The sequence below is a fragment of the Trichoplusia ni genome, chromosome 17 (assembly GCF_003590095.1).
Source record: "Trichoplusia ni isolate ovarian cell line Hi5 chromosome 17, tn1, whole genome shotgun sequence".
NCBI classification, from domain to species: domain Eukaryota; kingdom Metazoa; phylum Arthropoda; class Insecta; order Lepidoptera; family Noctuidae; genus Trichoplusia; species Trichoplusia ni.
Window position 1 is genome coordinate 2,398,481 of NC_039494.1, and position 113,001 is coordinate 2,511,481.

Here is a 113,001-nt window from a genome sequence, read left to right on the forward strand (position 1 = left end):
AATAAATGATACATCTGTTTATTATCATAGTCTGTATATGAAGTCAGGTGGACCGGTGGCAAAGCACGAAGTGACCATTTGTTAAGCGCCACGTGATAGTACTATATTATTTATTGACCTTCACGACTTCCGATGGAGACCGGGCAGGCTTCTCATTTCAACGATTAAGGATACATGAATAAAACTGTCTAGAAATGTTGGTTAGATTATGTTTAGGATTCAATCTTTGTGACCGACTTCATAATAAGAGGACATTATAATTAAATTTATTGTATATTAATGTTTGATACGTGTTATTTTAGTTAGACCAGCTACTTTTAACTTTTGAGCGAGACGTTAATTTAATAGTTAATTATAAATTGATTCACAATAGATTTTAATGTTGTGTTTTTAAAAATAACCTTCATTATGATATATCAAGCTGAAATTTAAAATCAGTGAAACAGATTAAAAAAGGTATATTTTGGGTTAGGCCCACATACAAAAATGTTATACTTAGATCATGGTATCATAAATAACACAAATAGTGCGGGATGACAAACAGCTGGGTTTTCTTATCTGCTCTTCTATTTAATGTCCGAAATTAAAAAAAAAGTAGCAAAAGATAAGGGACAGGTGATGATTTGGAACATGGATTTTGAGGTACTTCGGCAGATATGTTTTCCAAATGATGAATGATTATACATGAAGGTACTTAAGTTTTAGGTCCGGAAGCAAAAAAATTGACCAAATTATTTATGATTAAATAGGAAAGTTAAATTTAAATTAATTATTTTTTTGGTGAATTTAATTGGACTCCTTCTTAGTTGGTAAGAGGCGGATAGCAAGTAACCAGTAACAAAAGTATTGGAAAAGTATAGACATAATAAGTACACGGAATTAAGACTTAAATTGAGTTCTAAATATTGTTTTTACTTGATAGAGTTCAATAAAAAATATTATAAATCATACCTGATAATAATTCGACTGAAAAATGATACTAAAGCATTAAAGCACATTTGCATACCAAACTCTTTGTATCAAGCTTTTTTGAGTTCTCACAGGTGTAAACCGAACACAATACCACAATGCACATAAAAACTCATTTTATCTTATTACAAGGAGCAAAAAACTTAATTGTGGGCACATACGTACCTGTTCGTGGTTCATGCAACAAGATCTCGACTATACAACAAGATAAACAAAATCAATACAATAAAATATCTGTTTAAACGCACCGAAGGCGTCAAAGAAGGAGGTAAGAGAATCATATTTCAAAACAACGAATTCGATATGACAATTTTTCGCAAGTTTTATGTTTATTGACAGCGCGGGAAACGTTCCTTTTTATTTCTTTTTCCCGCTTAAAACGTGGCTATTGCATTATCGGCGCGTTCGCAATAAAAATAAAAGTGTTCGACCTTTTTCGATTGTAAGTGTTTGTAAGCCAAATGTAATTCGCAGATATTATGTCATTTACTTTAATTATTTTTGTGCAATTCGTGAAGTCTAGAAACTATCTAGTGACATTTATTCCCACACGAGTCACTCTTGAGATTGAAGGATATCAACCCAACATCAAGCACACGCGTCGAAAAAATAAATCAAACATTCTCTTTACGACGCCCACCATTAATAAAACTCTTTAAAATATATTTAATAATGTCCACAAAGGTAGGGAGCACAATGCTGGACCCATAAAGGGGCAGCATTTATTATGGCGACAATATATCGAACACAAAAAGATATTGTGACAAAGACGCGTACTTTTTAATAATATTGTCATTTCTCAGCAGCAGTGGACTCTTTCAAAAAGCCATAACGCAATAATTTATCTCTTTATAAGAGTTTTTTATCTGTGGGAGAGCGCGCGGGTGACGCCAGGTGAGCACGGGTTAACTTCATACAGCCTCTATACATCCTATTATAACGTCTGTGTTATAGTGTTACGCATTGGTGGACTCCATTATTTATCACGATAATCCTACGAAACACAAACCCAAAACCTTACGAAAATACTGAACTGTTCCATAATCGTAAACTTTGAAAGGTTTTCTGCCCCAGAATGCTATGTAAGCATTATTTTAAATTCCTGCGGTTCGGCCTGAGAAATATTCTGCACAGAACATTGAGTTTTGTGAACGTCAGAAAAAATTTAGAATATTTCTTATCTACTCTACGAATAAATTGTACACTAAAGTTTTGATTAACATAAAGTTTCGGTGTGAAACACGATTTGCGTTATTGCGCAAAAAATTAACGACAGTCTTTATAGCTATCGTCGAGACGGGGTTGACATTGGAGCCACAATAAAATCGATGAAATATTTAAGGGGCAGTTGCAATAACTCATAGCGGGCGAGTTAAGGGCGAGCACCTATTGTGACAATGTTTGCACAGGTAGCCGCGCAGTGGGCAGCCAATAACGCAAATCGTGAGACACGTGAGATGGTACTCGTGAAATTCTAATTGTTTTATTAGCATACAAATTACCGCCGTATATGTATGTACTGTTTCAGTTCAACACTTAAACTGTCTCCTTGTATGGTGGCCATTGGTTTTATTTGTAGCGCGTGTTATGCTTGTTGCTACTACTGTACAATTAATCTCAAAGGCTTCGTAATATATTTTGATTATTCGCACTTTGAATATTAAGGTAAACTATCCTTAGTTATGAATGGTACTAAATTACCAATAGAAAAAAGCAACTTTAAGTTTACTTACAGGTAATTAATTACCTTAAAAGATATAACTTCCACACAACAGTATTCAAGATCAAACAATCCGAGCCTCCGTGCAGAAATTAGATAACATACTCATTACATTTTAAAATAAGTAATCAAACATTGTACTGTCAACATTTAAAAAAAAATCAAAAGAACTAACAGACGCTTCGAAATTCAAACACAAGCGACATGCAAAATCAAAACGCGCGGTCATTTCACGCTTACTAGAACCGACTAGATTTGTGAGTCCGGTGACCTGTGACGTCACAGCTAGTATTCATGTCACGTAGGTACCGTATAGCCAGGTAGGTACGGTACTAGTTTCACTAAATCCTGGCCCGTCGAGTCCCGGTATGTCCCGGTTCGGGGAAGCCGCATGAAGTCGTCACGGCGCCCCGCCGGGACGGTAGCCGCGCGGGCGGTCCGGCTCCCCCTTAATTAATTTAAATGCATTTACCTGCATCGGGTATGTGGTCCATGTAAGTTCGAACTAGGTGTAAGTGTTCTGTTGTGTTCATTTGGTTTGTAATACTTGTTTATTAAATGCCCACTGTCCGTTTAATGTAACGCCAAAAGTGAAGAGTTCTTTATTTGAATGGATAGCTCTTTTCTTTTTTCTTAATCCACATTTAACTTTGGAACGTCATAATTCTGATTACGATAATCATTTCTTAAAATTATAAATTCTTATTTCATGTATTGAGTGAACATTGTTTGTTCAAATAGGCGCCAATATCATTTTAAAAGTAGAATGTAGAGTTCTTTATTCGTAAATTGTATTTGTTTTTTTCTTAATCCATATTAAACTTTGGAATTTAATAATTCGGATAACGATTTTTACTTCATAAAATCGATAAATACCCAATGAAAGGGTTTAAATAGACCGAAATATGAAATAGGCCACTTTGGCTTATAGGCATAAAATGGGATTGCAATACACAATTCTTTACTTAATATCCACATCGTTTTCTTGTTAATAATACATAGTTATAATAAAACGTCATCGCTATTAATTTAAATACAACGGCGGTATCTACAAAGTAATAATTTGTGTGACAGAGCCTAGTTTGTATTTTGCAAAAAAAGTCAATACTATAAACGTTTATGAACCGGATCAATTACTTTTATCTGTATAAAGTGGGTCAATAACAATATTATCTAAAATTGTAAAGTTTATTGCCTATTAACGGTATAAAACGTTTATTTATGTTTTGGTCACAAATTCACTACAAAAATTCAAATATCGTAGTTATTACTATATCTTATACATAAATATGACGGTACTTACATTATTTAGACGTAATTTAATTTTGTTATGTAAGTCATAGAGTTCAAGTACATATGTTTTGACATTACATAAGAAAGCTAAGTAATTAAAAATCTGTTTCTCATTACTACGTAATTAACACGAAACAAGTCGATTTAAGCTGGTTATTACGATTAGTATGACTTTTAGAAAAAAAAGTTATTTTTAAAACGCGTAAGGTTAATATAGTCATAAAAGTGCCGTAAACACTGACCATGGTAACATTAGATTTTATTTCACTGATGACAAATGACAATTAAAATCTTTGTCACCTATGACTATGTCACCATATAGATCTTTTGACCTGCGTGGGCCAATACCTACTAGTAAAGTCTATGCAATCTTCTATTATTAAATTAGTTCTTACCCGTGCAGAATGTACAATTAGTGATAAATATAAGGGGGAAATAAGGGATCGTCAATAAAACAATAAGTTAAGCTTATGTACCATGGACAGCTGTTATTTGTCTACGGTTTTTAATGGCGCTCTGCCTGCCTTTACGCCTTAAAGTGATTACTTAACACCTTAAAGTGTAATATGAGTTGTGGTAATGATTCACAGACTCTAAAATTAGAACCGGAACCGATATTACGTGACCTACCAAAATAAAAACAGGATGAGTGTAATAAAAAACACGCCATTAACAACAAAATTATTAATTCTAACACTAATTACGTCTAAAATGTCAACATTTATCATTATTTAAGCCATATTCGGTAAGTCGGAGTTTGCGGCGCCATTTTCTCATCCGGAATGTGCAAGACCCAAATACGAAATAACCTTGTCATAACCGCTTCCAAATTTGAATTTTATTTGACATTACTTAATCGTTTTAATTTACCGGCCAGCTACCGCACATCAAAGGCCTAATATCATGTTTTAAAATAATATTGGTACAAGTGTGTAACAGAGATGCGGCTATACACCGTATTATGCTGTCACTTTTCCACAACTACTATAAGACGTGGTAGGTCTCCAGTAGAGAACAGTCTAATTAAACATCATGAAAGAAACCGACATATTTTCGGAAGTTAGATTCTAATCTCAACCGCAGACAAGGATTACACATCAATAAAATCCAAAATTTAATAATCCATGTGGTGCTTATCGATTGACTAATTGGATGATTTCCTCATTAAATAATAGACACGTAATTGACGTTTAGAACCTGCTTGGAACGAACGGAATTGGTAAATAAAATTGTGGTAAACGTTCCGAATGTCATAATGTTATGTTGTTGGTAATAAGATAGGTAAGTTATTGGTAAGCTTCTGTCGAAGCGTGTTTGATTAAGTAATTATTTCGTGAATACAGGATATTATATTCACATGGGTAAATCTGTGGAGGAGTTATAATATATATTTATTAGATGAGTAGATATTTGGGAAAGGTATCAGTAAATACCAAGTCATATTAAATGAGTTTAATGTATAATATTATTTATTTTTAGTTGGACTAGAGCACTAAGTAATTTGTGGTTCCTTGAAATTTTGTTCAAAATCTTATGTCAATAAAGACAATCACGTGATAAAATACATTTCCTCTTGATAAAACAGAGTAATTTAAAGGTGTATTCGGAAAATAATCTTCAAAACCTTATTCTGCTATATAAATCATCGCATAAACATATCGACCTGCATGCTTACGGGAATACGAATAGTTTCATATTTAATCCAATTGCAAATATTTCATTGGCCATTGTAAATAGCAGAATCGGGGCCCTGACATGACTACATCGATAACTTCATACATAATATGCTACTCTTTCCAAAACAATTAATAACAATTAATTAAATCATTAACAAAGCCGTAGTTAAAACTACACACTGTACACACCGATATACCACAATATATTCCTAACGACATATTACAATTAATCTCCTATCCAATTTGACTATTCGTACAAACCGCACACAAAATAATTTGCTTACACACGCCCCTACGTTTATCACCAACTGTGGCTAATCATTGATGGACCACAACTAATCACCAACCCTAAACACAGTCGTAATTCGCGTTTTATTACCATTAAATATTTTATAACCAGAAATATGGGGTATTATGTAAAATTATTTGAGTAAACTAATTTTAAAGTGGGCCTTGTAAGCGTAATGTTCGGTTTTCAGTTGTTTAATGGTAGGTATGTCATAAGTCAACAATGATAATGTAGTTGCTGGTTGCCGTGTCAATAAATAATTTTATAGTTATACTTATATTTTGACACTTATTGATGATATTTTACCTTATCTATACAGTGTTAGTAGTTCTGCTAAAGGGATCACCAATTTTGCTTTTTTCCGGGGCAATACGTTAATGCCTTCAACACACGCCGAGGGCATGGCGTGAGGGTATGTCGGACTCTCAGCGACTAAAACATTTGGTCTCTTTCAACTGCTTGAGGCAGAGCCAAGGGATTGCTGTTACTTTAGCTGGCCTATATCCTATTACACTTCTCCTAGGATAAAAGCTCATCCATCAACTTTGTGTTGCAAAAATAATCAATCTCTCTTCAAGATGCTCGTATTTTCGGCCACATGATTAAAAAATCCCGTAACACAAGATTAAGCGGCGTTACTATGCCTTATCTAAAGAGGTACTGCAATAAAAAAAATAGAAATTAGTTTTATGCAAAATCCAAACGATAACAGGCTGATATATCTATATATATATATATATATATATATATATATATATATATATATACCCTTGTATATGTAGACAGATATTTTTTGTAGGTACAAGATAATGTTCGTCACAGCACTGATTCTGAATATAGATTGTTAAATAGGTTATCTCTAGGCTGTTGTAGTGAATAAGGTGAGATAAAGTAGCCGAATAATATATTACAAATAAATAATATAACCTGACCTGAAGGCTACATACGACCCGCTGCTGGGCATAGGCCACTTTGCCTCTTTGGCTTCTCTTTCACATTCCAGGTCCAGGTTTCCAGGAACAGGTATCGGTTCGGTATCCACGTTTCTTAACTTACCCTAACTAAATAAGAAAAGTCACATTAGGATCGAACCTTAATCTCGTGTGTACAAATCCATCCATAAACCGTTTTTAAAAGTCAACAATTCCTTATTTGAATTAGATCCATAAATATTAAATCATCATTTACTGTAAACAAAATCTTTTTTTTGAAAAAAATAATAGTTATAGCATCGTTTTCATCATTTGAGGCCTACTGAAAAATAAAACGAAGTCATACTGTGTAATTACACAGGAATGAATAAATTGTAAATTATTTTTAATATCACTACTTTTATCTATAGTCATAAAGCAATTAAATTAGCACGAATATTACTCGCAACTTTCTCACAATTAAAACGAGATATAAAATTGAAATCGGAATAGAGCAACACGCCCAAGCGATTACGAAATTTCCGAACGACCGATGAACTCCTCAAATCTTTGTCAACGCATTAAAGTTTGACCGAGTTATCTTATATTTAGGGGTTATGTTTCCATGTTCACATCGTTAATTCTAATATTGCAATAAATATGTCTGTTCGTCTGTTTGGTAACAAGGCGGGCCATGGCGAATGCTATTAGAAGTAATAGAGCGTGCAATTGTGGGGTTCCGAACTTTGGAACGTTCATCCCGATGCACGGTGGTCGGATTTTTTTTAATTTTTTATCTGTGTAAATTGTTTCAGTTTTTTTTCTTCTTTGGATTTATTGTTCGGGTAAAGTTTTAGGTTATGTTTCGTGCAAATATTTGGGATGGCTAAAATAGTTGTCACTTCTGTTCGAAGTTTCGTTTTTGCTTGAATGCGCTTTTAAAAGTTAATTTGCAAATTATTTGTGTGCTTTTGTTTGCTTTTGAGGCATGTAATTTGCGTTTTTGTGCTATTATTGACAAGTATGAGTCACTTTTTTTTAAGTATTCTTTTTAGAACTTTAACAATTTATAAAAGTTAACCTAGTTTCCGATGAATCACCGATTTTGCTATTATTAATTTTGTCAAAACAAAAGTTGCTAGCTCCTAAAAATGGGTACTGGATATAATTACTTGGGTACTATGTTTTGAATCCTTGTTTTTTTTATTTGAAGATCATATCATACACCCTTAACATCTAATCTACCAATGTCTGGTAGGTGTCATTATCCCTACATACATACATATGTACCCGTCGTGCTATAATATTAAAAACATACTTCTCAAAACATTCCATAATGAAAATTTTCATTTCGCATACACTTCACATAGGTATAATCTGTAAATCCTTTGTTATGTGATCCTTAACAAAGCTCTAATGGAGCATGTCTGAGGTAGCGAGACAAAGGCATCAAACCAAGCGACAGATTAAGGCTGGCTGTATGGTTTTGCACCGTTGCTTAAGAAAAAAGTTGGAGAGACAATACAGTTTTTTTTTTCGTTAGAAAGTGAAATGGACTCACCATTTCACTTTACAATGGGTAGTAAATTACGAAAGCACAAAAAAGAAGAAGCAAAAATTTATATTTTATAAACAGTTTTTTTTGCTTTGTAGTATTTAAGTAAAACCAAAGTTTTTAATTATTAATATTAAAGTCGATACTAAAGATATTACATTCCAATAGGAAGAGTTATAGTTGCTACTAACATCTTCATTTATCTAACGTATTCACTATTGACAGTCCATATTACTCTACACGCCAGTCTTTTATTTGTAAACAGCTACTGGTTATAAAATTTTGATTTTCGAACGAGCGTCAGCATAAAAAATGTTAAGTGTACAGCTCTCAACTTTTTTTAATAACGCAATACACTCAAGTGTTTGCTCACTGTAGGAGCATTGGAAATCATTTGTACAGCCATTGAACCGACAACAAAACATCAACAATGTATCGTCCGAACAAAATAAATAAATAATCTCTTCTCTACACAAATAAATATCGCCACTATCGGTCTGTGTTGCCAACCGCGACCCACTGGGCTCGGTGTTGCCAACAATAGAAAATAATAAATTCTAATACAATGCTGTGTCACCGCATTTGTTATGCAATTAATGGGAATTGGATGGTGTGTATGGATAGGCGTGATGAGTGTGTGATAGAGTATCGATCTGTTGTTACATTATACTTTGAGTTAACAATACCCGATGTATAATTTCTTGCTTGGAGCTTGCCAAAATAGGGTCTGTTGAAAAATATCTAAACAATTTTCGGATCGACAAAACCGAGGCTATGCGTGAATACCTAAAATTTAATGAACCGAGATCGTATTTTCATCTATCGATCAATTAATTTAATGCTTTAAATAATTGCAAAATATAAAAAAGGGAAATCTTGATTTATCGCTGCGTAGAAGTAATAAACTTAACGATGCGTTTTTTAGTAATTGGAATAATATCCGTATTCAGTCCGCCACATCTTGAAATAATATTCTTGTAGGTGTGGTGGTTTAGGCCTATTTTGAATAAAACACACACCTAAAATAAGATTTAAAAAGACCCCCACAGTGAAAACTTAAACTCCCACAAATTCGAAATGGCTCGACCGATTTTTATCAAACATGTCTAAGATCACTTGCACATAATTCACCTTTAATACGAAACAAACGAAATTGAAATCGCTCAATCCGTTCGGGAGCTATGATGACTCAGACAGACGGACAGCTCAGACTTGTCAAATTGATATCATCTGTCTTTTTGCATCAGGAATGAATGAAACAGACCTATGAAATAATCAGAAAGTTAACCACCTCTTAAAGTAGACTTTTGCTGATGTGGAAGCAGGACAGTATAGTATGCTATCTCACTCTCACAACTAAATAATATCACTCTAAGACACGGCGGCCCCAGTCTTCCTCACACACATTTATATTAATTAATGTAAACTTAGGTATTAATAAACAAGTTAAGTAATGCAATATGAGAGTGTGTTAAGATTAAAATGCTTGATTCCAAGATCGAATAGACGATAACAAAGGAATTTACTAACGAATAGCTACTGTTATAACACATATGTAATAAGTGAGTGAAATATGTAATTAGGTTGTCGTATGTAACTTCAAATGGATTTTTGTGTTTTTCACTTCAACTATGCTGTGAACGTTGTAATATGCTCTTTATTTAAATTTTTATTATGTGATGCAATCTTGAAAAAATAATGAGGTTTTATTTCTGAATATTTTTGTTTTGTTTTTTTTTTATGCAAAGAATGATTTATTAAAACGATAACGGTAGTGAAGAACTATCGTGATCGTTAAGTTAAAAATATTTTATTGACTTGAAATCTTGCTGTTTAAAGAAAAGAGTTATTTAAAATCTCGCTATTTAATATACTATTACTGCATTTAAAAGTAAATCTCGGTTACAGTGAAAGTATTAAGGAATGATATGCAAAAATCCATTTACGAAAAAACCTTTCGAATGTCAGGAATTCGCCCACATTTATGTAACTATTAAACGATCATTAGCCTCCCACTCATCTCGTACCTGCCCATACATTATCTTGTCAAAATATTTCGTTGAAATCCTCCATTTTTTTCTCTCTATATTTCGTGAATTTGAACGTTTGTTGTCATACAATGGTACCATGACATCTCAATTCGTTACAAAGGGAATCATTTGTCATTGTCCATTAGACGATATTGTTGGCTAGCATTATTTAATATTAGCTTAAGTATGTTGTGTAGTCTTGTAAGTTTAATATTTGTTTTGGTACCTACTGTAAAAATATATAGTCGAATTTTTATACAGTTTTTGTACATCAAATTTCAGCACATTTTTTATATTAAACGGCATTCTTAATATTGGTGTAAAGTTTGGTAATCTTCGATTCATCTGTATGTATTTTTAAGTTAAAAAATAAGTATGTAAAAATGCAGTAGTTTTTACCATAGTTTCATCATAATTTCTAATCATATGCCCTCTGCAAGAAAACAAAACGATTTTCTCGAACAATACAAACACAGATGAAGAAGTAGCAACTCACAGAATCACAAGACACATACATTTCCCCAGGTAAAGTAAATAAATTACACATAGGTAACATAAATAACTTTACATAAAGGACGCAAAGTAGGTTGGGAGTACCTACAAATATAGCATGAAATAAAAATCACATTGTAATCCGGTATTGGCTATAGATAAGGAGGGCTTGTGACAAGGCAAGAATTATGTGCTCCAGAGGGCAATTTTTCTTCCCCGGGATTTATTCTCGTAATTTATAGAGGATCGGTCTGTATCTGGGCTAACCCGCCCTCTCGGCTAGCGGCCCGCAATTAAGACTAACCTCCTCCCCTAATTAAGATGCTATAATCTATAATATAATAATTTATCAACAAATGCTTTTAAAGGTTCTTTTGTTCGAGTTTAAAAGTAATAACTCGTTTCTACAACTTAAGTATGCTAGATGCTAGAACATGTATAGAGTTCATACGGTTTAGATTTTTATAGCCGAAAGTAACTCACCTAGGTGTATAAATGTCTAATAAAGTCTCGTGTCATTGTTCCAGACTCAATATCAAAATTACTTAAGTAAACGTCTATTTGTTTGCGACAAAAGAATATTTTACGGCGTCATTTACATAAGTAATAATCGTAAACAGAAGTACGTTTCATAACGACACTCGTATTGCCTAATCTCGTCATCAATCGACTGTTCGCTGCGTTGTAATTTGACACGCAAAATTTTTGCCGAACGTGCTTCAGTCATGAATTGCTGGTGACAAAAGTGTCTGTCGCAGCGAAGCGACAAGAGTCGGCTTAATACTGCCCCCACCCCTCGCCGCAGTCGTAAATTTAGGGTTTCATAAAACCAGATCCGAGATAAGACACAGTGTGGAGTGAGTCCCGGATCAAATGCGATCCTGCGAACCCGCAGCTACTCGCTCGCGCAGACAATAAAAATAACACGCCACACGGCGCATCTGCGGATACTATTTTACATCACAAAATTTGTCGTGTTTACATAAAATACGCCCCGCAGATACTCATCGATTTGCTAGAAATCGCGTACGTCACTTTCGCGACGAACTGGCCGGCAACACGAAACCACCGATGAAAAAACCGAGCTGTCAAGAGGACAACAAAAGCGCATTATGATTTTAACAGTTTCTGAATTGCTACACTATTATGAGGCGTGTATTATGCCTTTCACCCAGTGTAAGGGTATTTGGACGCCTTTGTGGCTCCGTATTGACAAATAAGGAAGATTTACTCTAAGAGTAGAATGAAGGATTAGGACGGCGCACTAGTTTTTTTAAAGCATTCTCTGGAAGTGCGTGGCGCCATTGGTCTAATATTGCATTATTCGACAGTCTAGTCGGCTGGGTACTGTAGTGTTGGCTTCAATATTCTAAACAAATCAACTGGAAACTTTCGTACTATTGAGAGCCGAGGAAAGCGAAGTTTGCGCAACTATCCACTAGAATAAACACTCGCTGTAACAAAGTAAAGAATAGGCTTAATTCAAACGGATTTTGTTCTGACCAATGGTATTGTATCCTTTGTTCGATTGAATGCTTTCTTTTATTTTCACTTTTATTGGAATGTTTAGGCACATAATCGTGCAAAAGCAATTCTTTACGACGAACATCTTATAAAATTTACATCAAAGAGTCGTATTCAGCGAAGGAACGGGTTGTAGGCATAACTACGTGTCGGGGACATATATTTAAAGCTTCAGTAGATAGGGGTGCAATAATTTTGACAATGACTAGCAGCCTTACCCGGGCGAGGCGTAGGCGCGGGGGGCGCGGGGCGCGGGGGGCAATCTGCGCACTAAATCACGCTACGAATAAAATTTATGGCGCCGAGATAAAAACTCGCAGCTTTTCTCTTTTACGTTCCTTCCCCCTGCCGCCCGCGCGCCGCCGGTCGCCCTCGTCACCCCGCGCGGAAAATCCATAGGGATTTTTCCAAGTGTTCGGGCGACGGCGTGTGTGGGGTCGAAACGATTTTGTTTTATGCTTATTGCCGGTTGCGATGTTTTGTTTGCTAAGTTGCACAGATAAGGGATAGGTACGGAGATTGTCTGCTCGACCGGACGACGTGTGCTGCCGCCGTATTTTCGTCTACAACCTACTTGTGTTTTATGTTTTGATTCGTCACAGTTCTGTTCGTGCCACATCGGGGCTTTGTTGGAAATAAAATTAATTATTCATTTATAAACAATCCATCACGTTGTGAGTTCGCGGCACGTGAGGAAAGTCATGAAACTATTTAAATGACCAACCGTGGAACAGAACCTAGCATTACCTCCTACTCAGACGGTTATCGGACTTTCACTTAGTACCACTTCATGCAATGTTCTTTTTATGTTCATTTAAATACCGGCGACTTTGTATACGACCTAGTATTATTTCTAATCCAAATGTCTTACGTTCAAACGAATTAAATGCAAGTCGAGAAACAAAGAGAAACGAGTTGTTAATGTGAAATATTTGAGATTGAGTCGCAGTAAATTGTGTTCGTACAATAAAAAATGTTGTAGAAAAATGTAAAATAAAATTAACTTGGAATATTTCGTCGAGCTAACGAACTTTGACGTTAAAATTAAAACGTTATCAGATTACGGCGAAGCGGATTTACCAGCACGGTGTATTGAAGAATGTCGGCTGCCTATTAGGGGAGCAGGGGGACGGAGATGACAGAATCCTTGTTATACTGACAGACTTCTTGTTTATCTCGTATCCATTCATTAACTATTTATATATGTGACATAAGACACCAAATCAGAACAAACACTAACATGAAAGGCACTTGATGTTTATACATATTATGAAGGTTTTTCCTTTCTTATGGAGTCAGTACCTTCGATATGAATAGATGACAAGGAGGGATTAGCTCTGTACTTAAACACACTTATATACCTATATATTTAATAATTTATAACACTAACAAGTAAATAACTAAATAAATCCAACGCAAAGCCAATAACTTGTGAACTAACTGTCTGTAATTTATAATTGTGTCTCAAAATTAATAAGCACAATGTATTACCCGGTGTATGAGTTAATGATTCCAATTTGTATGATGCAGTACCTCATTAACGGACTTCCGGCATTAAATTATATTATAATAGCAACTGTTTTGTTTATCTGTGATACAGGCAAGTCATATTTTTATGATAAAATCTTCCACGTCATTCCTTTGCCTAATGTTCTGAACTTTGAAACTAATTTCGAATGTTTTTTTTTTCTTAGTGATTTTGTGTGCTGAAATGTATGGTCTCGTTCGCTTTAACGCGTATTTTACTTTGATGATTCAAATCTTTTAGTATATAATCGTTATCTGTATGTTCTATGTATGTACGACTCTCACAATAAGGTATTTAATCCTTGTGTCGCAGTTTCACAAATATTCAAGTCACATGCACAAAAACACTATAGCGTTTGGTAAAATCGATAAAATGTGATAAAGTTTGTGTTAATGTCTAATTTATTGGGTTTTAGATATCCATTTCATTTGCTTCGAGGTGCAGAACAACTATTGAAATTGGATGATGTACCTGCAATGCTAAGCTTTAGTTTATAGTTTGCAAGTTTATAACATCATACCAAATAACAAATAATCACTTACCTATTAATAATTTGCGGCAAACATTTCACTGTAGCATACTTTACATGGCATTTTCAACCTTCAATACCGTCAAATACTGTCTCTTATAAGTAAATAAAGTGTTCTACGTCACTTTATGATAGCGATGTAGATAACGCATGTAACGCACTCACTACAGCCCAGGCAGCTGCACAACTCAACCTTCTTGGTAACATCAAGCAACCTCAATCTAAGGCTTAAATTCGCGTGCCCACAAAAAACTTCACAAGCAAGGACAAAACTCCGATTGTCTTACTTATCTATACTCAATCAGTGTTTACAATATTACAGCGGCGTGCTCCACGTCAAAATAATGTCCCTATTAGAGCACAAAGCGAGATTTTTCAAAGAATCACAAGCAAAAAATGTCAAAAATATCCACGTCGAGAACAGAGATTACTCGAGAGCAAGGCCATCTGTGGATATTGAGACCGTCTCACACGAGATAGCTTATCGCCCGATCTCGACTCCGATTCTGTGAAGAAAAAGCGAGAGAAAAGGCTGCTATTTATAGATGAGGAGCAATAGACTCACTCACGCCACAATCGCATTAGGCCGCCGCAGCTCGCTGCAACGATGATTTGAATTTCCATTGTTTATGGTGGCAGACATGTGTCAAAGTTCGATTGGAATTTAAATTCGGCTCCTTTGTTATGTTTTTTTTTTGTCGAGTTGTAAACACGGCGCAGTGATGTTCCAATTTGGTTACCAGCCTCCACCGGTGCCTGCTTGGATCTATGACTTCTCGTGTACGTCGCTTGATATTTTTGACGTCGGTATGCGGTTTGAATAATTACGAATCATGTTTCGTATGATTCCGAACGATATCGAGCCGAATGTCGACTTATCGAGGGGATTTCTTAGTAATCACTACATGTATACTAAATACGCAGTCGACACAAACAAGAGTAGAAAGTCAATTTTCTTTAGTTGGTCTCTGGCTGCAGCCGACTTCAAAGGTAGTCGGGGCTCTCTGAACATCTGCTAAATTACCAAACTCGAGTCAGGAGCGGGGGAATACACAAAGCGACTACCATTTTGTTCCGACACTTTTCAAAATTGGAACGTGACGGTTGCAAGCGCTCTCCAGACCAGAGACAATGACATGAAAAGGAAAAATGTAAACGGACCTATTTAAAATAGGCGTATTGCGACGACTAATATTTTAAATCATGTTTTGCGTGCATACGATTATGATGTTCAATATTTGGTCGATGTGTTCATTAGGGGTGAGAATGGCTTGTAGTTTGTGTACGACGTAAGTCATTTTTGAATTCGTAGCGGTTAATTTAAAAGTGCGTTCTTGAACCCTTTCAGAGGCATTGTATCTTTGTGCTCTTTGTACTGGAGATGGTTTATCTGAGTCGCGGGGTACATAAGTGCTGTTTTTTCATTCCGTAATGCTTTTACATTTCAAAGGGGTTAAATGTTATTCAGACTGGCTGCCCGCTTAGAAAATGTGTGGGTGTCGCGGGGCCTTGGTAACCGCTCCGCTCCTACTGTTCACTGTATACCTAAGTAGGTATTTTATACTCATTGCTGTTATTATTCTACATTAACATTTGTAGTTTTATCTTGTGTTATAAATATTATGAAAATTGGATTTGGTTTTTGTGTGTTCTTTTGCGACTTTTGGTAGATAAATGTGAATAGAAATAGAACTTAATGAATAATTATGTTAATTGCGTAATTTAAGAAGGTAATATGCTGATTTTTGAGAGATATATTTGAGTATCGACGTTGGTGGCCATAATTTGATCAAAGTGAAGTATCCTGCGGAAGAATTCATATCATCATTATATATTCTTATCATCATCACAGATGTTTATCATGATTTAGGCAACAGTATCTTGATTATAATATATCACGATCAGGTAAACTAATAATACTTATTAAATAACCATATTTCATACATTTTATTAGATGTGTTGCGGTATTTATTCGCCTTATAATTTAAGACTTAATCGGAGATAATGGTCAAAATTTGATGACACTTTTCTTCGTTTTTAAGTGTGGTGTCTTGACAAATAATTTAAGAAAAGTAAATGACAACAAGGAGAATAAACATACTAAAAACTTGCTTTTTCATGAATAACCACAGTTAAAAAAAAATAACGATTTTAAAAGACGAATTCCTAATTCAAATCTCCATCTAATTTTATACTTTTTTTAACATACTCTTATGATTCTAATATGATGTAAGAGTGCGAGACTTTATAAAAAAAGTTTTCATTCTATTTTTAGAACGAAACGTCATCAACCATCACAAGTTTATTCCACTAATACCATAGTTTCTACATAGTAACAGACCCTTAGCTTAATAACTTGACATATACGACAATGTTATACACCTCTACGTGTATGTCAATTTGAGGTCGAGTTCTCCTTCGGATATTGATTAGTTACCTCAGGCTCCCCGTCTATCCTAACTAGACGTGTCTAAATAATAACTGATGTATACTCTGCTGTTATATAGCGTGTAGTACAGGAGCTCGGACGATTTCTATTGGAGATAGGAATGTCTTTATGTACGTTTTTTGTACGTTGTTTTTAATGAATAAATAATATTTAATATAAGTATTGGTTGTTAGAATTAGGTACTAAAATAATCTTTGAGAAATAAAATAAGATAAGAAATGAAGAACCTCATGCTCTTTGACTATATAATAAATGCTGCTGTATAGAGCTAGTACACAGTGGGTAGTACAGGAGCTCAGGTCGATTTCTAATTTACAGATTGGTTATGTGTGATATGATTGGTAGGTACACTTAGTATGTTTGTGTTGCAGTTTTGCTCTGAAAGCTGTGAATTAATTTACATTTTAAATTTCGAGAAAAGTTCAGGATAAAGTTAATAAAGTAGATAAAAAAAAATCTATAAAATGTAGAGTCGATATTTTTGATACAGAATCGCAGTGGCATTGGTAGAAGCAATATCAATTAATTTTGACTAGTGTTATATAAATAATTTGATTTTATTATTTTTTCCCAAAAATATTTTAGAAAAATTCTTGCGCATTCAAGCGCTTTTTTTGTGATAGCCGAGATTGGTGGCAAATAAGAAAACGTCATACTTACATTTATTTATACCCACCTAACTTAACATGTATTTTGTCTAGCCTCCCCTTTGTGTCCTACTATGTTAAGTTGTATATACATCCTGTCAAACAACACCAATTTCACTCAGATAAATTGGCACATGACATAGTCCCGTTTAATTAGTACGATGACTCTACATACATAATTACCTCTAGTACCTCTAGGTTTGACAACCTTTGTGTACCTATATACCTGCCTACAGTAAATGTGTTGTTGGGTACTGTGTATTGATGTAGATACTAACTATTTAGATTGTACGCTGACACAAATTGCTCCCATAGGGAAATGTCTGTATAATAAAACACCCGTGCATGACTGAAGTCTTGGTGTAAAAGTATTTATTTGTCTTATCTTATACAAATTTGAAAATGGTATTAGACTTCAGAAAAATATTATTAATTGAAAGTAATTGTTTTAGTAGACGATAATATACATTAAAACAATTTATTGTCTCCGCATTCCACTTGAAAAAGACAAGGATATTGTTTTAGAGCGGCCTTTGATTGAATGCTATGAATCTGGAATTGAAGTATTAAGAGAAAACATTTTTTTTATTGATCTTACCAAATATGATGTAAAACAGAAAAAAAATGCACCCTAAAAGCGATATAGAGTGAATAGAGAAAGAAGACGAATAAACTAGAGACGCTTTTCCTATTGGATAGTTAGACGATTTACGAGTTATATCACACTCACCGACGGGTTAGGTTAATAATATGCTTTTCTTCAGATCATTTTAGGATATATATTAGAATACCTCAGGTCATAGTAAGTGGTTATGGTTAAAAAGTTACCGTTAAAAGTAGAGTACATTATAAGGAGTGAAGATTAAATTAAAACTCGACTAATGAACATTTATTTTAGTGTATACTACTACTGTCTGTCTAAAGTCTCTTTTTTTTCTAAGAGTATTTTTTTAGTAGTTATTTCAGACGTTTTATATTTTTGAAAGTGTAACAGAAAATATCAATCGCAGTAATGGACTACTGCTGCCTAAGAAAATCTTAATTATAATCCCTTATGTAACTTCATTGTAACTAATTAGACATAATTAAATAAAAATATAGTATGTTTGACACACACACACAATATGTTTTACAAGGAATGGAATGCAGTTGGGTATAGTATAGATATTATAACCTCAAAGCAAACGTACCTAACAAAATCGGTTTCATTATTAAGAACTATTGATGGAAATAAGACATTGTATGTAGACCAATACCAAAAATAAATACTCTCCTATCAATCAATTAGCTGTTGCCCGCGACTTCGTCCCCGTGGGTAGTAGATATAAGTTATGATTTATACCTGCCCTGTTTTTTTTTACATTTTCCATTGTATCTCCGCTCCTATTAGTCGCAGCGTGATGGTATATAGCCTAAAGCCTTCCTCGATGAATGGTCTATTCAACACAAAAAGATTTTTTCAATTTGGACCAGTAGTTCCTGAGATTAGCGCGTTCAAACAAACAAACTCTTCAGCTTTATACATTAGTATAGATTACGATTTCAGTCATAATTTAGATTACCGATTAATTTCTTTCTCGAGGAGATCTTTCTATTGTTTACGATTTGAGACTGGCATTAAGGTTCATTTTAATACAAAACTACCTTACACAAACAGTCAGGAACACTTTTGTACCAAACTTCTACAACTATACTAATGCTTACCTCAGTAACTTAGCTATAACTTATAATACTCTACTTACCATAAACACAAGCATACATAAACTCATAACCCGATTAAGTAGCCATTTTTAGCTTGAACTCTGGCAGCTTGCTGGTGTTATGTCATTAGCCATTACCGCACAACACTAGCGATAGTGTTGTGCCCGACAGATTTATAGCCTGGGTATATAGAATAAATCACGTCGGGTCGGTGGGGGGAGGGGGGCGTCTTAGACACTCCAGTTCAGGAGCTCTTGTTTTTTTTAAACGGTTTTTGATTTTCCTTTAGTATTTGTGAGTAGTTTTATGTTGTTGATGTCTTAAGTAATGTATTTTGTAGAGTTATTAATTATATGTGTTAAGGTTATTTGTAGCATGTTATTTAATCTACTTAAAATTAAAGCCAGGGTTGTAAACTCTGTTTTTTTCTCTAAGTAATTTCTTTTCTATTCTATCTTTCTTTGTATTGAGATTGAGTATTATTTATTTGAGTATTATTATACATACATCTATAACAAAAGCCTGCAAATGCCTGCAATAAATCACACTCATATAAAAAGTGCGAAAGAATGCAAAAGTACTTGTGTGTGTATGTTTGTCACTTCTTCACTCCGTAAATCTCTAGAAATCTGTCTATTTCAGTACATTCTGAAATCAGTAATCTGTGATTCAAAAGATTTTAACTTGTATTCCATTCCGTTAAGGAGGGTTATGTTACAGGTGTAACAAACATTTAGGCAGGCGAAGCGGCAAGCAACAGCTAGTTTAATCCATAAATCTCTTCGGTGAGGCCTATGTCCAGTAGAACTCTGCAGCAGGCTAATGGTGATATAATTCAAACAAACGTTATTTCAATATTATAGAGAAATACATGTGGTATTAAAAGACTCTACTTTTTGTGTAATTGTACGTTCATTACAAAGAAGGTAATGTAGAGTCTAAGGACCCTACGACTAAGCGATATAGTTCACTGACCATGATCATCCATTAATCTCTACTCTCCTTCCTTTTACTGAACTGTCTTAATATAACTCTAGTATAGAGCCTCTATATGTGTACCTAATAATAGAACAATCTTACAGAAATATTTTAATAAATGATAGGATAATGTAAATATTCTTCCAACTATTTGCGACTGCCTATAACATACATAGGTATAAATTAAGTCCTATAACACTTCTTACTATCAATTTATATGTAAGTATTCGTAGGGAGAGTTTTACTAAACAAGTTTCATAAACAATATTATCATAAGTAGCTACTTCTTAAGGCCCAATGTACATATTTACTGATCACAGGAAGCAGTAACTTAACACCTAAGCAACAATCTCTATCATTTTAATAAAATGTAATGGCGTTAGAAACAAACGACCATCTTTCGTTCGTTAAATTAAATAAACGGCTTCGCTAACGATGTTTAACTGTGTATTGTGTGCAGTTAAATATATCTACAGAATCTGTTTAATCAACAAACTTGCAAATAAGATTCAAAATAGACTAATCTTAATAAAGTAACCGCTATTGTTTGATAGGGTGTCGTTCTGATTGCGATAGTACCACTAATTTTAGGTAATTAATCTTGTTAGGACCCGTCGGGCAGCCATCATCCGGCATAACAGAATATATTGTGCGTCGGCCGCAGCCGAGCCATCCATCACCAACAGCGCGCGCGCCTCGACTAACGCACACCACCGCACTACCCGCCCAAAAAGAGAAAAAGAATATTTGAAAAGAGAACACTCCCATCGCGGTGTGGGCCCCGCCCTCACCCACCGCCCGAGTCTTGCGGCGGCCAATCAGAGCGCCGCTCCTTCCGAACGCCGGTCGGCGGTAGCGAGCGCAGCCGAGGGCGGCCGATTGCGCGCGTTCACAACAAAAAGTCACACGACTGGTTTAGTGTCGGGTTGCGTCCCATCGACGCCGCATCACGTGCCGCACGCCTTCACGTCGCCGCACTTGCGCTTGCGCTCTTAACATGGACTGTTTTTGTAATTCAAACATAACCGCGGTTTAATATTCTGTAGATACAAAACTCTATCGTCGTAGATAATAGAACGAGTGACCTGTGATATAGAGAATTTTCCGATTTCCCAATGAAAATGAACATGCAAACGGAATGGAGCTCATGATTTCAGTGTGTTTTTGCATCTGCACAGTATTTACAGTGATACATAGTGATAGTGAACTACATTGTGATAAGCACCAGATAAGGACATTCGAGGTATTTCATTTTAATTATAATTTTTTCTTCATTACAAATGTAGAGGTTATTTTTGCTCAGTGTAAAAATAAACAGCAACTGTTTTGTTTTCTAAATTCGTAACTATCGACATTCCTCTGAATTTGATGACTCATGCTCTACAAAGTTCAAGCAATAGAAGACCACTGTGTTAACAATTACAAAGGTAATCCACTTTACAAATTTATAACAACAACACTCGGCTCTACATTTTGATCAAGCAACAGCAACAAAAAATACATAAAGTCAACTTATAAAATACTACAAGGTGCCTCAAAAAGTTCAAAGAATAAGGCAAATGACAAATAAACTTACATTATAAAATAAATAAGGTATTTTGCAAAAAACTTTCTTCAAGAAATATAGAGTCGATTGCACTCCCGTCGGACAAAAGTGCGTTTTCATAAAAATAATATTAACATCAAAATATTAATACAAAAATATAAATCAAATTTATTAAAATCAAATAAATAATTTATTACACGTTAACACGCATCAGTTTATTAAAAATACATTTTAAATAAATTTTATTTTTATAGTTTATGCTAATGATTCTTATCAGTGTGATATAAATATGACAGTTTTATCTGAAATGATTCTAATTTTATGTGTTCTATTGAATTCGGTTTTTATTTGATTCTTAATATGTGTTAAATGATTTTAATGTATTTAACTATACAATTATTAAGTGGTGTGTATACTTGCTCTACAAAAGATTTAAACGGGTTTTCACGAGTCTATGTGTTTATTTGCAAATATTTAATTTCTATAATAATGTATGCTATATCAAATAAGATTTTTTGTTGTGTAGATTAGATAGATAATATATCGCCTATTTTTTCTTTATCTTTGCCTTGTATTTCGCGGTCAATTATTTTATTGTAAGTTAGATGTTTTATTTTCGACATTTGTTGAGTATGACATAATTTGATACCGTATTTCACAATATATAATAACTGAGGCTGGAATTTCAATTAAAGCGCTGTCTCTCTTTTTTACTATAAAGCATAAAAAATATTAAACATCTCAGTATTAATATTTTTATCATAATTTAACTAACATTATCACCAATTAAAAGTAAAAAGTACACTCGTATTAAAAAGCGAAAGATATAAAGATAATAAAGCCATAAAATTATTATTAACTTAATTCCATGATTATCTTATCGTAAAATTGTAACCGACTGTACTTAGATAACAAAACGTACATTTATGTTCCTATTAAATGTATGTATTAATAGATATAATGTATTTAAAATTATCACGTTTACCTGGTTAAAGGATAAACAAGTTTTCTACATTATTATGTGAAGCGAGGTTATGTTCATATTTTTTAAAGATACCTTTTATGGCTTTCTATTAGGACCTTTATATAGACAATTTTGTTACTTTGATTAGATCAAAACTGAGTGGAAAAGCTGCACAAACCTGCATCAAATAAACTAAATAGATAAGGCCTAAAAAATAACCCTTGATTAATAAAGAAATTTAATTTGTATGGTATTGACATTACTTTTCTAAAAGTGACTCACCGTCACTTTAATATACTTGTGCTACGTCACTTTAACTTACTATTAGCGGTTTGCCAGGAATAGTAGCAGATATAACTTTTGTGCAGACTCTTCTAAACCTAAAATAAACGTAAAGTAAGCAATATTCCTCTAACTCTATTCGTTAGACTAATAAGACGGTTACCTACATAGCAAACAATGACAAAAGCTAGAATTTATTTTTCTACTACACTAAAAATAAACCTAATGATTTTGCGTAACCTACTACGTATGCCTCTACATTCACAATTATGTATAAATCTTGCAAAAAAAAAACAAAATAGGACGCGCTCTTATAAATACATCTACAATAATCTACATACATTGTACGAATACATGTTAACATTCGTTTCAATGTGTTTGTGAGTTCTGCATGTGTGTTTATCTATAAAGTACCCTTTGTTTAAAGTGTCTCATCCACCAATCATTGTCAATGTCACATCACTACGTTTTTCATATCGGCCGTTCGGCCGTTTTCGGCCAATCGCACTGGCCGCCATGACAGTCGTTCGAAATTTGAATGCGCCCCGAGATGCGCAAACGCAAATCGATTAGCTGCCGATAAGCCTTCACATTGTGTATGTGTTTGTACGAAGTAGACGTTTCCGTTGGATCTATGTGTGTAGTGCTATATCCTGTAAATAATACCGTAATTTATAAATAATTATTATCTAATATTGTACTTGTTAAAATATTAATGTACGTATTTCTTAACGTTCTCACAGTAGTTTGCGTAAGGCTAAATCCTGTCACACTCTTTGGCGGCCACGTATATTTATTGGTTTCTATAAAAATGTATTTATTCCATCTATTCCGCCCAGTTCGGTATTAGGTAACATATTCAAATATATGCTAGAAGATGCGTAAAATCGATATTCGTTTATTTTGACATGTTAACAAGGATTTCGGTTCGGAATTACTATTAATTGACTCCTTGATTCTCTTTGAATTAAGTCGTCATATTCGCACCATAAAATGTCTAAGTAGCTGAATCAGTAGCACATTGTAAAAGCATAGTCACATGTTGATACTAAGTTATTAACATTATTTATAAGAACTTTATTTTGCAGTTCAAGTACTTAAAATCAATTCGTATACTTTGTACGCGGAAAGAGGATTTTACCCAAAGTTTACAGACTGGTATTAAATTTTTACTAAAGTTTTACTGGTATTAAATCTAAATTACACCTTTAATTCCTTTAGTAAGAGAGTTCTTAATAAATTGGTTTGTAGAATAGAAATAATTGTAACCTGATTTGAATTTAGACTCTACATTTTACATTTAATTGTATATTCATTTGTTGCTCCCATTAAAAGCTGTTAAGACATTATATTATGTTTTTAACCTAAAAAAGTTTCTATGCCAATATTTTTATCATGTCGGCCATGTCTAAAAATCAGATAAACATCGTTTTCTAATCATTAGCTTTGCATAAAATATGGCAAAAACATTTCCAAACATATTTTTTTCGTTGTGTTAATTTTATACATAATTTATTTACATAGATGTTTAAGTTAAGCATAAATGTATTATACAGTGTCGACAAGGTGTAGGTAAATATGCTAACATAGCATTCAACGATCAATAATCGATACAGCTATTAGTTAATCGATCAATTAACACTCGTCTACAAATTGTTTAATCAATTCTAACGGATGAATAAACACTATGAACTATCAACAGTGGATTATAGGGTTTTCAATAAAAATCGAGAACTGACAATCGAGAATCGATAAATTATTCGAGGCTATAGTTAAAGGCATCGATCAATCTGTTTGGGTGCGAGCCCGGCCGATTGTTGTTTGACCCGTCGTGGCACAGGTAAAATAAATTGTCGTCTTAAACACTAATCAGAGGTAAACTGTGTTATTTCCAACAAATCATTTAATTTGTAAGCAAAGTGACTTGATTTGTATCATCTTGTATTCATAACTTTTTATTAGAAACTGAAATTCTGAATTTGGGACGAAAAATAATTATTATTCATAGGCAAATATGAAAACATTCCGACCTCCTTTCTAGCACTAGAATCTTTGTTGCATCTAGCCATTTTACTCTATATATGGATGCAAGCATAACCTTTTTAGTTCTTCCACCGTTTGTATTAACATATAAATTGCTTGTGAGATGTTATATTACGCCATTTGTTTAAGTAAAGCCATTTAAGAACAGTATTTGTTCGGTAAGAAACAAAATTTCATAAAGTGTATGTCAATGTGATGTCTACCCTAGTAAAAGCATGATTAATCGTATATAATTAATAGTAAAAAGTGGTAAAAATAGGACGTTAAAAGGCCAGTTACGAACGAACAACTATTATTCAAGTATAAATAAGTATATTTGTTATCTTTCATCTAAAGCCTACAGCAAAGTAAACTGACGTGGGAAGAATCGATACATCGTTTTAAAACTTCATAATAACAATAATAAAACTATTAATAAAAAGGTTAACACCAAATATTTTTATAGTGAAATTCTGAATCGATTAAGTATCGAGCAGAATCGATAAAGGTTGGAGATTACTCGATTTTTTTTGTTTGAGATTTAGGCCTCGCTTGGAGGTCCGTGGGGAATCAATTATCTTAATTGGGCCTTGGCCTAATCTTAATAAGGTAGATAGGAAAGTGTAAACGCGTGTGTAAGCTACGATGATGATTATTAGATTAATTTGTTTATCTTAAACTTAATTGGGATCGTTTGATTTTTTTATTTTGGAAACTGTTTATTGCGGTTTGGGGATTGTTTTGCATTTATAATATCATTTTCACGAGATTCCTTTTAAGTTAATTTGAATACCGAACAAAAAATTAAATGCTTTTTTAATGATAACAGAATTAGAGAAAGTATGACTTACTAAGATGCGTAGAATCTTTTCCATTTACAGTTGTAAAAAAAAAAACATAATTAAAAGAATTCACTCTTTCTCCTCTTTCTTAGCACTTCAATGTTTGTTTTTAAATTAGCGTTGATTTATTAGGAGCCAGTATTGTCAGTGTAGCCATGTAACACTCATAGAGACTAGAGCAACAACATTGTTCGATGCAAATAAGTAAACTCATTTCTGTACGGTTAGGGGACAATTGTATTTTGGGTTCCGTCGCACAATTTAAGCTGAAGATATGTTGTAGCAGTTGTAAGTCTTTTTTTTAATTTAAGCTGGCCTACTGTTACATGAAAATTGAAAATAAAGATGTATAATTTTTGTAATTGAAAAAAAAATGTACATTTTAATTCATTTTTTTCCTATGCCAGTTTTTCCTATGTCATATTTAAATAACGCATTTGACATAACTGTACTTTTTAAGTCTACAATTTATTATTGCTACCTAAATTGACAACACTCACATAATCCTACCCTGATACAGCTATTACAGCTTCTGATTGTGATTTCAACCGCGAGAATATATCCGTAACTCTCATTGAACCCTAATAATATTCATGAAGTTATAATTTAAGCCGTTGGACGGGTGTAAAATCACAATGTTTATCATTGGTACCGAGTTATAGGCAATCAGCAATGATTTATAACTCGAATGTGCTACCGCTCGCGATCTCGATCCCAGCTGCGATAGGCCTACGTAGTATAGATAAGTGAGCTGCGCTTGCGCATCGATCACTTGCGTTTGCCGGATCAATTGTGAGACCAGTTTGTGTTCAAGCAAATACTCGAGTGCATTCGATAAGTTTAATTGAAACGAGTAGGATATATTTTTTTTTCGATAGTATTATGTTTATAAAGATAAAATTGTAAAAAAATTAATAATTGTGCTTTGTCTTTTTTTTTAAGAATACTAGTTGCGTCTTTTACGGAAGATACCAAAGTTAAAAGTAAAATAAATAAATATATTTATTATCATTAAAACTCTTGAACTTTGTTTAAAAAATACATTTTTATTACAACCTAAGAATCGATTTCGATATTACTGCTTTAACTACGCTATAAGATACAAGTATAAAGTATTTTGATGTTCAATTATACAAATATTTGAAAAAAAGGTATCACTTACCGTGTCAGAAGTCTAAGTTAGTATTAGATTAAGACCCTAATATTAAAATGTGTATATATACATCATATCCCATGTCATAAATCTTATATTATACACTATTTAATAAAGAACATTTAGCATGTATTAAAAGCTATCACAGCTGGAGTCCATTCCTAAAAAAAAAGTTCCGTGAAAATTATGTCCAATCACAAAATTATGATAATATCACAACTATGATACCAATATGAATACATATTAGACAATATTGAGTGTGAATTATGCTTAGATTTATATCAGCTGATTTTAAGATATGATCTCAATTTATTAAATAATTCAGTTTTAAATGTGTGAAAAGGGTTTTGATAAATGCAACCAGGGTTTAGCGCATAGTCTCATTTGCACTTATACCTAAGTTTTTAACGCTCCTTACTAAAAAAGGTGACCCTATTAAGGTTAATACTTACATTCTGCTGTTTATCCATTTGTCACCTGACTGTATGCAATACAGAGAGATACAGGTAGAGAGTTAAAATTTTTCAGACAATGCACTTTTTTTGACCATTTTGATAAAAATCAAAATCCAAGTTAAGCAACTTTTGGAAGTTTGGATTTTTTATAATTTGATAAGTTACAAACATACCTCTTATGTAAATATCCAATGTTTTACAAATAAATTATAATACTAAAATATCTTTTATATCTAATAATCTATATCTGCGGGACCTTGAGGGACGCTAGTCCGGCTGTCGTTTTATCGTTTTTTATTTATTTATAACTTAGTTATTTTTTTACTTAGAGTTCTTAGTTTGAATAATGTTAGACTTGTTATTATTGTGACTCATTAGTATCTAATTGGGCATTACCATTTATGGGTATGATAGACACATAGATATTTGCCAAGTTTGTTTTACAAGAGTCAACCAAAGCCAGATAGCAGGTCACTATATTACTAGAAACAATCTCTTCATCAATGTTTTGTTATAAAACTTAATCATTTTGTTAAAAATCTTAATAGAGTAATTTTGATGAAATTTTCTACATGTGGAAATTGATCTAGCACTGCTTTTAATACGGGTAGATTTGAATATTGTCCAGAGCAATAAATTAAATTCCTATTGTTCTTGAAATCCTTATCGTAATTATTAACGAACAGAGCGATCGCATCGCCCGTAAATATTGCTGGTACGTTAAGTCAATTGGTATAATACGATAAGTTTTAAAATCATTGAATTAGTGAAAAATAGTGATTATAGAGCAATGGTGCCGCCCGATAAGCCTTCTTATCGCAAGATATTACGAGGAAATCACATAAAATCGACGTAATTTGCGATAAAAACGTGTGATTTCTTTTTTTTATCGGCAAATCCGGTTTTCAGTCGATGGCCAGATAGCGGTGTCAACGGTTGTTAAAGATCATTAGCTGTACTGTATCTTATATTTATTGGAAATTATCGACCAGAAGATTTCATCTAATCAGCGGTAAGGGATTTGATTTTAGAACTGCTTACTTTTTTCGTGCGTCTTTCGTTTATAGATACTGGAATCTTTTAACGGCCTGTTGTAAAAAGTTGGCATTTTTAACTAACCTCTTTTTATTACAGAGACCGTTGTTTTTTACGTTTTTATGTTCTACACGTTATATATGGCCGTTTTCGTCTATTTAGGATATGTTAAACACATAAAAATGCTCATTATAATTATAAAAGATAGAAATTATTGTATTTTAATTTTTATAAGTTGTATAACAATATCTATATAGAAATGAATTATTTATATTTATGTAAGTAACTGGTATTCTTAAACATTAATGGCTATTGTGGTAATTTAAATTACTATAATACGCTAATAATAAATATTATAATGGCATTAGTTGTTTTTTCAGTGTATTCTTCAAGGCCTAGGATTTTTTTCTTATGTTTTAATTTAATTATGAAAATATGATTAAAAATCTAAGTCTACCACGGCATTATATAAATATTTGTATAAATACTAGCAACATTTAAAAAGAAATCTCTAATAATTAAAAAAAAACTGTAAATTGAGGACCTGTATAAACAAACATATAGTAATTTAAAAAATTAGGATATGATATTAAAATTAGTCTAGACTTTATTAAATTACCCTACAACATTCTCATCGCTTTTCAACTAATACAATTAAAATATTTACTTAGTGCAATAAGAAATAATATTTTTCGATAAAAATAGCAAACATGCGTTATTAAACGTAGAGATTTATTTAATGCTTGCAGTTAAAATTCAAAAGTAATATTTTATTTTATTATGAATACCAAAAATGTTTGTGAAAATGCATTGACAAAAAATTTAATTTGTGTATAAAAATGTATTGAAAAGTATCGTTAGCCCTGTTTTGACGTAATATTAATAGATACTTTTTTGTGAACGATTTTTTGTAACTTCTAATTGATAACTGTGCATTGTTATTAGACTTCAGAGGCAATTTTTAGGGTTCAAAGGAAAATACCTACAGGTTATTTTTCTATAGATAAATATATATATATATATATATATATATATGTATATAATAGATAAATATATTCTATTTTCTAAGGAAATGTAAAGAATAATACCTAATATCAATCGAATTATTAAATTGATAAGGAAGTGAGTTGGAATTTGCTTTTAATTAAACACTATAGTATCGATAATAATATAAATCGATATTATCGCGATTGGAATATCTGACGTATCTAATCTTGACTATAATTAATTGCTTAAAAATAATTTGCTTATGTTGTACACGGATCCTTGAACAATTCGAAGTTTCTATAAATAATTTTAGGTTGTTATTACACCATGTATGAGTCATTAATAATAATGCACTTTCATATCCTTCATCAACTTTTTTTTTTAATAAGTGCTATTATAGTGACTATGAAAAAAAATAACTGTTTGGAAAGGATCCAAGGGCATCTAAATAATATTATTTTCATTTACACAAGAAATAAGCGTTTCTGTCAAATAGTAATTATGGTTTTTTTTTTCTATTTTTTATCTACCACATCTAAGTTTCCTACTACTTATAGATTGATATAACAACAAAGATAGTTCCCAGGCACTAGTTTAACACTAAATAAAGTTTTAGATATCTAATATTTAAAATTAGATTAAGAAATAACTTACTGACCTTCTAACATTTATTCTGAATCCCACGGCAAAAATGGGATTGAATGCAAATCTTTTACATTGTTATTTGAATGTCATAGTTTGACATTAACAACCTACATGAAAAACATAATTAGAATATAATTAACTGATATGGCGTTTGTTAAATCATCATTATTTTTAGTGACAAAGGGTCTCTTTGCACTGATTTCTATGAGCGCAGTTTACAGGCTGGTAATAAATTAATGTAATAAAAAAGCTTTTTTGTCGCGTTTTCTAAGTACCTACGTAATTTAAATACATAAGTTTAAATAAATTCGATTGCAAAGGGCAAAACCCTTTTTGTTAAGTGCAATTTTCTGATTTAGAATGTATAAATAAAGTCTATGACTAATTAATTCTAAAATATTAGTGAAGTTGATAAATGTCTGAATCGAAAATGTAGCTCATTATAATTCTTAGATGGACCGCTAATACTTTCAAAATGTCACCCAATACGGACATATGGGAGACATTTTGGAAAGTATTTAAGCGAAAGTTAGATTTTACCTAACCTGAGGCAATTTTTCGGACTAGACTTAAAAAACAAAAATGTATGTAGATTTTTTACTATTAAATTCAAACGTTTTCGAAACGTTTTGTTTATTGACTGTGAATTAAAAAATCCAAAAATTGATATTCAAAATTAATATCTTCGATTTTTAAATGAGCAGGCTAAAATGGCCGCTATTTATGTATATAGTTTTAACAATTAAATTTTAATCTATGATGTAAAAAAAAATACGTTTAGTTTAAATACTTATTGCATCGATACAAAAATCAAGCGATTTGTTTATTTATATTAAATTTAATCTCAGATAGATGACATTGGTTGATACATCTGATTCAATTTACTTATCTAGCCATATGGAACGCGGTGTCACCCAAATAATACGTAATTTAAATAAATTGTATTGTGTGCGTACAATGCAAGTATGTTCGTTAAATTGTTGTTGTGTGTATTTTGTCAGGATCATAAAGTGTTTAATGTACAACATGGGACAAAATTGGTCTAAAGGGACATACATGATTGTTACCTAACACAATGATATTAAAAAAGGTCGAAGATAAAGTAAAGCAAGGTATCATCACACTAGTAGCGTGATATTCCAGTAGGTATCACACAAAAGGCCAACCATAAGCTACAAGTGCGTCATCAAAAGATATGTTTGGCGAGTGTAGTGGTAATAAAAATCACGGCTCGGTTGGCCAACAACATTAATACGTGGTTATCGCTTATCGCGGCGGTCCGAGTGTTGTTCCTACCTTATCACTTAATCAAATTGGGAGCGTGTCGATATCGCAGACGTATTTGATAGCACACCACTATTATCTTAATTGATTGTCTATTTTTTTTTGACAATACACCTGCTCGGATTTGTCTTTGATGTTGAACAAACTACTTAGTAATGTCATTTTCATTTGTTTAGTACGTGACTACCTGAAATGTACTTTCATTCTGATAAATTCAGATTGCAGTAGCAGTAGCCATCTATCACCTTGTTGTATAAATTGATTTGGTGACTAATAAAGGTTTATCTTCCACAGATACGTGCAATATGATCTGGTCGACCAACACGTCGAACTAAGACCGGCCGCACCAGACGATGCTAAGACTGAACCTGACTTACCTATAGGTTGGGCTTATAAAACTGACTGACTTTAGGAAATGTTGATAGGGGAGTGGACTTATAGTGCGTGTGTATAAAAGCGATGCATGGTGTGTGAGGTCGGATCGGCCATGGACATGAGTGGCGAGGGAGCGGGCTCGGGGGCCAGCGCGCTGCAGCAGCGCTGGTACGAGGGCCGCGTCAACGGCAGCCCGGCCGCCGGCGACGTCACCGCCGACGCCAATGGCGACGGCTTCTTCCACTCGCCGCTAGAGGGCGGCCACCACAGCCGCGCGCGGTACTACCACCAGCAGATGCACGGGCCCTACTCCGCCGCTGTCTCCTCACACGGTAAGTACTTATCTAAAACTTTATCAGCCCGCAAGAAACTTCGCGTAATTCAAATAAGATGATGGAATGTCAGAGATGTACGTTTGGCACATCACACGTTTAATTGATCGTTCGAAGTAATCTCTACATCATCACATTACACACAATTTACTAATATCGGGTCCCAGAACTGGACGTCGTAACAATTAAGCATGTTAAGATCCCTCTAATTCCGCGCCCGAAACTGTCAGAATTAAGCAAATTGCTCTCACAGACGGTAGGCAGCTCGTCCATACAGCGTTATCGCACATCAGACGATATCTCTCCAAAACTCCACAATTAATTCAACGGCTCCGACCAGTCAAAATCGCCATTCTGTAAGGTGACAGCTTAGGTAAACACGATCTAAAATGGACCCGCTCCGAAAAGAAAAAAAATGATTCCATACATTTTGTTTTTTTCGTTTGAGGTTTAAATTTTATGGCGGCTATAAAGATTTTCGTGGGGACAGGTGGCTCTTCTTTATATTTGTAACTACTCGGAGCGTCGCGTACAAAACTTCACCTATAGCGTGGTGTTAGGGGCTAGATTGGCATGCGGGCCGTATGGGGACGATTAGAATTTATTTAGAGGTCCGTCGGTAGTGATGTGACACTTAAGAAACTGTGTCACTTCTCGGAATCGGAACTGGGAATTGATTTCGTCGCGTTCTCAGCAGTTATGTGCGTTAGTTTATGTGCGGGTCGCGATGGCCGGACGGCCGCCCGACCGCCCGCCATCGCGCCCCGGCCTGTTTGTAAGCCCACTCTGTTATCGTGTTAGTGTCGGGCTCCGATGCGGCTTCTTGTCGCTCTGATTATATCTGAATCTGGTAAATTCGTCTGTTGACACACGGCGGCGTTTCGATTAGGTTACTTACATATAAAATTATGTGAAACATTGATTCCCGCCGACAGATAAGTAAATTAAAAAATATTAAAAGAAAATCGCTCCTTAGTTTTGTTATCTACCATATTAAAATGACACGGGTTACCGTCCGTTTATATGTTTAACTTGCGCATAAATAGGCGGTTTTTGAAATGTTTCTCTTTGTCGAATCGGCGCTTGATCGCTGAACATGGCCCATGGAGTTATAAAAACAGTATTTAAACGCGTTGAGACGGACATAAACTTGCAACGATGACAACTCGGATCGTTTTCACTTTGGTCACTAACTTTATTACCGAGGTTATGCTGCCCGGGCGCGTCACCAGCGGCTCTTGTGTTGTTATAGCTATTTTATTAACGAAACAATCCACGCGTATGTGGCTCTCTCATAAGAACGCTGTGATCATTTTGTATTGGTACAAGGATTTATCTGAAGTAAACGAAAACATTTTATGTTAATTCTGTTGGAATTCGTCGGGACGTGGTGGTGAGCTAATGAAACGTTTTTTTAATGACAGCTCGGTTGCCATGGTGACGGGTGAATCCCTGTAACACGACACCGCGCGGGTTTGACGCGCGCTCCCAATTTATGGTTTAGTGAAGCGATTGATGACATAGTGGAAATTATTTATACCAGTGAGAGTTCGGACTTTACTGTCGGTTTTATACGGTAACTTCTGAAATGTTACACCTATTGCGCGATGCCAACTTAATGGGTGGTTTTGATTTCATTTGCTCTGAACTTCAAACAAATAAAGATACCACGTAGATTCTTTCCCACGTCAAATTAAACTTGCCATAGTACCGTATGACTTTTATAATTAAACCTAAAATCAGTTCAACTGTATAGTTTGCACCAAAAAACCAAATAAATAACATAACATATAACCTTCAATATATCGAAGGCAGCTTAAGATTCAAACAATAAAGCATCGGAGCACCTGAAAATATGGCAACATCGCATGAAAGGCGAAACAAACAGACGATCATAACGTACGCATTCAAATCGAACTCGTATCCAAGTGTAATCGACATTTTCACACCTATTGGGCAACGACAAACATCAGACCAGCCGTTATCTCTACAAAGACAACTGAATCACAACCTTAGTACCAACAAGTAGAGCTCATATTGCGTTAAATGTTATCAGAAAAAAAATGAATTGTAATGTTGTACGTTGTTTTAAATTATAGGCTTGTCTACTTACGCAATTCCACATACTGATAAGTGGATAGAAATTACTACTGAACTGACCTGTTCTGCGCATCAAACTCTACATTACACGTCCCTATAAAAGTAGGCTGTCTTCAAGGTATTTTTTTAATAAAATGTTCAAGCCGATAACTGGAATGTCTATGTAAATGAATCCCATAAAATTCTATGTAGGTCCTAACACTTACAATTTCGCTCGGCTGAGTAATGTTGCTCAGTAAAGTGTAGGTATAGTAAAACATGAGCAAACAAGTAGCCGGGGCAGGACCGACCGCCAGACGTTCATTTGTTTTTTATTATTCCTTTAACACAAGTTTACATCACTAGACGGGAGAAAATGAGATTTTTTCAATTACCGCGTTCTGTTCGTAAAATAAATGAATGTAGTCACGAGTGAGTCTGCACCGTCCGCCCGTCTGACCGGCTACCTACTGATACATCCACCATTCCCTTGATTAAACATTCTTTTTGCTAATTCGTGCACGACTCACTCAGCAGATGTTCTGTATTCCACTGGCTTTTATAAATATACTATTAAGCACCTATTATTGTAAGTAATTGTGCGAAACATGACATAATTAAAAATAATTGAATGTCTCCGACGTAAAAAAATAAAAGACGAGCGATTCCCACATATGTGATGGGATACCTTTGTGTGGAGGTGTGTTGAGGCTCCCCTGTAATGACTGCTGTTGTTTCCTCGAGCTTCTGCGTACATTTTCATTTACATACACTAGTAAGGTACATACGTCGGCGAATGCAGCGTTTGTCACCGCGTGACGTGTGTGTGCGTGCGATGCGCGCGTGTGCGTGCGCCGCGCCCCGCAGATTGGCGCAATTAGCTGCGCGGGGGTGGGGCCTGCGCCCGCGCACGCCGCGACATCTCCTCCCAGACGCACACGCACGCGTTACCCGTAATCATGGCACAAAATAATGTTGCCATCAACGGTTAATTATTTTCCCCCTGTAGTTTGCAACCGGGTCCATGCGACATGCATAGTTAAACCGCATGAATTAAATATCTGCTAGAAAAACAATGGTATGGAGCCGAGACTCACATAGGCGTCTAAATTAGCACTTTTTTGCATTCTTTTTAACATAAAAGGTTTGTTTACTTATTAGGTATGTCATTAGTAGTTGTTTCTATTCGGCCTACGGCGTAGAATCTTGATTGTAAGTAGGCCTGTAACAATATTATGCAGTTTAAGCGGTATGCGTACTTCGTCTGAGTAATTTCTTGATTTACTAGACGCTGTGCCTAATTTGGAACAAATTATAAAATACCAAGTTTGCTCCTTTACTGGTTGAATATATTACGAAAGGTTTTTGTTTCTAAATTCTGTAGTCACGATTTGAGTCGAGACTATAACTTTTAATTTTATAAAAGTGACACGGAGAAGCACATTTTTCTAAAAAGCTATTCGCCTAAGACAAGTAGGTACTGACACTACCTACACCAACTTATTTTTTTAATTAGAAACATTGTTTGAAACGCTTCGCTTAATCCTCATAATATTAAAATCTCTTATGATAATAATTAAAAGTAAATAAAATCGAAAGTATACGTCTAAGGCAGAAGCTCTTCACGATTAATTAAGTTAAACTGACCGTTATTAGAACGGCTTATTAGCCGTCACAATACATTTAACGGCGGCCATTTTTTTACTTTTGAACATGGAGCAGTGACGCAAGCGCAGTTTATAACCGAATCTCTATCGTATAAGAGAAGGGTTCTTAAGCGCTTCAAAAAAACAAATCCGCTGAATTGAAAACCTCCTTTTTGCCGCTTAAAAAATACACACATTGTAATTGCTTACACCCCTCCAAGCAGTTAAAAGTCACACCCCTGTTAAAACCAATACTTACGAACAAAACGTATTCTCAATACAATAACTACACACCTATTAAATGCCACACTTTAAACTCACAAAGAGAATTATACAAGTCATAAAGTAGAGCAATTCGAACAACACCGCTTAGGAATATCGATTGCCGGCGAACAAGTAGAAAACACAGTTTTATTGACGTTCAGTGTAGTTAAAAGTTTGGCGTGCTTCCATCCTATCGATCGCGAGACCGAGGGACCAGTCGACCCAATTACTTAAGTTTTTAAATTACAACACATTTGTTCATTGTCAGAAACTTGTTCTTAATGTTCGCCTTTATTTTAAGCTTTCTATTTTGAACAAATAATGCACTTGGAAAAGTTCTGTTTGTAAGCGTGAATGGTTGAGCAAAATTATTAAAGTTTCGTTACAAGTTACGGCGTTTTGTTGCCGTTAAATGTTATTTGTGGACGCCAAGTTAACACATTCATATTTTAATGAAACGAACATTTACTTGGTCATGTCTTATTACAAGTCGTTTTGTTGAAAAAGTATTTATTTTATTCATATGCCACTGTTTTTACAAATACTCAAATTCGCATGCTCTGATCTTGCAGAGTGAAATACTTGTGTAATTGTTACATTTGTTGTTTTACATTTTAAGCAAATAAAAATATTTAATTGGATTGAAAATATCTACTTCAAAAACAAAACCACACCTAACTAACAAAACACCACTCAATTCCACTTACTACTTTACGTCTCCTAGCTAAGACGTATGTTGTCCGTAAAGCAATAACTACATTCAAATTAAAGTATAAACGAATAACTCAGTTTTAATTTGTGCTCAGAACCTAAACTTATTTACATATAAAGGAGATTGGTGCTGTGAACCATCGGATCAGTCTGATTGCCTCTAGCTTACCATTATAATCTAAGCTAATTAATATTTAAATGTGCTTACGTCATGACAATGTATTTAATACAATGGGCACACGAGTTCCCAGCGTATTTTTTTCCTAATCGGTCATTATTAGGCCCCATACAAAAAATACTGGCGGTAGAGCGCGCTCGAATGCATCCGACGCCAGCTAAAGAACTTAATGTATTCATTTTGCTTTTATATCTTTCGCGTGATTAACTTTGATTGATTGCATCCAAATATTGATATTTGATATTAAATTCTGGCGACTGAATGACAGAGACAGATATATGCGTAACTGTCTAAGATTAAAAGGGACAGATGTAGTGTTTTCCGTGTCGTTTGCATGATAATGAATAATAATCGCTATGGGACATGTTAGGAAGTGTTTTTTCTGAAGCGACAAAAAACGTTAGCAGTGATGAAAATGATATTTGCTTTTTCAAATAATAAATTCAAAGTAATTAGTGTTTTTGTAGATGCGTTGCTGGAACAGAATGTTTTATTTCGCGCGGTCTGTCTTGTAGGTAATAAAGTTATAATTGTTGATGGTTTACGTGCATGTGCAGACAATTATCATAGCGCCATGGTATAAAAAGGCATCTAAATGTCATATTCTCGTAATCTCGTTATCGCCTTCATGACGGGTAACACTGGCATCGCGGATAGTTTAACGAGTGTAACTTATTTTTTTAGGGTTCCCTACGATAACTTGATAACGGAACCCTATTACTGAGCTCCTTTGTTGGTCCGTCTATCTGTCACAAGGCTGTATATCGTAAACTGTGATAGCTAGGCAGTTAAAATTGTCACTGATCATGTAAGTCGTATCAAAAAACGAACATTAACGGTCATAAATTTGATGGGTACCGTCTATTTGTACGTAGTCCTCGGTTTCGCGAGTAGTACTCTCAATTGACCGGTAATTTATTTTCTGCTGTAAGGGAAAACTATTTTAAAGTGTGTAGGGTTCGTTCACACATTCGTTCTCTTGGGTTTGTTTAATTACGTAGTCTCGAAGTGGAGCTGGCCTGCGCAGGAGTATGTTTCCGGTCGATTGCCGCGCTGAAGGTGATGCGCGCCGAGCTTGATGGATGAAGGTTGCGCAGACGCAGGCATGCGGCCCAGCCACATGAATTCGTGTACACAAATACCAACTTTACTTTACTGTTTGTTTAGAGCTCTATTTAATAAACCAGCCTTCTTATTACATGGAAATAAAGTCCAAAATTGTTTGTCATAGGTTTTGAGTAAGTTTAAATTACTAACTAGTGTAGATGAGTCGGTGGTTTTGTCACGATTTGTCATACATCGATATGCGGTTACGGACGACCCCAAGAATGGTTACAGTTTAAAATTTAAGCAGAAGTTATGACAAAAATGTCGTGGGAACGGCCATTGAACTATGGCTTGTGTTCTTTTTAATTGATTGGGCTCGAATGTCGGACTAATGGCGATCGTGCCACAGCAAAATAACTTGTTAACAGAGCAACTACAATAAGCGAGAACTTAATTATTAATTCACGATTTATTATATACCTATTTATATATTGTATTTAGAATGTTTTTAAACAATAACAGATAGGTTATTATGAGATAACGAATTAAAATTAAATACAGTTTTATCTTCACAAAGAGTCGTTGTTCAAATGTTTTTCGAGTGTCTCTTCTGACACCTGTGTGGTAGGACTTTTTTTTTTTTTTTTTGTATTATGCCAGTAATAAGAATTGTGTTCTAATAAGCTTTATTCATATCAACATTTCTCTTAAACTCAGATATGAATGAGTTATTGTTTATAATGTTTATGGGAACTTCGCTATTTTTGGAAAAGCATAGTTAAGATTTCTACTTTCATTGCTTGAAGCAGTAAATAAGGGTATTAAAATCGTGTGACACAAAGACTTAAGTTTTAAATGGCCAAGAGTTTAACATTAATATTTTCATTAAAACGTTTTTGCTTGAAAACATTTAGGGCGCGGGGCGTTAGCGTCGTACCAGTAGAAGCCTATTTTCGCAGCACATTACTGAGGATGAATGATTTCCTGGCCGGCCATGATTTATGCCCCACTGTTCTGCTACCACGGTACGACATAGACTCATTACTGCACCCGGTAAAGAATGGACACTCCTTTGTGCGAGAAAGTGCGGCATTTGTCTCTCTTTGTTACTTTTGAATGATAACAATCGTTGATACTTTGTTCACTGATTTTGTATCTGATATTAACATTGATTGTTTAAATTATCTTTTAAATTCAAAATATAAAAAAAAAACAATAAAAAAGACATTTGACATTCAAACTCCGGAGCATAACTTTTTTTAAGCTATATTTGCTTTGGCTTCCAGTCTTTTCAGTTACATGGAACCTATGTGACTACCAATAAATACTCATTTTTAAAACACCACCGCAGTATTCCTTCAAATCATGGTAACCAACTAATAGTGTATTAATTTTGTTTTATAAAAACATTCGTAGTGACGTGCCTGAATTATTCGCTCGTTAATCTTTGTCCGAGGTAGTTCCATGGCCGCCATTTCTTTACAAGGAGGGTACCACGTTATACTCAAAGGGAATAAAACTAAGTTTAAAATGTATTTAAGTCCTAGAATAAATTAACTTCTTCATTGATCGACCCGACGACGTATAAAAAGTGGCTAAGTGCGTGTTTTGTAAGCTTAAAGTTCCGTAGGTTATGTTGCTACAGCACTTATATTAGAAGTATAAAAGCAATCAATTGGCTATAAAGTGCTTCAGTTTTCTAAGCGTAATAAATAATAAAAGCTTTTTAGTGAATATCAAAAATAAATTGATATAAACTAAAGTGCACCCAACAACTTTTTATCAAAAAACAGAAATAGAATTTATAAAAACCAATAATAATAAAATAAACAATGCCATTCGTCCTTAAACAGATGTTTAATTTTATGTAAAAATAAAGAAGCACTTCATTGTAAGTATGTAATTAGTTTATTTTGGTACAATAGACACAAGAAAAAACGCCATTAAATATAAACTATGGCTTTTTTTTTAATTCGGCCTTCTAATCTATTTTTAAACTAAATTAAATATTATTTTATTTTTCATTTCCATAATACACAAATATTAATATTTAAAAGAACTAGTGATGTACTCACTGACAGTTAAGTATAGACCAAGTAGGTAATGTCAAGAGTTTTTAAGTGTATTACTGCGGTACCCTAAAAATATCTGTTTCATTAAGCTTTTAAATGCAATTTTCTTAACGAATGCACTCAACTATAAATCTATTAATCTTCTATTGATTCTCGAAGATAATTAAATAAACCATATTTTAGCATGTTTTTATTAAAAAGGTTTCTACCTAACAGCTTGCATACGTTTTAATTCTTTTTCTTAATTAATTTATGTGTCTGCACTTAATTAATTAAATTAATTAGAGCGTTCTATTATTAGTTAACTTAAGGTTATTTTTCTTTGTGTGCATATGGAAATAAGTCAGGTTGAAACATAACATTGGTTTATACATTTGAAAAAGTAGTCAAGTATAATGAATGACTATTTACAGTATTATTAAAATAAAATGAACATTTATATTTGAATATCGATGTTCTCTTAAGGATTAAAAATCTTTAACAAGTTAATACTGTAGAATGTTTATTAAAGTAGTACATTTTTATTTCTCATAACCTTTAATTTCACTTACCAGTGTTAAATATACCGCATTCAAATCGAAATCAAATATAAAATAACTCTGCCTACATAATTCTCACAGCTAAAACTATTGTGACCAAATTTGTCAAGGTGACGTTCACTCTAGAATACGCCTCAAGTAAACTTTTGTAACTATTAACGACATCAACGCGGGACAAACCACAGGCAAAAGCTAGTTACATAATACTACTTCATATTTCATTTCATTTCATTTCATTTCATAAGCAATATTTATATCTTCAAACCCTAGTATTGATATAACCCTAGCTACATATTTACTTACCTATCTAAGTACTTAGTACCAATCGTTGACCCCAGTCATAAGGCACCTGACAAACAACAACAGCCTGTATAGTGCACAGCCTGTATACTTTAATAAGAGCACAGCTTGCTCGCAATAACCGTCATCAGTGCGCAAGCGCAGGTGTGCTGTTATACTAACTTGATGTAGTTGTTGTAAACAAGAGATTTTTGATGTTTTGTTTAGGGATTGTGTTGAATATAAACGAGTTCTGTTTTTAAAAATAGTGTCATTCTGAGTTTGAACTCGACCAGTTAATTTTTAATAAATGTGACATTTGTGTTTTTTTTTGTTTGATTTAAAAAATATCAATGTTATTGGATATTACTTTATTTCATGCGTACTTTTGGCTGCCAGTAGAATCGTTTTCAAAAAAAGAACTTTGCTTCGGAATTCATTATCTCAAATTTATTTTAATAATAACCACGCTTGGTAAAATATGTAAAAGTGCTTTTAATCACTCTTGACCATAAATTACTTATTCTTCTTTATCAATTATTTACTCTGAACAATATTTTCGTCCTACTCAAGGATTCGAACTCAACTTACGTCACCTGCACTAAAAGTAACAACTCAACAACCTTCATGACGTCATCACTACACAAGCAAACACGAACAAACAACTAATAGGTATTGTTTATTACAGCCCAAGTATTCGTGACTGTACCGGCTATATATTGATCAGAGTACATTCGATCGCGGCGATCTGTCATCGGAATAACATTGATTAAAATGTCCACTAAGTAAGTAATAATGTATCTGTTGATTTATTATATTTGATTGCAATGTAACGCCGTTTCTGTCTATCGCGGCACGTCGGTAATAAATTAGTGTACGGAATGTAGAGATCTCGAAAGTTTGCAGAATTGTTTTAATGGTATACTAATGAGGTTGGATTAGAAGCTTTCACTGTGGACCTCCTTTTCTAGGAATACTTTTTCGTTCGAGATGTAATGATACGTGTGCTCAACATCAATCATATGATAATCTCCAATACGCTTACTGGTAGCAAAAATTAATGTCCAAGGTAGACAGTGGATGCAAATTTCAATTAAATAAAACGAATGAAATAGAACGAACAAGATGCTTATAGTCAAACTTGGAATCAAAGGATATTACAACAAACAATGTGGCAGAGTAGAAAACAGGCTTTTGCCTCATAGAACGGAAAAAAGTAATGGCACCCATGTAAAACCTAGTAACATTATCAACAATTAATTTGACCATCACTCAAAACATGAAACCTTTTTGGTTGTCTAAGTGTTGTTAATAAAGTCGTTTTTACTTTGCAAGGATAATAAGGTGCATGTTTGATAGACTGCTTAATCGTTATGCGTATGAACTGTAATTGATCATAGTAAACTTGAAGAGTTAATAATAGATTTAACGGTAGTAAAGTGGGGTGCTAAAACGATGATAGGATCGGTGAAGATGAAATCTTTAGCCCTAGGTCTCTTGGCCTAGTCTTTAAGATGAAGGACTTAAGTTAATCAACCATTTTAAAAATAAATATGTATTATGTATAAATAGTACTATTTAAAGAATCGATCGCTGCAATAGAAATGTAGAGCTAAGCCTATGGAGCAGATTGCACTAAACTTTTTCGTCACTTAATATGAACTCATTGTTCAATTTAAATTGGGTTTGGTAATATTTAGTCACGAAGTTAAACATCTATTGAGTGAAATATAAGGTTGATAGTGAGGTGCTCGGTGAATCATACAAAAGGTCGCTACAGGCTTATCTATTAGGATTAAGTTATAGCTAGTTGACGACCTGCGAACGAGTTTTCGCTTCCACAGGGGCGTATTCTGAACACAATAAATTTCAATTTAATAAAGAATTTATTTTCCAGTGACTTTAAAATAATAATTTTTCCATGCTTATAATTAAAGAATGAAACCGATCGCGTGTTAGAAATAGCCAGAGTTGTCTTCAGTTTCTTTAACATACAGCCGTTTCTAATAAAATGCTATTTAAATTTATAGACCTATAACAATTTAGAAATTTATTATTTATTGCACACTTTCAGCAATAAAAGTCCAGGCTTAATTAAATGTAAACGAAATGACATTATCAATTGAGATCTAATATCGTTAATGAACTGTGGATGTACGGAAGTACGCCTTTGCTTCTGTCAAGTATAAAATCGTGGTACTTTTTCTATGACACTATTAATTAACAGTACTTGTTGCCTGTGGTTCCCATACTTTACGGGCATTTGACCTCGGATAGAACCAATTCGATTGGCGAGTCGTTGTAAACTTGCGTACCTACGTATGTACTTATAGTTTTATTCACGACCGTTTTGCTCTGATCTATTTTGAGCGCGTAAGACGTTAACGGGTTGATATGATGAGTTGTCCGCGTGTTTCTTTTGTTTGTGCTGTACAGTGACGTCAGATGCGTGCCTGTGTGGTGTGGACTCGTATTTTTCTCCCGATACCGTAATGCGCAAGTCACGAGCGGTTATGTAAGCATGCTGCCGGCCGGCGCCGTCATTATAGGCATTATTACAGGAACACTCGGTCTCGCGCCCGGCCATTGTCAAGATTGTGGGGTCAGAGAGACCCGGGCCGATGTTAGCCAACTTGTAATTTCGCAACAATTCCTATAACCCAATAAATCGTAGCTTGTAAAACAATTTGCTCGTGTTCGCGGATGAAAATTCAGAGAAGCTGTTCTTAGATCACGCTCCGTGATAGACATCGTGACTGGCGTACGGTTATTAATTATGAAAATGATTATGACGACTCATATTGTCTTGTCGTGCCTCACATGTCTGCGGAACCTTGTTGTCATTATTAGCTTCATCTTATGCGAGTTACTAGGCTCTAGATGTAGTTATATTGACTGTATGGATAGCTGAGTGGTTTAAGTCATCACGCTAAACCCATAGTGCGGGACATGTCGCGGGTTCGAATCCTTGAACTCCTGAGTCTGGGTGTCTTTGTGCATGTGACTTGAATGTTTGTGAAACCCTCCCGCGACACAAGGATTGCATTCCTTACCCTAGCAGTCGTTATTAAAAAGAAAATTGTTTTTCCAGACAAATTTCCTTATGATCATTAACTTTCGCGAAAGTATTTACCTCTTTTCTGTCAACAACAGTCGTCCTTCCCATCGTCCTCAACTGTCACTCAGATCACATGTTTGTTTTTTTCCTTGATGTTTCACATTTCATGTAATTTATTGTCGTCTGCACTAATCTTATCGTTTCGTACGCAGTTTTCACGGCATTTGCGTACTATATGTTTTTATACTGTATCGAGCAAGCGCAGTATGTCGTGCCGTCAATGCCTCAAGGTGTTATCGCATTGGCGTCAAAGAGATTGTTGCTAACGTAGTGTTAGTTTCATCATGACTACTGATAGCGGTTGAATAGATAACTTGTAGCTACTACACACGGATTTTATTTACTACTTGATATGTTATCAGTATTTTCAAGACGTTGGATTAAAGGGATTATATAAATGATTTTTATGGTATTGTTATGCTGTGATTTTTTTGTATAGGTATTAAATTTACATGATAAATATTATTTTGATCTTGTTAGTTAACCCTCCTTTTATATTGTTCATTATTGCGGCTAAAACTTCTAGTAAAGGAGAAAGTTAGACAGTGTAAGCACCACGTAATCGTTACCAAATTACTTCCAAAACGAAACCAAACACTAAAATGAAGAAGCAAGCAAACACGTAACTAGTGTAACTACATATTCACAGTTCAAACTGACATAAAAAACCGTGCTCATAACCTGGTGTAATGTAGCGGAAAGTGCGCGAGTGTACCGCGTTTGATGCTGCGACTGTACCGTGACATACTGACTGCGACTGTACCCCACGGTGGCCTGCGGTCAGCCTGCTTACGGTCTATGAGCGCTTTTAAAAGTACCGACACTGAAGATGGTTCAGAAGGTTCACTTGAAACAAATGCAAGATTCTTAAAAAAAGTAAACAAAATTCAAATTGAGTATGTTCGGTTTCTGTATCTGTGTGTGTGTGTGTGTGTGTGTGTAAATGGTATAATAGCCCTATATTCAAGCTCTATTACCCTCCTATCCTAAAGTAAAACAATTGCAGTTGTAAAACAGAGATAGCGCTCTAGGTCACTTAGCTTGCCATCCCGGTCTTTAATGGTGTAAAATACCTATTAATACTAATATCTTATTTATGCAAACACAAAAGTATTTGAACACCAACCAGGCAAGTTACGAAGTGTTAATAGTAGTAAAAAGCACTTTATCAGCTGTCATGTACATATATAATTAAATGTCGACACATAGGACAACAGTAAAAAATGTTTTAATTAGTTAAAGAAGTTACTAAGTAGGTGTTCAGTTAATTTGCACAAATTAAACGTTTGCTAACTGGCTTGTATGGTAAATAATGGCAGACTATAGTTGAAACAGATTAAAACTATTTGCAAGACGTTACAATTTTCTTTTATTTTTTTTTGGAATATATCACTCTTTCATTCAATTTAATTCTTAAGAGTGCAAATATTCTAAAAGTAAAAACCTAATTCTTAATTTATTTTGTAGTAAACGACTTAGCCTAAATCATATATTTACTAGCTGTCTGTTTAGCCATACGAAAAGTTCTAGGATACAAAAAACCTACGCAATATGCACACAAAATTTCATTACAATCTGTCGAGCCATTTCGGAGGAGTTGACAATTACATATACCGTGACGCGAGAATTCCTCATAGGTATTAGATTTTGTACTGGTCTTTCTGAGTTTTGTTTTACATTGGCCTGCAGTCAGTCGATTTCTTACGGATCTATGAACGCTTTCAAGAGTACCGATGTCTCACTACTGGCATATCGATATCTGTCGGGATCGACTTGGATTCGATTCGGGTTTCAACTCGTGATAGATTGGACTTACTTATTGCGGTATTTCAGCGTAACTCGGTTGAATATAACATCCGTTTTGCCCACTTATCGATGAAGAATTGTGTTCCAAAGAGTTTTACCACATAGATCTTATTACAAATTTTAGTATTAAGTTTTAATACTGGCAGGGACTAGATATTCTATATTTCATAATGGTATTTGAGAGAAAAAAAAAGAACAATATTCCATTTTGTAAAACGATGTGACTTTGAATCGTCAGTTCGTTTAGCGTTAGTATTTAGAGAAATACTTCGACTACCAGACCCGTGTGTGTTCCATTAATTGTATTCCATAAACGGCTCTAAATCTCACCAATAAACAATAACAAAAAGGTGGGTTTCCTTCCTAAATACTCAGAATTGTATCGAGAGGGCCATTGACAAGTTGAAACAATGAAATTTATTAAAATGCAATAACAATAAAATTCGTGTCCGGACATTAGTGATGTTAAGTTATTCTCCAAACGCCACTTAATGAGAAGTGATGGGTTCGTAAGAAAATAAAATAAAAATACAATGTACTCACCCCGGGTTCCAACGAGGCGGTCGCATTGCGTATGCAGGGCGCATACACTTGAAATTACATGCCCCGTATGCAAGACATACCTTCCACCGTGTCACTGCAATCGAGAAGAAATTGTCCTATCATCTCGTATATTATAAACCGCATTAACTAACCTACTTGTAAGTATGCATGATTAAGTACCAGATCCTCCTTAGCATCCCAACAATTGAAAAGTAGCCTTATGCCTGCAGAATAGAGTTTCAAATCAGTAATATTTTTTGTAACTAATCGATTAACAAGATCAAGAATCGATTGATGCAATACCTTAGCATGACGTTAAAGTAGCTTTGACCAACAATGATTTGTAAATGTAGATGTTATCTTCAATAGATAACGTCTAAACGCCCAGATGTTTGCTGAGAATCATATTTTAGAATTCTATAGTGATGTTCTCAAATTGTATGAAGGTTTTATCGATTAATTCAACTGAAAATCGACTATGCGAGTTACGACACATTCTGCACGTATGCTCATACAAATTTATTACGTATGCAAGTAGTTTTATTTCGAATAATAAAACTTAGTAACTTACCGTTCGTTAATTAGATATGTTTACCACGAGACAACACCGTTTTAGTGGTATTATAGAAAGTCCATAACCGTCTCGATGTGAGGTTATAAATCAGTGAGACACCCACGAAGCGACGACATTCGACTAGTCGAACCCTAATCCGAGTGGGCTTAACCGATCGTGTCGTGTCGAAAATTTCATTCGCTTCTGTAGCGATCTGTGATACCGATATTTCAGTACTTCGAAAAGTTTAATTTGACAAGGATCCTTAACTTTATATAAATCTGACAGGAGTGAAGAGAAATGGCAGAAATATAAAGAATTTTTTTTTATAGATTCGTCTTTAAAAGATCTATGCATTTGTCAGATAGAAATTCTCTATAAAACAAACAAGTAATTTCAATTTACAGATCAGAAAAAGTTTACAGTGATATATTTAACTGTATAAACATTTTAATTAGCAAATTTTAAGCCGGATATTAAAGCCGGTTGTGTTTCGAATCCATCGAAGTTTAGCGGCGCGCTACCGCGTTCGACAAGACAGCTTTTCCGTTCGACTCGAACACTAGTTGGTATTCCCTGCGTCACTTGTCACACGCCACTCGGTAGCACCCATCCGTAATAATAAGAATTGTAATATAAAAGCATTATAATCCAATCAGGAGGTAACGTGAGGTGTGACCGCCCGCGAGCCAAGTGAACACGTTTACCATTCGGGACGCGGTGTGGCGATCGTTAAATTTTGGACTCGGTTAACTAAGAAATTAGAAGTACATAATACAACAAGACACACACAGCGTCCTGCCAATGGAATGTAGAGTTGTAGAATAGGGGGAAGTGCCATTACATTGGAATCAGAATGTTGCCAAACTTTGGCTATATCTGTTTTCGTTGTTCGATGTCGTTTCTCAAATACGTTATGTATTAAAAAGTTTGCCCAGCTCTCTTTTCAAATTCAAAAATTAAAGGTTAGTTTTTCAGAATTGAAAAACGAACCTTTAATTTAAATCCATGTTAAAGTTGATCGCCGTTTGCATGTGCAGTTTTATCGTCGCTAGTGGTACACGCGTAGTTTGGTTGTCATTTTCCTTTATTTCTCTGTATTTCATAAACAGGCTTTACGAATAATTATGAAGTCAGAAGCATTCGGTCACTTTCGACTTCTGCATCGGATCGCGTTCCCCGAATTCCCTATCGAAGTTCATTGAGGTTTTGGAACGCAAAATCGATCACTATTGCAAACACGGGGACAGTCGTAGTCGGCCCCTTTAATCGATAACATCACAACTTAGGTATGTAACCTGCTTAACAAACTTCTTGCGGTTGTAGTCCACTATAAAATGCAGGGACAAATGTGGACGCAAGCTTACCCTTTGCTTTCGTTTGGGATCCTTCAGGTACCTCCGTATAACGTTACCCACCATTAAAGTCGACGTTTTTAAATTATACCCTTTACCTCAAATTTTGGTGGATGGTTTATTACTTCTAATTTAATTTACATACTTTCATAACAAGGGAAATCCGGCTAATTAGCGTGCGAATATTTTCCATCTGACCGTCATGCCTGGATTGCAAACGTTCTTTGCTTATTCACAATAAATTATTTTATATTTTTACTGACAATTATAAAGTTTATTGCTTCGCCAACAGCCCTTTGTATCGTAAGCCTGGAAGTCGTAAAAGTCTACAGGAACTTCAATTGCATAACTCTGTTTATGTGCCTAATGAATAAATAAGTGCGAGTAAAATAATGCAAAAAGTCGATTAAATGGTAGATACTGATTGCTAACACGGTGGGACTACACGAAGTCAAGTGAAGTGGCAAATGTACTGGCAATATATTAGCTGCTAAAAAGACAATGTTGTAAATAAATACTTTAAAAGCAAAGCAGCGTTGCGATGTTAGTAGGCACCTAAAATACTCGTCGTCGATACGACGATCAATAAATTAAAATTAATTCGGCGTGCGAACGGTGAGATCCGATACGCGATACCGACGCCTACATTTATCATTCGCTAACACGTCGGACATTTCACAGGGCGCGCTCGACGAGGGAATGTGTCCTTTATGACAACGTACATAGGGATTACCGATGTACCGATGATCGGGCACGTAATGATCCGCCACGGGAACAAAGGATAACACGTCTAAATACAATAAGTGGAAGGGATAAGATGGCGTGCGTATTGGAGGTTGTAAAGGCGTCAACACACGCGCGGCACGCTGCTCGCATGCGGATGCGGCTGATGTCACGGCGTGCAAATAAACCGCGGCAGACTGGACGACGGCGCGGCCCGTGTGACCTTGACGGCTCGGGAAAGTTCTCACGATGCCTCGCACTTCTCGGTTATGAATCAGTTCCAATCAAACTCCACATCTTCAAATCAACATACTACCTCTGTGGACTCAATAACTCAATTTACGGGATGAATGCGGAATCTTCTCGATAACATCTATATTATTACCTTTCGAAATTGTTCGCCTTTCGTTATCGGAAACCATTATTTTTTCCCGTCCGCAGAAAACATTATTTTCATTAAACAGCATGTACTCGTCGCAATAAAATCACCCAACTCTAGGGCAGTATAATTATTACAAGTTGTAACTGTCACCGGAAGACGTCACGCTGGGTACAACACATATTATAGTTTATTACGTACATGTGCGCCAGTTACGTGGCACTTTGAGCCGTAAGGGGCAATTTTCGCCGCAAGCGAGGACCATGAAGGAGGGAGCTCCGTTTCAGTGTAACCACGCCTTAACGCTTGTGTGGATGCAAGACCAAGGGGCGGGTTAATGGACTCAATGAATTTTTACTGATACCCCATACATACGGTATAAATTTAGCGGTACTTCTTATATTTTGACGTAAAAACCAAAAAAGTGGAGATGAGAAAACGAGCGCTTCATTCCGCCCATAAGATGTATTACATTGATAATAAATTAACAAGGAGGCTTCTTCAAAATATGTAATGCTCAATTTTATATAGAAATTACTTTTTTTGGGTATTTTATGGGTGATTGTCGATTATGAGGATGATGGAGTCGCCTCTGTCTGCATCACGTTATCATGTTTTTAAGGTTACCCATAAAGTTCTGAAATACTTTAATTAATTATAGGTGTTTTTATTCTCATACATACAAAGAATATAAACCAAAATGCAAAAAAAAAATGCAAACTCTATTTTTGAATGTCTTGAAGAACTTGTTTTGTGCATTCTTTAAGTTGACGATCCCTGTAGATAAGCCAGAGATAGACAACACAAACATAAAGGTTCAAAGAAAAGTCACTATTAATTATTATTACCAAGCATGAGTATGTGAAATTCGCAACTCCGAAAAAATCCGAAGGGTTAGAAAACCGTTACAGTGAATGTAAAGGCGGGTGCACATCGTCAATTTGAACAGCAGTGTTAGTGCCCTGTGGCGTAGTGATAAGAATCTCTTGCTGCATCTGCCGGGGGTAGTCGCATGGGGCAAGGGCCGGGGTTCAATTCCGGTGTTTTGTTTCGGCGCCGTCTGTGGGAACCGGCTTAGCTATGATTGGTTTATGATTTGATTTTCTATTTACTTGGCTTTAATTACCGCGAGAAATAGGGGTTTTACCTAATTCCGGTTTGACCCGTATAGTACATGTGGTTTGTGGTGTTAGCAAGTATTGTTATCAAACATCATGTCAAAACTGACGCTCCAGAATTTATTTTTTGGTATTTGTCAAAAACATATGATATTGTGATTTATCCCACATATACTTGGGTATGGTAATCAACTTTATTCAATTTTATTAAGCAAGAGCAACAATTCTTCATTTAAGTAATACCATGTCAAAAGCCCATTTAAGTAGATCTAGTTAACTACAAGAGGATCCTGAACCAATTTCCTCTGTATTTACTATTATGCTCAGAGTTTTTGTTTTCTATTAGCCCCGCGTGCTTGTAAAACACGAAATCCCATAACAATCAAGGCTTAGTGGTATACAAACTGCGTATCTAGTACAATGGCCGAAACTTGCAGCCCTCTAATGAATAAAAAGCGCCGGTGGCCGGCCGCTACCAAGCGATCGTCGGAAAATCCACATTTCTGTAACACGGTAGGGGAATGGGTCAAATTGTCGCTACGGAACGGCTGTTTCGGAGGAACGTGGTAGAGGTGCAGGTAGGGCATGTGGCGAGATGGTGCGATAACAGGAATTATTCATACGCGCGTTATCGGTCCGCCATCGCAGGGGCTATTGTGAACGCGGCCTAACGCGCGAGGGGTGGCTCCCGGTTGTCGTGGACGCTGTCAAAACGTTGTTGTGTGCATTCGGCCTAATGTGACGCCCGTACGGATTGATTATTGTTTTATTCCGTGTTGTTTACCGTAATGATTCCAGCTCGGCGCGACGTTCGATTGTTTCACTAAAGTCCGAACCGATCTTATCGACGATTTAATTCGTTCAACGATTTTCGGTAGAAGCAAAATGGCCTTCTCAAAAATTTAACGATAACTGCAAGTAGTCTGATTGAAATCTATACGACACAAATGATTGTCACTGCTTTGTGACTTTATTTTTTAACTTTATCAGATTTACAGTCATTAGCCGTTTCATTAATATCAAAATCAGCCTGAAGGTTTCAGGTACTATCGACTGTTTGGATCTTGCTAATTAAATGTACTTTCAACATTCACTACCCGCAAAGTTCATTCCCCCAGTTGGTCTAGCCGTGACTAGGCCGTAATGTACGGGTGCCCTTGTGATAACAATCGTTGATAATCTCAAACTGCTATCGACACCTGGATCGACGCGATGCGGGCTTGTAGATATATCTATACATTGTTTGTGACGATTTCATTGACGAAGCCATTCAATTTTAAAATAATAAGCGTTGTTTTGGAAAGTCAAGGGTATATTAATTTTGTATTGTTTAATATTTTAGACATCGTCATAGGTTACTGCATACCTGGTTTATACCTTGATCGTATCTCGACGAAATCATATAGTATTAAACATTAAGCATATATTTGATATTGTAACTAGTTGTTAAGTACCAGCAGAGCCCAGCGGGATGCTCGCTGGTGCGGCCGCATTACCGTAGGGACCATCGCAAAGGGATGCGCCCCTCACTGAACACAACCAATCGTCGCCCAGGCCGCGACACAGATATCATTACTGCCGCCACCCTCCGAACAAATGCACTCGTACATATGTTTGCTTTCACTTTTATAAATAATAATTGACGAATGTTGCCTCGAAAATTAAAATGGGGAGCCACCGTACATGAGCTTCAGTCCCCACCTATTTAAAATTCCTTGAACTGCTCAACTCCACCTAAATCTCGACGGCGAACTAAACGTAATGATCAAAACATTTATACGAAGCGAGTATGCAAACTAATCAACACAGGGTATGATTAAAACTAACACCACTACGTACATAATTAATGAAATTTCCAGCTGGCCTACAATTTTAATTGTTCGCTGTTGTGATACGCCGCTTTTGAAACGTTTCGGAAAAGTAAGGCCTTTTGTTCACGGACGCAGCCATCGAGACCCGCGTAATGCCTCCATTATTTGTTTATCAAATAGCCATTAGAACCCGGAATATTCATGATTACAATTACAATATTTGGAATGAAGATGTCGTGTGAAAGACCAGTTGTTAGATACAAATGATATTAATTTAGGTGAGCGCGTTAGGGTAACAAAACGCCTCCAAATTGTCCGCTTAATGACAACAAGTTTTGATGTTTCGGACTCGTGTTACAATAGCGCTGCTATCGTGAAATCTCCGCGACGATAATGGTTACTTAAACGCTCGTAAACATGAGAGGTTTAGGAATCAAATTGCGGAGGCTTCATCACAATTATGAGTTCGAGTAGAGTCTGAAGTGTGTGTTGTTGTATGCGCAGGTCGGACGCTAAGCGGCGGCAGCGGGCAGGTGTGCCGGCCGCACTTCCACACGCCGCTGCACCCGTGGCTGGAGTCGAAGGCGCTGAGCGGCGGCGCGTGGGGCAGCGGCTTCCAGCAGGACGCGGCGCCGGCGGACAAGCCGCTGTCGCCCGCGCAGCACCACCACCCGCACCCGCTGTTTTCGTTCCCGCCGACTCCGCCCAAGGACTCGACGCCGGACTCGGTGGCGGCGGCGGCGCTGGGCCAGCAGGACTACCAGGCGGCCGTGGCGCACGCCACCGCCATGAGCGTGGCCTTCATGCAGCAGCAGCAGGAGCTGCCCCTGTGCGGCGACGTCAAGCCCATGATGGGCGCGCCGCCCTCCAAGCAGCGCGAAGGTGCGCAGCCGGACTCGTGCCCGCAGGAGTCGAGCCAGCCCTCCGGGGAATACAACGCACAGTACAACGCCGCCGGCGGCGACTACTACAACTACCAGGGCAAGGGGTATAGTGGGCAGCAGCAGAGCAAGCCGCGACCGAACAAGACGCGAACTAGCGCCGGTGAGTCCGCGGTCCGCACCGCCCCGCACCGCTCCCGCTGCGTGCACTCACGACACACACACGACGCTACGCGCTTATCCGATCACTCACTATTGAGAGCCACCTTCTAAACTATCACTGTAAGCGATCCAGATGACCCGAATCGCTCGCTAGCCTGCAATAACTATTCGGAAAGCTTTCATTTAAATTGTGTCTAATCAGTTAATAAATCAAATTCGTTACTATCGAAGGCTCTGTAATAGAAGCCTATACAGAATGGCAGCTGAGATATCTCGCGTAATTAGAATCTTACCGCAGATTCTCTCATCGACAATTGCGATATATTAATTCGATAAACGTAGCGAGATGAATATTTCATTTGGTATTTAGATGTGGCATTGTCGAGTGATAGCGCGATGTGTTCGGATAAGCGCGGTATCTTGCACCGGGGGTTGTGGCGCCACACGTTTTCTGTAACACGGTATAGGGCTTGGGATCATGTCGGTACTAACGCTTCTTCTTTACTAACTGCTGAACGGTGGAGGTGCTGTACTAATGTAATTTATAATATTGGCTTTTTGCAGTTACCTAAGGTGATAAGATCAGACAGCGAGTATTTATAGGGAATCGTGGTTAGTTTTCTGTCGAAAACGGCAAAACGTTCCGGAGCGGAGTTAATCAATCTTAAGTTGTATAAGAAAGTAGGAATTCCCCAATTAAGCTGTCTAATATATTTACGGTGTAGGTAGCGCGAGGCGCACTTCATTGTTGCGCCGCTACATGTGAACTGACGCGGCCTCGTCTGATGTTGACCAAACAAACTAGACGTTTCTCATTATTTAATTGCAACCTGCCATTGTTTTCTAACTAGATAATTAAATAAATTCTCTTAAGTAGATTTCTATTAAGTGTCGTGACTTTAAATTAGGACAAGCCGTTTTGGTATATCAAATAATTAGTTGGTATTATATACTATTAGTAGTGATCGACGTACAGAGGGAATGCTTTCCAGGACTTAGGTTATACAGGTCTCGCAAATGGTTCAAAAGTAGTATTCGTTATAAACATTATGAGATGGATCAGTTTTCGCAACTCGCTCGCGTAGCCTCGTCATCACCAGTATAACGTTACAAAGAGTTACACAACACTAATTGTATTAACACCGCATAATGCAGCTTTATTTTATATTTGAAAATGTAATTATATCTTTCGTACTTGTTAAACTTTGACAATGGACGGGAACTAAAATGGCGGCTTATTGTCTCATATTAGAATAATGAATGTGCAGAATTATGTACAATGACTGTTAATATAGACAGACAATTATATAGTTCCCGTTACAATTATGTTTGTTCAATATTTTGTGAAATTTTAAATGGATTAGCATGACGGAGCCCACGAGAGCGGCATCGAGATTGTTATAATGGATTTCTCATGATATAATTAGAATCGTATTGAAAAAAAGTAGGCGCAACGTTAATTACGGTAGATAAAGCCATTAACTAAGTAGACATTTATTTATTCATTCACACTTCCGTGTATTATGAAAATTTCTCTAAAGAATTGCATTCGTAAATTTAAAACATGAACAATTTCGAAATAATTTGTTGACGCCTTGAGATGTCGGCGATAGTTACTGCTATTGTCTACAGTAATGATTCATTTTAATTAAATATTCATAAAATGGCATGAATGGCATTGTGTCAGGAGCTCAGGAGCTGATTAAAAATGTAGCTCGACTCGACACAGGCCGTAGCTTCTGAGTAATTTAAAAAAAATATTCCTCGCACATAATTTACATTTTCAAAGTGGAGATTCATCAATACGGCAATTTGTCGGTAACAAGACAAGTGCTGTTGAGATTCTTGAAACAACAGGGTGATCCAATTTACACAATGTTCCGCGTCGTTAAGTTTTTGTTAAACCAGACGTGTTCCTGATAATTGTCGTAAAAAACTCAATACACGCCCGCTTTATAATGCGTGTTTGTAATTGGAAATAGTTTATTAGCTCACTTATTTAATTGATAGCCCGTAGTTATACGGTGCCCGAATAATTAGTTTTTATATTTTTTTGGGATAATGTTATTGTAATTGTTAATTGCTATTATATTTCAATTGCGTGCCTGTACTGTCATGCAAAGAAATGAGTTAGTTATGAATGGATGTTTGGTGTAGCCAAGAGAGAACTAAGTTCAGTGTGCATCCTGTTGGCTTAAACAGCGAACAATAGTGTTTAACTACTGGTAAGGAGTGTGTAGTAAAAAGGTACCTATTAGGTGTCATGTAGGGACATCAGATGTGTGTGAGCCGCGCCATGCCTCTGTACCAATGTATGTGGTGTACTTAGTATGTTGGTACCGGGCAGTAGTTGGCAGTTCCTTGGTGGAAGCGGTATTATGATAATGCGGCGGCCGGATGCGGACCATTCCATTGTTGCTGGCGATCGTCTGACCTCGAGCCTCCTGACTATTACTGTACGGACTTTAGGACAAATTCATGCAGCATTTTATTCGTTTTTTACCTATACAAGCTTTACTCAATTGTTTTTGGTAGCTAATATTGCCATCGTCTCCTCAATTAGAGTCCAAAATTCTAGGATATCATAACCCATTGTTAAGTAAACGTAATCTAAGACTCGAACATCGGATAATGTTATACTATCAATTCTTTGTACATTACGAATTAATGATACAAGATTAAGTACAACGTAGCATTTAGATCGAACAATCGAAAAATCGTGACCTAAAACGTAGTTTGTATTTGAAGAATGTCATGGAAAGGGCAATTCGAATAATAAACGGTCAGTTCCAATGGTAACCTGTTATTATACAGGCTATTTCTAAAACAGTACCATTCAACACTTTCTAAAACAATGTTACGTTCACTTAGACCGTATTCAAATTATTCAATGATTTTGTGCTACAATACAATTCAAATGCAACCGCTTTGTTCGATTGATACCGAGCCTACGATTCCTCATTATTACCATTAGGTGTAACTTTGAATTGAATGACCAATAAACGGTAGATTTATTGCAAGTCTGTAATGTATTACTGTCGTTTAAATACTCGGTAGAAAATCGAGAACTGAAACAAGTATATATGATAGAAAATCAGCGGTAAAATTCATTAAAACAATTTTGATATCGTAGTGAATAAATGTAAGATGTGCAACGTCACACGCGTCGTGTTGCTGCAACGTGTTGCGCAAACAATTAGTGGCTGGCAGCGTCCACGCTACGGACCGCCACACACTAGGAATGGAGCTCAAACATACTATCCGTGTTGTTATTGTTGCTAGATCTTAAATATACCATATCTTATATAAACAGAGCCAGAATCAAAGATAAAATGTTACCCAAGTTCCAAGTATTTAGCTCCTAATACGCGATTTCAGAAGTATTTCAACCGAATGAATGTTTTCAAGTTGAATACACGTTAGTGTCGGTAGGTATAGTAAATTCGTCACGGTCTGCCGACACGTATTGTTGGCCACAATTGCATCAACAAAATTTGCATTTTACGTTGGACATTCGCGGACCAGCGATTAAATCAATTATAAAATTAGAGGACAGAAATTCTACGTTATCTTAGTTGGCTTGTAGTACACGATGCATCCGAACGGTTGATAGCTTCATGCAAATCGAAAGGCAGTTACCAAGTCTGGTTTAGCAAAAAATCATAGCGAGGACCGGTCGTTAGACGTGTGCGCGGAACTGGCTGAGGCTCGGACATCACATGACCGGTATATAATAATTACATCGGGTTCAGTGCAAGTTGCTACTGAGCGGCATCGCATCGCTCGTCACACGTAATTATCTCGCAGTATGCTAATAACGAATGCAAATACAAGCGTCCGCCGCGCGCCGACACAACAGCGAGCACTCCGCTCAGTGCATGCCGCCAGCCCGCAACCGCGCTGAAAAATGGCTTCATTCCCGATCACTGCGTTATCATACCCCACTCTAATTATCAACCGACACTAAATGACTAAACAAAAGTGAAATAGAATTAGCGAGTCAATGACTTGTAACATTTTTTGCTTTTAACATATTTCCTGGCAACACAAAGCTCAATAAAAATAAACTTCGAGCGAGACCATCAGCTTCCATTAAATATTTCTATTTGCATACAGGTACATAATTAAAGTGTAATAACAGCCTCTGTGGCGCAACAAAGAATAAGTTTTGAGCAATAATTTAATGGTTTGTATGCAAAATAGGCTCACCGTTACGTGTTGATGGGCCGATGCGCCGCGAGAGCGCGTCACGGTACACGGGAGCGAATTAGTCCTTCATTTAAATTACATTACCCTGGCGCACATTAACGTTATACGTGACTATGTAGGAGTTTTTACTTAGTGGTTTCATCGAATGGTAACGGGCCGGCTTCGTTTGTTTCGAACGCATCGATAGTTCTGAGGTCAGCAGCGCTCGAGTGGGCGCACTCTCAGCTAAACCGCGGCGTGTGCAATGTTTTCCCTACGCGCCCCGAGCGTGTGAAAACTTCGCGAGTCCTCGACGACCCGAGTGCCTGGAGACTCTCGAAATATAAAAACCGCCCACTCTCCTACGTAAATATGGCAGATGAAAATCTTTTATCGCGGTCACGTAGCGCCGCCGCGTCACGACCGCGCGTCACTCTGCCCAATAAAGAGCGAGCCGCATTCTAATTTTAAATAAACACTGGAAATTTTCGCTCGGCCTCATAACTTTAGCAGTTCAGGATAGGCATTCTCTCTGGACGCGTACCGTTACATATGAAATAAAGTGATATCTTTATGTGGAGTCTAAATCACGCGCCAGGCGGAGCGGCCGCTGGACTCCGTCAGGGTAAATTGAGATATAACTCTCCGGTGTGAATGTATTAAAACGTTACCATTGAACCGGATCGAACAATTATATCGGATAGTAATTAATCAGAACAGTGTTCTCTTTAATAATACGTGTAATGTCGATGTATGAGGGGCAGGCCGCTGTAAATCTTGTGAAACGTCACCGCCCGCGGCAGCTCTGGCTTTCACAAACGTTTTTACCAATAGAGACGTTACTAATGAACTAAATCCGTCTCTAAGCTAGAGACACTATAATAAAACATCGTGGCTCGTGTAATATCCTGTTATTTTTTCCTAATAATCGTTATTGGTGTTTATTTATTACAAACTTCGATACAAATTACAGGTTTTATCGATGTAACAAAAAAAAATAAAGGGTTAGTCCAAAAAGTGAGTCGTTGGCCCGATCGCAATAAGTTTTCGATAAGGTCCGGGCGATTTAATTGCCGGTTTTGATCTGGTTTTACATAAAAAAGATGAATGGCTGCTCTGCCTAAAGCTCGTAAAACATTTTCGGTTTGAATTTTTTCTATGGGATATTCGGGGACTTTCACCTTCGCGCGACGATCGGAGCGAATTATTATTTATTCAGAACGCCCCGCGTGGCTCTGGGGACGTCGCTAATCAGATCTAGATACATAATTATTACGATGCCTATTGATACGCTTCCGATGGATATGCTCGTCGAACCAGTTCCACATGAGCTGGCAGCTAGGCTCGCGGGTGTTTGTCACGCGCCCTCAGATTTCCCACACTGATTGCATTAGTTTGTTATCGAGCGCCTCTAAGGAGGATGCGAAGGTGTAACGAGCTTTTAAATTCGATCTCGGTAAATCATCGATCGTGTAATCAAGTTTAGAGAAAGATTGTGGGCGGCGCACGCGCATCCCATATGTGAACACATCCTCTCACTAACCATGTAAGCACTCGGATCAAATTGCTATTGTGATCTTCGAAAGTCGTTAAAGTTCCCCGGAGGCCGGCTCGTCCTGGGGTCAGATATTGCATGAATTGAATTCACGCATGAGTAACGTATTGGTTTAGCATTTTATATAGATACTGTGTAAAGTTTCATCGCTTGGCTAGTTGTGATGAATTAGGTGTCAAACGTAGAATTTATAAAAGCCTTTTTGTTTCGATTCGTTTATATAAATTAGCAATTCAACGCGATTCATGGATGAGGTACGATGGCTTGCGTTTGAAATTGTTTTAGACGTAGGTGTACAATTACACACAGCGAAAATTAGCATGTGGGTAATAGTTTATAGCTCTGGTTCCGCTCTGTTTGTTGCTAGACGCTCACCAATGTTTTTGCAACAACTATTTATTTTTGTAGCAATCGCTTTAGTTGTTGCAGCCAAAACTATTCGTTATTGATCATTTACGTTAAATCATTTCGTTTTTTTATGATTAATTTTCATTGAAGTTGGTATTTTTACGCTTTTATTACATTCCTAATTGATGTATGGCTTGTTGATAACTTAATTTGCAGTTTTTGTTTTATTTTTTATCAACTTTATTAATTACGACCAGTTTAAGGGCGTTTCGCACTCGTCCGTCCGACGTATCCACCGATGAGCGTTACTTTCTCTTAGTTTTCCTTCGCGTGTAAAAAATCTTGATATTTTTTCTTCAAAGTGAAACTCGTCGCGCTTTCCCTAGTTAATTGAATATTTTACTATTTTTTCGTAGTAATTGCAATTACGTTGATGTTGAGATAAAAAATGTTGTGAAGGATGATGTAGAACATTTATATAAGTGCTTGGTGTTAGCATGCTTTGTTAGTTAGTGAAATTCTATTTGTAATGTTTCTGAATGTGATTTTCTCTCATCTTTCCCAGCCTGCCAGGAGACAGGTAATCTCCACATCCATTAACGCTATTAATTGGTTTTGGGACAAACACTTTTTGGGTGCTGTTTTTAGTCCCCGTGTTGTTTTGCTTGAAACTTTTGTTTGCTGTGTTGAGATCAGTTTTTAACTTCCATTCTACTGAACAAACTTAAAATTACGTTTTCATAATTTGACTGAGATCTTTTGACGTTTTCACCTCTTCATTAATGTTGTTTTCGTTTCCTGACTGTCACATTGTTCCGGCACAGAGGGTCGGGAGTGCGTGAACTGTGGCGCGACCAGCACTCCGCTGTGGCGACGCGACGGCACCGGCCACTACCTCTGCAACGCCTGCGGCCTCTACTACAAGATGAACGGACAGAACCGACCCCTGATCAAGCCCAAGCGAAGATTGGTGAGTGTAAGAATCCGACCAATTTTGTTGTTTTTGATTGTAGGGGTAAACCGATTTTGAAACTAAACTTGCGGTCACTTCAATTTTCTTAACTGTCATTTTTCAAATCCTGACAAAAGAATTGTTCTTTTTTTAAAGTTATCATTTTTTTTAATGTGTAGAATGTTGCAATCTAAATTGAACTAAAGAGATATGTTTAAAATTCAACCTACAATCTTCGTCGTAATAAAATAATGAATGGCGATGTTTAGCATAATGTTCAAGTAAATATGTATGTAGGTATGTTAGATCGGTTTATCTCGACAAGTTCTTAGACACTTTTTGGAATAATTGCAAATTGTTTTATTATAACTGTTATAGATAAACCCGCTATCGTATGCATATCATGTGCTAATTGGCTTCCAGATATTTGTAGCGTTGTTCGATTCGACTCGTTAATCTCAATCAATCCCGTTTACAACGTAATGTATGCGCATTGATTTACAGACGATTATAATAATTAGATTAACGTGCAACTATGATGTATTGACTCACTACACCAGTTTTTATCCCGTTGCGTCCGCCGTTTCCCGAGTGAACAGACGTAACGAAAGCGATTCACTTAACGATCGTAGATCACATCTCACTCCCGCTTTATTAAGATTTGGGCGCATTGTTACTCACAGTGCACCTTCTTACAAGTCGCGTGTGCTTGAGATAACATTCCTTCATCTACAAATAGCATGCCGAGACAATCCGAGAATGGGTGTTGTTTACAGTTAAGGGGCAGCAATAAAAAGGCGGAGCATGCACGCCCGAGCACGACACCGCATTAAGCGCTCCCACAAATTGGGCTCTTATGAAAGTTGAGCGTTTCGTCGAAAGACCTCAACGTCCACTAAACTAGCCTCCGCATGACCGCCATAAATCTCCGAGTTAACATTTAATCTAAGGTCGGGTACGCATAAAACTGAAACAATGCGACATACGGCCGGGCGGCGCGCGTCACGTCAGCCCGATGTCGGCTAACGAGTAGCCCGTGCGCGCAATTCTACGTACAATTTACCTTAATACCCGTCTCGCAGACATAAACTAGCGGAATGGCCCGGAATATTTGCCTTTTGTTGGCCAAATTATGTAATGCCAACATTATGATTTCATTGCAACGCGGAGCGCTATGGCCGCGGGCCCTGGCGCATACGGCGTTCTGTTTAACGATTACTCAAATTGATAAAGTGAGTTAAAGTAACGTTTTTTTGTTTCTACAATAGTATAATGGGAGCGATTTTGTAAAACAACGTACACCACTCGCGAAGTCATGGTTTTTAAACCCGGATGTTCGTAACGCGGTTTTAATATTTAGATTCACTGTAGTGTGGAGAGATACCGTTAATGTGGCGCGGGGAGATTGAATTCTCACTTTTATTTTCGTTGTGGGAAATGCTAGACAATGCTCGCCTCTCGCCTCTGTCCACGGGCTTGGCTCATCCTGGAGAACGTGCTGCTGTGTGGGACAATGACTCTAATAACACTGTTTAGGACGCTAGATAGCGTTACTTACAATAGTGCTAACTGCTGCGTTTCCTCATCTACTAGATCAACTTGTTTTTATTCCATTATTATGCGAGCGTTGCTTTATCGCCGGCTCAAACGTATCGATTACAAAACAAAGGCTCGGCCAAGGGCTTAAAATTTATATCCTAGACATTCAAAATTCGTGAAACACTCCAAACATCAATCTGCAAACATGACTTACTAGAATTAATTAAAACTAAATTGTTACACAGCAAAATGGCGGCAATTAAGGCATTAAGAAACAACGGCCTTGTTCTAACTAATTGGACAATACGTTGAATATTTAATGCAAGCACAACAATGAATTAAAACAATAATTTCTATTCATAATAATTAGACCAGCCCAATTATAAGGTGCACTTGACACGAATTAGAAAATGAAGTGGGAATCCGTTGGACAATACGCAGTCAAATGTGTGGAATAAACACAATTATTTCTCTTAATATAATAACCAAAATAACCTTGCAATGAGACAATAGTGTTACACAAACGATAACCTTTGCATAATCGCCTCGGAATATTGCACTAACTAATTAATGAAAAGGTTTTAATCTTAAACAATAAAGCTGAATTAAACCTGTTTTCATTTATTTAAAGCTGTATGTGTCATTCCATGGATTATCTTGATAAAAAAATATAGATGTCAAACAAATGTCATGTTAAGTTTAAAATTGGAATCCGTGACATATGGGATGTTTATAAAATCTATTCATCAATTCATGTCGGCCAGTCGAATATAAATGCTGGTAGTAATTTATACAGAGTCAATTTGATTTAATATCAATGTTGTACTATAATATTTATTTTTAATTACTATATTTCTAAAAGCAGTATTCATGTCGGTATAAAATAAATTACATACAAAAATATCTATTTAAAATGAACAATATATTATCACGGACAATAAAGCACATTAAATGTAAAACATAATTATAATGACACACTGAATTTCATAAACTCATAATAAATACAATTTTGTGCGAATAAATTCAATGTTCAAAGCAATTTTTCTCCGCACATTAACTCATTTAAAATAACAAGTATTTAAAAAGCACAACTGTCTGTCTTTGCAGTTTTATTCAGAAAAATATTTACTTTGTGCATACTTATGATGCCGGCTTGCTTTGTTTGTCAGAGCTGGCAACGTGAACAATAAATTGTGTAAGTATAAAATAGAATTATGGAAAATAAAAGTGTACGCGCGTGCACCTGTATTCCTGAAGGCATTAAGGGACTTACGCACTTGTCACAAGTACTAGTACGTAGCAATATAAAAAGTTACGAAAAACTATTTTCTAAAAAAATATATGTAAAAAAGGTTTGCGAAATTCTATCATTATAAAGCAAATAAATAAAAAATATAGAACAATAATAATTAATTACGATGTTATTTGATTTATTCGATATCCCAAATATAAATGATTACGAAAAAAATATTTTTTTTGTTTAAAATTAGAACATTATTCTTAAAAAAAGGGGGTGGAGCGTAACTGACAGATACAAGGTTTCTTTCACCAGTCAATGAAGGCTTGAACACTTTATTATACAGCCACATATGTAAAGTACTTGCTTTAAACAGTTTGACATGTGTAAAGTTTTTGTTTATGCTCGGTTTAGGACCGGGTTTGACCAGTTTCCCCAAAAGGTAAACGATGACATGTCCTCTTTGACTGTCAAGTGATACCTTAAGAGATGTATAAAAAGTTTGACACATGTAATATGTCAGTTTGTTATTCAACTGAGAAATTATTAAAGTTAGTAGGCAAAAAGGGACGAATGTAAATGTCTGATACAGCTTGACGATTCATTGATTAAAGGCTAGAAACATTCATATATGACTATCAAATTAATATGCTACTTGATTTACTTACGCTTTTTATTCTGAACAGACTTAAGACTACATAGTTACGTATTTCTATAATATCGTCAATAAAATAATAATAGGAAGCATTAAAATAGAAATGGGTTTAATAAAGAACTACCTTTTCCATTTCACATCATCAAACAAAACCAACAACACTCAAATTAATTTATCACGAACAACAAACAACAAGACGTCTAGTGTACCTACATCTTAAGCTTGAAAGCAATAAAGCTGCGCCTGCGCACTATAAAGAGCCTCGTACATTACGAGGGGTACGCGCAATACATTCGCGGTCACCTTGCCGGGAGCCGACAGAGATATAAGTGGACAGTGTTAACGTTATGCAGTTTTATTTGTATGTGCTATATGATTTTAGTTATTGTTTTTTTTTATTTGTTAGTTGGTATTATTTTTGTATGAGATTTTTACTGTAGTGTTTTGTTTCGTTGCTTGTTGGTTTTTTAAGGGAGATTTTTTAGAGTTGATACTTACTTGGAATTTGTTATATTTTTGTTTGAATTTTATTGCTAAAAATGAACTCGGTTAATTATAAGGATGGTATATGTACATATGTAATATTGGTATATCAATATGTAGAATTTTGAAGACCAAGGTTGTCTTGAAAATCATAACTAAAATACATTAAAAAACCATAACCGTATATAAAATACCTAAAACCACTTTTAAAATTGAGTAAAAACAAGTTTTCCAAAACAAACGTACGACACATAACTCCCCATCCCCGCGAACAAAGTAGTATCATATCATCTCAACAATAAACATGCGCAGGAGTTGAATAAAGAGAACGCTACGAACGTAACGTATAGTCCGGGAGCCGAACACCATCTCTTAAACTAAGACTGAGTGTGAGCGAGATGGCGCTATACAACAAGTAGCACGCTATCTCGCTCCCACACATCCAGTCTTAGTTTAAGAGGTAGCCCAGGAGCCGACAGGAATATAAGTGTGTGGACAAACGGTTTTATATTTTCTGGATTATGTTTCATGTATTTATTGTTGTGAATTATCTATACATGTATATACGACCTTTAAACTTGTAATTAACACCGAAATACACTCATGTGGAGTAATAATTCTGTATTTTCTAGTAAGAATGAATAAAGTATAGACAGTGGGAGTAATTAAAAAGTTACTTAGATTTCTTTTTCTTTGAGGTCCGATTTACTTCCTTCGAATTTGTAGAAAAGTGGCCTATTTTTGTAGAAATTCGAGAAAATAAATGTTAGAAAGGCAAAAACCAAGAAGCCACAGAAAAAGCAAATCTATTTGTCAATTGGTCACAAAATATTACAGTTCGCTTGCATTAGCTGCACTTTATGCATTAAAAAGCTCTTTTTAATCATCGTTTCGTTAATTTCAATTCAATTAACACAGAAAGGGGTATTCTACGATTATGCAAATAATCATAATTTAATAATATAGCCCGCGATTTCCGTATTTAGAGGAAGGTAGAGCTTAGTTTTATAACATAATAATGTAGGTACGGCGCGTGACGGATAACTTTCTTTTTTTATTGTTATCTGGCTCTATATCTAACATACCATACACCGGTATGTATGTATGTATGTATCTACATAGCTTTTACATACATACGCAAGGTATTGCGTATTCTTTTTTGGTTGGCAATGGCTCTACCATTCTAAGATTCTTTTTTAAATTAAGAGCTTTAAGTATTTCGAACTTTATATTATTTTGGAATTGATTGTGTATTCTCTAGTTTGTCATATTATACGTTTGAGCATCGCTTTTTTGTTCTAGTTTCGGCAAAGTTTGCCTTAGCTTAAAGATAGAGTCATTAAATCACTCAAATTAACAAAATAGACGAGGTAAGGAAAATAATAAACAGCTCCAATTAATTCACCGTTCGCCATTGTATAGTTAAAAATAAATGAAACAAAAATTATACACTTCAATTAATTTTTATTGCTGTACATGTGTACTATGAATACGTAAGTACCGACAAAACACGTACTAAATATTTAAACAAAAACTACGGTCATAGAACTTTCCTATTTGGCATTCACAAGTGGACCTTTGCCAAATAAACTATTACAATAAGAATTCTGTGCCTTAAAAGTTGAGGCAGGAATCGGTCCCACACTGTCTGCCTGATCTATTAATCGGTATGATGTCATAAATTACGAATAATTTATTATGTTGCCATGTTTCCTTTTGTATTCCTCTTAATAGTAGTTTTAATGACATACGAGAGGTTTTTATTCAAGCAAAGAATTTAATTGGATATAACTCACTCATTAGTTGACTTTACACACTGACCACAAAATTTTACCACAGATTATTTATAATTATTCAAATAACTCGCGCACTTTTAATTATTTATTTAATGTAAAACATATACTTAATGGTTAATTTATTTTATGTGAACTTGTTTTAATTTGACAAAACATTTTTGTATTTTAATTAACCAAACGCAGCAAAAAAATAAACGAAATCTCTATTCAAATTTGACATAACATAAAAAAGTTACAACCTAATAGGTTTTAGCTGACAAGAGCACTTAAAATTACTGGCAGTCTAAATGTAAATAAAATAAAGGAATAATTAAAATTTTCGAATTTGGATGGTGGTAAATATTTTTTGTATTTGGAACATTAGTTAGGAACGGTAGTGGCCGTTGTCCGTGTCTCGGTGGCCGGACAAGTCTCGCCGGTCATCGATCACCGCGCGCCGTCGAATAAATTGTGACCGTAAGATTGGTCCAAGTGTTGATTTACACGCGAATTATGAGTTCCTAAAGAAAGTTAATATAATATTTGATTTTTATTCCTTTTGTGAAAAATTATTGTTTTTCAGCGCAGGGTAATTTGATTTCTTAAAAAATGTTGCTATATAAAAAAGGTCACTGTTCATCATGGAAAGGCGCACCACAAACATTTGTACTATAAAACTATATAGTTGACCAGCTACCTATACAGAAATCAACACTGAAATTAAAACCTAGAATTTATTTACACCTGTAAATGCATATGAGGATTTGTAAACTAGATATATTAAGGACAGTAGGTACCTGTTCTGTTCCCATTAGCCAGTTAAACAGCTCACATCATGTCTAACTGATTGTGTTCAACCGCTCACGTTTTGCGGTTGCCCACTTATACGGATTACACCACTATTTGGTACCATGTGGTACTATGATATGTTGAATCGTATTTGTTTATGATTTAAATTATAACGGGCTGTTGAATTAATATTGCATTTTTAAGATCCATATCGCGACACAAACGGACGTAAAGACAAGTTTCGTTTGCATGTATGACTGTATGTTCGTTAATTCAATTTGGCGTCGACATACTAAATGTCTTTGGTGTGTAACAAGCTTTATGTTACATATTTGCGCTTGTATCGACATTTTTTTGCGAGAAAGTTTCGCTCAATTTAAAAGATTACTTGAGTAAACTGCGGTATGCTAAATAAAATGATAGCTTGCCTAGGTCGTTTATTGTGGGCCAAGACAAAAGCTGACAGCGATTTATTAAATATTCTGATTTCAAAATTGTGCAAAGGTATTGTCACATTCTGCTTGATATTATCTGTTCACTCGCAAATAATAATGCTGGCATTTCACAATGACGTATTCTATTTTTAAATGTTTGATTTAACGTCAATGTCAATTATTTATGTTTTGAAAATGTAAATTGATATTTTTTAAGAAAATAATTAGGTATGTTCGTTAAAAATAAACTTATGCAACAACTAAATACCTTCAAAGTACCCAAGTTAACTTAATAATGACATGGTAAACGCCAAAACATTTAGTGGCCTGCAAAAAACGCGGAGTCGACGTATCGTGAGTGACACACGGACTATCCGCGCCGCGGGGGTCGCGTCGCACTAACATTTTTACCGTTCTCGCACTAACAGACCTACCTGTCCGTGTGTACTGTATGGTGCAATTGTTGTGTAGTAGAAAGGATGAGGTTCGATTCGAAGTCAAGTCAAACAGGTATATTTTATGGAATCCAGATTAATGGTTGTGTTACTTGTAACTGTTTATTTGACTGCTACGTAAGTACGTATTTAGCACTTAGTTTATTATTTCTACTTTTGTGTAACTTGAATCGTTTGCCAATTAGAAATATTTAAATAAGAAAAAGAAATCATTTTTTTTAAATCATTTTAGCAAAGAAACAGTTTCAAAATATACACAACAATACGTAATTTAATACTGATTAGCTAAAATTACGAAAGTTTAAAAATGTTGCTCAAATATAATAAATATCAATAAAAGCAAGTGACGCTACGGGGGTAGAGGCGGGCTGCGCCTGCGCAACGCTCGCTTCTCTTTTATTGCATTTCCATAAACACGGACCCTTTTTTCATCCCACGGCCTGAGTACGAGGAAAAAAACACACTTTTGTCAACGCCTTGATTGATATGGTAACCTTCCCTTGTTTTAGCAATAACCCAAAGACTTTGTTTGTTTTTTTCTACAACGCTTCGTACATTTTTATTTGCTACGTCGAACAGGTTTGACATATCACTAAATTTTGTAAGAAAAATTACTATTCTCAGGATTTTTATACTGGTGGCCAGGGTGTTATAAATTTTAGTTTTTTTTTCCACCTGACTCACCGTTCATTGTGTGGGGAATTGAAGGTTTTTGTGTACTCTATGGCGTGGCTCTATGGTTTTTTCTACCTGGCCTAGGCGCCAGTGGCCATGACATTTACGGCCAGGATATTGGGACACTATTAATGTTGATATTAATAACGAGGAAACAGTTTGTGGGAGGCAATAAATTGTCATGATGGAGTGCAAGGGACGATCTTGCCCATTTATGTCAAAATATCATTTTGTATTTGACATTTTTTTGTCTTCAACTTCCAAATAGTTTGTTTTAGTTTTGTATCGTTTCCGTGTTTATATTTAAAAAAAGTTACAATAGAGGCTCCTTTAAGTAAGTACAATAACTATTACAGTAACACTGGTTGAGGTTTGACTTAGTAAATTTAAAGGTCATTTGGGTGGTTGCGTAGTTTCCATTAAATATTTTATTGTTTAGTGCCACTTAACTTGTACTACAGGCCTGGAGGTTTTAATCTCTCTCATTAAATACGAGTACTTTATATTCGATGTATGTACCTACCTACTAACTAAGGCCAACATAAAAAGCTCGACGGCCTACTCAAGACGATAGTCGTCACAAACACCTTATTTCTCACCTGCTCCCGAACCCGATACAATTTCATTAGCGTAACTAATACGATGTTTAGTCGGTATCGATTTATAGAATAAGGGTTTGTGTAATCGAATCAGGCGGTCTGGTAAATGGCGACCGATTGTAAATGAGAGCGCGCGCTCGATTTCACGCGGCGAAGCGGGGAGAATCGATTCTTCGGTGGTACGTGCCTCCATTCACGATGCATGGAGGGAAGTAACTAGGCCTGCATCACATGCCCACTTAATACAATACACATTTACATATATCTATCGCCTTTGTAATTACTCTGGACTGCAAATCTTGTATTAATTAATGTCTATTGAGAATAGACAATTCATGGTAAATGTTTTCGTAAGTCATCAGTGAGTCATTTTAATGAGGATTCTAGTGTGTAATGTATGTGTTCAATTGAGCTTTGGTACAGTTATTTGAATCGATTTATGTAGTCTAGACTAATTAATGTCTGACTACGAAGCCTTTTTATTCGCTTGCCAGTTATAAAAAGGATAAATATAGATTCTATGCATGAATACCAGCTTTACTTCATGAATTGAATACTTGTATTTAGTGACGTATAACCTGATCTTATCTACATATTATAATATCACTGGTTATATTGCAAGCTGTGATAAGCATGCGTTTTTTAATAATGACAAATCAGAAGAAAAAAACAATTGCCTTTACTAAATTAACAACTTACTACATAAAAGTTTAAAGTAGTGCGAAACAGTAAAACTTTCCAGCCTAACTCTGTTATGTATCTGACAATCGGCATAATAAATGTTCGATGGCGTAATAGCTTAATAAAAGCAGTTTTGCAGTTAAAAATGAATGATTCTCTTGTTACGCTAATCGTCTCGCGGCTCGCCGTGCTATTATTTATCGGTAGCTGTTGGCCAGACGCGAAACGTCCCCAATGATTTAGAGCCTCAAATTGCACGGCACGGGATTACCAGAGCAATCATCTCGATTTAACATCATGTGCAATCAACACTTCTATACATTTAACACGATCCCTCCGAACGATGATAAAATTTAATTAAAAAATGTTTTCAAAATCGTGTTACAACAAAAAATCACTAACAAATCAAAGCTTTTAGAACATTCTTTACACACAGCCAGATTGTATCTCAACTTAGTCAGTAATAAAAACAAGCCGCGAACAAGTGCCAAATCTAGAGATTAATCAAATAAAAAACTCTTATCCGTGAGTGTCAAAAATTCGTCACTAACGTTTTTGTTAGCCGCGGAGCAATTAAATGCATTAAGCAATCGTTTGAATGGCACAACAGACAGCAAACTACCGTATTACGTTATAATCTGGACTAAGCCTCGGGTGGACTGACAGACGGGTAAGTGCTCGGCTACCGAACGTGATGCAAGAAAACAAAACTAAAACTCGATCTAATAAATAATGCGATGCGCTCCTATTGACTTCCTCCACACAATTAACATAGCAGGAAGCGCGGGCTGTCATTAGGCCGTCAGCGCGCGGTAGCACCAACTGTTCCAAAAAGCATTACTCGAATCACAGTTTACGCTCACCGCCAATATAATTAGGATCCGAATGCTTTATAAATACAAATAAATAAAAGTAGCGGTGCGAGGTGGCAACCCGCAATTTACTGGTGCGTTCAGCGAGTGCGCGCCGCGTTCAAATTGTTGGGTTCGAGCGCGGTGTCTCTCTGACTAATGACGCGACTCCCGAACAATGCCAACACCGTGTTATAAGCATATTTAATAAGTCCCATTTTCAATTATTGATATCTGCAACATATGCCGCAGGACACGAGCACCTCTGTTTTGATTTCGTTCGGTCACTTTGATTGTATGTTTTATAATGTTATTTATCATGGCGTTTGTGAAAAATCGATACAAATTAATCTTGGATGTGTTTTTATTTTGTTGCTTCTATCTCAAAGCGCGTATAATTTCATTTAACTGTATTCGTGAAACGTAAATAGCGGGTAAAGGCGAGTGTTTTGTCAACGTTGTAATGTCGTCCCACGCGGTCTGTGTACACGCCACCGGGACCTACTTGGGTTCCCGGCCACTTCCGTGTCTCGCTACTGCTCCGCTAAATGGAACAAACGAGACTCCCGCCGCCCGCAAACCGCCTGATCAAATTAGAATCTTATAGACCACTCCCGCTCTCTTATTGGCGACACTCACTATCGACAAATTGCTTTATACACGTTCGTAAAGCCTTTGTAATTTTGTGTTAATTTTGGTTTATTTAATCCATAAACTGATGCTATTAATAAATAAAAAGCAAATAATTGCAGTGCGCTTAGACCTAGAGCGGCAGCAGTGGGGTTAAAAAGACATTTATTGCACAAAACTCTGCTCGCCTAGAAGGTTTTATTATGTAACGGAACTAACGGAATTGCAGCAGATGATTCATGCGGTATATAAGTACCAATAAATCTATAACTAACTATTAAACTGGCTTATAATAGTAACAATACTTGTTTCTTTAAAGAACAAGAAAGGGTTACGTTTAGTGGAATTGTTGAGGGTTTTATTTTATGATTCGTATTGTAAAGTCGTTGTACACGGTCGTCCATACGTCCGCTAAATAAAGGTGGTTGCATACAATACATTTGTATGTATCGCGCGATCGAGGTGGATCGCGTAATTGACGCAATCCGATATTATCCGCGATGTAAGATCACGCATCGCGATCCGATAGCCTTAGCGACTGTGACAGTATTTACCCACGTGAATTGTTTAATGAGCTTCGTATTAGCATAATTGTTTTTATTCATAACTTTGCTAGTTTTTGGGTAGCAACCAACTTTAAAGTACGAACCTTGCTACGATCCATGTTCTTAAATACTTAAGTCAATTATATCTACTTTTAAAACGTAAGGAAGAATGTTTGTTCCATAAAAAAATACAAGTCATCCAATAAAATGTAAAACTCCACAAATCAGCTTTAGAGACGACTCCATTTGAAACCACGCCCAAAAACACATTAAAATAAACTCAAAAAAATAGGCTCCACAATTAAAACAGGTCGGGCAGCTAATATCTCTAATACGAGCTATGTTTTACCGTCTGGAAGATGAACGGCTACTATGTATAGAGTGATCATTGTCCGAGCGTGTTAAAGACCGGTTGGACGGCGTCGTAACGAGCGTTTCGTATACAATAGACCTTTTAGCGTCATGTGCTCGGACGTCAATCGCGCCAAGACGCGGCGTGTCGCCTCTGAGTGCTCGCCTTTATTGTCTTACCCCGATATTGTATCTCGACCACAGACCACAGTTACTTTTAATCAGTCTCGTGAAATTTCTACCGATCGAACCGATTGTAATGACGAATAGACGTCGACCTGTGTCATGGGAGTACAACCTATAGACGTTTCTAAACTTGTTTCACTGCACATTTCTAGCGTTTCATAATCTAGGCTGCGAGGATAGAAATACCTTATGAATATTAATGTGTTATCTAGTCTCATCTGTTAAATAGTTCCTCGAATTAGTTACAGGTAATAGCAATAAATAAACCTGAGATTTGACTCAAAAACATAACATTAAATGTTACTGGAATGTTAGCGACGACTCATCGAATAAATTTAAAATTAAAAGCCCACAATAAAATTAAAAGCACAACAAAGGCTCACACGATAAACAATTATAAAAATATCCGTATTAGGTACGAGACTCGGTTACAACAACTATGATAACAAAAAACAAGTCGAGTCAGTCCGATTCGTATGAAAATAAAACACATCCAGGGGACTGACGTGCGTCCGGCGTCACTTAGCAGCGCTGGAATGATGTGACAGCCCTTGCCGATCCGAATACCTTTTTTATATTTAAAATTAAAAATAAAACAAAAAAAAACAACAAACTCTCTGAATCTGTTCCATTGTGTTCACGTTTTGGAAAAATTTAAATGACCGAACGCTGGCCGCTTTTTTGAGAATCGGAATCTCGAATTCGGCGTTTAAATACATACGGATTCGCGGTTTAGCGCCATGTTTTTTCCATTTTCTGCACATTTTGGCGCGCTGAATGCGACGCGATGCGGTAGATTTTGCGCGATTAAACGCGGGAGGTCGATAGAATAAGTTGTTAGTGTTAACGATCTAAATCGTTCGCAAACACCTCAACTGATGTGATTTTATGCGTATACTTAATCCGCACTACTGTTTGGTATTGTCGCGGGGGCGATCTAGATCGGTTTTATTTGTGTTATCGTGGGTGATTATGAGTGCCAAAGCGTATTGAATTGAATGTGACTAAACAGCTAATAAATTAAGAAACAAATGAATTGTAATAATGTGTTTAATGGCTGGTTGTTTTTTTGTGGTGCGTCGGCATTTGAGAGGGTACGGAGCATCGATCGCAGATATTTAGAGTGGCAATATGAATGTATTTATTCAGGGCTGAGGGCGGCCTCCGCCTAACAATGCTACGCTTGTCGCTGCCGCCACGCCGCTTGCACAGGGCTGGCTCAACAAGTTTCACAATATGCACACTGTTATCGCAACTAATTCGACATAAGTACCATCAAACAAAAACCAAGTGTTTAAACAGCCTATAAGCAACGAAAGAACTACTTGCTAATTGTCAGCTATTCAAAAGCCGTGCTAACATAACAGACTTATACTTGAATAGTTAAAGCTACAACACCCCTCAATAACGTATTCTTAATTCACTTTTTACGTTTGCATTCATTAAAATGTACGAACACGTAATCTAACCAGACAATCCAGGGTATAATTACACAAGATAATTTATAACATTCCGGTGCCAACCCTAAGTTATACGTCAGTGAATCAAGGGCTGACACCGCAGCCTGGTGGTCCGCGCGTCACAGTCCGCGCGTGCGCCGCGCCGTTCGCATGTATTTCAGCCCTAACTATTTACATACAGAAAGTCCACATGTACTTAGTCCAAGTATTGTTTAAGCAATATCATTAGCTGAAAGTTTCCACTTTGAATGGATAACGAGTTACTTTTTTTTGGTCTCTAGCGTACGTTCATAGTTCATATAAAGTAAGGTGTTATTGTTCTCAGTTTGTTTGGTACTTCGAGTGTATTAAAGATATTAATTGTTTTACGAGTACATGCCTGCTTAGTCTGGATGTGTACGAGCATATCTCCCGCCGCGAGCGCGCTCCACTTTTGCTCATTTTGCACCCGTTTCCCATTGTGTTTACCGCTTTTGCCATTGTTCGGGGCCCATATAAATTGGACCGCGACGTTCTACACTCGTGACAGGTATATTTGAGTCGTCGATTTCGGCCGATAATTAATCCGTATTGTTAACTGAATCGGGCCACCCTTGTTTACCAATCGTACATCCCGACCCTTTGTCCTGTTACCATACTTTTAATTTGTGCGTCCTTTTTGTTCCACTTTCTGAATTCATAATACATTCCGGTGGATCGAAGGTATTTAATACGCCAATAAAATGTGAAAGCGTATTCGAAGAAAGAATAGAGTTACAATTGCGTTTATTTTAATTGAAGCTGATATATTCCGCAATTCGCAAAGAATAAAGTTTTATGAATTAGACGTGGTTATTCCGACATAAATTGAACAACACTCCATCCTTTATGTTTTGTAGGGAAAAAGTGTTCGTTTTTAACGAAGTCTAATGTTTCGCTCATTAATTGGATAGTAAGGAATGTGCAGCGCACTCCGCTCACGTGTTGAACGAACAAAAACTGAAAATGTGTTCGAGTTTTTACAAAAAATAAACACTATGTTATTGTAATGTCATTTCACGGTCATTTAGGGCACGCGGAGGTTGATTTAATTAATTATAAAGTATTAAGAACTCATTTTGACATGAGCATCCATCTTTTTTTAATTGGTTTTGAAGGGGTTAGTGAATTTATTTACAATTTTTATTTAGTTTCTTGAGTAATTGTTGCGTGGACGTAGAAATTTGCTCTATGTCTTAAAATTGTTTTCTTTGCTAAAGCTAGTTTAATTTATTAAGTAATTTACAGTGACCTTTGTAATATTACTTGTTGGCATTAGTTATATCAATATTATTATGGTAATGCTTATGGTTTATCTATAGGGTCCGTTTTGCCGCGGGGAACTTAGTGAAAATGACTACAGTTAATCATTATAGCGAAATAGGTTGGATACAAGTATGTTACGAAACAATTTACTTTATAAAATCAACATTATTTTTTTTAATAGTATTCTCTCACATGTTATATAACTTCTTTTCTTTCTAATTTATGATTTTATTATACTTTTTCTTTGCACATTTGTTTTGTTTATGTTTATGTAAATAATTTAATCATATGCAAAGGTTTCTCAAGGTCGGCAGTTTATTTATATTACTCGCCTGTTTTATTGTACTTAAATATTATAATTAATTCGTTAGAATAATGTTGTTTTAACTATCATGGTAGTTAATCGACTTGCTATTATTATATTTGGAGTTAATTTGAATAAGTGTCAATGAACCTTTGTCATATTATTGTTATAACAACCTCTTTTAACTCGTACATACTAAATACCTTAGATTACTTGATAAACAGAAATGTATTTATTTCGTAAAAGACTGTATTTAAAATGTATGTCTGTCTCAACTTTTCTCCTTAAAATGATAGAGACAAGACAAGGACAATTCAAATTGATTATGATTCAATAATAGATGAAAAATTCAAATAAAATATTCTATCATACTTTATAGCAGATTAATAGTAAGCACCTGTTATAAACAAATAGTGACTTCGATTGGCCAACATATAACATTATCGGCCGAACTAAATGGGGGCAATAAACCAAGATGCCATCCACCTTGCCCGACCCACCACCTGCCTACCTCTACAATACGATGTACTAAATCAATTACTACTAAATCAACCTATATTGTACTATTGTAGAAGAAAAACAAATAAGTACCAATAATATAAATTCAATACAACATTTCTTAAAATGTTCTGCCGAGTTTTTACGAATGAGGTTTGAATGCAGACGTTTGCTGATCGTTTTTTTTTTAATTTCTTTTTTAATATATAAGTAATAAGAAGTTTCAGAAAATTTTATCATAATATGATTGTTTGTATTGAATTTACTAATTGAATTTGCTCTAGGTTATTGTTAACCATCCGATAGGCAATTTTATATAGAGCCAGTTTACACATAAATATCTTAGATAAAAGTAAAACTAAAGTAATATACAAAACAGTAATATAATGATGTTTTTTGTTTAAATTTCTTAAATAAAACCTAGCCAACTATTTTATTTAATTCTTAGCGTACAACGGAATCCTGTTCATTAATCATTTGTAGAGTTCGCGCGGTAGCTTTGTACCATTAACATAAAGTACGAGAGACCGATCAATAAACTCAATAGCAATGTGTTTATTAACTAATATATTATCTGTATACGAAGGTTTTGTTGAATTATGTACCAACTAACTGTATTTGAAGGTTTTCATGTATCCTGGGTTGTAAATTTTAATTCGACGTTGGTGACGATTCTGAAAAACAATAACGGAATTGATAATCAATCCTTCTTAGTTTAGGTAAAAAAACTTTAAGCACATTTCGAATTTCAAATGTTTCTTTACAGTTGAGTTTGATATCTGATAAGACAAAACTTAAAGGCTTAAAACCTAGCAATCTTCTTAGATTTTCTAAAATGAGAAAAATAAGTCGGATTAAGTACACAAACGTCATTATTTCGAGATAAACAGCTGATAGATTATGCTACACATAACATGTCACGATAAGAATTCTAACTAACGTGTATGTACTTCACTTAATAAGATTTATGTCCTACATTTAAATACAAACATGGCAAACGTTATTAAAGACATTTTTCATTGAGCACAAATAGTAAATGCTCATGTTCAGATCGTACCAGCCTTTAAAATATAGGCAAAAAAACTTAAACATGCATATGGCAACACTTTGCCAATGATATTTTTTGCAGCAGATACATTTTTCGGCCATGAAAATCTTCTTGCCTATAAAAAAGTTTTACTTAGTAGTACATAATAAGCAGTTGTTAAAAATAAACATATTTCAAATGATGTTCCAAAAAAGAAAACCTAATCATACACCGGCCAGTAAATACCGTTCGAAATTCAAACACAAAATAAACCAGTTACACTTATGAGTATTACGCACAGCATCGGGCGGTAAAGTGCCATAGACATGGAGGAATTAAAAAAAAACACTCATCGAGTACTGTGTCGGTGTAGTACCATAGAGAATTATAAAAAAGTTACTCATCAACATTATGTCTACTCGATGAGGTCTGTCAGTCTGAAGGCTACCAACCGCCGGCATACACGTGGAATCGTGACCCCTGGGTTAAGCTGCCGGGGAATGATGGGACCTTTGTTGATTCGGTGGAATTAGTCTTGGGTGCTGAGTTTAAGCCGACAAAAGTCGAATTAATATTGTAAATGTTTAATTCTAATTATGATATTTGTGGGAAGGACCTGCTATTCCCTTAATAGTGGTGCTCAAAATCAGAGTAGCCCTTATTTCTTTGTATTATTGGTAGTATATAGGGACTAAGTAAATACTTACTGTAGTCAGAATAGTAGTTGTTTCCTGTCGTATGAGTGATTCGAAACCCTGTGATTGTGTAGGCAGAGAGTAGAGTTTAGCGACTAACAAAGACAGCACAATCAAAATTTACTCTTGAAGTCATTACGTCACACACTAAAAACAACACAATAAATTTTCCTCCAATGTGTTTGTGCCACTCCATACTATAAAACAACAAATGTAATAAGTATTAGAAAACACAACTGGAACTAAATTTTGACGAGACCGTAACAGTGTGGGACCGAGTTTAATGCTTGTCTACTTTGATCGTCTCACATCTTACACGTGACGTTTAATGTTCACATTCCAACTGTGAGAACCGATTACAAAGAGTCAAAAGGCCTCACAGAGACCTCAGGAGCCTCAGAACGCGATGAGAAACCTCCTCACGTTAAACCGCATTTTGCAATCAATTTGCGAGATCGATTGCACCACGTAATGATCTCGTCTCCACCGTGATCGAATGTTATCATTTCTCGTTAAAAAATGATCCAATTAAAAGGTCCCTCAGCTTCAATAAGTTACCGAAAGCGAGTTTGAAATCTCTCGCACACCCATTGTAATAACGCATGCGCCCTCAATATTAAATTTTAACAAGGTATTAATTAAAAAAACTAAAGCGAAATATCTTTAAATTTTCTCAGGACGCGCACGGCCCCCTCGCGTTATTTTATTTTTAATTCATTTTATTCGGCGCTGGTCGAGCGGCTCGGTACGCCCACCGGTGATTTAAAATTTTGATTTATCGGCGCGGGCGCAGCGCGGGAGAGTGCCTAGCGCGCATGCGCCCGCCTGCCGTAATTATAAATATGACGCGGTGCTAAACTGTGCGAACTGACCCGCCGACCTGCGAGCACAGCGTTCGCACTCCTGCGCAATGCGCTACGTGCGTAGATTCATCTAGCTAGTGTTTTATCAAAACGACCCCTAACATAAAGTGTTAAATCAGATAAACCAACGATTCAATCTTAGAACGTCTTGAAATGCTGTTGCTTTTGTACTACGAAGCAACATTTATTTTTATTTTTCAACGAATTTATTGTCTTAGTACTTGTTTCAATAGTTTGCTCATTTGCACATTTTCAAATGCCTTTTACAATTTCTATACAAATGTCAAATCATCAAGAAGGTAGAGTGTATATGAAGGGGATCGAGGGGCAGCTGCCATCGTATTTACGACTTCCACGGGCGCGGGCGCAGCTTTACAACACAACCCGGGGCATTTGCTCACTTGCACTGTTTTATGCACCTGTTTCGCTTGATTAATTGCTACAAGCAATCGGCCTGTCATATAATTGTATCATTATCTACACGTTAAGAATGAACACTTTAATGTGAAATGGTTTTTTCGAGCATCGTGGCTGGCTGGCTGCCGTTTTACTATTTCTTTACGATGACAGCCTGTATTTATTACTTTTATGATTTAAAGGCCCATTGAGAGGAGGTCATTTTGAAACCTAACTCTTTATTAATGCTACATAATATTTTTAGCATCTTTTATTACTGTTTCGTAAATCGTACTAATGGCTGTCTGTACCAGCGGCCTTAACTGCATCTTCACCTAACAATAGACCATTACAGGCAACTGTTTTTCTATTGTAATATCACGTTCTAAGCCATAATACTTTGTTAAAATATTCATCTCATTTCATATTCAACAAATATGAGTTACGTCATTCCGTATAAAGTGTTTGCGCTAAGCTAAATCACAGGCCGAACGGCAGTCGTGAAGCCTACATTCGGTTAATACATTCCCGAACAGATTTCCAGCTAGCCGTATAAGAAACACGGTGTCGCCGGATGAGACATGAGATCCTCTCGGGCCGGCGCGCGGCGGTACACGGAATTGTGTGTGTGTCAGTTTTGAAAACGCCCGCAGTGTCCTTTGCCATTCAATGCAAATTCATACGTTATAAGAAGCGTTTCGAGGTAGAATTACTAGCGTTTAGTCGCCTCCAGGACATAATTCCTGAGTTACTTTGTAATTTCACAGGACTGACGCCTTGTTTGTGTAATTTAGAAGTCAGTATTACTTTTTAAATGCGACACCTGTCTCAAATGTGCGGTTAGGAAAGCTACACTTGTGGGTCGTTCCAAAACTAAATTATAATTACGAGTAGAATAATGTTAGAGCTTCTGTTTTAAAAAATCCTACCTAGTACCTTACTAATTTATAGCTACGAATATTGCGTACGATTAATTTATGAAACAAGGTTACAAGTGCTCGTCACAATAGCTAACTGGAAACGGATCTAAGCTCACGACCTATCGATTAGTAGTTCGAAACCTTGCCGTCGGGGATTTAGCATCACGTAACAAGTATTCTAGTAACTTAATACTATGTTACAATGAGGTTAGATATATAGCCTCTTTGCTGATACCTCCTTCAAATAAAACCGTGTATCCGTCCGTCTAAAAATAAAGATCGAGGTAAAGCAACGCTTGTTGCGGTCATAAATTTGATAGTTAGAAAATTAGTTTAGGAAATTTTTTCGTCAGAAAAGCGATTTGTTTTTCTTTACCCCATTTGTACGAGACCCTCATGGTCACGGGTCCAACAGGAACTTGACCGGTCTTTCTTAGAAACACTCATTAGCTACTTTTTTAATTAGCATACGTCGGTGTTTACCTAAATGTCTTGATTGTTAGATAATTACGATCATGTCTCTACAATCTACATAGCTGAAATTCTGGTTAGTTTCGAAGGACGTGTAGCTTCGTTACTTAGCTCATAAATAGTTAATTTACAAACAAAATAAATATGTGTCTTCATTTTAAAGAGTTCTTACTTAGAATTTGTCTATTCCAGAGACCATGAACATAGAAAAAAACGAACGCAAACTTTCTGTTACGAGAAAAAGTTTCGAATTTTGATAAACATGCATCCGACTGTTCAGTAACAACATATATCATATTCACACACACCAAACTACGCATTATACATATGATTAAGCGTACTTCATAAAATAACAACGGAATTATACATTATGTTAGATGTCTATCTGTGGTGTTTCTAAATTCAGCCTTTAAACTACTGGCTTATTAATATGTGCAAGTAACAAGATTTCGCCTTCACCTGGTGACACCATGATGCACTAACAACGCCTGCGCACCTACTCACCAAGACCTTTTAAAGTAAGACTGTAGGATTGAGGAAAAGAGATACCACTCTCCGTTGTGTATCGCTCTATCCTGCTTCCACAATCGCAAGAGTTGTAGTGTAAGATGTGGTAGTAGGTATTCAGTAAGCTAGCTATCCATCTTGTAAGCGCTTGCGCACGCATCCTTCATCCTTGTTTTATGTGATGCAGAATAGAATAACTATTATTGTTTGTATAGAGTTTGTCATTATATTATCTTGTAGTCAAATTGATAGTTTGCTGATGCTGTTTTGTTTACTTGCGTATTTAATTTTAGGTGTATGTTGGTAGCTTCTATATTTTGAAGGATATTTTATTTTACTTTCATACTTTAACATGTGATTTGAGATTTATTTACTTGGTGACCCTATCTGTCAATTATTAAAAATTATTAGTTTTACACAGTTCGTTTTACAAATCAAGAGGTTTATATATTTTTTCTGAAATATTTAATAATATCTACTCATTACTAAACTTTAGCAAAGCTTGTTCAAAGTACTATTTGCGTCGTTCCGTGACTTTTCGTAACACATATCGGGTCACATTGCCATCTATCGATCATTTGTCCTAAACTAAAGTGCGTTTCTCTAATCTAACGTTGGTACAATAAGATTTCTACTCATTCAATTGTTTTGTTAGTTTCTGCAAACATTTTGAAGCTTTTATTGTAATTCATTGTCTGGAACCTAAAATTAATGACAAAGGATATTGAAGGCGTAGGCAAGTAATAAATTGTTGCTAAATTTATGCCAAGAACTATCAGCAACGCGGTAGGTAATAACATCTATCAATCAACGTCGGGACATGATAATTATTCTGTTCCTTACTACCCATCTAATAGTAAATGACATAATCTCAGCATTTGTTGCCAGTTTACGCCATCATTATATGCATGAAGCTGTCCGATCTGTATGTCAAAGTTATAAAGTATCTGACAATCTTAACTAGGATATTTGTATTATTGAGGCGGTAACAAGGATGCACGGAGATATTTGGCAGCCTCAATGAGCCGCACCGTGACGTCGGCGTGTCGATTACGAGCCGAATGTATCTCGATGGTAATCTCAACGAGCGACTGGCGGTTTGATGTGTCAATCCAAGCGAGCGTCGATCGCTATCAACCGATAGCTCCTATTGGGCAACCGCCACGCTTTGTTATCCTAACGGAGTTTAAAATTCGACGGCCCATGAACAGATACCGGCGGACAATACCGACCGCCTTTCCAATAAATATTTCCGTGAAGCCTCAATTTACATAGACAACCGACCGCGACAATTAGAGGTCTCGAATGAGTTTCACGCGAGTTCTATTTCTGCTTGTAACACGGCAATCGAGTGCGCGGCCAGTCGGCGCTACGATCCGCACACAAATAAATCGTTAAGCGAATTTCCCAACATGGCTTCCGCGGATACGGCCAATGGGAGGCAGGGGGCGGCGCGGGGCGGGGGCGGCGCGGCGCTGCATCTTCGTGTGAAAATTTAAAAAATTACGAGCACCGCTTTTATTTTTATGACCGCTTCGGCGATGCTCGCCGGCGCCCGTCCGCGGAGGTGATAAACATCCACCGAGACACGATCGAGAAGTTATAAATTACCTTGTAGCCGTACACAATATTCCTTCGCTGAAATCGCGTGTCCTCCAAGTAGCTACAAACATTCAACAAAATTCCTTGACGCACAATCACATACAAAATTATGTTCAACTTCAATTTACTAACATTTATTCAAATGCTATTAAAGTCCAAAGACAAACTTTCCCAAGAACGTATGTACTTTATAAATAACGACGTAGGTAGGATAGAAGCATCAAAAGAAAGTACACACAACATCAAAGTTTTGTCGACCCCCGCTCTATTCCGAGAGCCCTTCCGTCTATAGGTACGTACCCGTTCCTATGTGAAGGGAACACACAACGACACCGCTATTACATTTACATTACTACACGGCTGAAACTATCGTGGTGTGAGTGAACACGATGAAAATCTTTATTTTCACGCTCTATCTCTCTTTATCTAATCGCCCCGGTCAGATAAGGACGGAGCGCCGGAAAAACTGGCGCGGGGCGAGGGGTAAAGGCTACATCGATTCCGCGCTTTCACTGCTAGGGGCCGTGTAAACCTTTAAAAACATTGCTTTTGCCGCGCGATTGTCATCTCTAACTTTATATGGATAAGAGGAAATTTTCAGTGTGGCGTCGAGCCTGGTAAATGGATTGCCTCCCCCTTGGGGGTTCTCATAGTGGGATCTAGATGGTGTAGATATGCTGATAGGCGGCTCTGTGTGCGCGTGATGTGACTGTGTAGCGTCACTGTGTGAGTAGCGCATAGCTTTGTGTTTTCCGGCTACAAAATCATGTAGGTATGTATTGTAAGAGGGCTGCTTCCGGGCTGGATAAATTTTGCTTGTGTTAGCAAATATATGAGGGGACGTAGGTATCCCTTTTTGTAATATAATTTTACGTTCTACCGTAGATAGGTAGATAGATCGGGTAAGACGGAGGCTGTGATTTGATTTGATTAGGAGGTGTTTGCAGTAGGGACGGGGGAGATAACGCTGATTGGATCGCTCGGGGGGCACGGCTGTATGGAAATATGTTTTTAATGTGGGTGGTTTATTGAATTAGCGGGAGTTAGTGTGAAGCGACGCGAGATTAATCCGTTTGATGTGTCGCTGTTGATAATTAACTGGATGTTCAATGGTTTGGGGACATAATGTAGTTATTTAATATGCGCTCTAATAACTTTCTAACTCGGGAATTTGTTTGGTATTTCTTAATAGGTTTTTGGAAGTTGGAATAGCATTCTCAAGGCTGGTATGTAGAGTGTCCACTTGGCTCGGGCAGCCTCCTTTCGGCTATAATTTCGTTTGTGAGGGTACAAAGGACATGTTTTTGTTCGCATCACGTTGACAATAGATTCGTTGGTTGTCACAGCACAGTTTACACTACACTGAAAACTTAAGTGGCCAACAATATGTACTCCAGTCTTTTTGTCATGCTTTTTATCTTTGTCGGCGTTTGTTTGTGTGTTTTTTTAGCGTGTATGTAAGATATCGATCCGGGAGGAATGTCGTTGACAGTGAAATGGGTTTAACAATTAATAAACCTCTCTGAGATAGAGGACAAGTGTTCGCATGTTTGGAATTCTTTATACTTTATTCAAGCTATCGTTTTGTGTTACGTAATAACGAATACAGACATGATTAATTAACCCATTGTATAGAATTCTCAACGTACCAGTTTATCCACTGTCATAAAAATATTATATTATTTTCATAAATAAACCCGCATTTTATTTTGGGTCATCCAAATCCAGTTTTCACTGGCAAGGTCCGCATAATAAAAAATGACCCAAATAAAAAATAATCCGAGTCGTAAAATTTACGACGTTTTCAGCCATTTCAGCGTTTGAGGAGAGAAAGTAATTCGTCCATAAAATTACGAGTAAACAGCCGTTTTTCCACGGAAATAAAACTGGGGGTGACTGGTGAGGTTGAGTATGGGTTGACTTCTGTAATCGGCTTAGTGAGTCAACCCCTCTAGTCGTCCCCATCCCCTGGGATCACGCGTGATGCACCAACAGTTATAACTTGATGGGAACTCTTATCTACACGTTATATAATCGGATTCGGGTAATTGAGTTGTAAACTAGTAGAGTTAATCTTGATGTGTGCGGATATGAGATTCGAATTTATATTTGCTATAAGGTAGAATTTACGCGCATTGACCAGAAATCAAATCTTATAAATCAAGTCATACTTATGACTCCGGATATAAATATGAAAAGACAGACATATATTTTTTCCTTCAGAATTCTTTAAACATCACCTGTCACAAAAAACGTATTTATTTAAAGCATCGGTCATTAAGACAGACATATACACCATTAAAACAAAAAAAAAAACAAAAAGGGTTTCTAGACAGAGTAAAAAACAAAAAAGTTTCATATGTCACAAATAGAATTTCGAATATCGCGAGAAGAAAAAGTTGATGTTATAGGCTCAACTAATATATATGGCCAGGTCTAATCTCGCTGGCACAAAGGAGCTGCCATGACACAGCGAATATTGACGCAAACCATTTAATATTTAGGTATTCCAATATGCAGTACTGGCGAGTGAACAAGTTTTTGATGTATGTTTAATTTGTTTTTTTCTTTTTATTGCTTGACAATTTTAACTTTAGTGCTATGACTTTGGGAGTAGAGACTTTTATTATTGATTCCTTTCTAGATTGTCAGAAACAAAAAAAATGCTTCGAATGAATTGTGTTGTATTATAAAACGAAAATAGTCGGCAACATTAGATTCGTACTTCTTGTAGGCACTGTCAAAAATGTTATCAATTACAACACACTAATTGAACATACATGATTAACAAATCACGTCGCTATGTTACAAGATTAATTTATAAATAGTTCACCGAAGGTCAGAACAATGATAGTGTTATCATAAAATCAAAATGGTGTTACATTTTATCGTAGCATTTACAAAATGTCACACTATCTGAGATTCTTTACGATAGAGGTAATTATAAATTAAAAGAATGTATTGCTTAAACTGATTTGTTATCTGAATATATCTAGTATAAAATTCGTTCGTTAAATGCGTTGTGTGCGCGAGTGTACTGCAGGCCGAGACCGACACAGTCACTTACGATATTAAATCGGACAATACCGCGCTGCGGTCACGATAATCTTTGGTAGTATTCGATTCTAGTTACCGAGAATCGAACCACAGCCGGTGTCCCCGAATAGTTCTCCTCTCGTAATGTTTTACAGCCACAATACTTTTTACTCGATAAATGACATGACAAATTAATGGATTTATTATGAGTCGGATTGCGCCGGCTCTTTTTATTTTGGTGTCGGTTAAGGACGAATGCATTTTTAATTGAGTGAGGCACTTTTGTGGACTGTATAAAACGGCCACCGCATGCCGTGGATATTTTTTGTCTGATTGACGGGTAGCAATGGGCAGGTGCGTAAGAGAGCCTGCCGATAGCTACCTCGCTTTTTCGTTTCGAAATTCGAATATTAAGTTTTTGTCGGTCGCTTCGTTTTGCGACTTGGCTGTATTTTATGTTGATTGTGTTCAGTGTCCATTAATGGGGTAGTAAATTTTGTCTATATAAATTTTGTGTCGTAATATTTAGTTTTATTTTCGTTTTTTTGTGTAGCAATAAGTTGTCGGTTAATTAATCATTTGTATGTAGGGCCTACATCCTCGATGACTATTGCTGTTCAGATGTCATTATGCACGAATAACCATTTACGAAGCGGACATAACTATAAATCCCATTCTTGTGGATCTCGAACGTACCGTATTCAACAAGTTGGCGTACTTTTATTTTATCTTTATTATGCGTTTGACCTTTCAAAAATTGTATTAAAATATTAAAGGTATTACTGTCAGTCAGCGGTATAATAAGTTCTTCAGTGACTACAATTAATAACGAAAGTGTGTTGCAATGTTAAATGCATTTTGGTTTTGCGGATTGTGTAATGTCGGCTGTTTATTTCGTATGCATGCAAAACAATAGACTGCTGTTAAGTTATGGATTTCCTATTCTAATGCTTGGGATATCTAAAATACTTACGTTGTGAACAAATGGTATTCCTGTCTTATTTTGCAATGTTTGAACGCAAGCCAAAATCTAGGGTCAAAATAAGGACTTAATATTTGTATGAATTCATTGGATCTTAACGAAAGTTTTAATATTCATGGGTGCGCGTCAAATATTATACTAACTCTTAGATATGAACCTGTACTTAATTAAATTTCCAAAGTATGTTCTTAGCGTCTAAGCTAAGAACATAACCCAGATATTACTAACATATCTCATTTTGAGCGAACCATTAGATAAAAAATAATCTTTAAAAAAAAAACAAATTTATTTTAACACATTAAGATATAGTTGTATCATCTTAATTATAACATCTGTCTGTCTTAAATTAAAATCCAATATAAGCAACATATCTGTCTTGTATAATCTAACCATACATACATATATACAATATGAATTTCTTCCACAGTCACTCCAAAGTGCGGCTCGACGAGCGGGGACCTCGTGTGCTAACTGCAAGACCACCACCACCACGCTGTGGCGACGCAACCAGAATGGGGAACCAGTCTGCAATGCTTGCGGCCTCTACTATAAACTACATAATGTAAGTACTTAGATGATAAATCATCATCATCATTCTAACGAACTGCCAAACCGTGACCACGCTATACGAGGGGCAAAAGAGAGACAAGTCTGACACTCTACTCAGCCCAACCTAAAGCGGAAGAAGTCATTTGATCATTTCCCATCTGAAACAAGAAGGCTTTTCCCGACTTAGTTGTCGGCTTCCATCGAGCTCGAGATGTATCAGTGTTTTATAAGGAGCCACTGCCGGTCTGACCTCCTTAACCCAGTTACCTGGGCATCACGATACCCCTAAGTCAGACTTGTGTCAGACTTTCTAGCTTCTGACTACTTTTCTTCTTTTTTACTTCTTCAGGCGTAGAGCCCAAAATGTAGGGTGGTAGTCTAGAAAAAAATACCTCGGATGCATCTTCGTCGTCGTCGAAAGCGTCAATAAAATCACGATATCTGCTATCTGATATATGTTTAACTAAAAGTATCAAATAACCAACTGGTTCTTTTAGAAGAAATATACAATCCGTACAAGGAAACTGGTTTATAGAAACAAACCTCAAAGTGTCAACTAGGCAGTTAATCTTACTTTATTTTGGCTCGACTTCAAATCAAGCAAATATGGCTACTTAACCCTACCACTTAATATGGAGATGAAATAATAACATCCCCTAAAAACAAATTAAAAATCAAATCGTCTATAATAACCTAAATAAAATAAGTCTAATCAAGTAGAAATATCTAAATCGTTCCCTCGGTTAATCCGGGGTGTCCCCAGTGATTGCAGCCCCGGGGATAAGTTGGCGGTATCTTGGTGACAGATAGTGGGGTCCACGCGACCCCCGCTCAGTAATGCGTCATAAAACCCAATACGATTGTCTCAAATGAATTATGGGCCCGATACTATCGCTAAACGGTTAAATAACATCACATCAACGTTGAAATTGATAGCCGTGATTAATCGTAGAGTCATCCCGTTATAATTAGATCATCTAATCCTGTTTCCTTGATCAAAATTGTCGTGAAAATTAACGTTCTTCTTTTGTTTTTTACTCCGCTATGTTCTAATTTTTATGCCGGAATGAAATGCCTTTAGGCGGGATTAAAAATTATGGCGCTATTATAAAAGAAACTTCGCGGTAATCTCAGGTTTAATAGTATTTTTATTTCTATTAACAAAACGAATAATTTATGACTTATATCATGTAATGATTTATTATGTCTCAACGTAATCAATGTAGAGTTATATAGTTACAAAATAATAGTAGCAAAGAGATCGGGTTATTTAATTTTAAACTTACATAACGTGGTTAGACAGTGGCACAAAAATGAAATGAACAATGATTTCATAAAGATAGTTTTATAGATAAAGTGTTACCGAACACAGTTTGAACAATGGCAGACAGTTTTCAATATCCGGCTGCTGCAAAAATGGAGCTCATTTTTATTTATCGCGGATTTAACAAGATGTTAAGTTTAAATGTCAAGCGGTATAAGTAACAATTCTCACGACTCTCACAACCCCGGGTCCCGATACGAACAGTAAATACGAACCCTCACGCGACACAGGCCGATGTACATTCGTACGGAAAAAGTACAAACACAGCGCGGGAACGCAACAATGACAAAAATTAACTGCCGAGCCGACCCAGCGGAGAGTGCTCTCGAGATTTTTTGTATTGAAATGTATACTTTATTGCCGACTGGAAGTACCAGCAACAATGTTGTTTGCTCTAATTATTCGGAAGGAGCGACAAAGGAGCGAATGGGAGTGCCTGCTCCTTCAAATGTTGAAGGCATAATGACAGGAGCACAATACGGGAATGCCAGTAGCATTGTCAAGGGCCCGATCCCGCCTCTTCATACATATTTATACACGGCTCACTTACACATTCGCTACAGATTCCTTGCCCTTTAAGACTTCGTATCAACCGAAATGCAATACATAATTAATCTAATATTGCTAAGTTCATGTTTTTAGCGACTACATGAATAATAATGTGGTCATTCTAATTTTGAGATTCGTTGTTGACGCGTATTGTAATATCAGACTGTTTCCATACTGTACCGTGTATTCAAAACACAAGAATAATTTAGCAGTTAGTATATTCATATACATAAACATATGTATTTCATGACGGTATAACAAAATTTTATGTCATAATAAATTTCGTGTTATGTCGTGTGAACGAGGCTAAAAAATGCCTTGATCTTAATTTGAAATGATCTGCATACTTAATATTTATTACGATATCAAGTTCTAATAAATTCACTAATAAAATATATTTTTAAAACTTGGCATTCGGTCCATATTTATCATCTATTATTTACGTCAAATTATAATATATTTTTTTTTAATTCTAAGTATGCTTGTAAAAAACTTTTAATGAAAAAGCTCGCATTAGCACCAATAGTCATTTTTTACTTGCGATATAAACTCATAATACGCACAAAGTGGTTTCGGAAGCCGATTGCATATGTATAGAGATTTTAAAAGCAAATTTAAAGTAACAATGTGTAAATAAATACAGTATAATATTAGCCGGCCCCCGAGGCGGACACGTCGTGATCGATTTCACTCAAAAAACGCAATTCATACAACAAAGCACGAGTGCATTGTGATTTCGAGCAAACGTCACCCTCCCACGTGAGACCGAACCGTCTTGATACTTTATGAATAAATAAATAGTATTAAACTTAAAAGCTCCCAAAAACTCCTTCGACTTTGTAATATTAGTAGTTTCAAAAATACGTTGATCAAAAATTCATTTTTTTTTTAAAGAAATCGTGGTGTCTACAAATTTAAATAAATAACGTTTTTAATTAGTGCTACACAAAAATAAAATATATAATTTAATGTTTACTGGGATCAATAGGTATAGTATATTGATGATGATTCTTTAAGTTATCACAGACGATGCCGAATAAAATAATAGTATAAAGCATTCGAAGTGTGAAATTATGTATAGTTATTGAAATTTTTCTCACAGTTTAAGGAAACTCGATAGGTGTCATATTTATAACGATATCAAAATATACGTTGAGAATACAATGAAAAAAAAAGATAAATATATTAATTAATACTTTAATATACTAATTTTCATTGATCATATTTGGATTATACTTGATATGCTTTTAAATTTGCCGTTTATGTTAAATCGTAGGTCTTTTTTCTATTCAATATGTATTCAACCACAAAATCAGCATATTAATCTTCATTTCTCACTAAATAAATTAACGATCAAATATCAAAACCGTTTGAGCGGCGTATATTTCAAACAATGCTCAAGTATGTTTACTCAAAATATCCTTTAGTGGTCCCTATTCTGTTGTGTAACTTAGCTATAAATGCCCGTATGAGTTCAAATTGGCCTGATACAGGCCTCGACAAGGCTCTTGTCGTTTCAGTCCAAGAGGCCTTAAGACTTTTGTTATTGTTTTTAATAAAACATTATTACGGATTGTGATACTGTTTTGTTTGATTGATGTGGGAAAAGTTGAATTTATTGAATGTATTCGATATGAGAAACTTTTAAGGATTTGACTTTTTCTTTGATCTGCTTATTGTATATGGGAACTTTATTGTTTCATGATTTGGTTATGAGAAAAATAAATTATATGAGCTTTTTCGATTGAATTTTATAAAGAATCTTATATTTAAGTATTAAGTTTACTTGCATCAGAAGGTATTCTTTAATATATCGAGCATAAAACCCTACTTACACGATTTGCCAACACGGATGAATAGACAATTTTTAAACTATGACAACTCCCAAAGGACTCGGTCTCAACCCAGTAGGTACCAATAAATGCGTGATTGAAAATAAATTATTTATTTGGCCATCCACAATGGCCGGCTAATAGGATTACAGTGCGGAGCGTGGGTTCGACTCCCAGTACCTGCCGACCGCAATATACCATAACAAAACGATCGGTCCGTATGTTCGTACTTTTTATAAATTTGTTTATTTAATTTATCACGCTCGTTTATACGTTACTTCCTTCGTGTTATAGCCGATTAGGTTTTTGTGGTCTGTATTCATTTTTTTTGCCCGACCTTTGTGCTCCCAATGAATTGGTATCTACTTTTTGCGGTAGTCATCGATTGTTTTCGATTTCTTGCTTGACTAGCCGACGGCATCTAAACTAGCATGTTCCGCACATTTACTTTATGAAAAACCACTAAAGCAATAAAATCACACCCATATTTCAATGTAAATTGCATCTAATCTTATACTTACTGATAAAAAAGGAGAAGAGCCATGTAATATCGCTAATAACTATTATCCTGTAGTTCTAAAACATTTGTAACGACATGTAATCAAATGGTAATTCAATTCGTTTCTTAAACGCTAGCTAATAAAACACTAAACAAATGAATACCTTATTATACATAGGACGTTTTGTCAGTAGAGCGGCGCGTTAAGTGCCTGCCATACAAAAGTATTGGATTACCAGTTTGTATGGGCTAGAGAGAGAGGGACCATAATAACAGCTCAAATGATACATTTGGAATACAATGGGGCGATCAATTCAATTTTTGAATCGAGAACGCTCTTCTAGTTTTCTTTTTTTATATCGTCTAAAGTGCTGTTTTGTTCAGCCAACATCCGAGAGAATTTGACAGTCACTGTTTTTTCACCCGTTTTTCCCTGACATTAGATTTAATGCTAGGCTATGGATACAATATATTTTAGAGATAAGAAACAGTTCACGAATTTGTCCGCTGCTCTTTTTGTGCGCAAGATGTTTATTTGTCTAGACGCGACTAAGCTGTACAACACAATTCAGAGACACAATCCTTGTCTTTAGCTGTTGTAGAGAAATCTTAGTCAGCAGTTTGCATTATAAACGCGTAATCTATGATTTAGTTTCGTACTGAGCTACAAGTCTGCTTGCAAAATGAAGTTTGCATTTCACCAAGCCGACTTAAGTTAATCGTTGCTAACATGCGAAAGTCAGGCTTGTTAAAATTCTCATCGCGACCGCCGAACATCGTCCGTGGAAGCAGGCTTTAACTCGCGTGTGAGATAAAAAAACGAGGTACGTTTAATTTACTCATTACGTTACATTACATATTCGTTGGTACGGCTGGCTAGCGGCCAAACGGCCGACGCGTTTGGCCGAATGTTATAATGACATCAATTTGAATATTCAACATTGAACAGCTATCCCATTTACATAAGTTCGACCGTTGAATTTTGTGGCGATGCAAATGCTATTCGCTACACTAATTGTGCTGTTCATTGTTCCAGTTTACATTTTCAATGTAAGCTCATTATACTTACTGTTTTACCCGTGTGGCTTTTTCTTTGTTTGTTTGCGAGATTTAGGAATCGAATGATCGTAGTTGTTTATGCCATTAAGTAGCAATCATTAGTTGAATCAAAGATTACCTCCTCAAGCTGTGCCTGTGTGGCGTTTCTGTTTCACACAAAACCATTTCTGTTTTCCGAAAGTCGTTCCATAGGATTTTATCACTTTCCTTTATTAATTCAACCAACGACGTAGTATAGTTAGTAGAAATATTCAATTTGAACATAGAATCAATAATTTTCAATAAAACAAACCGTTATTTTTATACCAAACGAATATAATTTTGCCAAAAAGTGATCACATAAAATAAAGGGAATAAAAGCGGGCGTTTGCGCAGTAGGCCGGAAAGATTTTATCTGTTGGCAATACAGAAAAAATGGCGCCCACCGGAAGTGTCCGAGCGGCGCGCGGCGCGTTACTATTTTTTCTTTTTTTTTGTTTTAAATGGCTTTTTCCCGGCAGCGTTCGGCCGGAAATGCGTTTGCGTAGAACTGCTTTACATTGCCGAAAAGCGCTACGTCCGTTGAGTTTGTAAACAATTTTGATTCTTGATACTGATATATTTAGGGTGAAGTATTGTTTGCCGGGGCTCCGTCAGATGTCTCGCTACAGTTGAGACGTCGGGTCGTGAGTGTAGCGCTAAATAGGATGTTTTTATTCATGAGCCTTAAGCTCCCATTTTGTTTAGTGAGCGGGCCCCAGCTGATTTACTGTCTTGGATATAAATTTTGTGAAAATGTGAGAATTATTCACGAAACTGCGCGAAAGCAATTAAATTCTATTTAAGTATATAATAAACGAACTTGTGTTTGGAATCTAGTGTGGGGCTGTTCCCAGGTTCGACTTCAATTAATTTAAATATTTCGAATTAAAATCATATGTGTGCTGTAAATAAATTATCTGTGCCTTTATCCCTTACTTTATGACTTTTATAGTCTGGAGAGCATTTATTTAAAACACTTTATGCAGAAGTAATAAACTCTACATGACTCTTTATACGCACACCAAGACACGTTTTCAGTATCCTACAATCTACCCATCAATACTCAATAATTAACCATAATTATAATAAGTAGGTCTTAAAATAACGGTCAAATCAATTTTAATGTCCATTTCCCCAGGGTATTTAAAAAAGGAACCCAAATAGCAGCTGCACGTCACTCGAAGATCGTTCGTTCGATAACTGTGTGTCCTTCTACAAAACAATTGCCTACTTGCGCTTGCGCACTTTCGCAATAGTCATTGTAATGCAAGCTTTTGTCGCGATATTTGTAAGTATCGATAATACGGACCTATTATTAGAGCGGTACTTTTATCGTGTATCGATTACGGATTTCTTGGGACAAGATTGTTAGCTAGAATTTTGGATTTTAAGTCTATCGATTTCGTTTTTATCTTATCTGAAACTTGTAATGATTATCGACGAAAATTGATAATTGCTTCTCTGCGGGTTTTCCACCACTCAGTTAAGTAAAGAATGGTGATTTTATTGTGATTCTTAATTTTGGTCTAGATAAATTCATTCACATTTGGGAAAACCAATTAGGTCATCGGTCATTATAATGGAAAAATGACAAGTAAATTGACTAATTACTTATGATTGTGAAATCCAAAGGTATCAAGTGTTCACTTCTTGGACTGCCGACTAGTGTAACTCAACAAAAATAGAAAACTATTAATGTGATGTAAAGATTTACAAGATAGCTCGGGTCAGTAACGTGGACGTTGTAATTAGGCGATGAAACGCCAGGAACGAGATGATCACTGATCTGGCTGCGCGCCACACTATCAGCGCCATCTAGCGTGATCTACGAGCACAGAAATAATCTACACACTTTCGAATAAATAAAGTACATTTTTTTCCAAGTCACCAGTATCATGACCTAGGTGTGTTAAATGCCCAACAACTTGGTAACACACCTCCTTTTTTAACTTTTATATTTTTAAAGCGGCCGGTTATTATTATTAGTAGTCTAATAGCCTGGTAAAAGTTGTCTTTGTTAAGAGTAACCAGAATATTAAGGATTCTAGATTATCAGGTGTGCCGGCGTGATTGTGCATTAAGTGGCCAGTTCAGAAAAGGAATACAGAATGATAGGTATGAAACAAAAGGAGATAATTAACGAACAGTATCAAGCGTATTAGTGTTGCACGGTTGATTGCTCCCAAGAGATGTTCGGGCCGTTACCCCTCCAGTACATCTGTAAACATCTTCAAGATAAACATCTGACGTTTGACACAAAGCGCGGTTGCGGGAGATACTATCTCAAAACTATCGTCTCCCCCCTCTCCCCCTGTCCCCCGCGTATCCCCCCGACTTCCTCTCTCCGTCTAATTATTTATTTATGTCCTCCTATCACACCATCGATGCGCTTGAGTGCAAAACTGTGCGGGCATTACACGAATTCATATTTAGAATTTCGTTATCATCTAGGTAATCTCTCCGACAGTTTAAACTGAAATTAGCGCAATGTCTTCTTCATTTTTTTTTTACTTTTCGCTAATCCGGGAGTTGTTTCCAAGTGCCACTGTTTGCGACAAACTTTTGTGTTAATCTCTCTCTATTGTCATTTATGTAAATACAAAGAAGGCCCTTTGTCAGTTTTGTGTATTTGACAGTGTTTTTATCTTATGCTTGAAGTACTTTCTTACTTTGCTGCACAGCGAGTTTTATAATCCTTAAATGCACAAAGCTTAATTATGAGGAGCACTTTATTCACGTTGACCCAAAATATTTTTTCTATAGAGTATAATAATTGATAATACTTCGTTTTACACCGGCACGCAACCGTCGGAATATAATTGGACCACAAAAAAAAAGTTTATGACATCTCACTCATACAAAGTGGCCAGGCCAAGGTGTAATTTGATTGAAAGCACCAAAAAAGTCTCGTAATCATATAATAAGTGGTGGAATAATTAGTGGGGGCTTTAGGAGCAGGTGCCTTGCGCACGCGCCGGCCCGAGCCGCTTTTACTGCTCCTCACCCTACAAAAGACAAATGACTGCTACATGACATAAGATAGTGGCTTAAGTTCTTTACTGCGCTATGCTGCTTTATTATACCTGTATAAAATGTGGGGGATTAACTATTGTTAAGTTGTAAATGTAACTTTTGTACCTACGCAATAAAACGGAGCTTCAGCTTTACGTTCATAGACCGTAGCTGACCAAGTTTAGTTCGAAACCAATTTACTGAAATTAGTTTTAGTACAAGTTAAAACTTCCGTATTCAATATCCACTTATTCAACTGTAGCGCAACATTAGTGATGGGAAGCAAAGTTATCGATAATCGAGAAGCTGTTAAACTTTGTGTCGACGTGGACAGTTACGAGGTCTCGTTGGCGGGCTCGTATGAATTAGTGTAGCGTGGTAGCATCGTGAGATTTAGTGCGGACGCCGCCGGACTCTAATTGGACTGGGTTCACTGCCACAGGCGCGAAACATTTAAATTTATTGGTTTCCATAATTGTTTTTGAAATGTGAAGTTGGCGCTCCTGCCACATATACTATCTTCATTACAAATATCGTTTTCAATAGCAACTGTGTATTGACAATTATTCCCTTATGTAATCAAAGATAAATTCGATATTTTTAGTACAAAGGTATCGCGACTAAATTTAAGATAATTTTACTTAAGATATTACGCAACAATAAATCGTTCTAAATATTTCTTAATCCTTATCTGTAACGTTATTAGAACGCTAACAAACTTTATTATCAACTAACTAAATTGGAAATGTCAATTTTTATCGACACCCGATAATTGACTTAATATTTTGATAAATCCGTGCCTCGAAATGTACTCAGAGATAAGGATAAATCACGATCATACTTTTGTAAACGGACAATTTAATTTCACTTGATATCAACAGTTACGAATCTAATACAGTAATTGCATTTCACTGATTGTCTCATTCTATGACAACTCAAATGACATTACAATTAAGTTCCGTTTAATTACGTTAGAGTTAAGAAATCGTATATTTCTATGTATCTTTATTTGAATCTACGTAAAATGATTGAGAGCATGGCAAAAATGAAACGTTACAATAATAACCGATGCATAAGGCCTCGCTCACACTATAAATCGTGGATGTCGATAAATTTGGCGGGTGTATAAATCGTCGTTTCAATTATCCCCCGGAGTAGCAGCTGTCGGCGAACTCCCGACTACTGCCCGGAGTATTTATTTTAATCACGTGCACATATCAAACACGACCGTGTTTTATCGACATGTCTACCAACACATCCTTAATTATTAAATTTATTTATTTGAAATTGTATTTTTCGTTTCTATTTGCAGTGGTTGTTTACTAGTCATTTTCAACGTGTGCTATTGAGGAGAAATTGCAAAAATGTCTGTAATTGCTTACGTTACGGTCGTTATTTTTCCTAATTAAATTGGTTGCGTGATCCGACAAGCGTTAGGTGGTGTTAAATAGCTGAGGCGCCTCTTGATTAAAGCCAGTCGCCCTATTTGATTCATTGCCACACACGCATATTAAGTACCAGACATCAGGTCCTGCACAGCTCTAGGAATACTTAAAAGGCGTTTAGTAAATGCTAAGAGCGTTTAGATCTCCATGTAAGCGAATACGTTAAAAAGTTGAACACCGATGGAAAAAGACTGGTATTCCATAATGACTTACTCTTGCAATGTTGAGGAGTAAAAAGTTGTGAATGCGAACCTCCTTGGTGGAGAAATTCTTCTTTTAAATGGAGAACTAAAAAAGTAAAAACTATTTATATATTGAACCTTAGATTTTTTGACTGTTGGTAATGTCGTGACGTTACAGCCCCGTTACGATACAGTTTTCAGCGGGTTGCGCAGGCGCCGGTACGCTCGATCGCAGCGCTAACTAACTATGCGGAACTAATTCACCAGAGACATTACGACAGCCGGTTTTTCTCATTACACACATCAACGAATGCACTTTTTTTAATTGTCCTGATGACAAGATGTTATGCGCAAACTATTTTAGTACATTTTCTAGGGTTGGTTTCGAAACCCTTTGGGTTATAGCAGATTGGTTTTCAATGTAGCTGAAAGTTATTTCAAAGTTAGCGCGGAACCGTATATTTGGAATGTGTGTTTTTTATATTAATTTATTGTTCATTACTAACATTTCCATGTCCATAAATAACTTGGGTCTCAAACTTTTCACCACCACTTGTAAACAGACTACTAATTTCTTGCAATATTATATTCATTCTAGTAATTTGTATATAAAATAGTATGTCTTTTCAAATATACGGATATCATATAATATGCTTTCTAATCACACCAAATGTAGTTCATACAAAATAGAAAAGAACCTCATTCAAATTTATGAATTTTAATCTCGTCTAGTCTAGACTAATCTAGGATAGGTATAAAAACAAACGAACGAATATCCGAAATTTAAAATTGCGGTCCAAAATTTTACTAATATGATTAATTCTTATGTGCGAATAAGCACATTTAAAGATAGGATTCAAACTGTTATGTATATTCTAATTATATTTTTTGTTTTTCGGAAAATACTATTACTGTCCTGAGAAAACAGAATTTGAGGTATACCTTAATTAAACATAATAATATCACTCAGCGTTGCATCAATACTATTAACAATTTCACTACAAAACAATTGACATAATATACTTCAAAACGACACATTATTTTTATTGTTTTTAATAACAGCTCGACATATTCTGCGTACGTCTGTGTGGGCTCCGCCGGCGTCCGCTGCGCCCAATTGACAACGTCTTGTTTGTTTGTCCTCCATGCTACATATCCCGCGCCCTTAATTGCAACTTTCAACACGATTGTCGCGACGGCTTTTTTGTCTGTCAGTATGTTGCATTTGTTTATTGTTGTAGGATGAATGTCGAATAGTTTTTAATTAGGAACTTTTTGTTCATTTTTATTATTATTAAATATTTTTAATAATTTTTTACTTACAAATCAAGTACTGATATTATGATATTATGAACAAGATTCTTATATCCATGATCACAATGAAAACGTTTGATTTTCATTTTGTATAGGAAATATTTAACAGCTTACCATTCCCAAAGCTAAGAGCCATTACACAAACATTGATCAAGATTCGAGTAACGAGTTATGGCTAACTTGTTAATATCGACATCGAGATTCAAGCTTCCTTGAAATTATCAGTTTCGAAGCATTTCTAGACCATATTATGTTGATCCCATCGTAGATTAGTTTGAGAACAGCTTAGGTGTTTAGGGACATCGGTAATATAGTGTGACGTGTATTTGTAACTTATCTGCAAACTCATAAATAACTGATTTGCTAAATGACAGCTTGTATCAAGCGGTGGTTGGCGGGAAAGCTTGTAAGAAAAACATAATATAATTTTAGCGTTGTATTCTAAATTTAAATTTATTTCGGCCATTGAGATGTTTGACAACTATATTTTTTTTCAGAGACAAAAAGATTCGTCTAGTCATGTTGAAAAAACAAAAATGATATATTTTTTTAATTTTTAAAAGAAGATATTCAGGCGCTGGCATTGATTGGCATGAAAACATTAGATTGAATGGTTTATTCAAATAAATTCCTGAGCTGACTAAATCGTTAAAGCAGATCGGCTAATAAAATACATTGACAGCACATTTCTATTTGGTTTTATGCGTAAGAAAGGTGCAAAAATTAAAGGCGATGGGCCACGCGACATGTAACGTAAGATGCCAATTAAATTATCCCTCGCCGCAACTTCGAGCAATAAATTCTTAGCTGTTATACAGTATATTATAAGAGACAGTTTCCTGACATTTTTTCTTCTCACATATTATTTGTTCGTTAAAGATTTTACAGAAGTTGTCGGTTGCTTCGCGTAGAGTTTCATTAGTAAAATGGAAAAAAAGAATGTGGGTAGTTAAAGAAAATTCTGTAACAGCAATAGTTATTGGTGTACCGCCAAGAACTGAAATCAAGATTAATTTAAAAAACCCTTTTTTTAATCCTCTAAGATATCCAACTACACGAACGATTTTTCGCTGTAATCTAAGAAAAAAAGAATCTGGAAAATTCAAATCAGTCAGTTCTTTTTCACAAAACATTCAATTAATTTCTCAACAACTTAATATAATATTTCATTTCATCGAGAATTTCTACAAAAACCGCTTTCTCCCACTTTGGAACTGTCAAATGAGTCTCTCACGATTCACACGTCATAAACGATCAATTATTTCTTATTATAATGAGCTTTAATGTAAAACGTTGAAAAACTCGCACGCGACGGCTAAAGTGTCGCCAGTTCGTCGCAAATTAATAAAACAATGCAACTGTATGACAGACTTGTTTATCATTTAAAATTGACGTGACAATAGCTCTTAAATCATATGAAAGTTTTTGCTGAAATTATCACCGTATCACTGAATGCAATGATTTTGAATACTTGTTCGAGAAACTATTTTTTTTTTTCTTTTTTTCTGCGTGATGATCGAGAATGCTATGGAAGGAAAACGAATAAACTGATTCATGCAAATGGGTAATTCGCCTTCATTTAACTTAAGTTATGTATCGTTTATCAAAATAAACGCAAGACATACATAGGATAGTAACTAATCTTATGAGGAAACAGAAAAAGCAATTCATGAAAATTAAGCCATAATAAACGGAAATAATAATCCTCATCATATCATACCATAATCATGAAATATTGCTCAATAAATATTTGTAAAAATACAAAAGAATTAAACCCAATGTAAATAACGTGCTAATTGCGTTAAAAAAGAAAGTAATTGCAATTACTCACTACGGGGAACTTAAAAAACCAATTAAATTGAAGCAAGCGCTGTCAAAATCTTTAACATCGAACTGCTTTGCACTATTCATCATCTGCTAAGGTTTTATTGCCAACTAAACTATAAATCACTCGTATTGTAAATTATAGGTGCATTGCATAGAAAAAAGAGCAAAACACATGTAACAATTACTGGCTAAACGTTTCCAGCCAGCCATTATTTAGGTAAACATTGACAATGAGTGTTGCAGATAAAAAATAAAGTCCCACAAGGCATTATCGATTTCAATACAGCAATTTACAAGAGTTTTTGCTGGTTAATAGGTGTGTTGTTTTTGCTATAATTGGTGTTAATACTTAAATATGCGGTGTGGATCGATTGAATTTTTATTGGATCTTATCTGATCATTTGCTTGATCTTTATGTGAACATTGTTATGAGCTGATGTTTTTGTGCCTGTGGCAGCGAACACTACTATTTGCGTTAAAAGTTGACTATCGATTGCTTTGGAGATACGTAACTAAACATCTTAAAAGTGCCCGAATCAATATTATTCATATCTTTATAGTTTAAGATGCGAAACAGTACTAAAAGAACGATAAACTTATAGGTACCAGCTACCTGTTTCTATGACGTTCATGATTAATATCGATATAATCAGCGATCCCGAGTGCACCCCATCTAGATACCAGCTAAAGGTGGCTACATCTCGTTTACAACGCTTTGTTTCGCAACAATAACGTGTCAAGTCTGTTTTATCGAACATTACACCACAGTTTTACTGCTCCGCGATTGGTTCGTACATCGCTGTTCTGTTTCATTACAATATTTATGTCCAATAAAAGGCATGTTCGCCGTTTTCCAACAATTAACGACATAATAAAGCTTTCTAGCGGTTGGAAAAATTACAGTGAGGGGCCGTGAGCAACATTTTCCATGGCATTGTGGTATGAGCCTGTTATTTTCCCATTTGAGCGGTTTTATGGCTGTGTTTGTGCAGATGAGTGCAGATAGCGTAATAAGCGCACTCTCCGTCCTAGAAACATAACGCAATTATTCGCACGCACAACGAGACGCAATACGCGTTTGTTCTTTACGTATATTTCGCTTTGTCACGCCACCATTGCGTTGTTTTTTCGAATATATAACACCCTATCCGATGTTAGCAGTCGATGTAACACGTGCTAACAAAAACGTACATATCTCACAGTTGGGTTGCACATGGTTGTAAAGTTGAGTTTTATTTTTAATTACAAAACAATTTTCTTAAAGTTCCGAGTACTCTTTATGGGTATTTTATAACCGCAGATACAAGGCTTTTCTTCCATAGCAACAGCGAAAGCAACAATTAAATTACGAAATAATTTATTTATAGTCTAAGTCGGTAACCCACAATCCCTACTAATATTATTAATGCGAAAGTAACTCTGTCTGTTACGCTTTCACGTCTAAACCACTGAACTAATTTTAATAAAATTTGGTATAGCGATAGCGTTGACCTTGAGAAAGAACATAGGATAGTTTTTATCCCGGACTTTTGAAGAGTGTCTTGGAAACGCGATATAACCGACCTCGACGCGGGCGAAGCCGCGGGCGAAAAGCTAGTACGTATATATACTTAGGTAGTAGTAAATGCTGGCAGCCATATTGTTCATAGTTTATTCAGTATGGCGTGTCGAGTCGATATTACATTGACATCCAGATGCATGTGGTGCATGCTCGCTACTGTTACATTAACCCTGAACTGAATTGCACGAAACTACATAAAATATGGATGAGAAATAAAAATAACCATGTTTGTGCTGTAAGGGGCGGTATCGTGTAGTTTTGACGTAATGTTAATTGTGTTATATTTGGATTTGAAATGAATATAACTTTTTAAAGTAAAGAAATAATTTGAGCTTTTAATGAGTATTTTTTGAAGCCAGAACTAGAATTTTCAATAATAAGGCAACGTATAATAGTTAGTAAACTAAACTAAATTCAGGAACATAATAGTTAAATTTTTTGGGTTAATTATGAATTGTTATATTTTACCAAAATATTACAAAAGTAGGCATCCTCAACTATGAAACATCACCGGGCAGCCCTAGCCACAATTGTATGCAATATTTACTTACCTCGCATAACACCATTTAAGCAGGTCGTCATAACCTAAGGTAGAACAATAATATTTCAACCCCACAACAAAGCCTGATTTCAACGTATTTCAACCCAATTTCACCCCGTTTCAACCCACATTTGACGTTACCTCTCGTGCCGAGATCGTTGCATGCAAATGCATGTTACATTTGTGAACGAATTCATTGCCGTATGACGGTTATATTTCTGAACGTACCTAATTACGAGGCACTGGAAACTTTGCGGTGATAACGTAAAGCGCATACTAAGCAGCTACAAGGAATATGTGCTGCAAAAATGTTTGAGGAAGTTCATGTGCCAAAGGTTTTGTACAACTGCATCTTTAAGTTGAACCTGACAATTTAAAACATAACTTTTATGTCACACCCAAAGATTGGCGATCCATGTCAGTTATATCTATCGTCGGTTTTTGGCCTGAAAACAGGATACGCTTCTTTAATGCTTACCTGGCCGAATAGCACAATAAGGTAAATAGAAAGAAAAAAATAAAATAGTCTATATTAATCACTTGAGAAGAGTACTTAGAAAGGATTAAGGAAAATCAAATACTATAAATGTTAAGTGTAAGCTCATATGTCACATCAAATTCTTACTCGTAAATCAACGTAACTGTTTACCCGCGCATGCTTCGCTAGTACATAATTCATACTCTACCCATTTCCTTATATAGTCCGCTGCATACATGTACAGCATACACGCCAACCCATCTGAACAGCCCGGAGAGTGGGAACAGGCAGACGTAATTAAACTGGTATAATGACCAGTTATTAAGCAATTTCTGCGGCAACGAGGCGGATGTCTTGTCAGGTCTATACACCCGTATATCTGCGCCTTCCGGCACCCACCCATGGACGAACACATAATCCTTCGATGCCATTGTTTTGCATACAAACTAACCGATACCCATTGTGAAGCCACCGCTTTAATAGACACCTTCATGAACTACCTCTAACATTCCAACATAATAATTGATATTAATTTATTCCTGAAATAGAATTCATTAGCGGATCATATTACAAATTAATTTCCATTACAAATTTGTTTGTCTATGTTAACGGCCATAAAAATTTAAAAACGTATAATCAGGACTACGCCCAGATTCGTATCTAAAAGTCATCACTTATATTTTATTCATAGTTTATTTGCATCTTATTGAATTATTATTTTTATTATGAACGATAAAACGAGAACGTACTTTCTAACAAGGAACTAATTTGCAATAATTGATACGGAAAAATAAAAACTAGCAGACCGTTTTACGGGTGCTCGCTCCAGTAAGCAATTAAGAAAAAATATAGCTAGCAAAGGCTTCGCAATGACCTAATTTGGTTGCAGTCTAAATCTGCCGGCATGCAGTGGTGTTAATGCATTTTATATTGGTTCAATTGGGAGGAGCGACGGCGCGGTATGCGCGATGTGTGGGCGATTCGCGGGAACGCATTAGGGACGCCGGGATCTGGCACGCACTGAACTACGCAGTACTTTACTAACAGATTAATGAAGTTTTATCACTGTCCGTCTGGAGGAATCGGACTTTGCTCAGACTCATAGATTGTGTTTATTCATTTTGCATAGACTTATCTATAGTAGCCGAGACACTGGATAGTACATTGAAGGGAGCTAACGAGTTTGATTTTCCTCATCCTTGAATGATTTATTAGACATTACATTCTGCACTTCTAAATCTTGTAAGCTACTATATAATTTCAGGCAAGTTAAGCCAATTGTACATGGCCAAAAACAAACACAAACAAGGACAGGTCATGCGCATGGGCTGCGTCGGCGCAGGCGCAATGCAATCGTGCGTTTAGGGCCCACATGCCGCCGCCAAGTTCCCTGGAAGGCGATGAATAACTCATTGTCCGTTCGTCCGTCCGTCGTGACGCACGCTTCTTAGAAACAACACGATGCAAAGCAGAAGTGACCGACATAGTTGACCCGAGAATTTGGCAAAGAAACTGCACAGATATGGAAAAATTTCGCTTACCCTTATCTGATTACGTTCAGCATGTTGGCAACTCTCTGCTTCTAAATGATCATAGCAATCGAGATCTCGTCCCTTTTATTGTTTGCATGTAAACATATGACAAGCTTTTTGTTTCTCCTCATCATTACGATAACCCTCATAGCAAATGTAAGTACTTAAAGGAATATGTAAATCATTCTGAGTAGCCATCTTTATTATGCGGAAATTCGTCCACAGTATAGGTAGTTGAGGGCCTTAACACGAAAACGCGCGTCACCGCAGTTTCCCACCAAACGGGCGCAGTGCATCGGTGCACTAATTAGGATGCGTGGAGTGACGCCGGCGACGGCGGCATCGGACACCAAACAGCTGAATATTCGCACACAACTATTGTGATACCATTTTATGGTTTCGGCTTGCCTTTATACTCAGTAGTTAGCATTCTAAATTGGTACCGCAGACGTTTTTTCATACCGCTAAATGTCGTGTCAGAGCAATAAAATGGAATACTGGCGGTTTAAAAATTGTGTGATTCAACATGGAACAATTACGACTTATTAGCCTCGTTCAGAATATTGTGATGTTTCAATTAGGGGAATATTATATTCAGAGTGTATAATTTAGTTGATACGTGTTCTGATTGTTAAAAGTAAATCCTAGATGTGCTTGTTTTATTTTATACATTGTTTTACGACGGTGTATTATTTCTAGTTGGTTATGACAATGAGATCGTTTGTGTTTTGTTTTGCATTTTACGTTACTCATTTATCATTTTGATTGACCAATATTCAATTCCTTGTTAACAGGTAAACCGGCCTCTCACGATGAAGAAAGAAGGCATCCAGACCAGGAATCGCAAGCTGAGTAGTAAAAGTAAGAAGAAGAAGGGGGGCATGGGCATGGGGGGTGGCGGTGCATGTGCGCTCGCCCTCGGCGGGGTCATGGGGGACATGATCAAGCCCCTGGGGGACGCCACCAAAGGCTTTGGGGGCTCGGCCTTCCCATCCGCAATGGACTTCGGTGAGTTCCCGATGATATTACATTTACTTGTTAAAATTTTGAAAGTTTTTGTAGTTAATTTTTTTGAATACACGTTTCCGAAATGTATATTCATCTTGAACTTATCTCAGCCTTTACTAACACCTTTAACACAAGACAAAAAGCTTTCTTTTAGCACCGTAATAATATAAATTCATGCTTTTAAAGTAACCAAACTAGATTCAACGAGCTTTGCAATATAAGCTTTTGTAGAAGTACGACTGTATTCATAAAATAATAATGTACTGAACGATCCATTATTTCCAAAAACGCCTTTAAAACATATTTGTTTATTATTACGTTATCAGGTTTCTTAACGCCCTATATTATGTAAAACATTTAGTAAATCTACATTTAGAGTAGTTGTAAATTATTTGGTAATTTTATTCCGTACTAATAGTCATTAAAATAAATAAGTTTCAAATTACCCAGTCATTCTAATTTATTGCCATTTTCAAGGACAATATATTCATTAGGATTTTGAAACTGTCACTTTTATTTATCTATATTTTTTATAAGATAGTAATCTAGATATATATGTATATCTCCATGCAATTATATTAGTTTAAATGTTACCAAATGCGTCACTACTACGTAATTTGTTTTTAAATTTTTATTCATTTGGTGTCTAGAAACTTCAATAGAAGACTGTTATTTAAAATTAAAATAATTGTAAATTAGTGTCACACATTTGAAACGAACAAAATTTGTCAATGTTTGTCTTATGCAAATAGATTCTTTGATGTTAAGGCTACGATCGTTATGTGTTAACTGAAATTTGAGACTCTCAATTTTGTTGACTGCTTTAATATGTAGGTCTATAACACTAACGTAAGAAATGCAGCTTTAAGTGTTGAAACGAAAGCTTAACTAAACTAAATTAATTTTAATAATCTCACCGTCCAATTTAAATTGCCTTTAAAAATAAGTTTGCTTAATTAAGGTATACTAAGTAATGAGTTAATGAAGGGAAAATATTATCCGTATCGGAGTTATCTTTGCGGTTACGAGATGAATAGGATCTAAGTGAAGACTGGTTCCCAACCATTACTTGTAATTAAATGCATTTATTTGAACTTGTATGTAAAGCCGAGAGAATTAAGGCGTTTTTGCATTTAAGTGGTTTCTGTTGGGAGATTGAGATTATCATTAGAGTTATTTTTAATTTCTAAAAGGAGGTTTATTTGTGTAGTTTTATTCTATGCTTCTTAATCGAAATGTTTCTGTTATTGCCAGCACGCTTAAAATCTACAACTCTACTACTTTCCTCAAATATAATATTTCTTCAATGCATAAATGCAATGCTCAAATGAAAACGCTCCTAAACTTAGACCACCCATGTAACATACTAAAATAAAAAAAATCTGTAAATCATTTTAAGACCATACCCCAATCGCTTACCTACCAAGCTACAAACCCTGTAATATTGCCAGTAATACTAACCTCATCCTCTGTTGTCACCAGGTCAGCACCAGGTCGGTCTGGTGCACCCCGCGGCGGCCCACATGTCGCACTGGTACGGGGCGCCGCACCAGGGCTTTGCCCCGCCGCCTGCATCACACAACCCCTATCACCACCATCACCTCGCGCAGCTCAATTCTATGGTAAGTTATAATATTATATATACTATAAATACATCATATTTCCAGACTATATAAGTCCAAGTTCTGAACACAGGGGCTTCTCTTGTAAAGGGACGGTTTGAGTAATCATCAAACAATTATATAAACATTTGTTAATTAATTGTATATTAGTTCTAGTCTTTTCGGTTTTAGGACTTCAGAAAAACAGGAGAAAATAGATTAGAATAGGATTATTGAGTCTTAAATGTATGGGTACAAAAATATCTAGGATTTTTATTTGTATCTAAAACAAAGATAATTCTAGCACTGTCTGTGTATATGAATTGAAATGAATTTATTTATTTTTTCCCCAGTATTCTAAAAGTAGTATCTAACTACACTGAGAAGAATTTTCTTTGAAGTTCAGATTTTATACTATATAGTCAAAAAAAGTTTTTTTTAACCAAATTTGAATGAGCATTTAATTTTTTACCTATCCGATATACCGTACGTAGCCGTTAGCAACGTTCATAACGTTAACATCCTATATGAAAAGATGCCTATACCTAGTGACATTAAAAGGCTGGTATAATTATTAACCGTTTCTCAAATGTGAGACCATATCACTATGGGCATCAGATACGTATTTACTAAAAATAAGCATAGTAGCGACTTGTATCACTAACCAAGATCACGGCATTGGAGACGTAGGTAATATTTCTGAATCATAGTTAATATTCAACTGGATCTGACACCAGTGGCATATTCCACACATTTAGATAAAAAATACAAATATGATGACCCGATAAAAAATAATCTGATAACACCTAATTCCCACAGTTTTTTTTTTCTTGACGTAATTGAATAATTTGTCCGAAATAAAACATCAAATCTATCTTTATTATCCTATTAATTAATTCAGACATATTGAATACATGTGTTATTCGATCTGTTATCAAATTAGAGATATGCAAAATTTCAGGAATATGCAGACGATGCAAAATGTCTTTGATATATTATGTAGTGACGTCAAACCATGAAGGTTGCATATATTTATGTGTGGGAACCTCGTGAATATTGTAATGTGATTCTTTTAGTATTCGAAATTTAAATAGGACGCATTGTTATCTGCTCATTGAGTATTTATATCATTTATATCTTAGTCGTTTACATGATCTTGGTGTAGATAGTATAAATATGTAACATATGTACATACATATTTTAAGAATAGTTGGTTTAACTTCCCTTGGTCGTTTACACACACAGAATTTTCGTCCATTTAAAATCTCTACAACAATTTTGAACAACGAATTTAATTCTAAAAATCTCTATTCTCGAATATAAATCATTAAATGGACAAATATGATACAATACATTTGACTACGTCTTTTACATAAGGTGTAAAAGTGTAAAAAACGCTACGCGCATGCGTGGCGTAATATTTAAACCAATCATGTGAGACCTACTATAGAACATGACTAACCAATTTTTCCTCTTTACAGACTGGCTGGAGGAGTGAGTACACGTGATAAGTCAACCAAACAAGAGTATACAGTTAATAAATAATGTCCTAAGTATTCAAGAGTCCTGCCAATGCAGACAAGTGACGTCACAAAGAAATCGGAGGCAACAAAACACGCTGTGATTTCGTTAATGAGTATCTACTCATATATTAAACACATCACATTAATTAATAAGACTGTTGAACAGAATTGACGTTTGTACTTCTATACAAACATGAGGTTTGAGCAACGAACGCGGCTAAACTATCTACGAGGCTTGTGAAGAAAATGACAGTTAATTAAAGATGGCCGATACCCGCTCACTAAAACCTCGCCTTACAGTTCCGAAGAACTGAACATATCCTGATTTTGAACACAATAATGTCCCAGTTTATCGTTCCCAATAAAAGACTTTGATACGCGATCAGTTTCCTAAAAGTATTAAAATTAAGAGTGTTTTACATGGAGTAACTAGCGAAATTGTACAGTATTATAATATTAGGTAAGGTCGGTTATGAAGTCTTTATCGTATAAGTATAGTTCAAAGGAGAACAAATAATTTTGTGTATTTTGTACATATCTTACTAAGTTATATTCCGTTCCTGTGTAAATTGATTTTATTCTTTTTGATATTTTATTCGAACGGCTTTTTTCGCTATAGGAATTGTGATGTGTTCAAAAAGATAAGCAGAAATCATTTTTTTTGTACATTTTATTATTTGTGTAGATGATATAATTATGAATGAAATGCAATAGTAATTTATGTAATAGTTATATACAATGCAACTTGTAAATAAATAGCAGTTTTGAATAGTGACATTAGCAGAACTGATTTCGTTGATGCGTCAGACTTGAGATTTTGTTATAAATTATTCAACTGGTCACTAAATCGAATTAGCTATTGAATATTTATGTATAAAATAAATTTGTTTGTCACAAGGTGTAATATAAATTTTGTATCACATTACCGTTGTAAAATTAAGAATATTGAGTGGCCATAAATTTTAAATTACGGGGTTTTGTATGTGCTTGTAACATATAAACACACATTTGTACCATATAAACAAAAGAAAGTTTAATGCAAAGAGGTTATGTTAAACATTGTCTCTGTTTTGGAATGCACCTTGTATTGTAAAGCCCGGTGTGGCTTAATTCTGCATTTTACTGTCCGTGTGTAATTACAATAAGGCTTCCGTCAAAACGCGATCGCCGAGTAAGAAAACATAATTGCATGTTACAACCACAAACATCTCGCCTGTACCCCAAAATATGTAAATATGAAATGTAAATGAAACATGTAGGAAATAAATGAAATCATTATAAGACTATCAGAATAAAAAAATGTAAATTAGAGATCACTGCAGAACAGCCTATAACGATATCCCGTACCTAAAGTTTTTAGTTTTAAAACAAAACATTGTGAAGTTGTGTATTTTAAATGAAATTGTGAATAAATTATCAATATTGATATTAAACGTTTATTTTATTTCTCCACCCTCTCAAAATCAAGACAAATCTAAATTCATTGAATAGATAAACTCGAGAGCAATTCGAACTGTCGCTATAAAGAGCAGAGGTCGTATAAATAGGAAGGCAGATGAATTGACCATCCAATTACTTCGTCTTATACGTCGCCCGCCATAAGTCACTGGATCAATTCCGCCATTCCGCAGAAAAAGTCGTCCAAAAGTCGCGCTTATCTCGCGGCAAATTGAAAATGCAGCCGGCCGTGTGATTGTGACGCAACGGCCCCAATGCCGGCGACATATGGACCTATTCAATTTTAATCGCATTTCAGAAGAATGGACATCGGATAAAAGTACGTATAAAACGGTCCCCGCTCCGTGATAGGCCTTACTTAATAACTTGGTTTTATTTGCGGTTCATACCCGACGGATTTTAAGGGCGCCATTGTTGGTACACAATTAATGTTTGCTTTTGATCTTTTTAAGTTGCACGGTTATTTTGCGGACGCTGAGCGTTTACGCATCGCTGGTACCGTGATCTTCTCTTGTTGTCAGATGTGGACATTGTTGTTGATACTTCCTACATTTTGATACATTTAATATTCTTACCTGATGTCCCACGGTATAAATAAAATTTAACGGCCAAAAGTCTTGTGCGACAACTTGACGATAATCAGTAAACGGAGGCTATATAAAAATCTGAAATTGTAATCTTATGAGACTTAAAAAAGGACGAAACTAAGTTATTTCAAGGAAAAATACGACGAATCTTTGTATAGCTATATTTGCATATGCGACCTTTCCCAAAACAAAACGAGAAGTGGCTTGTTTGTAGTTTTAAAAATGAAACGGCATTTTGCTCGGGTGTGGAGCGGGCATAAGTCACCGGCCGGCCGCGGTCAGTCCGGCGCGGTGATAAATGCACCGCTAGCGCGGGAAAAAATGTCGCGAGGCAAAAACCGCGGCATCACTCCTGGGATTTATTGCACACGGCAACACCGCGGAATATTCGAGAGCCGACACTTGAACGAATATTCTTACACCTAAAGCGGCCTGCGAAGGCACCCCCCGATGTGACGGAACTTCGCACTTGGCTAAATTACGAGCGTAAACGTACCGATCGGTATGTGAATGCGGTACGATTTATTTGTTTAATTTTATTGAATGACGCACCGATAGTATCGTGTAATTGTTGAATATGTTGGGCCCGATGGAGCGGTGAAGCGCTGGCCGCCGCGCGACGGTTGTAAATTACCGAAAGCGCGACTATTTTCACGGATGTAATGATATCTGAGTACTCAATTAAAAGGCAAACCATAAGGCAAAAATAAAACGTTATATCAATAAACGCGCCATTTCTAAGATAGAAACTACGATTCTGATTCTTACTAAGTTTCATGTTTGCATAACTTGAAAACCGTTAATGGCAGAATCTGTAATACTAAGTCCTAATTGAGTATCTTCTTATGTTCAAATGTTCATTGTTGTCTTGAATATTTCTATTTTCACATACCTTAATAAACCTATGGTTATTATTCAAATAACTACACTAGGTTTATCTAAATTACCCAAGATTTTAGTTACACTGGTTTCTGAGACAAATATACAGCATAAATAACATAAAGACAAGTTTAATTTAAATTAATTCCCAGGAATACTAAATTACGATATCGGCAATAACATATAATTTGCTGCAATCAATTGTCACTTGTCACTTTGATTATGTGCGAACAGCCAGAAATGTAGAATTACGTCAGAATAAATAAAAAGGTCACTTAAAAAAATCTCATTAAATATTAACATGATCCTACTAATATTACAAACGCGTAATTTTTTATGTATAAATGTATGGATGTTTGTTCCTCTTTCACGAAAAAACCACTGAACGGATTTAGATGAAACTTAATACACAAATAGTTTATAACCTGGATTAATACATAGGATAGTATTTATTCCCGATTTTATAATCCGATGTGATAATTTTAGATTGGAAGCGGAAGGGCCCGCGGGAAAAATCTAGTAGGTATTAAATACATCTCGGAAACGTTAACGCATGAATAAATGACACTAAAAATCTTTGCGTAAGATAGCCATCAAGTTATAGTATAATGAAATGTTGTAACAACATGGGCCTAAGTCTGGGCCAATTAAAAACCAGGCATTCACACGAGTAAGGAAAACACCGAATAGGCACAGAATAGGTTAGTGACGCGAACACAATTCATTTTACACAAATTGCAAGCTTGTGAAAGATAAAATTGAAATGGCCTATTGTGTGCGTTTCTGGTTTCCACAGTACAAGGAAGAGTACGCGTGGAGTAACCGTCTGAAAAAGCATTTGACAATAGCTTTGGTCCTAAACTATCGCAACAGATAATTAGATGCCTCATTGAAAACTATTTTCTTTTGATTTGAAGATGTGTGCTGATTTCTTGATACGATCTGATATGTTTAATTGAAATTAAAGTTAATGTTTGACTTTATCAGCTCTGCTTCTCGTGGGTAATAAAGAAGATGTCATAGTTGCCATTTTTTAATTTTTAGGTCGTTAATATTCACAAGAAAATTTAGACAGTTAAACAAAAAATCTACAAAGGATATAGCCTAACGCCAGTTTTTTGTTTTAATCAACCAAGCTACACGCTATAAATCTGATAACCTTAAGGTTCAGTTTTAACAAAAACAATAATTAATGTTATAAGTACATTTGGAGCAAACGAAGAACATTTCAAATTGCCCCCAAACTTACAACTTGTAACTTAACAAGACAACAAGTACAAAAACAACATAAATACGAAAGCCGCTGAATGTATAGTAAAGGGAACCTCACAAATCCCTAAGGACCTTATAGCAGTGAGTCGTGAGTAAGGGATCGTCCACACTTGAGCGCGCGCGACTATCCGACTGACTGCGTACCATCAACTATAAATAAAAGTCTCTTGCAGCTTTAAAAGCGAGATAGCGTTACATTTCGTAGAGCGGCATCTCTTTTTAACTTACACTGTAGTCTTGTTCTCTTAAGTGGTGGAAGGGCTCTGATCCGGGAATCAATCTGCGACTTAGCCGGCGTTATCTCGCTGACCCCGCGCCGTGTCACATAGCGTTTGATTTGCTTTTCAATTTTGTACCGGTCATTCTTTATGTCGCTTCATTGAATTTGAATTAGGAATACGCAAAGCGATTTTTATTATCGAATTGAAGGGTTGGGTTTTGCATTTCCATTTTTACTATTTTTTCTATAATGTATGTTTTGTTTATTTTTGTTAGTGG

General features: G+C 35.9%; 1 protein-coding gene across 4 annotated transcripts; it reads left to right on the forward strand.

Annotated features, from left to right (window-relative positions):
* Positions 1-21,202: 21,202 nt before the first annotated feature.
* On the forward strand, positions 21,203-109,570 carry LOC113502254 (GATA-binding factor C-like). Of its 4 annotated transcripts, none has more exons than XM_026883739.1 (8): positions 21,203-21,534; positions 31,801-32,213; positions 52,939-53,478; positions 60,393-60,544; positions 86,878-87,012; positions 104,970-105,183; positions 106,666-106,805; positions 108,266-109,570. In XM_026883739.1, the coding sequence occupies exons 2-8, from the start codon at positions 31,970-31,972 to the stop codon at positions 108,290-108,292; spliced, it is 1,452 nt and encodes a 483-aa protein (XP_026739540.1). In that variant the 5' UTR covers positions 21,203-21,534; positions 31,801-31,969; the 3' UTR covers positions 108,293-109,570. The 4 variants fall into 4 exon arrangements, with proteins under 4 accessions (XP_026739540.1, XP_026739541.1, XP_026739539.1 ...); XM_026883740.1 differs by lacking the exon at positions 21,203-21,534 and adding an exon at positions 23,716-23,738; XM_026883738.1 differs by lacking the exon at positions 21,203-21,534 and adding an exon at positions 28,465-28,567.
* The last annotated feature ends 3,431 nt before the right edge of the window (positions 109,571-113,001 follow it).

Excerpts from the sequence above, each read along its gene's own strand:
- LOC113502254 (XM_026883739.1), top strand. The coding sequence starts at position 31,970 with ATGGTGTGTGAGGTCGGATCGGCCATGGACATGAGTGGCGAGGGAGCG. Across the intron at positions 60,545-86,877 it reads CCAAGCGAAGATTGGTGAGT|TCACTCCAAAGTGCGGCTCG; the intron begins GTAAGAATCCGA and ends TTTCTTCCACAG. Across the intron at positions 106,806-108,265 it reads TCGCGCAGCTCAATTCTATG|ACTGGCTGGAGGAGTGAGTA; the intron begins GTAAGTTATAAT and ends TCCTCTTTACAG.